A 119,977-nucleotide genomic window follows, 5' to 3' on the forward strand; every position below is an offset into this window, starting at 1 on the left:
GACCAGGAACCATCTCTACTGAGGACTGAGTCCTGCTTAGAGGACCAGGAACCATCTCTACTGAGGACTGAGTCCTGCTTAGAGGACCAGGAACCATCTCTACTGTGGACTGAGTCCTGCTTAGAGGACCAGGAACCATCTCTACTGTGGACTGAGTCCTGCTTAGAGGACCAGGAACCATCTCTACTGAGGACTGAGTCCTGCTTAGAGGACCAGGAACCATCTCTACTGAGGACTGAGTCCTGCTTAGAGGACCAGGAACCATCTCTACTGAGGACTGAGTCCTGCTTAGAGGACCAGGAACCATCTCTACTGAGGACTGAGTCCTGCTTAGAGGACCAGGAACCATCTCTACTGTGGACTGAGTCCTGCTTAGAGGACCAGGAACCATCTCTACTGTGGACTGAGTCCTGCTTAGAGGACCAGGAACCATCTCTACTGAGGACTGAGTCCTGCTTAGAGGACCAGGAACCATCTCTACTGGATCAATATCTTTATATTATTTATTCATTATGAGCGTCTGTAGTTATTGATGTTCTGACAGTAGAAGTTATGTATTAGGCTGAATGTTTCAGGGAAAATGTAAATGATGTAACTCATATCAAACCCGACGTTCAGGAATTATCAGCCTCATGTGACTGAATGGAAATGACTTAAATGATGTAAAAGGTGTAAAAGACAAACTCTCCTTCTCTGTCTGACTTTAACTGGATCCTTAATAAAAGTTAACGGGAGAAATAACAGATCATCAAAAGAAAACTCTTTCTAATAAATGCAGAAAGTTGTTTGAGGTCTGTTAGTTGTCAGCTCTTATAAACCCCTTTCAGTGTCAGACTCCTTCAGTGACGGTGTGTGAAGGAGAGATACTGCAGGTCCTCCTGCTGCTGGATCACCTACAATTAACACTGGTTATAACTAGATGGTGAATCAGAAGACTACTAAACTATAAAACATTTAATCTCTGATCTGTCTTCACTCCGGTATAAAACTCCAGTGATGTTGATGTATCAGATCAAACCGATCAGCAGCAGCGTCCAATCAGTAACTGATATCCAATAACGGGGCGTGTCGGTCGGTAAATAACAATCGTGGAGGAGACACTGGAGGATACACTGGTGCATCCTCGCTTATGGCTCCTCCAGCAAGCCACCTCGCTCCTCGATCCTCAAGGTGCATTTTATGAATTGGGACGTCCTTCAAGATGGACGGCTGAGATCGATTTCCGGGTCACAGCCGGAGGATCGAGGAGCGAGGAGACGAGGAGGCGAAAAAACGACAAATGAGATGCACCTATTGTGTGATTTTCGTGTTGCCTGATAAACTATCAAAGGACTCTCTCTCCTGACAGAGACTTGGTTATTTTGTGGATCCTCAGAGGACTCCTCAATTCTCCCTTTACATATTCAAACAGCTCTATTGATGGGCATGGTATGAGCAAAAAAATGTGTTCTCAAAGACTGGAAGACACCAACTCCACCGTGCTTCAGAAACTGGTTGCATGAATTGGTGTCAGTTATCCACATGGAGAAATTGCGAGCCAATAATTTAAAAAGTCAACATAAATGGGAAGAATCTTGGGGCCCCTTTCTGCAATATTTGGACTCAGTTCGACAGCATTTCTATTCGTATATTGATTGTTTGGTTTTTGTTGTTGAATACTCCCATTATGGACGGCTTGCATTTAACTATCACATGGATGATACTGTGACGGCCCCTCTGTGTTTGGATCTTGTACTGTGTTTGCTTTCTCTCATCAGGGCTGCAGACCTGATGAGGCTAATCAGCAGCATGAGACACACCTGGGCCAGGTGTGCTACCTGCTTAAAGCCAGAGCCTGCAGCAATCTGGGTCCGGCAGACCTCCTCATGCACATTTCACCTTTGTTAAATGGTTTTGGTTCTTTGTCTTTGTTTTACAGCAAACATCCATACAGCACAATTTCACACATCCCCTCCCTACACTACTGACTCTACAGACTCCTCCCAGACATTCTTTTGACTTTTTACAGTTTTAGGTTAATAAATCTCTTTATTTATTCAGTATACCTGCGTGTCTCCCGTTTTGGTCACAGCTCTAGAGCCGGGCTGTGACACCTTCCAGACGTCTGCTAAACGCTAACATCTATAAACGATTCTTTTCTCACACACTATGAACATTGTTTTAACGTTTGTATAATGCTAACCAGAGCAATGAACTAGAAAGGCCCGAATATTGGCAGTTTTATGAAAATTGATGTTGAATCAAAGTGACTTTAATAATGAAATAGCATACGAAACGTTGGTCTGTTTCATTGCTGCTTTGGTGCTCGGCCCTCGGGTATCTTCAGACCGAGTACCTTTGGACTACGGGAACAAAACCGTGAGCTGCCGGGTCTAGCATGCTCTCTTTCTCCTTCTAAACACATAGACATGTAAACTGAGAGAGATTTACTCAGTGATGCGGCCTACATACAATTCTCTCCAATATTAGCTAATAGTTAGTTTAGATCAGTAAATGTCTCAGTTCATGTGGCCGGCCACCCACGTTTTCTTTTTCTAAAAGGTTTGCATACAGAGCCGGTCCTGACCTGAGATGTAAACCACCACCATGCCACACAGTCACACCTGACACCCCAGTGCTCCTATTAAAGTGTAACTTCACCCACTGCATCATTTTAAAACAGAATAATACTACAGATATAAATTTGGTAAATGAATGTGGGTCTGCAAAAAGAAAGAATCATGCAGAAATAAATATATAAATACACAAATAAATACATACAATTTAATAATGAATAAATAAATTAATAAATGTATTTAAAATAAAAATAATAAAGCAGACAGACGGTCTACCTGGACGTCATGGATCACCTGCTGCTGCTGTGGAGCTCAGGTAGGACTCTGCTTTAAACGTCATGTGTTATTATTCACACCTTTATATTGATCTTTAAATCAGAGAACCACCTGATCACACACACCAACATCAAGTTTTTATTCACAGCTTCAGACCCACTGAAACATTAAAATATCCTCCTGCACCATGTCGTATCTCAGCATCATTTTACAGCTAAGAGTTTTAGGGACGCTCCAACAGGAATCGACAGCTCTGAAGAGACTTTTGGACTGTTGGACGGACTAAACAAGACATTTAAAGACGTCACCTTAGACTCTGACAGACTGTGCTGCACATGTTTCACTGTTTCCTGATGTTTCCATTCCATGAATAACAGAACGGACAGATTCATCAACTATTGGTATAACGGTTAGTTGCAGCTGTAGTTCAGTCTGCTCTTAAGGACTCTCTGCTGAGGTCGACTCATTTACCTGGAAATGATAAGATCACTCTGACAGCATTAATCTGACAGCAGCATCTCAGTCTGCCCTGGTTGTCACGGTAACAGAAACCACAGTGCTAAAATTAGTAATCTGTCAACAGCTTCTTATCAACACATCAGTTCCTCAGACACGCAGCTCAGAGGAGGATAAATATCATGTGTAAAACTAAAGAAGAGTAAATGATGAGTGAAGCTGCAGCTCTTCCAGTGAGGACAGCACACACAGAGCAGAGAGACGGTCTACCTGGACATCATGGATCACCTGTTGGTGCTGCTGCTGCTGTGGAGCTCAGGTAGTACTCTGCTTTACACATCATGTGATATTATTCACACGTTTATATTGATCATTAAATCAAAGAACCACCTGATCACACACACACCCTCATATTATACTATACTAGCAGTACAACCTCATACTATACTAGCAGTACAACCTCATACTATACTAGTAGTACAACCTCATACTATACTAGCAGTACAACCTCATACTATACTAGTAGTACAACCTTATACTATACTAGTAGTACAAGCTCATACTATACTAGCAGTACAACCTCATACTATACTAGTAGTACAACCTCATACTATACTAGCAGTACAACCTCATACTATACTAGTAGTACAACCTCATACTATACTAGTAGTACAAGCTCATACTATACTAGCAGTACAACCTCATACTATACTAGTAGTACAAGCTCATACTATACTAGCAGTACAACCTCATACTATACTAGTAGTACAACCTCATACTATACTAGTAGTACAAGCTCATACTATACTAGTAGTACAAGCTCATACTATACTAGCAGTACAACCTCATACTATACTAGCAGTACAACCTCATACTATACTAGTAGTACAACCTCATACTACACTAGTAGTACAACCTCATACTATACTAGTAGTACAACCTCATACTATACTAGCAGTACAACCTCATACTATACTAGCAGTACAACCTCATACTATACTAGCAGTACAACCTCATACTATACTAGTAGTACAACCTCATACTATACTAGTAGTACAAGCTCATACTATACTAGTAGTACAAGCTCATACTATACTAGTAGTACAACCTCATACTATACTAGCAGTACAACCTCATACTATACTAGCAGTACAACCTCATACTATACTAGTAGTACAACCTCATACTATACTAGCAGTACAACCTCATACTATACTAGCAGTACAACCTCATACTATACTAGTAGTACAACCTCATACTATACTAGTAGTACAAGCTCATACTATACTAGTAGTACAAGCTCATACTATACTAGTAGTACAACCTCATACTATACTAGCAGTACAACCTCATACTATACTAGCAGTACAACCTCATACTATACTAGTAGTACAACCTCATACTATACTAGTAGTACAAGCTCATACTATACTAGTAATACAACCTCATACTATACTAGCAGTACAACCTCATACTATACTAGCAGTACAACCTCATACTATACTAGTAGTACAACCTCATACTATACTAGTAGTACAAGCTCATACTATACTAGCAGTACAACCTCATACTATACTAGCAGTACAACCTCATACTATACTAGCAGTACAACCTCATACTATACTAGTAGTACAAGCTCATACTATACTAGCAGTACGTACTAGTAAGATGTGATTTCCAATAATAAATATATTCATACATTTGCATAAAGCAGTATATTTGTCCAATCCCATGTTGGTAAGAGTATTAAATACTTAACAAATCTCCCTTTAAGGTTCATTTTGAACGGATAAAAAATGTGTGATTAGTTTGTGATTAATCATGATTAAATATTTTAATTGCTTGACAGCCCTAATTTAAAGGAATAAAAGGATTTGTGTGGCCCTACGCAGCTGCATATTCAGCGTATCGGGCGGGCCGACACTGATCACCCCCACACACATCACATCACATCACATCACATCACATCACATCTCATCACATCACATCACATCACATCACCTACACACTCAAAGGAAGAAAAGACTAAAAGGGAACATGGATGCTGTAAAATCGTACAAATCCGTTCAAAATGAACCTTAAAGGGAGATTTGTTAAGTATTTAATCCTCTTATCAACATGGGAGTGGACAAATATGCTGCTTTATGCAAATGTATGAATATATTTATTATTGTAAATTAATTAACAACACAAAACAATGACAGATATTGTCCAGAATATTGTCCTAATTTTCAAAATGAAGTAGAAATGTATAAAGAAAAGAATACAGCAATATATAAACTTGGGGAGATAAATAAGGAAGAAAATGCAAAGGGAAAATAAATAAATACAATTTAATAATTTATAAATGAATTTATTAATTTAAAATAATAGAAAATAAATGCAAAACTAAATAGATCAAATTAAATGTCAATAAAATGAATACATAAATACTAGGGCTGTCAATCAATTAAAATAGTTAATCATGATTAATCACACATTTTTCTATCCGTTCTAAATTAACCTTAAAGGGAGATTTGTCAGTATTTAATCCTCTTATCAACATGGGAGTGGACAAATATGCTGCTTTATGCAAAAGTATGTATATATTTATTATTGTAAATCAATTAACAACACAAAACAATGACAGACATTGTCCAGCATATTTTCCTAATTTTCATAATGAAGTAGAAATGTATAAAGAAAAGAATACAGAAATAAATAAGTCAAGGGACAAGGGCCCCCTTTGAAAACGGACATGCCTTTTCCTTATGTGTTCTAGTCTCATATGATACCTGTATCTTCACTCCAGCTTTAAAACTGAGCCGCTACAACCTTAAAATCACAAGTTGTGTTAATGCATTAAAGAAATGAATGGCACTAAAACATATTTGCTTTAACACATTAACTTTGACAGCCCTGGTTATAATCTTTAATATTTTCACCAAATCAAACCAAGTGTTTGATTCTACCTTTAGTCAGTTGTTATTGCTGTAGTCAGTGGAGCCGTATGTGTACTCAGTAATGATCTCTCTGGGCGGTGTGCTTCATGGTTAGTGACTGAGTCCGCCATAGATTCAGACTCATGACACATTGAGAGGAAACGATGCAGCACGTTATCAGTGATGCTGTTTGTAAGCTGCTCTGATTGATATCAGCCTCACTGTCTCCTGTTCACTCTCCTACAGCCGGATCTGAGCTGCATAGACTTACTGCTAATGCTAACACAACAATTCCTGCTGCTGCTGCTTCACATTAAAACACCTCAACTGGACAAACACAGTGGACTTTTATTGTGAAGCAGCCACAGGAAACCCAACGTATTCATCACTGAGGACAAAAAAAAGGAGAGACCATAGACATATATATGTATATATATATATATATATATATATATATACATAGACATGTATACATATATAGACATGTATACTCAGACATGTATATAATAGACATATACATATATATATAGAGACATATATACATAGACATACGTACATAGACGGGGTCCTAAAAATCAAGGAAAGGGCTCTAAATTCCCCAGCATTCACTACAACAGTGCAACATTTATGCTGCAGAATGCTCGCTCAATTAATGATAAAGCACTACTCATCCATGATATCATCACTGACAGGAAAATCGACTTTCTCTGCCTAACAGAGACTTTGCAAAATCAGCAGGATTTCATGGCACTTAATCAAGCCACTCCCCCTGGATATGTCTACATACAGAAGCCTCGCTCCATGGGTCGTGGCGGCGGGCTGGCTGTTATACATCCAGCTGACAGCTTCAAAAGACTTCTCTGAATTTTCTGCGCTCTCAGCGCAACCCTTCATCTGTCCACCAGATGGCAGGCTCTTTGGGTATTGCCATTGAACGGGGTTGTCCTTAATCACTCGGGTATTGCCATCGGACGATGCCCAAAATATGTCCTTAACTGGTTAAAGGTCAAGAAAGGTCAACGTGTCCACTGGCAATACATTAATATTGACATTTTCAGTGTTTATATTTCCAAAACCATTGATTTGTTCCTTCCCTGGAGGCGGAGCTTCCCGTGTGCCAAGTTTGAAGTAAATCAGAGAAATTTGATAAAATGGCTCAAAACACTCTGAGAGACAGAAATCCAATTCCAAGTCGCTACGATTGGCCGAGGTATTGCCATTGGACAAGGTCCACTCGGCATACCTGAGGCTCTGCAGTAAGGTATGTGAAGTGGACTTGCTTTGTCCACTTCACATACCATACTGCAGGGCCTCGGGTATGCCGAGTGGACAGAGGCCATATCTACAAAGTGCCTTGGGCAAGGAGGCTGAAAGCTACAGGGCTAGTTCCTGGAGGCCAAGGTACCAAAATAGTCAAAGTCCAGCTCCCCAAACATAAAGATGTTAACAATATAGCCTTTGTCCATTTGGCTTACCGACTTGTTGAAATCGGTTGAGGAATGTAGACGTTATAGTGCTTTTTATCCAGAAAAACGGCAGCTCCCCCGTTCCCTAGTACAGGGTTACAGGCCAGTCTTGCCTGGTCCAATATGGTGCCCACGTTGACGTATCGCTGCAACGGGCTGAAGCGTCCAATGCAGCGTCTATGTATATATTTCTATGGGAGATTTCATGACTCACTGGGCGTGCCGACTCAGTATGCCCGACCCTACTCTGCCTCTGTTTGGCTATACCCTTCCAAACGTTCCAGGCGTCTGCTAAACGCTAACATTAGCCTCGCTATAATGCTAACCAGCGCAATGAACTAGAAAGACTGAATATTGGCAGTTTTATGAAAATTGATGGTGAATCAAAGTGAATTTAATAATGAAATAGCATACGAAAATTGTAAAAAACGTACCGTCGTTGGTTTGTAGTGGCCAAACGGCGGTACTGCAACACCCGTGTCCATCACGTGATGCCATTGGACCGATTTTTAGTAGTTTTAATCTACAAAAGAACCTAGATATTGCTACTGATGGATAATACACACCAAGTCAAAGTTGTGACAAGCATTATTGTGTGATTAGTTGAAGAATCACACAAAATACCAGTTTTGCAGTGTTGTTTTGTGCACAATTTATTTGTGAAAAAACTCCATAATCTTATACACACTTTATTCTGCTTTCATGGCATAATTTACCACACCGCCTTTATTAGTGCACAGCGGACTAGACTAGATCCTGAAATTAGCACCGCTATGTACTGAATCCACAATCGTGAAATACTGAAAGATTCACTCCCACATTGTTCTGCATACTGCCGACTAAATGAAGGATTAAGTTTGCAGACTGTAAACACTGAAGTATACTCAAGCAAGACGCATCACATGACTGACGGCCGGGCCGGTCTCAAGGCACCCTGTCAGCGGCTCCGTCACATCTCCAAAACCGTTGCAAGACATTTCCAAACAGCCGTTATTTGGATAAACTGAACACATATTGGGAATCTAAGTTTACTTTCTCGCATTAATACATATTAAAACTAAATAAAGTGACATATTAACAGCTTTTATCTCACATGACTGACGGCCGGTCTCAAGGCACCCCGCCAGCGGCTCCGTCACGTCTCCAAAAATATACTTAAACAATAAATATTTGTGTATTTCTACAGGACTCCAGGCTGAAGAAAATCACAACTCAACAGGTAAATAAAAAAAGAGAAATAAAGAAATAAAGTCAAGTCTCAGTTTAATCTTTTCTTAAATTCACTTCTTTTACTGACGACTCTCTTGTTTCTGTTCAGAGTCCGTCAGGTTGGTGGGAGGAGACAGTCGCTGTGCAGGAACACTGGAGCTGAAACATCAGGGAGACTGGAGACCAGTGGAGGTCCGTTACTCTGTCTGGACCCTGAAGGCAGCAGCTGCTGTCTGCAGAGACTTGGACTGTGGCTCTGCTGTTTCTGTAGAACGGAGAGAGGAGTCCTCACAGAGATCTGTGTGGTTGATCAGGTCTGACTGTGTTCAGTCTGGATCTGCTCTGAGGGAGTGTGCAACATCAGGTTGCTCTAACTCCATCCTGAATCTCACCTGCTCAGGTAAGCCCATCAGTGACATCATCAGTGACATCATCTATGACAGTAATGTACCCATAATGACTCACACATGCAGCAGCTAGAATCCCAGCAGACTGTCTCCAGCAGCCATGATGGAGTCTGTTGATCTGCTGCCTCCGTAAATCAGCTGCTGAATGCACCAAGATATATATCTGTAGATATGAAATAGGCTTGTCGCGGTAGTCGGTGTTACATGGTGGTCGGGCACACACCGATTACATTACGTCCCCACCGTCCCCACCGTCCCCACCCTCGTCTTGCTTTTTATACAGTAATAAAACCCATTTACTTTATGTTGGTGTGTCAGCGGCATGTTATCAACAGATAGTCAGACGACGGACGCTACGATCTGAAAGTGAATTCATCTGCTCCGTAAGGAGTCAGCTCAGAGTAGCAGGAGTCAGGTTTCACACACGTGATGAGAGAGAGCTGGCAGACAAGACGATGGCGGAGGATTTGGTGTCGAAGCGAAAAGCAAACGCACCTATTTGGATATATTTCAGATTTAAACCCAAATGCTGTGAGGGATCCACAACGTTAATGAGGTAATCTCCGTGAGGAGGACAGAGCGGTCATAGCCGGTGTGTGCGGCGCAGCGGCGCCAGGTAGACCTCTACAGCCCCTCAGCAAAAGCTCTACTGGAGAGGCGAGACACACCGCCACCCGGCGGTAGAGATCAGAGTCAGCACGCTACACATGTTGACCGTCATCTGTTCTTGTAAAATGTCCGATGTAATACATGTCTGCTGCTTCAGGAGTCCCCTCGGCCAACCAGCAACCAGCCTGAAAGGACTCCTTCTTCAGCTTTACAGCTTTCTGGAGATGAACTCATGTTGGAACTGTTCTGAGTCCAGTTGGAATCACTGAATTGTTGTTAATGACATCTTTTTATTGAGTGTCTGGTGTCTTTTATCTCTCTCTATTTCATCTTCTATCATCTCTCCAGACTCTGTCAGGCTGGTGAATGGGACTAGTCTGTGCTCAGGCAGACTGGAGGTGAAGACTAACCCCTCTAACCAGTGGTGGTCCTCAGTGTGTGAAGCTGACTTTGACCAGCAGGATGCAGAGGTGGTCTGTAGGGAGCTTGGCTGTGGGGCTCCTTCAGTCCTCCAGGGGGCGCTCTATGGAGACGTGGAGGCTTCAATGTGGACCAAAGAGTTCCAGTGTGGAGGAACTGAGTCTGCTCTCCTGGACTGTAGAAGCTCAGGCTCAGACAGAAACACCTGCTCACCTGGCAAAGCTGTTGGACTCACCTGCTCAGGTAGAAGAGGAGCTGTAGCTCTGATCTGGTTCATTTCTGTTCTAATGAAACTCACTTTATTCTTTTACTGACGACTCTCTTGTTTCTGTTCAGAGCCTGTCAGGTTGGTGGGAGGAGACAGTCGCTGTGGAGGAACACTGGAGCTGAAACATCAGGGAGACTGGAGACCAGTGGATGGCCGTTACTATGTCTGGACCCTGAAGAAAGCAGCTGCTGCCTGCATAGACTTGGACTGTGGCTCTGCTGTTTCTGTAGAACAGAGAGAGGAGTCCTCAGTCAGATCTGTGTGGAGGATCAGGCCTGACTGTGTTCAGTCTGGATCTGCTCTGAGGGAGTGTGCAACATCAGGTTCCTCTAACTCCATCCTGAATCTCACCTGCTCAGGTAAGCCCATCAGTGACATCATCTATGACATCATCTATGACAGTAATGTCTCCAGTATGTTCCTTCCTCCGTCACAGTGACAGTCGGTGGTTTCCATTGGACTGAACTGTAAAGTTATCCAGGACAATGACATCCTAAAGTGTAGAGAAGTGTATGGAGAGCTGTTTTAACATTTAATAGCTCAGCTTGACTATCAAGAATTAACATTAGAGATATCTACAACTACATTCTGACTAATCGTAATCACATTGTGACTAGTCAGAGTTCTTATTCCAGATATCTATAACCTCATTGTGACTAGTCCAAATGATAGTTAGAGATATCTGTAATGCAGTTCTGACTATCCTTAATAACAGTTACAGATATCTATAACCTCATTATGACCAGTCAGAATTAAATTGTAGATATCCGTAATGAGAAACCCCATACACATGAATGGTAAAAGTAGTTTTAATCGTACTAGTCTAAATGTAATTACAGATATCTAGAATTAGAGTTATGACTAGTCTAAATGTAAATACAAATATCTATAATTAGAGTTATGACTAGTCTAAATGTAATTACAGATGTATAGAATTAGAGTTATGACTAGTCTAAATGTAATTACAGATGTATAGAATTAGAGTTATGACTAGTCTAAACAGCGCTGCAGATATCTCTGATGAATCTCCTGTCCAGCTATTAAATGTTTAAACAGTTTGCCATAGAAGTGGGCTTGTTTCTGAAAGCTTCAAACTCTCCACAGACTGCTGAGCTTCACCTGACAGGACACACCTGTCTGTCTGGAGGCCTTTCCCATTTCACAGTTCCTACATCCTCCATTCCTTTCCTCGCCTCCTCTCCTCGCGTCTTAGTCCCGCCCACCAGAGATGTGAGCTGAGGAGGCGAGGAAGAGACGCGAGGAGAGAGGAGTTGAGGCAACAGGCTTTTAACAAAATGAGCCCTCCTCTCCTCAGAGCCGTCATTTTAAAGCCACATCAATTAAATATGACATGTGGCCTCTTTGATACGTCACAGGTGTCTCTGTTCACATTTCTATTTCATCAATTTGTGTGTTATTTAACTAGATTCTATATTCACCCACCAGCAGCTCATTTTATATGAATGTTCCCTTTAAACCAGAAGGCTGGATTTATTCTATTACATCAGGGCTGTGTATTGGAAAGAATCTGGTGATATGATACGTATTATGATACAGGGGTTACCATTCAGTATATCATGATATATTGTCATTTCTTTAAATTTAATTTTATGAAAACTGTCATAGTATAAAGAACACAACATCATATGCATAAAATCTTTGTAAAAAAAGTTACTTTTTAATGCAATTAACGTTTATCACAGTCCCTGTAACATCCAACATCATAGCACTACGTTGGCTAACACTTCATTTTACAGCTCCGCAACTTCCATGGTGATTAGGTGATAATTAGCAAGTAACCTATTTGATATTTCTTTAGAATTACTGCCAAATTACCCCAATATTTACCTCAAAATCTATCTAAAACTACTTTATTATAAACATTATTTAATAATTATCTGCTAAAATATCATGTAAAGGTTAAAATAGGGCCCTGAGGCTTGAGAAGAGGCTCTGTGCTGCTAGATAATCGATGGCAGGGACCGCTCTGAACTCCTCCAGTTGGAATCACTGAATTGTTGTTTCATGACATCTTTTTATTGAGTGTCTGGTGTCTTTTATCTCTCTCTATTTCATCTTCTATCATCTCTCCAGACTCTGTCAGGCTGGTGAACGGGACTAGTCTGTGCTCAGGCAGACTGGAGGTGAAGACTAACCACTCTAACCAGTGGTGGTCCTCAGTGTGTGAAGCTGACTTTGACCAGCAGGATGCAGAGGTGGTCTGTAGGCAGCTTGGCTGTGGGGCTCCTTCAGTCCTCCAGGGGGCGCTCTATGGAGACGTGGAGGCTTCAATGTGGACCAAAGAGTTCCAGTGTGGAGGAACTGAGTCTGCTCTCCTGGACTGTAGAAGCTCAGGCTCAGATAGAAACACCTGCTCACCTGGCAAAGCTGTTGGACTCACCTGCTCAGGTAGAAGAGGAGCTGCAGCTCTGATCTGGTTCATTTCTGTTCTAATGAAACTCACTTTATTCTTTTACTGACGACTCTCTTGTTTCTGTTCAGAGCCTGATGATGTCAGGTTGGTGGGAGGAGACAGTCGCTGTGGAGGAACACTGAAGCTGAAACATCAGGGAGACTGGAGATCAGTGAGGGGCTATTACTCTGACTGGACCCTGAAGGAAGCAGCTGCTGCCTGCAGAGACTTGGACTGTGGCTCTGCTGTTTCTGTAGAACAGAGAGAGGAGTCCTCACGGAGATCTGTGTGGTGGATCAGGTCTGAATGTGTTCAGTCTGGATCTGCTCTGAGGGAGTGTGCAACATCAGGTTCCTCTGACTCCATCCTGAATCTCACCTGCTCAGGTAAGCCCATCAGTGACATCATCTATGACATCATCTATGACAGTAATGTTTCCAGTATGTTCCTTCCTCCGTCACAGTGACAGTCGGTGGTTTCCATTGGACTGAACTGTAAAGTTATCCAGGACAATGACATCCTAAAGTGTAGAGAAGTGTATGGAGAGCTGTTTTAACATTTAATAAATCAGCTTGACTATCAAGAATTAACATTAGAGATATCTACAACTACATTCTGACTAGTCGTAATCACATTGTGACTAGTCAGAGATCTTATTCCAGATATCTATAACCTCCAAATGAGTCCAAATGATAGTTAAAATATAGTTTATAAGATAGTTAGAATTGGGATGTCCTTCAAGATGGAGCGCTGAGATCGATTTCTGGATCACAAGCCGGAGCATCGAGGATCGAGGAGACGAGGTGGCACAAGATCAGGTCCACTTTGTTGAACGGAGGGTCAACAAAAATGAAACGTAAACGGCGGTGCATTGAACACTCTGTTGTGCTACGCTAATGCACTGCCTTTATAATACGGTGGGGTTCGTGCACGTCGCTGCTGATTGGGTAACACCTCTGACACACCCACCAGATGAGAGGAAACGCACCTCAAAGCCTGTTGTGCACCATTTCCAGGAAACACGCCGTTCAACCCGGAAACCGTAGCAAACCAGTGCACGCTGTTTTCAGACTGAACGTGCTCCGGCTCTCAGCCAATCATCTCTTTGTGTTTACAGACCTGCTGCTTCAGCCCAACATCTCTGGGTCCTCCTCCGTGGACCGAGTCTCCGAGGCCCAGCAGCAGGGGTTTCACGTGCTCAGGGGCTCCACCTTCACCATCAGCTGCTCCGTCCAGCCACAGTACCCAGGAGGCTCCTTCCATCTCACCTTCACCTCCTCCACCTCAGCACTCAACTACACCCAGCCAGCTGTCAATCACTCCGCCCACTTCCTGTTTCCTGCTGCAGAGCCCGCCCACCAAGGAAGCTACAGATGTGTTTATCACGTCTATGTTTTTTCTCACGACTTCTTCTCTGAGAGCCGTCTGATCTCTCTCACCGTCGCAGGTAAACTGACTGTTTACATGCAGGTTTGGAAAATGTGGAAATGATCAGCTGACAACAGAGAAGCTTTCATTCTGTAATCAACGATCGGGCTTATTTTAATAATTAAGGACTTTGATTATTTCATAAGAAGTTTACTTAATTTTGTATTTATTTTTTTTTTAAGTTATTTTTTTGGGGGCATTTTCCATTTTTATTCAGAGGACAGTGGATAGAGTCTTGGAAAGGGGGGAGAGAGAGTGGATGCGGAAAGGGCCAAAGGCCTGATTCGAACCCGGGCCGCCGCGGTCAGGACCAAGCCTTGATACATGGACGCCCGCTCTACCAACTGAGCTAACCCAGGCGCCCCTTAATTTTGTATTTTAATATTTTCTTTTTCCATAAGAATTTTATTTAATTTTGTACTTACGGAATTTTCTTATTTCATAAGATTTTGCATATTTTTGTACTTAAGGAATTTACGTAATTTTGTGGTTATGAATTTTGCTCATCTTTTTTATAATTAAGGACTTTAATTAATTTGTAATGAAGGATTTTTTTTATTTCATAAGAATTTTACTTAATTTTGTAATTCAGGATTTTTTTTTAATTTCATTATAATTTTCCTATCTTTGTATTTAAGAAGTTTGATGAATTTTGTCGGAGCCTTCAGAGATCATAGGGATTAAAACATGAATAAAAGTTAGAGGTTTATTCTACGTGGAGATGACGTCACTTTAGGACGTCTGCTCACAACTGATTACAGAGAGAGATGTAGTACTAGTACTTCATTTAAGTAGTACTAGTAGTACTTCATCTAAGTGCTTTAAGGGTTATGACATGTTCAGTCATAATAAGTCTGTGCATGTTGTTGTTTGTGGAATGACACTGTGACTACTGTCATTGTGTTCCACATGTCATATAGTAACCACACTTGTACAAAGTGGATGAATGTCAACAGCAAACAGTCTACTGGAGGACGGAGCATGTTTGGTTGTAAACATATAAAAGTCTCACTAAAGTCACGTCAGTTGTATTTCTACAGATTAATCTCAGAGGACTTTCTAATCTGTCCAACAAAGAACAGTCTCCGTCCTCAGAGCCTGGATTCACATAAAGAGGATTGAAGAAGTGCTTTTAGATTTCAGGTCACTACAGTTTGTGTTTAATGGGAGCTGTTGGACTCATGATGTCATGTGATGTGATGTGATGACTGTCCATGTGTTTGATCAGATCTAAGGCCTTTCATCATCAGAGCCATCGTCCTGCCGCTGATTCTGCTGTTGGCGAACATTGGCCTTTACTTCTACTATAAGGTACTGACACACGTCTGTTGTTCAGACCGCTGACTGACATGAAGCTCTCAGTCTGTGTTTATTGAAGTGAAGAGAGAGGAGTGATGCAGGAAGTCACATCTGTGTGCTGTCATGTGTCTCCAGGGCAAGAGGGGGCAGAGGCCGAGCAGACGGGAGAAGGCTGAGCCGGATTATTATAACCTGGGTGTTCCTGCAGCTGAAGAGGAAGGAGCTCAGGGAGCAGAGTAGCACCTCCAAGGAGCTCATCTCACATCCAGATGGATTTATAACACACAACCCAGCAGCAGCTCATTTTAGACGCATGTTCCCTTCAAACAAGAAGGCTGCTTCTATTCTATTACATCATATACTATATCTGTTTCACTCTCAACATGAAAACCAACAATGTGTTAGTCTCTTGTAGCCCATTGGTTCCTCCTGAAGATGTAGATCTCTAAAAACACCTCACAAACATAAAGTGTCATTGAAAACTAGACTTGAAAGCAGGAATACCGGAGTCCGACCCAGGCCGATCGGGAACAATGCTTTATATTAAATTAAGATAAATGTAGAACATTGATATATATCCTCTAAAGTCTGTATTACCGGTCAAATCTGAAGACAACTGAAGAATGACATCCTGAGATCAGAGTAAAAACATGTCACCGACTGTTGGATCTGTAGATCTGGAGCACATCCAGGGTTGGTGAAGCACATCTGCTGCCACGTTGACAATCTGTTGGTGTTTGTGACTCAACAATATCTATAATGAATGAATCAAAGTCATGTAGCCAGCAAACAAAGGAGAGTATTAAAAACCAGAGGCTGTTTTCACACCAGTTTCATCTGGTTAGTGACACATGAACTTTATGAGCTCACTTTAGCGCTCCCTTGTGGTTCACATGGCTCATTTATTGTTGTGAGCAGGACCACATTTAGCTTATGAAATAACCATAATAATACAAATGGGAGCAAAATATAAGAGTATTAACAGCTTATAGTGTGATGAAGGAATTTTAGTATTTCATTAGAATTTAGCTTAATTTTGTACATAAGGAAAATTTATAATTGAAGATTTTACTTTTACTTTTTTCTAATGAAGGATTTTGCTTATTTCATAAGAATTTCACTTAATATTATAATTAAGGATTTTGCAAATTTTCATGATTAAATACTTATTTTTTAAGAATGTCACTTAATGCTGTAATAAAGGATTCGATGATTTTCATAATTAAGTAATTTACTTATTTTTTATGAATTTTACTTAATTTTGTAATTAAGGATTTTCTTATTACATAAGTATTTTACTTAATTTTATTTCAGTAGAATTTGGCTAATTTCTGTAAATAAGGAGTTTACTTAATTTTGCACTTAAAGAATGTGCTTAATTTCTATGAATTTTACTTACTTTTACATTTAAGGAATTTATTTAATTTTTTTACTTTGGGAATTTTCTTGATGTTGTACTTAACAAATTTACACAAATTTATAATTGAGGATTTTACTGTTACTACTTTTTTCTAATGAAGGATTTTGCTAATTTCATGATTAAGTACTTATTTTTTAAGAATTTCACTTAATGCTGTAATCAAGGATTTGCAAATTTTCATAGTTAAGTAATTTACTTATTTTTTTAAGAATTTTGCTTAATTGTTTTAATTAAGGAATTTTCTTATTACATAGGAATTTTCCTTAATTTTATTTCAGTAGAATTTGGCAAATTTTTGTACATAAGGAGTTTACTTAATTTTGCACTAAAAAAATGTCCTTAATTTCTATGAATTTTACTTTTTCATTTAAGGAATTTATTGAATTTTGTACTTTGGGAATTTTCTTGATGTTGTACTTAACAAATTTACACAAATTTATAATTGAGGATTTTACTGTTACTATTTTTTTCTAATGAAGGATTTTGCTAATTTCCTAAGAATTTCACTTAATATTATAATTAAGGATTTTGCAAATTTTCATGATTAAGTACTTATTTTTTAAGAATTTCACTTAATGCTGTAATAAAGGATTTGATGATTTTTATAATTAAGTAATTTACTTATTTTTTAAGAACTTTACTTAATTTTGTAATTAAGGGATTTTCTTATTACATAAGTATTTTACTTCATTTTATTAAGAATTTGGCTAATTTCTGTAAATAAGGTGTTTACTTAATTTTGCACTTAAAGAATGTGCTTAATTTCTATGAATTTTACTTTTGTATTTAAGGAATTTACCAAATTTTGTAATTGCGGAATTTTCTTGATGTTGTACTTAACAAATTTACACAAATTTATAATTGAGGATTTTACTTTTACTACTTTTTTTTCTAATGAAGGATTTTGCTCATTTCATAAGAATTTCACTTAATGCTGTAATAAAGGATTTTGCAAATTTTCATGATTAAGTACTTATTTGTTTAAGAATTTTACTTAATGCTGTAATAAAGGATTTGACAATTTTTATAATTAAGTAATTTACTTATTTTTTAAGAATCTTACTTAATTTTGTAATTAAGGGATTTTCTTATTACATAAGTATTTTAGTTTGAAGTATATGTATAAAGAAAAATACAGAAATAAATAAGTGAACGGCTCATACACAGTCATTACAGTAAGTAGGTTTGGGGAAATAAATAAGTGAAATGCAAAAGGAAAATCGTGCAGGAATAAATAAATAAATAATAATGCAAAATAAATAAATAAATGTAAAAATGAATGAAAATAGATCAATGAATAAATAAAAGGAGTAAATAAATAAGGGAATAAATACAAATATAAATAAATATGACAGAATTATCAATTTATGTCACATTTTATCAATTGATTAATGGCTACATTTATTCTTGATATTATTTTTGCTATATTTAGTGGCATATTTATTTATTTTTTATTTTGCCAGGTTCGATCCTCCAGAATGTACACATTAATAATTATAATCCATTGATATATAATACAGGATATACCATGAAATGGGTCGTACTGTATAATGAGTACTTTTACTTCTGATACTTTAAGTACATTTTGGTGATAGAGGTACTTCTTCCACCACTGAACATGGTAACTACCCATCTATCTGTTTAGAGGAGGGATCTGTTTATTTTAGTATTATTTAATTCCAGTCAATAGTGGACCCAAATCCAACCTGTGATTTCTTGTTTTTCTATGTGTATGTATATATATATAATTTATTATTATTATTATTATTTTTTTATTTATTTCCTTGCAAATCTCGCGCTCCCACTCCAGTCCAGCAGGTGGAGGTTATGCACCTTTAAGCTGGTTTGCCAACCGCCAATAAACACCAAAGAAGAAGAAGAAAAAGTGAACTGTTCCTTTAATACTTTCTCTTTAGCGCGTTTTGGACTCTGTCGCTCTCCGTAGTTCCAAGGCCTATGGAAGGAGGATAGATCCTGGGTCATGTGTCTAGTAACACGCATGCGCAGTGTAACTGAAGTGCAGACCAAATTCTACTGTGCATGTGCAATACCCCCTCCCCGGAGATATGACACGTTGATGACGCGTGATTAAGCCTCCTTTTCATAGGCCTTGCGTAGTTCCAGGAGGTTGTTGTGTTTTTCTCTGCTGCTGCGCCACTGATTCACATCCCGAGAGATTCAGACCTTAACGGAGAGACTCAGACCTTAACGGAGAGATTCAGAGTTTAACGGAGAGACTCAGACCTTAACGGAGAGACTCAGAGTTTAACGGAGAGATTCAGACCTTAACGGAGAGACTCAGACCTTAACGGAGAGATTCAGACCTTAACGGAGAGACTCAGACCTTAACGGAGAGACTCAGAGTTTAACGGAGAGACTCGGAGTTTAACGGAGAGACTCAGAGTTTAACGGAGAGACTCAGACCTTAACGGAGAGACTCAGACCTTAACGGAGAGACTCAGACCTTAACGGAGAGACTCAGAGTTTAACGGAGAGACTCAGAGTTTAACGGAGAGACTCAGAGTTTAACGGAGAGATTCAGACCTTAACGGAGAGACTCAGAGTTTAACGGAGAGACTCAGAGTTTAACGGAGAGACTCAGTGTTTAACGGGACTGAGTTCACCGTAGAGATGTCCGGAGGAACCCATCTGGAGAACGCGAACCCGGTGATCTTCCAGCGGTCCGGAGACAGACTGATGACTCCGAGAGACGAAGACGAAGACATCCACGACCCCATCGACCCCCGAGAGATCTTCGATATCCTCTTTATACAACTACCTATACCTATATATACCTATATATACCTACATATACCTATATATACCTACATATACCTATATATACCTACCTATACCTATATATACCTACATATACCTATATATATATATACCTATATATACCTATATATACCTACATATACCTATATATATATATACCTATATATACCTACATATACCTATATATACCTACATATACCTACATATACCTATATATACCTACATATACCTATATATATATATACCTATATATACCTACATATACCTACATATACCTATATATACCTATATATACCTACATATACCTATATATACCTATATATACCTACATATACCTATATATATATATACCTATATATACCTACATATACCTATATATACCTACATATACCTACATATACCTACATATACCTATATATACCTATATATACCTACATATACCTACATATACCTACATATACCTACATATACCTACATATACCTATATATACCTATATATACCTATATATACCTATATATACCTATATATACCTATATATACCTACATATACCTACATATACCTATATATACCTATATATACTGTTTATATAACTAGATATATATATCTAGTTATATAACTAGTTAGTCTTCCTCTAGTTTAGACTGGTTCATATTCAGTTAGTTAGTCTTCCTCTAGTTTAGACTGGTTTATATTCAGTTAGTTAGTCTTCCTCTAGTTTAGACTGGTTCATATTCAGTTAGTTAGTCTGCCTCTAGTTTAGACTGGTTCATATTCAGTTAGTTAGTCTTCCTCTAGTTTAGACTGGTTCATATTCAGTTAGTTGGTCTTCCTCTAGTTTAGACTGGTTTATATTCAGTTAGTTAGTCTTCCTCTAGTTTAGACTGGTTTATATTCAGTTAGTCTTCCTCTAGTTTAGACTGGTTTATATTCAGTTAGTTGGTCTTCCTCTAGTTTAGACTGGTTTATATTCAGTTAGTTGGTCTCCCTCTAGTTTAGACTGGTTTATATTCAGTTAGTTGGTCTTCCTCTAGTTTAGACTGGTTTATATTCAGTTAGTTGGTCTTCCTCTAGTTTAGACTGGTTTATATTCAGTTAGTCTTCCTCTAGTTTAGACTGGTTTATATTCAGTTAGTCTTCCTCTAGTTTAGACTGGTTTATATTCAGTTAGTCTTCCTCTAGTTTAGACTGGTTTATATTCAGTTAGTTGGTCTTCCTCTAGTTTAGACTGGTTTATATTCAGTTAGTTGGTCTTCCTCTACTTTAGACTGGTTTATATTCAGTTGGTCTTCCTCTAGTTTAGACTGGTTTATATTCAGTTAGTTGGTCTTCCTCTAGTTTAGACTGGTTTTAAACACAGATGGTGTGTGTGCTTGTTAAACTGTATTTTAACTGATAGTCTGGACACATTTCTTTTCTTTTCTAACATTACCAGCTGTTGCATCATCTCTGAGATGACGTTAACGGTAACGTACAGATAACAGTAACTGGTGCTTCTCTGTTAAAGTTACATGGAATAGTAACGTTACTGTAAATGTGTAAAAGTGGTGTCAGAAGTACTTTTAGACCTTTTTACATCAGTAAAAGTAGCCTTAACGCCGCATTGTAGAAATACTCAAGTAAAAGTACAAAAGTATTAACATCAAAATATACTTAAAGTAACTTTACCCATGCATTATGACCACTTTCAGAATAATGTATTTTAATTATATATATATATATTCAGTTTCCTTCTGGGGATCAATAAAGTCTGACTGATAATAATAGTAATATTAAAATCTATCTGTTGATTATATTTTGAATTATTAATTTGGAACTTCTAAGTAACTAGTTATCAAATAAAGGTAGTGGAGGAAAAAGTACAATACTGGCTTCTTAAATGTAATAGAGCAGAAGTATAAAGTTACATCAAATATAAATCATATTATTTTATTATGTGTTGGAAAAGTAACTAGTAACTAAAGTGATCACATAAATGTAGTGGAGTAGGAAGTACTATATTGGCTTCTAAAATGTAATAGAGCAGAAGTATAAAGTTGCATAAAATGGAAATACTCAATTGTAGTATAAATACCTCAAAATTGTACTTAAGTACAGTACTTGAGTAAATGTATACTGTTATATATAAACTGTTTTATATATATATTCATTCATTGCCTTTATTTCAGACCCAAAGGTCCATATCAGTATAAATCAAATAAACCACAAGGACAACAACACAGAGATATAATCACTGCAGTTCACAGTGAGTAAAACATACAGTATATAGGCATTTGTTCCAATAATATATATGGTGAAAATATAGTTAATGAGTATTGCAGGATATGTATACTGCCAGCACATCTTATTAGCTCACATCTTAAACAATATGTTTGTGTACTTCTTGTAAACATAACTTTTTTTTTACAATGATTACTTGAGTATTGAGAAAATGAATCAATAATTTAGAAAATGGTTTATAATTTAAGTTATTAATATTCGCTGGTCCCAGCTCCTTAAATATGTGGATTTTCTGGTTTTCTCTCTTTCACATCTTTGTGATTTAAAACATCTTTGAGGTTTGAATAGTTTGACGATGTCACTTTGAGCTCTGGGAAGTTGTGATGGGCATTCTTTCACTATTATGTGACATTCGATAGACTGAATGAAGTAATTAAGAAGATGATTAATCAACAATGAACATTATCATTAGTTGCAGCCCTTCGGCAATATCAGACCACAATCAGCGTATGCCCCCACCTCGTATTAGACAACAGAGTTTAGGTCAGCAAGTACCTTTAAAGACAGTCCTTAAGAATACTTAAGCAATGTTTATCATCTTTGTTTTATGCTGACATCCATGATGACTACCTCATGGGATGTTTAATTACAAACAGACTGTATACAGATGTGTAACACATATTCCAACAGCGTTAGGATCAGTTGAAAAAGACATTTACACTAAGATAAGTAACATTTCTTAATTCACGTGTGCCCTTTATTACTTATTTTAGGTTATTTACAGTAAACGCACAATTACATACCTTGTGATATAACAATAGAAACCACTGTAATATTATTAGTGTCTCACATAATACATCATAATAATAATAATAATAATATACTGACTACATCAGAACAGAGGCAGAACTTGTGTTTTAAATTCTTTAACTAAAGTTACATCTGATCAGATCCATCAACGACCCGGAGCATCCTCTGTCTCTGGAGGAACTCAATGTCGTGGAGCAAGTCCGAGTCCAGGTACGCACCTTTAATTTGATTTACTACTGGGTGAATGCAGGAAAAAGCAGGATATGCCATCGATCTGTCTGTTACTGACCTGACTTTACAGAACTTTTACTGCACTTACTAAAGAAATAAACAAGTAACTTTCACACTCTCCAGCCGTCCTCACTGCAGAAACATCCTACGTCCTTAACGAGTTAAAACAATAAGTTAATTGCATTCAGTATGTTGTTAATTAAGTCTCTTTCTATCTGTGTGTGTTTTTCTCAGGTTAATGATGCAGAGAGCATTGTGGGTATTGAGTTCACGCCCACCATCGCCCACTGCAGCATGGCAACACTCATTGGCCTGTCAATCAAAGTGAAGCTGCTGCGCTCGCTGCCAGACCGGTTCAAAGTATGTGTGTGTGTGTGTGTGTGAGTGTGCGTGTGCGAGTGTGTGTGTGTGTGAGTGTGCGTGTGCGAGTGTGTGAGTGTGCGTGCGTGTGCGTGTGTGTGTGTGTGTTGGTACTATGAATGCACATTTAATATCACCTCCTTTGAGTGTTAGTTAATATGAACAACATGTCATACCGTGTGGGATTTCTGTCTAAACGTTGTGTGTTCTTTCTGTTTCTGCTCAGATTGACGTCCACATCACTCCCGGGACTCACGCCTCAGAGGAAGCAGGTAAATATCACACAGAGACGGCAGGCATGATGGGATATTAGACCATATTCCCCACTAGTCAGGGGTCAGCAACCTTTACTATCTAAAGAGCCGTTCTGGGTAAAAAAAATAAATCTGTCTGGAGCTGCAAAACATTTGATCATTGTGATGAAGGTAACACAGTTTATGAGGGCCAAAGAGCAAATGCACTACGGAGTGTTATATAGTATTATAGAATAAAGTCACAACTTTACCAGAAAAGGAGAGGAGCTGAAGAGACACATGTGGCTCCGGAGCTGCAGGTTGCTGACCCCTGGCCACTAGTCATAATACTGTAGTTACTGTTAAATGTGAGGACTTGATTGTATGTTATGTGATTTTTCTTCTATGTTGTGCAGTGAACAAACAGCTGGCAGACAAAGAGAGAGTTGCAGCAGCTCTGGAGAACTCCTCTCTGCTGGAGGTGGTCAACCAGTGCCTGACCCCCCCTAAGGACGTCTGAGCAGCCAATCAGCTTCATCGTCTTCTGCTTTCAGCCACTGATCAGCCAATCGTGTTCGGCTCTGTCTTTGACGACTGAGGTGTGTCTGCCAAGCTCTGTGTCCGGCCGCCCATCACCAATACAGGTGTGAATAGCTGCAACTGGCGAACACTGATGCTGCAAACCCAATTATTGAATGTTTCCTCCTAAAGAGAGCCATACAGACGGCTAGTCATCATGCAGAACAGTCTGCACAAAGCAGTGTTAGTAATTCTACTTCCATCTGTGGATTTTTGTGGTGAAAAAGTTGAGAAACTCTGTCCGTCAGGTCATTCAGTGTATTTCCTGTTTTATATTATTAATCTGTATTCTAACGGATGCAATGAATCATTTTTAGAATAATATTTGGACTCAACATCTGCAGCAACAATCCACACCTGTATGTTGCACACTTGGACACAAAGTGACTTCCAGGCGTGCATGAGTTTAAAATAAATCTTTACTTCTTCTCTGGAAACACAGAAACACAGCACATTAGCATTGCGCGGCTACATTCTGCCGATACGTCTGCTGAATGACGCATACCATAAACATTCACATTGGCTATGAACACACAATAAACATAACATGTCTGCTTCCTGTATAATCTTCAAAACACATTCACACTGACCATGTTCTGTACACTCACAACTCATATCCTAGCAGGCCCCGGTTGGCTACACTATAAATGTCCTCATTAGCAAACGGCTAACACTTTTACACACAACATACTTCTCACAGCTTGCAACACTCCGTTATAAACCTCATGTTTACATTACCGCTGGTCCCTTATTCATACACATTCTTTATACATCTGTGTCGCTACTTTTATACATCTTTTAACTACTTTAGCTCACCTGGAAACACAGAAACACAGCACATTAGCATTGCGCGGCTACATTCTGCCGATACGTCTGCTGAATGACGCTTTCGCGCTCCTGCATCTCACCCAAGGACCCCTTAGCTGCCCGAAGTGCCTGTATGACTTTTACTCTTTATAACCACAGATAATCCTACCAGAATATTAGTTGCTAGTGCACATACACATATCAGATTAAAAATAAAACAATACATAACATATACATGAGAATGAGAATGGGGGGTGTCCAGTGTCCATCACTATATCTAACATTACTGTGGGTCCCACACTCTCCCCTCCAAAATGAATGTCGTCTCGACATTAAAGATTTCCCAGAAAACTTGTGTCTTCAACTGGTGAGTTATAGCGGTAGGTAAAACGGAAGTCAGTCTTTGGGATACTCTCTGTACACAACAGTCTTTGACATGACATCTATCTCCCTCTTTATGTCACGTGACAGCCACAGACACCACTGGCCAAGTGATATCTGAAGTGCTACTCCGCTACTCTTGCGGGCTATGTATCTCATGCTGAAAGGTTTTGACCCAATTTCTACCCCATAACCCATTACACAGACTCACATGTACTACTGTATGCCTCACATATGTCCAGTTTTCTACAATGTGTCAGTGGTCTGGATTCTGGTACTCTACTTAATATGAATCGATGTACAATACTGCATGAATTTTAAATTTTTACTTAAGACTAATGTGTAATTATGAACTCTTTCTTGTTTAACTGTCACAACAATGAACTCAACATGTGACTATGGACTTATGTCTACTTTTAGCTGTAAACATCACTTATGTCCGTGTGTGACTGATGGTTGACCTAATGTGTTGTATGTAAGTGTTTTGGGTGGGTTTCTTTGTCGAAAAGGATACTTTCTCGTGGAAGATGACTGCGGCTCAGGGCCCCTCTCGTCTGCTTCATCAGATGCTGACACCTGCTCAGAGTCCATCTCATCTGCTTCATCAGATGATGACACCTGCTCAGAGTCCATCTCATCTGCTTCCTCAGAGGACGTTTCTTGCTCAGCCTCCGCCGTTTCTCCATCCTCCACGTCTGGTTCCATCCTGTCTTCAACACTCTCCTCTGGACACTCATCTTCCTCACGGCCTTGCTCCAGTTCCCTGTCAGCTGGTGGTGGCTGGAATTCCTCTGCTTCCACTCTCAGCTGGCTTCTGACCTGTTTGAATGGCTCTGCTGGTCGTGTGGTGATGAATCTCCAGTTACTTTCATCCTCTGAACCACTGTCGAGATCTTTCTCTGTCTGCTTTGCTTGCCTTTTACTCCTCTCATTTGTGTTCAGTTTTCTCTTGTCCATTTTCTTTTTCTCCTGCTTATCTTCTTCCACAGGCAGAAAGTCGCAGGGCAGTAACAGGTTCCTGTGCAGGACTCTTGTCTTTCCTGGGCCTCTTTCAGGTTGCACGACGTAGACAGGACTGTCCTTGTGCTTCCTCTCAGTTACAATGTGGACTTGCTCCTCCCAGTAAGATCTGAGCTTGCCAGGTCCCCCTCTGTCCCTGAAGTTCCGCACTAACACTCTACACCCTGGCTGTAGTTCCACTCCATACGCCTTCCTGTCGTACTGCTTCTTTGATCTGTTTTGCTCCTTCTGAACTGTCTTTGATGCCAGCTTGTATGCCTCCTGCATCCGCCCTCTCCACTTACTTGCATATTCGCTGTGAGAAGAGCTCTGATCACTTGGAGTCAGGCCAAACATGATGTCGACAGGTAGCCGGGGATTTCTACCATAGAGGAGGTAGTACGGGGCATATCCTGTCGCTTCACTTCGCGTACAGTTATACGCATGCACGACTTTGGCTAAGGAGCTCTTCCAATCTGACTTGGCTTCCTCTGTCAGGTTTCTAAGCATGGAAAGAAGTGTTCGATTGAATCTCTCGGTCTGACCGTTTCCAGCTGGGTGGTAAGGTGTTGTGTGTGAACCTTGGATCCCACAGTATTCTTCCAGCTTGGAAAACAGCTTATTCTCAAACTCCCTGCCCTGATCATGATGCAGCTTCGCAGGAAATCCAAACTTGAGCACAAAGTCTCCAAAAATCTTCTCAGCTGCGGTTTTTGCTGACTTGTTGGTGCATGCGTATGCCTGGGCAAAGCGTGTAAAATGATCTATCACGACCAGGATGTACTCGTATCCTCCTTTACAGCTTTCCAGATGCAGGTAGTCGATTGAGACCATTTCGAAAGGGTATGTGGTCACCACATTAACCAGCGGTGCTCGAGTTGGCTTGTTCGGCCGCTTCCGTTTCAGGCAGCTACACACCTTGGTCACATAATGGTCCACGTCTCTCTGCATATGAGGCCAATAGAATCGATCACGGATCAAGCTGAGTGTCCGCTCCACTCCTAGGTGTCCCATTTCTTCATGTAGCTCCCTGTAGATCAGCGGATGGAATGCTGTAGGTAACACTAGCTGTGCTCGAGCTGCTGACTTTCTGTATAGGATACCTTCTTCGTTGACATACAGTTTTTTCCTCTCCCTTACAAGAACAGAAGTGTCATCTCGCCGGTCTCTTCCTCTCAGATGAGGCCACTGTCCTGTGACGACATACTCTCGGACCTTGCCAATGACTGGATCATCCTCTTGTGCTTTCTTTAGGTTCTCTGTGGAGATTTCTGCCACTGGGGATGCTACTCGTTCATGCTCTACATCAGTACATGCTGCAGCGATGGTAACTGGACACATCCAGGGCTCATGTTCGTGGGAGTCAAGCTTGAGTGCCTGTGTGACAGTTGTTATCACCTCTGGCTCCATTTCCTGTGAACATGTGTGGATGTACTGCTCCATGTCTAATGGCATTCTCGACAAACCATCAGCGTCTCCATTAGCTTTCCCAGGCCGGTACTTAATTGAGAACTTAAAGTCCGCTAACTCAGCAATCCACCGGTGTGTTGTGGCGTTCAGCTTCGCTGTGGTCAGTACGTAGGTTAAAGGGTTGTTGTCGGTATAGACAATGAATGAGGGTGCATAATACAGGTACTCCCGAAATCTTTCACAGATTGCCCACTTCATTGCTAAAAACTCTAACTTCCCAGAATGGAGGTGGTAGTTTGCTTCTGGAGCAGTTAGTGTTCTCGACCCATAACCGATGACGACCAGCTTGCCTTGTTGTCTCTGGTACAGTACTGCACCAAGCCCCTCCTGAGAAGCGTCACAATGTAACACAAACGGCTTCTCAAAGTCGGGGTAACCTAGGATCGGTGGACTCAGCAGGTACTCTATAAGCTGGCAAAGAACTTCCTGGTGTTGTTCTGTCCAGGTGATCGGCTGGCTTGAGGGCCGCACATCTGACTGCTTGCGTTTCCCCCTGCTCCTACTTGCACTTGATCCTTGGGCCTTGCTGCCTGTCTTATCCGTGGCTAACAGACTGTACAGTGGCTTGGCAATGCGTGAAAAGTTTGGGATGTATGGACGGTAGTAGGATAAGAACCCTAGCATTTTCCGCAGGTCTCCCACAGTCTCCGGTTTGCGGTCTTTCAGCGCTTGGACTGGCGCTAGCTCAGCAGGATCCATGCAGTAGCCGTCTTTGGATACAATCTTTCCCAGATATTTCACTCTGTCCTTAAACACTTCACACTTTTTAGCTGTCAGTTTTACTCCATGTGCTTGGTAGCGACGTAACACCTCTCTCAGGTCACGCAGGTGATCCTCAAATGACTTACTGTGGACCAGATTGTCGTCCAAATACGGCTGAGATGTTTCATCTCTCAAACCAGCGAGGCACTCCTCCATGCTGCGCTGGAACTCTGCTGGAGCCGAGGACAGGCCGAAGGGGATCCTTACCCACTCGTATAAACCCCAAGGTGTAATAAAGGCTGTGAGTGGTCTGCTATTCTCCTCAAGGAATCCCTGATGGTACGCCTTGCCCTGGTCCAGTACCGAGAACCATGCACTCCCACTCAGGCTGTTCAGCATATCTTGTACCCGGGGGATGGGGTGACGGTCTGGAATGGATTTTTGGTTCAACTCACGGTAATCCACGCACAGACGTAAGCTCCCATCCTTCTTACGCACACACACAATTGGTGATGAGTATGGGGACCGGGATTTACAAATCCATCCTCTGTTCAGCAGGTCCTCCAAATACTCCTTCACCTCCTTGTGGAGCGGTTTGGGTACTGAGATGTAGGTGCGCCTTACCGGAGTTGTGTCACTCAGTCTGATTTTTAACTGCAGAGATGGAATGCATCCCACATCATTCTCGTCCTTTGAAAATGCAACACACTCTTCTCGTAGCATCTGTCTCACCTTTTGCTGCTGATCTGGAGTCAGATGATCAACTGACACTGGTGGGTCCCATGAATCATGTTTGCCGGTGTCCAGCTGTTCGTGTTTATCTTGGTGATGATTTTCAGGAGCGTTGGCTGTGTTTTCACTTGCTGTGCTGGCTGTGTTTTCACTTGCAGTGGCTGTTTTGACTGTGGTTTCACTAGCACAGGCTGGTCTCACATCGACTGGGTAAATAGCCTTGACTTGCTGTAGCTGTCCCAGCACTGTGCGAGGGGTGAGGGTGATGTCATGGTCGCTGTTATTTGTGACAGGGATAGCCACCTTAGACCAATTTCCCTTCTGCAGGCAGATGACTGTTTCAGTAATGTTTACCCCCTCTGGCCACTTTGGAACCTCCTCTGGTTCAAAAAGGACTTCCTGTTTTGTGCAAAGGGGACCTGTTCTCACACTGCACTTAACCTCCCTGGTCTGGCCTGCCGGAATCACTGTCTTGAGTCTTCCAACTTTCACCACGCCCTCCTTGTCGTTCTGGTCACAGCTCCTCACTATCTGGATCAACACATTTGCTTTTTTACAGTCAATGGAGAAAGCCTCTCTTACCACCACAGGTGTAACCTCTGGATGCTGCTCCATTCCATTCATCACCAGATGCTCGATCACATTGTAGCCGATGATCGGTGGCTCTGCTACTCCTGGCTCATTAGAGATGAGCACTGGCACAAGTAGCTCTGGCTGTGGGGCTCTATTTGAACTCAGCTTGAACTTCAGTTCAACCCAGCCTGCAAAGGGTATGGGTGTCTGGTTTGCTGCTTTGCCAATGAGGGTCTCGTCCTCACCCAGGAGTTCATCTGTGCTCCGTACCCGGACGTGTGGAAGGTGTGACTTTCTCCAACTTTCGTTGATAATCGTGACCTGCGAACCCGTATCCCACAGTGCTTGTGTCGCTACTCCATCAAAGAAACAATCCACCATGCACTTATTTCCGATGAGGGCTCTCAACTTGGCCTGGCGACTCAATGACAGATGGCTGGCATAGGTAGCACCCACAGTCTGTTCAGCCTTCCCACTTTCCGCTAACTCCGCCTCCAGCTGCCTGATTTGATCACAAAGAAGCTCATGTACCTTGTCATCGGGTTCAGTGTGGCTTGGAGCTAATGATGTTGGGGGTGTGACCGTCTGGATTGTCACCTTCATGCCATCAGGTGTTCCTTCCTGCCTCCTTTGTCCTCTGCAGCCTCTTGAAAAGTGCCCTGACTTTCCACACTTGAAACAGTGTTCACACTGGTCACCTGTTCCCTGCCCCTGACATGCTTTACATCCTCTCCTAACACCCATTTTTATTTGGCGTGTGGGCACTTGAGGGTTAGCTAGGCTTTTCCTTATTTCGGCCATTTCTTCTCTCAGCAGCCTGACTGTTTCATAAAGCTCTGAGTCTCTTGAACTGGGACTAACAGGTGTTTTTCGGCTCTTGGACTTCACCACTTCAGCTTCCTGCTCTTGAACCCCCGCTCTGGCTTCAGCTGCACACTGACTCTGCTGACTGATTTGCCTTTCTGTCTGTAGTTCATTTACCTTAGTGACTTTGCTGCTCGTGTTCTTCCTTTGCTTGGATTGTCTTTCTGATTCAACACTAGCAGCTTCATTCATGCTGTCGATGAGTATTTCATCCGTCACCCTCTGATCATCGAGATACGGTTTAAGTTGAAACTTGATATGGTCACTTAACAGCCCAGTACTAACTGATCTCAAGAATTTCTTCTGGATGAGCTCGGAGCTGTACTGTTCATCTGGCTCCACTTCTCTTGAAGCAAGTAACAGCCTTTCCTTTAACTCAATTGCTCTAAAGAGGAAGTTTTGAGGAGACTCACGACTGTCTTGTGTTATATTTACTAGTCTGTGATATAGATCTGTAGAACTGTCTTCTTTGAAGTGCCCCTTTAATATGGCCTTTAACTGGGTGAGGGTGAGGTCACTTTTTATCTCAAGCATATCACGAAGACTCAAACCTGGACTGATTGACTTGACCACAGCTTCCATGACTTCAGCTTCACCGTGTCCTTTACTCAGTCCTTTGTCCATCTGATGCATCAGGTTCGTGTATGACAGTCTGTCCTTCTGTCCCTTTTCCCCTATCTGACCACAAATCTTGAATTCTCTCCTTATTGTCACTTCTGGAAGCCTGTTCACAGCTGTAGGCATCACACTTTGTGGAGCCGAAACTTGGCTTGGAGATGCACTGTTCATTCTTTCACTCAGCCTCCTAACTTCATCCTGCAGCGCTTGACTGTTTAGCTGGAGCTGTGAGTATTTCTCCTCTAAACTCATTTCTTCAGCCGTTTTCTGGCTATCTTGTGCTGTGCTCTCTGTGTTTTCTTCACTATGAGCTTTTCCAGTCTTTTCTATTATTTGCTCAATTAATTTCAGTAATTTTCTCAGATGATGCCTTGCAACATCCTCCTCTTCATCATTAATCACATCGTCCATGGATTCTGTTATTTGTCTGATTAATGCTCGCCTTGTTGTGACATTTCCTCTTGGGATTTTAGCTGCATCACACACCTCTTTGAGCTGATCCAGCTGCAAAAGCCATAGTCTCTGAGACACGGTCTCTGCCAGCTCCTCCAGATCCATTGTGTGTGATGTAGCCACGCCCCCGACGATGCGCGCTCCCGACGTCGTCAGTGAAAGGCAATCCCCGTCCATCTTGTCACACTGAGCACGGCGTTAATCATCTCAGCGGTGCCTCCAATATTTGTTGCACACTTGGACACAAAGTGACTTCCAGGCGTGCATGAGTTTAAAATAAATCTTTACTTCTTCTCTGGAAACACAGAAACACAGCACATTAGCATTGCGCGGCTACATTCTGCCGATACGTCTGCTGAATGACGCATACCATAAACATTCACATTGGCTATGAACACACAATAAACATAACATGTCTGCTTCCTGTATAATCTTCAAAACACATTCACACTGACCATGTTCTGTACACTCACAACTCATATCCTAGCAGGCCCCGGTTGGCTACACTATAAATGTCCTCATTAGCAAACGGCTAACACTTTTACACACAACATACTTCTCACAGCTTGCAACACTCCGTTATAAACCTCATGTTTACATTACCGCTGGTCCCTTATTCATACACATTCTTTATACATCTGTGTCGCTACTTTTATACATCTTTTAACTACTTTAGCTCACCTGGAAACACAGAAACACAGCACATTAGCATTGCGCGGCTACATTCTGCCGATACGTCTGCTGAATGACGCTTTCGCGCTCCTGCATCTCACCCAAGGACCCCTTAGCTGCCCGAAGTGCCTGTATGACTTTTACTCTTTATAACCACAGATAATCCTACCAGAATATTAGTTGCTAGTGCACATACACATATCAGATTAAAAATAAAACAATACATAACATATACATGAGAATGAGAATGGGGGGTGTCCAGTGTCCATCACTATATCTAACATTACTGTGGGTCCCACATGTATATAATATTGATGCTTTTGACATCATATTAAAAATGTATAGACCAGAAATTACAAATAAAAGATGAAGATATGTTTGTGTGTTTTTTAAGATGTATTTCTTCAGGGATATAAATAATTTCATCAGACATTGAATTAATGTTCTTCACTTGACCTTATTGAAACAATTCCATGAATGGCGATTAGGGCTGGGCGATATTAAGGAAATCAAATATCATGTTATTTTCAACCAAATACCCTGATATCCAATCCAATCCAGTCCAAATCTATTTATAAAGCACATTTAAAAACAACAAAGGTTGACCAAAGTGCTGTACAATTATACATAAAAACATAAAAAACAACAATAAAACAACTAAGACCAACTTAAAACCAACAGGACAGTAAAATAATAAAAGCTTTAAGACCAATAGGAAAGGAAAAAGGATAAAAATAGTCAACTCTCATGCCGAGCCAAAAGCCATAAAGGAATAAAAGTGTGTTTTGAGGTTTGATTTAAAAGCAGGCAGTGTGGGGGACAGCCCAACATGTGGAGGCAGAGCGCTCCAGAGCTGCAACTGAAAAGGCTCGGTCACCCCTGAGCTTTAACTTTGACCTTGGGGACAGTCAGAAGCAACTGGATCTGAGTGTCCTTGATAAAAGATGTGGTTTTAAAAGGTCTGAGGGATAAGTTGACGATTTATATGTTAATAATTAAATCTTAAAATCAGTCCTAAAAGGCACAGGGAGCCAGTGAAGTGAAGTATCGGGGAGATGTGCTCACGTTTACCAGTTAAAAGACGAGCTGCCGCGTTCTGAACAAGCTGCAGGCGACACAAAGAGGCTTATTGGCGAACACCAACCTAAAGTGAATTACAATAATCAAGACGTGTGGTGATAGAAGCATGCATTACCTTTACGAAATCATAATGCAACAATATTGTTGGGTTGACCATCAGTGCTTTCACAAAATATTTACACAATTAGATTTTTCGATGAATAATCATCAAAAAGTTTACAAGTTCACAAGAAAATTGTTCAAAACAGTCAATATGAATATAATATTTAAACATCTGATTCATCTATGCACAGACTCAGATGTGTTTTTAGGGAAATCCCATTTAATATTAAAGCTGCGAGCAGCGATGAACGGGCCCTCGCACCTTCCCGCACGTCGGGGGTACTGGCGGGACGGAGATTGACGCGGCCCAGAACTCTGATGAGTGCCGGTTTCATCAGATTCTACGACAAACGGTTCATGAGTTATGAGAGGGGGCGTGGCTAACGTCTTGGGGCGGGGCTATGAGTCTATATTGACATGTAAATGTCCTCAGGACTGGACCCTTATCATGCCTGAGGAATCTGGGGCAGATCGGACTATGTACAGTTGAATTACAACAACTTCCTGTTTTATGGCGAATGGCTCAAAATGGCCGCCACGCCACGGTCAGGTCGTTTAGTAAAAACTCTCCATTTGAATAACTTTTCATCCTCAAGGTCTTAAGATGGTCCTCACCAAATTTCAAGTCAATTAAATCTGTAGGAGGAGTTCGTTAAAGTACACGGCCCATAAAACGCTAAAAATGGGCGAAAATTGCACAATAAATTCAAAATGGCTGACTTCCTGTTGAGTTTTGGGCATACCTCCAAGAGGCATATTCGTGTGTCTCCACATGTTACATGTGTCTGCCAAATTTCATACATGTAGGTGAATTTGGAGCGGGGAGCTCAATTTTTCCAACTTTCTAGGGGGCGCTAGCGAGCACCCGAGACCCTTAAAATACTACATGTTTCACCGCGTCTGATAAGTGTGCCAAGTGTAACAACGTTTTGAGCATGTTGAGGTCCTCAAAAAGGCGATTCATTTCAAGAAAAAGAAAAATAATCCCTACAGTTTCAATCGGGCCTTCGCTGGCCCGACGTTGTCGCTGCTCGGCCCTAATAAAGGGCAAACTAATGCAGTTCAAGCAGTAGCTCTCTGCAGAAGGCCCTGCAGAGAGGGCTTCACTCTACTGTATTGTTCAGTGTGTTTGTCTGTCTGAGGCTGTGTAGTGGTGGTGTTGTAAGGGTTGTGAAAAATCAAACATCCCCATCCAAGACTGTTTTAATCATTTAGTCATGAAATTGAAAAATGGAAGTGGTTTAGTGTCCATGTGAATATCGCAAAAGCAAGATTGACTGTCCTGAACTATCCACACAGCAGAACAGCTTTATATAATGTCTGCGTTCCTCCAGCAGGAGGAGCCGTTATCTTGTCCCTGCAGGTTCAGTGTAGGAGGCTGATGATGAGAAGTCTCTGGGTCTTTCCCATTTGTTCTTTTATACGGCTTGACTCCTCTCCTTGACTCCTCTCCTCGACTCCTCTCCTCGACTCCTCTCCTCGCGTCTTAGTACCGCCCACGGGAGATGCGAGCGGAGGAGGCGAGGAAACGACTCGAGGAGAGAGGAAACGAGGAAATATGTTTTTAGAGACATGAGACGTCGTTTCCTCTGAAGCGTCACGTGAAGCGACGACCGTTTCTGATGACAGCAGCAGCTGATCACATCTGGATCAGCTGTCAGTCAGCTTTAACAGCTGTTTGTGTCTGAACTGATCTAATAGTAATAAAGACAGTCAGTTGTTCTCAGTGGCAGAGCAGCAGTGTTTCTCTCTGTAGCCTGTTATCTGTTTAACAAACACCTGCACATGAATAACAGCTGCAGTCTGTATTTCTACTGTGGACTGAGTCCTGCTTAGAGGACCAGGAACCATCTCTACTGAGGACTGAGTCCTGCTTAGAGGACCAGGAACCATCTCTACTGAGGACTGAGTCCTGCTTAGAGGACCAGGAACCATCTCTACTGTGGACTGAGTCCTGCTTAGAGGACCAGGAACCATCTCTACTGTGGACTGAGTCCTGCTTAGAGGACCAGGAACCATCTCTACTGAGGACTGAGTCCTGCTTAGAGGACCAGGAACCATCTCTACTGAGGACTGAGTCCTGCTTAGAGGACCAGGAACCATCTCTACTGAGGACTGAGTCCTGCTTAGAGGACCAGGAACCATCTCTACTGAGGACTGAGTCCTGCTTAGAGGACCAGGAACCATCTCTACTGGATCAATATCTTTATATTATGTATTCATTATTAGCGTCTGTAGTTATTGATATTCTGACAGTAGAAGTTATGTATTAGGCTGAATGTTTCAGGGAAAATGTAAATGATGTAACTCATATCAGACCCGACATTCAGGAATTATCAGCCTCATGTGACTGAATGGAAATGACTTAAATGATGTAAAAGGTGTAAAAGACAAACTCTCCTTCTCTCTCTGACTTTAACTGGATCCTTAATAAAAGTTAACGGGAGAAATAACAGATCATCAAAAGAAAACTCTTTCTAATAAATGCAGAAAGTTGTTTGAGGTCTGTTAGTTGTCAGCTGTTATAAACCCCTTTCAGTGTCAGACTCCTTCAGTGACGGTGTGTGAAGGAGAGATACTGCAGGTCCTCCTGCTGCTGGATCACCTACAATTAACACTGGTTATAACTAGATGGTGAATCAGAAGACTACTAAACTATAAAACATTTAATCTCTGATCTGTCTTCACTCCGGTATAAAACTCCAGTGATGTTGATGTATCAGATCAAACCGATCAGCAGCAGCGTCCAATCAGTAACTGATATCCAATAACGGGGCGTGTCGATCGGTAAATAACAATCGTGGAGGAGACACTGGAGGATACACTGGTGCATCCTCGCTTATGGCTCCTCCAGCAAGCCTCCTCGCTCCTCGATCCTCAAGGTGCATTTTATGAATTGGGACGTCCTTCAAGATGGACGGCTGAGATCGATTTCCGGGTCACAGCCGGAGGATCGAGGAGCGAGGAGACGAGGAGGCGAAAAAACGACAAATGAGATGCACCTATTGTGTGGTTTTCACCCACGCCAACTTTGAAAACAGTGAAAATGTCTTCCATAGTTTATCAGGCAACACGTGTTGCCTGATAAACTATCAAAGGACTCTCTCTCCTGACAGAGACTTGGTTATTTTGTGGATCCTCAGAGGACTCCTCAATTCTCCCTTTACATATTCAAACAGCTCTATTGATGGGCATGGTATGAGCAAAAAAATGTGTTCTCAAAGACTGGAAGACACCAACTCCACCGTGCTTCAGAAACTGGTTGCATGAATTGGTGTCAGTTATCCACATGGAGAAATTGCGAGCCAATAATTTAAAAAGTCAACATAAATGGGAAGAATCTTGGGGCCCCTTTCTGCAATATTTGGACTCAGTTCGACAGCATTTCTATTCGTATATTGATTGTTTGGTTTTTGTTGTTGAATACTCCCATTATGGACGGCTTGCATTTAACTATCACATGGATGATACTGTGACGGCCCCTCTGTGTTTGGATCTTGTACTGTGTTTGCTTTCTCTCATCAGGGCTGCAGACCTGATGAGGCTAATCAGCAGCATGAGACACACCTGGGCCAGGTGTGCTACCTGCTTAAAGCCAGAGCCTGCAGCAATCTGGGTCCGGCAGACCTCCTCATGCACATTTCACCTTTGTTAAATGGTTTTGGTTCTTTGTCTTTGTTTTACAGCAAACATCCATACAGCACAATTTCACACATCCCCTCCCTACACTACTGACTCTACAGACTCCTCCCAGACATTCTTTTGACTTTTTACAGTTTTAGGTTAATAAATCTCTTTATTTATTCAGTATACCTGCGTGTCTCCCGTTTTGGTCACAGCTCTAGAGCCGGGCTGTGACACCTTCCAGACGTCTGCTAAACGCTAACATCTATAAACGATTCTTTTCTCACACACTATGAACATTGTTTTAACGTTTGTATAATGCTAACCAGAGCAATGAACTAGAAAGGCCCGAATATTGGCAGTTTTATGAAAATTGATGTTGAATCAAAGTGACTTTAATAATGAAATAGCATACGAAACGTTGGTCTGTTTCATTGCTGCTTTGGTGCTCGGCCCTCGGGTATCTTCAGACCGAGTACCTTTGGACTATGGGAACAAAACCGTGAGCTGCCGGGTCTAGCATGCTCTCTTTCTCCTTCTAAACACATAGACATGTAAACTGAGAGAGATTTACTCAGTGATGCGGCCTACATACAATTCTCTCCAATATTAGCTAATAGTTAGTTTAGATCAGTAAATGTCTCAGTTCATGTGGCCGGCCACCCACGTTTTCTTTTTCTAAAAGGTTTGCATACAGAGCCGGTCCTGACCTGAGATGTAAACCACCACCATGCCACACAGTCACACCTGACACCCCAGTGCTCCTATTAAAGTGTAACTTCACCCACTGCATCATTTTAAAACAGAATAATAGTACAGATATAAATTTGGTAAATGAATGTGGGTCTGCAAAAAGAAAGAATCATGCAGAAATAAATATATAAATACACAAATAAATACATACAATTTAATAATGAATAAATAAATTAATAAATGTATTTAAAATAAAAATAATAAAGCAGACAGACGGTCTACCTGGACGTCATGGATCACCTGCTGCTGCTGTGGAGCTCAGGTAGGACTCTGCTTTAAACGTCATGTGTTATTATTCACACCTTTATATTGATCTTTAAATCAGAGAACCACCTGATCACACACACCAACATCAAGTTTTTATTCACAGCTTCAGACCCACTGAAACATTAAAATATCCTCCTGCACCATGTCGTATCTCAGCATCATTTTACAGCTAAGAGTTTTAGGGACGCTCCAACAGGAGTCGACAGCTCTGAAGAGACTTTTGGACTGTTGGACGGACTAAACAAGACATTTAAAGACGTCACCTTAGACTCTGACAGACTGTGCTGCACATGTTTCACTGTTTCCTGATGTTTCCCTTCCTCACTGATTGATTCCATGAATAACAGAACGGACAGATTCATCAACTATTGGTATAACGGTTAGTTGCAGCTGTAGTTCAGTCTGCTCTTAAGGACTCTCTGCTGAGGTCGACTCATTTACCAGGAAATGATAAGATCTCTCTGACAGCATTAATCTGACCGCAGCATCTCAGCCTGCCCTGGTTGTCACGGTAACAGAAACCACAGTGCTAAAATTAGTAATCTGTCAACAGCTTCTTATCAACACATCAGTTCCTCAGACACGCAGCTCAGAGGAGGATAAATATCATGTGTAAAACTAAAGAAGAGTAAATGATGAGTGAAGCTGCAGCTCTTCCAGTGAGGACAGCACACACAGAGCAGAGAGACGGTCTACCTGGACATCATGGATCACCTGTTGGTGCTGCTGCTGCTGCTGCTGTGGAGCTCAGGTAGTACTCTGCTTTACACATCATGTGTTATTATTCACACGTTTATATTGATCATTAAATCAAAGAACCACCTGATCACACACACACCCTCATATTATATTATACTAGCAGTACAACCTCATACTATACTAGTAGTACAACCTCATACTATACTAGTAGTACAAGCTCATACTATACTAGCAGTACAACCTCATACTATACTAGTAGTACAACCTCATACTATACTAGCAGTACAACCTCATACTATACTAGTAGTACAACCTCATACTATACTAGTAGTACAAGCTCATACTATACTAGCAGTACAACCTCATACTATACTAGTAGTACAACCTCATACTATACTAGTAGTACAACCTCATACTATACTAGCAGTACAACCTCATACTACACTAGCAGTACAACCTCATACTATACTAGTAGTACAACCTCATACTATACTAGCAGTACAACCTCATACTATACTAGTAGTACAACCTCATACTATACTAGCAGTACAACCTCATACTATACTAGTAGTACAACCTCATACTATACTAGCAGTACAACCTCATACTATACTAGTAGTACAACCTCATACTATACTAGCAGTACAACCTCATACTATACTAGCAGTACAACCTCATACTATACTAGCAGTACAACCTCATACTATACTAGCAGTACAACCTCATACTATACTAGTAGTACAACCTCATACTATACTAGCAGTACAACCTCATACTATACTAGCAGTACAACCTCATACTATACTAGTAGTACAACCTCATACTATACTAGTAATACAACCTCATACTATACTAGTAGTACAACCTCATACTATACTAGCAGTACAACCTCATACTATACTAGCAGTACAACCTCATACTATACTAGTAGTACAACCTCATACTATACTAGTAATACAACCTCATACTATACTAGTAGTACAAGCTCATACTATACTAGCAGTACAACCTCATACTATACTAGCAGTACAACCTCATACTATACTAGCAGTACAACCTCATACTATACTAGTAGTACAACCTCATACTATACTAGCAGTACAACCTCATACTATACTAGCAGTACAACCTCATACTATACTAGTAGTACAACCTCATACTATACTAGCAGTACAACCTCATACTATACTAGCAGTACAACCTCATACTATACTAGTAGTACAACCTCATACTATACTAGCAGTACAACCTCATACTATACTAGTAGTACAACCTCATACTATACTAGTAATACAACCTCATACTATACTAGTAGTACAACCTCATACTATACTAGCAGTACAACCTCATACTATACTAGCAGTACAACCTCATACTATACTAGTAGTACAACCTCATACTATACTAGTAATACAACCTCATACTATACTAGTAGTACAAGCTCATACTATACTAGCAGTACAACCTCATACTATACTAGCAGTACAACCTCATACTATACTAGCAGTACAACCTCATACTATACTAGTAATACAACCTCATACTATACTAGCAGTACAACCTCATACTATACTAGCAGTACAACCTCATACTATACTAGCAGTACGTACTAGTAAGATGTGATTTACAATAATAAATATATTCATACATTTGCATAAAGCAGCATATTTGTCCAATCCCATGTTGGTAAGAGTATTAAATACTTAACAAATCTCCCTTTAAGGTTCATTTTGAACGGATAAAAAATGTGTGATTAGTTTGTGATTAATCATGATTAAATATTTTAATTGCTTGACAGCCCTAATTTAAAGGAATAAAAGGATTTGTGTGGCCCTACGCAGCTGCATATTCAGCGTATCGGGCGGGCCGACACTGATCATCACCACACACATCACATCATATCACATCACATCACATCACATCACATCATATCACATCACCCCCACACACATCACATCACATCAGATCACATCACATCACATCACATCACATCACCTACACACTCAAAGGAAGAAAAGACTAAAAGGGAACATGGATGCTGTAAAATCGTACAAATCCGTTCAAAATGAACCTTAAAGGGAGATTTGTTAAGTATTTAATACTCTTATCAACATGGGAGTGGACAAATATGATGCTTTATGCAAATGTATGAATATATTTATTATTGTAAATTAATTAACAACACAAAACAATGACAGATATTGTCCAGAATATTGTCCTAATTTTCAAAATGAAGTAGAAATGTATAAAGAAAAGAATACAGCAATATATAAACTTGGGGAGATAAATAAGGAAGAAAATGCAAAGGGAAAATAAATAAATACAATTTAATAATTTATAAATGAATTTATTAATTTAAAATAATAGAAAATAAATGCAAAACTAAATAGATCAAATTAAATGTCAATAAAATGAATACATAAATACTAGGGCTGTCAATCAATTAAAATAGTTAATCATGATTAATCACACTTTTATATCTGTTCTAAATTAACCTTAAAGGGAGATTTGTCAGTATTTAATCCTCTTATCAACATGGGAGTGGACAAATATGCTGCTTTATGCAAAAGTATGTATATATTTATTATTGTAAATCAATTAACAACACAAAACAATGACAGACATTGTCCAGAATATTTTCCTAATTTTCATAATGAAGTAGAAATGTATAAAGAAAAGAATACAGAAATAAATAAGTCAAGGGACAAGGGCCCCCTTTGAAAACGGACATGCCTTTTCCTTATGTGTTCTAGTCTCATATGATACCTGTATCTTCACTCCAGCTTTAAAACTGAGCCGCTACAACCTTAAAATCAAAGTTGTGTTAATGCATTAAAGAAATGAATGGCACTAAAACATATTTGCTTTAACACATTAACTTTGACAGCCCTGGTTATAATCTTTAATATTTTCACCAAATCAAACCAAGTGTTTGATTCTACCTTTAGTCAGTTGTTATTGCTGTAGTCAGTGGAGCCGTATGTGTACTCAGTAATGATCTCTCTGGGCGGTGGGCTTCATGGTTAGTGACTGAGTCCGCCATAGATTCAGACTCATGACACATTGAGAGGAAACGATGCAGCACGTTATCAGTGATGCTGTTTGTAAGCTGCTCTGATTGATATCAGCCTCACTGTCTCCTGTTCACTCTCCTACAGCCGGATCTGAGCTGCATAGACTTACTGCTAATGCTAACACAACAATTCCTGCTGCTGCTGCTTCACATTAAAACACCTCAACTGGACAAACACAGTGGACTTTTATTGTGAAGCAGCCACAGGAAACCCAACGTATTCATCACTGAGGACAAAAAAAAGGAGAGACCATAGACATATATATGTATATATATATATATATATATATATATATACATAGACATGTATACATATATAGACATGTATACTGAGACATGTATATAATAGACATATACATATATATATAGAGACATATATATAGACATACGTACATAGACGGGGTCCTAAAAATCAAGGAAAGGGCTCTAAATTCCCCAGCATTCACTACAACAGTGCAACATTTATGCTGCAGAATGCTCGCTCAATTAATGATAAAGCACTACTCATCCATGATATCATCACTGACAGGAAAATCGACTTTCTCTGCCTAACAGAGACTTTGCAAAATCAGCAGGATTTCATGGCACTTAATCAAGCCACTCCCCCTGGATATGTCTACATACAGAAGCCTCGCTCCATGGGTCGTGGCGGCGGGCTGGCTGTTATACATCCAGCTGACAGCTTCAAAAGACTTCTCTGAATTTTCTGCGCTCTCAGCGCAACCCTTCATCTGTCCACCAGATGGCAGGCTCTTTGGGTATTGCCATTGAACGGGGTTGTCCTTAATCACTCGGGTATTGCCATCGGACGATGCCCAAAATATGGCCTTAACTGGTTAAAGGTCAAGAAAGGTCAACGCGTCCACTGGTAATACATTAACATTGACATTTTCAGTGTTTATATTTCCAAAACCATTGATTTGTTCCTTCCCTGGAGGCGGAGCTTCCCGTGTGCCAAGTTTGAAGTAAATCAGAGAAATTTGATAAAATGGCTCAAAACACTCTGAGAGACAGAAATCCAATTCCAAGTCGCTACGATTGGCCGAGGTATTGCCATTGGACAAGGTCCACTCGGCATACCTGAGGCTCTGCAGTAAGGTATGTGAAGTGGACTTGATTTGTCCACTTCACATACCATACTGCAGAGCCTCGGGTATGCCGAGTGGACAGAGGCCATATCTACAAAGCACCTTGGGCAAGGAGGCTGAAAGCTACAGGGCTAGTTCCTGGAGGCCAAGGTACCAAAATAGTCAAAGTCCAGCTCCCCAAACATAAAGATGTTAACAATATAGCCTTTGTCCATTTGGCTTACCGACTTGTTGAAATCGGTTGAGGAATGTAGACGTTATAGTGCTTTTTATCCAGAAAAACGGCAGCTCCCCCGTTCCCTAGTACAGGGTTACAGGCCAGTCTTGCCTGGTCCAATATGGTGCCCACGTTGACGTATCGCTGCAACGGGCTGAAGCGTCCAATGCAGCGTCTATGTATATATTTCTATGGGAGATTTCATGACTCACTGGGCGTGCCGACTCAGTATGCCCGACCCTACTCTGCCTCTGTTTGGCTATACCCTTCCAAACGTTCCAGGCGTCTGCTAAACGCTAACATTAGCCTCGCTATAATGCTAACCAGCGCAATGAACTAGAAAGACTGAATATTGGCAGTTTTATGAAAATTGATGGTGAATCAAAGTGAATTTAATAATGAAATAGCATACGAAAATTGTAAAAAACGTACCGTCGTTGGTTTGTAGTGGCCAAACGGCGGTACTGCAACACCCGTGTCCATCACGTGATGCCATTGGGCCGATTTTTAGTAGTTTTAATCTACAAAAGAACCTAGATATTGCTACTGATGGATAATACACACCAAGTCAAAGTTGTGACAAGCATTATTGTGTGATTAGTTGAAGAATCACACAAAATACCAGTTTTGCAGTGTTGTTTTGTGCACAATTTATTTGTGAAAAAACTCCATAATCTTATACACACTTTATTCTGCTTTCATGGCATAATTTACCACACCGCCTTTATTAGTGCACAGCGGACTAGACTAGATCCTGAAATTAGCACCGCTATGTACTGAATCCACAATCGTGAAATACTGAAAGATTCACTCCCACATTGTTCTGCATACTGCCGACTAAATGAAGGATTAAGTTTGCAGACTGTAAACACTGAAGTATACTCAAGCAAGACGCATCACATGACTGACGGCCGGGCCGGTCTCAAGGCACCCTGTCAGCGGCTCCGTCACATCTCCAAAACCGTTGCAAGACATTTCCAAACAGCCGTTATTTGGATAAACTGAACACATATTGGGAATCTAAGTTTACTTTCTCGCATTAATACATATTAAAACTAAATAAAGTGACATATTAACAGCTTTTATCTCACATGACTGACGGCCGGTCTCAAGGCACCCCGCCAGCGGCTCCGTCACGTCTCCAAAAATATACTTAAACAATAAATATTTGTGTATTTCTACAGGACTCCAGGCTGAAGAAAATCACAACTCAACAGGTAAATACAAAAAGAGAAATAAAGAAATAAAGTCAAGTCTCAGTTTAATCTTTTCTTAAATTCACTTCTTTTACTGACGACTCTCTTGTTTCTGTTCAGAGTCCGTCAGGTTGGTGGGAGGAGACAGTCGCTGTGCAGGAACACTGGAGCTGAAACATCAGGGAGACTGGAGACCAGTGGAGGTCCGTTACTCTGTCTGGACCCTGAAGGCAGCAGCTGCTGTCTGCAGAGACTTGGACTGTGGCTCTGCTGTTTCTGTAGAACGGAGAGAGGAGTCCTCACAGAGATCTGTGTGGTTGATCAGGTCTGACTGTGTTCAGTCTGGATCTGCTCTGAGGGAGTGTGCAACATCAGGTTACTCTAACTCCATCCTGAATCTCACCTGCTCAGGTAAGCCCATCAGTGACATCATCAGTGACATCATCTATGACAGTAATGTACCCATAATGACTCACACATGCAGCAGCTAGAATCCCAGCAGACTGTCTCCAGCAGCCATGATGGAGTCTGTTGATCTGCTGCCTCCGTAAATCAGCTGCTGAATGCACCAAGATATATATCTGTAGATATGAAATAGGCTTGTCGCGGTAGTCGGTGTTACATGGTGGTCGGGCACACACCGATTACATTACGTCCCCACCGTCCCCACCGTCCCCACCCTCGTCTTGCTTTTTATACAGTAATAAAACCCATTTACTTTATGTTGGTGTGTCAGCGGCATGTTATCAACAGATAGTCAGACGACGGACGCTACGATCTGAAAGTGAATTCATCTGCTCCGTAAGGAGTCAGCTCAGAGTAGCAGGAGTCAGGTTTCACACACGTGATGAGAGAGAGCTGGCAGACAAGACGATGGCGGAGGATTTGGTGTCGAAGCGAAAAGCAAACGCACCTATTTGGATATATTTCAGATTTAAACCCAAATGCTGTGAGGGATCCACAACGTTAATGAGGTAATCTCCGTGAGGAGGACAGAGCGGTCACAGCCGGTGTGTGCGGCGCAGCGGCGCCAGGTAGACCTCTACAGCCCCTCAACAAAAGCTCTACTGGAGAGGCGAGACACACCGCCACCCGGCGGTAGAGATCAGAGTCAGCACGCTACACATGTTGACCGTCATCTGTTCTTGTAAAATGTCCGGTGTAATACATGTCTGCTGCTTCAGGAGTCCCCTCGGCCAACCAGCAACCAGCCTGAAAGGACTCCTTCTTCAGCTTTACAGCTTTCTGGAGATGAACTCATGTTGGAACTGTTCTGAGTCCAGTTGGAATCACTGAATTGTTGTTAATGACATCTTTTTATTGAGTGTCTGGTGTCTTTTATCTCTCTCTATTTCATCTTCTATCATCTCTCCAGACTCTGTCAGGCTGGTGAATGGGACTAGTCTGTGCTCAGGCAGACTGGAGGTGAAGACTAACCCCTCTAACCAGTGGTGGTCCTCAGTGTGTGAAGCTGACTTTGACCAGCAGGATGCAGAGGTGGTCTGTAGGGAGCTTGGCTGTGGGGCTCCTTCAGTCCTCCAGGGGGCGCTCTATGGAGACGTGGAGGCTTCAATGTGGACCAAAGAGTTCCAGTGTGGAGGAACTGAGTCTGCTCTCCTGGACTGTAGAAGCTCAGGCTCAGACAGAAACACCTGCTCACCTGGCAAAGCTGTTGGACTCACCTGCTCAGGTAGAAGAGGAGCTGTAGCTCTGATCTGGTTCATTTCTGTTCTAATGAAACTCACTTTATTCTTTTACTGACGACTCTCTTGTTTCTGTTCAGAGCCTGTCAGGTTGGTGGGAGGAGACAGTCGCTGTGGAGGAACACTGGAGCTGAAACATCAGGGAGACTGGAGACCAGTGGATGGCCGTTACTATGTCTGGACCCTGAAGAAAGCAGCTGCTGCCTGCATAGACTTGGACTGTGGCTCTGCTGTTTCTGTAGAACAGAGAGAGGAGTCCTCAGTCAGATCTGTGTGGAGGATCAGGCCTGACTGTGTTCAGTCTGGATCTGCTCTGAGGGAGTGTGCAACATCAGATTACTCTAACTCCATCCTGAATCTCACCTGCTCAGGTAAGCCCATCAGTGACATCATCTATGACATCATCTATGACAGTAATGTTTCCAGTATGTTCCTTCCTCCGTCACAGTGACAGTCGGTGGTTTCCATTGGACTGAACTGTAAAGTTATCCAGGACAATGACATCCTAAAGTGTAGAGAAGTGTATGGAGAGCTGTTTTAACATTTAATAGCTCAGCTTGACTATCAAGAATTAACATTAGAGATATCTACAACTACATTCTGACTAGTCGTAATCACATTGTGACTAGTCAGAGTTCTTATTCCAGATATCTATAACCTCATTGTGACTAGTCCAAATGACAGTTAGAGATATCTGTAATGCAGTTCTGACTATCCTTAATAACAGTTACAGATATCTATAACCTCATTATGACTAGTCAGAATTAAATTGTAGATATCCGTAATGAGAAACCCCATACACATGAATGGTAAAAGTAGTTTTAATCGTACTAGTCTAAATGTAATTACAGATATCTAGAATTAGAGTTATGACTAGTCTAAATGTAAATACAAATATCTATAATTAGAGTTATGACTAGTCTAAATGTAATTACAGATGTATATAATTAGAGTTATGACTAGTCTAAACAGCGCTGCAGATATCTCTGATGAATCTCCTGTCCAGCTATTAAATGTTTAAACAGTTTGCCATAGAAGTGGGCTTGTTTCTGAAAGCTTCAAACTCTCCACAGACTGCTGAGCTTCACCTGACAGGACACACCTGTCTGTCTGGAGGCCTTTCCCATTTCACAGTTCCTACATCCTCCATTCCTTTCCTCGCCTCCTCTCCTCGCGTCTTAGTCCCGCCCACCAGAGATGTGAGCTGAGGAGGCGAGGAAGAGACGCGAGGAGAGAGGAGTTGAGGCAACAGGCTTTTAACAAAATGAGACCTCCTCTCCTCAGAGCCGTCATTTTAAAGCCACATCAATTAAATATGACATGTGGCCTCTTTGATACGTCACAGGTGTCTCTGTTCACATTTCTATTTCATCAATTTGTGTGTTATTTTAACTAAATTCTATATTCACCCACCAGCAGCTCATTTTATATGAATGTTCCCTTTAAACCAGAAGGCTGGATTTATTCTATTACATCAGGGCTGTGTATTGGAAAGAATCTGGTGATATGATACGTATTATGATACAGGGGTTACCATTCAGTATATCATGATATATTGTCATTTCTTTAAATTTAATTTTATGAAAACTGTCATAGTATAAAGAACACAACATCATATGCATAAAATCTTTGTAAAAAAAGTTACTTTTTAATGCAATTAACGTTTATCACAGTCCCTGTAACATCCAACATCATAGCACTACGTTGGCTAACACTTCATTTTACAGCTCCGCAACTTCCATGGTGATTAGGTGATAATTAGCAAGTAACCTATTTGATATTTCTTTAGAATTACTGCCAAATTACCCCAATATTTACCTCAAAATCTATCTAAAACTACTTTATTATAAACATTATTTAATAATTATCTACTAAAATATCATGTAAAGGTTAAAATAGGGCCCTGAGGCTTGAGAAGAGGCTGTGTGCTGCTAGATAATCAATGGCAGGGACCGCTCTGAACTCCTCCAGTTGGAATCACTGAATTGTTGTTTCATGACATATTTTTATTGAGTGTCTGGTGTCTTTTATCTCTCTCTATTTCATCTTCTATCATCTCTCCAGACTCTGTCAGGCTGGTGAATGGGACTAGTCTGTGCTCAGGCAGACTGGAGGTGAAGACTAACCACTCTAACCAGTGGTGGTCCTCAGTGTGTGAAGCTGACTTTGACCAGCAGGATGCAGAGGTGGTCTGTAGGCAGCTTGGCTGTGGGGCTCCTTCAGTCCTCCAGGGGGCGCTCTATGGAGACGTGGAGGCTTCAATGTGGACCAAAGAGTTCCAGTGTGGAGGAACTGAGTCTGCTCTCCTGGACTGTAGAAGCTCAGGCTCAGATAGAAACACCTGCTCACCTGGCAAAGCTGTTGGACTCACCTGCTCAGGTAGAAGAGGAGCTGCAGCTCTGATCTGGTTCATTTCTGTTCTAATGAAACTCACTTTATTCTTTTACTGACGACTCTCTTGTTTCTGTTCAGAGCCTGATGATGTCAGGTTGGTGGGAGGAGACAGTCGCTGTGGAGGAACACTGAAGCTGAAACATCAGGGAGACTGGAGATCAGTGAGTGGCTATTACTCTGACTGGACCCTGAAGGAAGCAGCTGCTGCCTGCAGAGACTTGGACTGTGGCTCTGCTGTTTCTGTAGAACAGAGAGAGGAGTCCTCACGGAGATCTGTGTGGTGGATCAGGTCTGAATGTGTTCAGTCTGGATCTGCTCTGAGGGAGTGTGCAACATCAGGTTCCTCTGACTCCATCCTGAATCTCACCTGCTCAGGTAAGCCCATCAGTGACATCATCTATGACATCATCTATGACAGTAATGTTTCCAGTATGTTCCTTCCTCCGTCACAGTGACAGTCGGTGGTTTCCATTGGACTGAACTGTAAAGTTATCCAGGACAATGACATCCTAAAGTGTAGAGAAGTGTATGGAGAGCTGTTTTAACATTTAATAGCTCAGCTTGACTATCAAGAATTAACATTAGAGATATCTACAACTACATTCTGACTAGTCGTAATCACATTGTGACTAGTCAGAGATCTTATTCCAGATATCTATAACCTCCAAATGAGTCCAAATGATAGTTAAAATATAGTTTATAAGATAGTTAGAATTGGGATGTCCTTCAAGATGGAGCGCTGAGATCGATTTCTGGATCACAAGCCGGAGCATCGAGGATCGAGGAGACGAGGTGGCACAAGATCAGGTCCACTTTGTTGAACGGAGGGTCAACAAAAATGAAACGTAAACGGCGGTGCATTGAACACTCTGTTGTGCTACGCTAATGCACTGCCTTTATAATACGGTGGGGTTCGTGCACGTCGCTGCTGATTGGGTAACACCTCTGACACACCCACCAAATGAGAGGAAACGCACCTCAAAGCCTGTTGTGCACCATTTCCAGGAAACACGCCGTTCAACCCAGAAACCGTAGCAAACCAGTGCACGCTGTTTTCAGACTGAACGTGCTCCGGCTCTCAGCCAATCATCTCTTTGTGTTTACAGACCTGCTGCTTCAGCCCAACATCTCTGGGTCCTCCTCCGTGGACCGAGTCTCCGAGGCCCAGCAGCAGGGGTTTCACGTGCTCAGGGGCTCCACCTTCACCATCAGCTGCTCCGTCCAGCCACAGTACCCAGGAGGCTCCTTCCATCTCACCTTCACCTCCTCCACCTCAGCACTCAACTACACCCAGCCAGCTGTCAATCACTCCGCCCACTTCCTGTTTCCTGCTGCAGAGCCCGCCCACCAAGGAAGCTACAGATGTGTTTATCACGTCTATGTTTTTTCTCACGACTTCTTCTCTGAGAGCCGTCTGATCTCTCTCACCGTCGCAGGTAAACTGACTGTTTACATGCAGGTTTGGAAAATGTGGAAATGATCAGCTGACAACAGAGAAGCTTTCATTCTGTAATCAACGATCGGGCTTATTTTAATAATTAAGGACTTTGATTATTTCATAAGAAGTTTACTTAATTTTGTATTTTATTTTTTTGGGGGCATTTTCCATTTTTATTCAGAGGACAGTGGATAGAGTCTTGGAAAGGGGGGAGAGAGAGTGGATGCGGAAAGGGCCACAGGCCTGATTCGAACCCGGGCCGCCGCGGTCAGGACCAAGCCTTGATACATGGACGCCCGCTCTACCAACTGAGCTAACCCAGGCGCCCCTTAATTTTGTATTTTAATATTTTCTTTTTCCATAAGAATTTTATTTAATTTTGTACTTACGGAATTTTCTTATTTTATAAGATTTTGCATATTTTTGTACTTAAGGAATTTACGTAATTTTGTGGTTATGAATTTTGCTCATCTTTTTTATAATTAAGGACTTTAATTAATTTGTAATGAAGGATTTTTTTTATTTCATAAGAATTTTACTTAATTTTGTAATTCAGGATTTTTTTTTAATTTCATTATAATTTTCCTATCTTTGTATTTAAGAAGTTTGATGAATTTTGTCGGAGCCTTCAGAGATCATAGGGATTAAAACATGAATAAAAGTTAGAGGTTTATTCTACGTGGAGATGACGTCACTTTAGGACGTCTGCTCACAACTGATTACAGAGAGAGATGTAGTACTAGTAGTTCATTTAAGTAGTACTAGTAGTACTTCATCAAAGTGCTTTAAGGGTTATGACATGTTCAGTCATAATAAGTCTGTGCATGTTGTTGTTTGTGGAATGACACTGTGACTACTGTCATTGTGTTCCACATGTCATATAGTAACCACACTTGTACAAAGTGGATGAATGTCAACAGCAAACAGTCTACTGGAGGACGGAGCATGTTTGGTTGTAAACATATAAAAGTCTCACTAAAGTCACGTCAGTTGTATTTCTACAGATTAATCTCAGAGGACTTTCTAATCTGTCCAACAAAGAACAGTCTCCGTCCTCAGAGCCTGGATTCACATAAAGAGGATTGAAGAAGTGCTTTTAGATTTCAGGTCACTACAGTTTGTGTTTAATGGGAGCTGTTGGACTCATGATGTCATGTGATGTGATGTGATGACTGTCCATGTGTTTGATCAGATCTAAGGCCTTTCATCATCAGAGCCATCGTCCTGCCGCTGATTCTGCTGTTGGCGAACATTGGCCTTTACTTCTACTATAAGGTACTGACACACGTCTGTTGTTCAGACCGCTGACTGACATGAAGCTCTCAGTCTGTGTTTATTGAAGTGAAGAGAGAGGAGTGATGCAGGAAGTCACATCTGTGTGCTGTCATGTGTCTCCAGGGCAAGAGGGGGCAGAGGCCGAGCAGACGGGAGAAGGCTGAGCCGGATTATTATAACCTGGGTGTTCCTGCAGCTGAAGAGGAAGGAGCTCAGGGAGCAGAGTAGCACCTCCAAGGAGCTCATCTCACATCCAGATGGATTTATAACACACAACCCAGCAGCAGCTCATTTTAGACGCATGTTCCCTTCAAACAAGAAGGCTGCTTCTATTCTATTACATCATATACTATATCTGTTTCACTCTCAACATGAAAACCAACAATGTGTTAGTCTCTTGTAGCCCATTGGTTCCTCCTGAAGATGTAGATCTCTAAAAACACCTCACAAACATAAAGTGTCATTGAAAACTAGACTTGAAAGCAGGAATACCGGAGTCCGACCCAGGCCGATCGGGAACAATGCTTTATATTAAATTAAGATAAATGTAGAACATTGATATATATCCTCTAAAGTCTGTATTACCGGTCAAATCTGAAGACAACTGAAGAATGACATCCTGAGATCAGAGTAAAAACATGTCACCGACTGTTGGATCTGTAGATCTGGAGCACATCCAGGGTTGGTGAAGCACATCTGCTGCCACGTTGACAATCTGTTGGTGTTTGTGACTCAACAATATCTATAATGAATGAATCAAAGTCATGTAGCCAGCAAACAAAGGAGAGTATTAAAAACCAGAGGCTGTTTTCACACCAGTTTCATCTGGTTAGTGACACATGAACTTTATGAGCTCACTTTAGCGCTCCCTTGTGGTTCACATGGCTCATTTATTGTTGTGAGCAGGACCACATTTAGCTTATGAAATAACCATAATAATACAAATGGGAGCAAAATATAAGAGTATTAACAGCTTATAGTGTGATGAAGGAATTTTAGTATTTCATTAGAATTTAGCTTAATTTTGTACATAAGGAAAATTTATAATTGAAGATTTTACTTTTACTTTTTTCTAATGAAGGATTTTGCTTATTTCATAAGAATTTCACTTAATATTATAATTAAGGATTTTGCAAATTTTCATGATTAAATACTTATTTTTTAAGAATGTCACTTAATGCTGTAATAAAGGATTCGATGATTTTCATAATTAAGTAATTTACTTATTTTTTATGAATTTTACTTAATTTTGTAATTAAGGATTTTCTTATTACATAAGTATTTTACTTAATTTTATTTCAGTAGAATTTGGCTAATTTCTGTAAATAAGGAGTTTACTTAATTTTGCACTTAAAGAATGTGCTTAATTTCTATGAATTTTACTTACTTTTACATTTAAGGAATTTATTTAATTTTTTTACTTTGGGAATTTTCTTGATGTTGTACTTAACAAATTTACACAAATTTATAATTGAGGATTTTACTGTTACTACTTTTTTCTAATGAAGGATTTTGCTAATTTCATGATTAAGTACTTATTTTTTAAGAATTTCACTTAATGCTGTAATCAAGGATTTGCAAATTTTCATAGTTAAGTAATTTACTTATTTTTTTAAGAATTTTGCTTAATTGTTTTAATTAAGGAATTTTCTTATTACATAGGAATTTTCCTTAATTTTATTTCAGTAGAATTTGGCAAATTTTTGTACATAAGGAGTTTACTTAATTTTGCACTAAAAAAATGTCCTTAATTTCTATGAATTTTACTTTTTCATTTAAGGAATTTATTGAATTTTGTACTTTGGGAATTTTCTTGATGTTGTACTTAACAAATTTACACAAATTTATAATTGAGGATTTTACTGTTACTATTTTTTTCTAATGAAGGATTTTGCTAATTTCCTAAGAATTTCACTTAATATTATAATTAAGGATTTTGCAAATTTTCATGATTAAGTACTTATTTTTTAAGAATTTCACTTAATGCTGTAATAAAGGATTTTGCAAATTTTCATGATTAAGTACTTATTTGTTTAAGAATTTTACTTAATGCTGTAATAAAGGATTTGACGATTTTTATAATTAAGTAATTTACTTATTTTTTAAGAATCTTACTTAATTTTGTAATTAAGGGATTTTCTTATTACATAAGTATTTTAGTTTGAAGTATATGTATAAAGAAAAATACAGAAATAAATAAGTGAACGGCTCATACACAGTCATTACAGTAAGTAGGTTTGGGAAAATAAATAAGTGAAATGCAAAAGGAAAATCGTGCAGGAATAAATAAATAAATAATAATGCAAAATAAATAAATAAATGTAAAAATGAATGAAAATAGATCAATGAATAAATAAAAGGAGTAAATAAATAAGGGAATAAATACAAATATAAATAAATATGACAGAATTATCAATTTATGTCACATTTTATCAATTGATTAATGGCTACATTTATTCTTGATATTATTTTTGCTATATTTAGTGGCATATTTATTTATTTTTTATTTTGCCAGGTTCGATCCTCCAGAATGTACACATTAATAATTATAATCCATTAATATATAATACAGGATATACCATGAAATGGGTCGTACTGTATAATGAGTACTTTTACTTCTGATACTTTAAGTACATTTTGGTGATAGAGGTACTTCTTCCACCACTGAACATGGTAACTACCCATCTATCTGTTTAGAGGAGGGATCTGTTTATTTTAGTATTATTTAATTCCAGTCAATAGTGGACCCAAATCCAACCTGTGATTTCTTGTTTTTCTATGTGTGTATATATATATAATTTTTGATTATTATTATTATTTTTTTATTTATTTCCTTGCAAATCTCGCGCTCCCCACTCCAGTCCAGCAGGTGGAGGTTATGCACCTTTAAGCTGGTTTGCCAACCGCCAATAAACACCAAAGAAGAAGAAGAAAAAGTGTACTGTTCCTTTAATACTTTCTCTTTAGCGCGTTTTGGACTCTGTCGCTCTCCGTAGTTCCAAGGCCTATGGAAGGAGGATAGATCCTGGGTCATGTGTCTAGTAACACGCATGCGCAGTGTAACTGAAGTGCAGACCAAATTCTACTGTGCATGTGCAATACCCCCTCCCCGGAGATATGACACGTTGATGACGCGTGATTAAGCCTCCTTTTCATAGGCCTTGCGTAGTTCCAGGAGGTTGTTGTGTTTTTCTCTGCTGCTGCGCCACTGATTCACATCCCGAGAGATTCAGACCTTAACGGAGAGACTCAGACCTTAACGGAGAGACTCAGAGTTTAACGGAGAGACTCAGAGTTTAACGGAGAGACTCAGACCTTAACGGAGAGACTCAGAGTTTAACGGAGAGACTCAGACCTTAACGGAGAGACTCAGAGTTTAACGGAGAGACTCAGAGTTTAACGGAGAGACTCGGAGTTTAACGGAGAGATTCAGACCTTAACGGAGAGACTCGGAGTTTAACGGAGAGACTCGGAGTTTAACGGAGAGACTCAGTGTTTAACGGGACTGAGTTCACCGTAGAGATGTCCGGAGGAACCCATCTGGAGAACGCGAACCCGGTGATCTTCCAGCGGTCCGGAGACAGACTGATGACTCCGAGAGACGAAGACGAAGACATCCACGACCCCATCGACCCCCGAGAGATCTTCGATATCCTCTTTATACAACTATATATACCTATATATACCTATATATACCTATATATACCTATATATCCTGTTTATACAACTATATAGAACTAGATATAACTAGATATCCTGTTTATATAACTAGATATATATATATATAACTAGTTAGTCTTCCTCTAGTTTAGACTGGTTTATATTCAGTTAGTTGGTCTTCCTCTAGTTTAGACTGGTTTTAAACACAGATAGTGTGTGTGCTTGTTAAACTGTATTTTAACTGATAGTCTGGACACATTTCTTTTCTTTTCTAACATTACCAGCTGTTGCATCATCTCTGAGATGACGTTAACGGTAACGTACAGATAACAGTAACTGGTGCTTCTCTGTTAAAGTTACATGGAATAGTAACGTTACTGTAAATGTGTAAAAGTGGTGTCAGAAGTACTTTTAGACCTTTTTACATCAGTAAAAGTAGCCTTAACGCCGCATTGTAGAAATACTCAAGTAAAAGTACAAAAGTATTAACATCAAAATATACTTAAAGTAACTTTACCCATGCATTATGACCACTTTCAGAATAATGTATTTTAATTATATATATATATATTCAGTTTCCTTCTGGGGATCAATAAAGTCTGACTGATAATAATAGTAATATTAAAATCTATCTGTTGATTATATTTTGAATTATTAATTTGGAACTTCTAAGTAACTAGTTATCAAATAAAGGTAGTGGAGGAAAAAGTACAATACTGGCTTCTTAAATGTAATAGAGCAGAAGTATAAAGTTACATCAAATATAAATCATATTATTTTATTATGTGTTGGAAAAGTAACTAGTAACTAAAGTGATCACATAAATGTAGTGGAGTAGGAAGTACTATATTGGCTTCTAAAATGTAATAGAGCAGAAGTATAAAGTTACATAAAATGGAAATACTCAATTGTAGTATAAATACCTCAAAATTGTACTTAAGTACAGTACTTGAGTAAATGTATACTGTTATATATAAACTGTTTTATATATATATTCATTCATTGCCTTTATTTCAGACCCAAAGGTCCATATCAGTATAAATCAAATAAACCACAAGGACAACAACACAGAGATATAATCACTGCAGTTCACAGTGAGTAAAACATACAGTATATAGGCATTTGTTCCAATAATATATATGGTGAAAATATAGTTAATGAGTATTGCAGGATATGTATACTGCCAGCACATCTTATTAGCTCACATCTTAAACAATATGTTTGTGTACTTCTTGTAAACATAACTTTTTTTTTACAATGATTACTTGAGTATTGAGAAAATGAATCAATAATTTAGAAAATGGTTTATAATTTAAGTTATTAATATTCGCTGGTCCCAGCTCCTTAAATATGTGGATTTTCTGGTTTTCTCTCTTTCACATCTTTGTGATTTAAAACATCTTTGAGGTTTGAATAGTTTGACGATGTCACTTTGAGCTCTGGGAAGTTGTGATGGGCATTCTTTCACTATTATGTGACATTCGATAGACTGAATGAAGTAATTAAGAAGATGATTAATCAACAATGAACATTATCATTAGTTGCAGCCCTTCGGCAATATCAGACCACAATCAGCGTATGCCCCCACCTCGTATTAGACAACAGAGTTTAGGTCAGCAAGTACCTTTAAAGACAGTCCTTAAGAATACTTAAGCAATGTTTATCATCTTTGTTTTATGCTGACATCCATGATGACTACCTCATGGGATGTTTAATTACAAACAGACTGTATACAGATGTGTAACACATATTCCAACAGCGTTAGGATCAGTTGAAAAAGACATTTACACTAAGATAAGTAACATTTCTTAATTCACGTGTGCCTTTTATTACTTATTTTAGGTTATTTACAGTAAACGCACAATTACATACCTTGTGATATAACAATAGAAACCACTGTAATATTATTAGTGTCTCACATAATACATCATAATAATAATAATAATAATATACTGACTACATCAGAACAGAGGCAGAACTTGTGTTTTAAATTCTTTAACTAAAGTTACATCTGATCAGATCCATCAACGACCCGGAGCATCCTCTGTCTCTGGAGGAACTCAATGTCGTGGAGCAAGTCCGAGTCCAGGTACGCACCTTTAATTTGATTTACTACTGGGTGAATGCAGGAAAAAGCAGGATATGCCATCGATCTGTCTGTTACTGACCTGACTTTACAGAACTTTTACTGCACTTACTAAAGAAATAAACAAGTAACTTTCACACTCTCCAGCCGTCCTCACTGCAGAAACATCCTACGTCCTTAACGAGTTAAAACAATAAGTTAATTGCATTCAGTATGTTGTTAATTAAGTCTCTTTCTATCTGTGTGTGTTTTTCTCAGGTTAATGATGCAGAGAGCATTGTGGGTATTGAGTTCACGCCCACCATCCCCCACTGCAGCATGGCAACACTCATTGGCCTGTCAATCAAAGTGAAGCTGCTGCGCTCGCTGCCAGACCGGTTCAAAGTATGTGTGTGTGTGTGTGTGTGTGTGTGTGTGTGTGCGTGTGCGTGTGCGTGTACGAGTGTGCGTATGTGTGTGCGTGTGCGTGTGTGTGTGTGTGTGAGTGTGTGTGTTGGTACTATGAATGCACATTTAATATCACCTCCTTTGAGTGTTAGTTAATATGAACAACATGTCATACCGTGTGGGATTTCTGTCTAAACGTTGTGTGTTCTTTCTGTTTCTGCTCAGATTGACGTCCACATCACTCCCGGGACTCACGCCTCAGAGGAAGCAGGTAAATATCACACAGAGACGGCAGGCATGATGGGATATTAGACCATATTCCCCACTAGTCAGGGGTCAGCAACCTTTACTATCTAAAGAGCCGTTCTGGGTAAAAAAAATAAATCTGTCTGGAGCTGCAAAACATTTGATCATTGTGATGAAGGTAACACAGTTTATGAGGGCCAAAGAGCAAATGCACTACGGAGTGTTATATAGTATTATTCCAGAATAAAGTCACAACTTTACCAGAAAAGGAGAGGAGCTGAAGAGACACATGTGGCTCCGGAGCTGCAGGTTGCTGACCCCTGGCCACTAGTCATAATACTGTAGTTACTGTTAAATGCGAGGACTTGATTGTATGTTATGTGATTTTTCTTCTATGTTGTGCAGTGAACAAACAGCTGGCAGACAAAGAGAGAGTTGCAGCAGCTCTGGAGAACTCCTCTCTGCTGGAGGTGGTCAACCAGTGCCTGACCCCCCCTAAGGGCGTCTGAGCAGCCAATCAGCTTCATCGTCTTCTGCTTTCAGCCACTGATCAGCCAATCGTGTTCGGCTCTGTCTTTGACGACTGAGGTGTGTCTGCCAAGCTCTGTGTCCGGCCGCCCATCACCAATACAGGTGTGAATAGCTGCAACTGGCGGACACTGATGCAGCAAACCCAATTATTGAATGTTTCCTCCTAAAGAGAGCCATACAGACGGCTAGTCATCATGCAGAACAGTCTGCACAAAGCAGTGTTAGTAATTCTACTTCCATCTGTGGATTTTTGTGGTGAAAAAGTTGAGAAACTCTGTCCGTCAGGTCATTCAGTGTATTTCCTGTTTTATATTATTAATCTGTATTCTAACGGATGCAATGAATCATTTTTAGAATAATATTTGGACTCAACATCTGCAGCAACAATCCACACCTGTATATAATATTGATGCTTTTGACATCATATTAAAATGTATAGACCAGAAATTACAAATAAAAGATGAAGATATGTTTGTGTGTTTTTTAAGATGTATTTCTTCAGGGATATAAATAATTTCATCAGACATTGAATTAATGTTCTTCACTTGACCTTATTGAAACAATTCCATGAATGGCGATTAGGGCTGGGCGATATTAAGGAAATCAAATATCACGTTATTTTCAACCAAATACCCTGATATCCAATCCAATCCAGTCCAAATCTATTTATAAAGCACATTTAAAAACAACAAAGGTTGACCAAAGTGCTGTACAATTATACATAAAAACATAGAAAACAACAATAAAACAACTAAGACCAACTTAAAACCAACAGGACAGTAAAATAATAAAAGTGTTAAGACCAATAGGAAAGGAAAAGATAAAAATAGTCAACTCTCATGCCGAGTCAAAAGCCATTACGGAATAAAAGTGTGTTTTGAGGTTTGATTTAAAAGCAGGCAGTGTGGGGGACAGCCCAACATGTGGAGGCAGAGCGCTCCAGAGCTGCAACTGAAAAGGCTCGGTCACCCCTGAGCTTTAACTTTGACCTTGGGGACAGTCAGAAGCAACTGGATCTGAGTGTCCTTGATAAAAGATGTGGTTTTAAAAGGTCTGAGGGATAAGTTGACGATTTATATGTTAATAATTAAATCTTAAAATCAGTCCTAAAAGGCACAGGGAGCCAGTGAAGTGAAGTATCGGGGAGATGTGCTCACGTTTACCAGTTAAAAGACGAGCTGCCGCGTTCTGAACAAGCTGCAGGCGACACAAAGAGGCTTATTGGCGAACACCAACCTAAAGTGAACGAGAGCTGCACGCAGCTATGAAAGGGCCCTCGCCCCTGCTCGCGGGTCGGGGTTGCTGGCGGGACGCCGACCGACGCGAAACCGAAACTCTGACGAGCGCCACGACGCCTGCCGCAAGGCTCTACGACAAGCGGTTCACGAGTTATGAAGGGGGGCGTGGCTAATGTGTAGGGGGCGGGCATAACATTTACCAATGAAACATGAACTCTCTGCTGAGTGATATGACACTTCCCACAAGACTCTACGACAAACGGATCATGAGTTATGAAAGGGGGCGGGGCTAATGTGTAGGGGGCGGGCATAACATTTACCAATGAAACAGGCACTCTCTGCTGAGTGATATGACACCTCCCGCAAGACTCTACGACAAACGGTTCATGAGTTATGAAAGGGGGCGGGGCTAATGTGTAGGGGGCGGGGCTACCCTTAACGAATAAAACAGGAACTCTCTGCTGAGTGATATGACACCTCCCATAAGCCTGTACGACAAACGGTTCATGAGATATGAAAGGGGGCGGGGCTAACGTCTTAGGGCGGGGCTATGAGTATAATTTTTCATATACATGTCCTCAAGACTGTACCACCATCATACCTGAGAAATCTGGGGCAGATCGGACTATGTACAGTTGAGTTACAATAACTCCCTGTTTCATGGCGAATGGCTCAAAATGGCCGCCACGCCACGGTCCGCTCGTTAAGTGAACACTCACCATTTTAATAACTTTTCATCCTCAAGGTCTTGAGATGGTCCTGACCAAATTTCAAATCGATATGATCAAATCTGTAGGAGGAGTTCGTTAGAGTACGCGGCCAATAAAACGCAAAAATTGGGAAAATCGTACATAAAATCCAATATGGCCGACTTCTGGGTGGGCGGAGCTCATTGAGTATGAGTATATTTTTTCGTATACATGTCATCAGTACTGGAGCAACATCATACCTGAGAGATTTGGGGCAGATCGGACTATGTACAGTTGAGTTACAATAACTGGCGAATGGCTCAAAATGGCCGCCACGCCACGGTCCGCTCGTTAAGTGAACGCTCACCATTTTAATAACTTTTCATCCTCGAGGTCTTGAGATGGTCCTGACCAAATATCAACTCGATCCGATCAAATCTGTAGGAGGAGTTCGTTAAAGTACGCGACCAATAAAACGCAAAAATGACATAAAAATCCAATATGGCCGACTTCTGGGTGGGCGGAGCTAATGAAACCCAATGAGGAATATGTTTCAAATAATGAGTGGGATATGCATACCAAATTTCATGAATATCGGATCAACTTTGACAAAGTTAAAATTTCAACGCGTTAGGGGGCGCTATAGAGCCGAATAAAAACACACTGGGCCTAATGGCTATGCAGTTACATAAAGTTCACAGGTGTCTATCATTTTGCCAAATTTTATGAGATTCCGAGCACCTAAAGGTATGTTCAAAATCTGAAAGACATAAGGGGGCGCTAGAGAGCCAACATGCCACGCCCAAGCAAAATTTCACCACTAAAATTAAGTAATTACTAGTTTGGATGTGTGTGTAAAGTTTCATAAATTTTTGTGCATCCTAAAGTCTTCAAATATGCGTTCGTAAATTCTAAAATCACGCAGGAAGTCCAACATGGCTGACTTCCTGTTTGCCGGAGAAATCTCAAAATCATTTAATCCAGGTATGAGGGCGTGAGCAACGACATACTTGAATTTCGTGAAGATCGAAGAAACTTTCTCTGAAAAACTGCGTACTCTAGGGGGCGCTATGGAGCCCCCTGGAGACACCCGAGCCCAGTCACTCCAGAACATTGAATTTCCCACCAGTTCTGACGCATACTCCACTTTTCGTGAGTTTTGGGGATGGCTAAGGTCGTCAAAAACGCGTTCTTGCAGCGGAAAAAGAATAACGAGAGCTGCACGCAGCTATGAAAGGGCCCTCGCCCCTGCTCGCGGGTCGGGGTTGCTGGCGGGACGCCGACCGACGCCGCCGGGCACCGCGAAACCGAAACTCTGACGAGCGCCACGACGCCTGCCGCAAGGCTCTACGACAAGCGGTTCACGAGTTATGAAGGGGGGCGTGGCTAATGTGTAGGGGGCGGGCATAACATTCACCAATGAAACAGGAACTCTCTGCTGAGTTATATGACACTTCCCACAAGACTCTACGACAAACGGATCATGAGTTATGAAAGGGGGCGGGGCTAATGTGTAGGGGGCGGGCATAACTTTCACCAATGAAAAAGGCACTCTCTGCTGAGTGATATGACACCTCCCATAAGCCTGTACGACAAACGGTTCATGAGATATGAAAGGGGGCGGGGCTAATGTGTAGGGGGCGGGCATAACATTTACCAATGAAACATGAACTCTCTGCTGAGTGATATGACACTTACCTCAAGACTCTACTACAAACGGTTCATGAGTTATGAAAGGGGGCGGAGCTAATGTGTAGGGGGCGGGGCTACCCTTAACCAATAAAACAGGAACTCTCTGCTGAGTGATATGACACCTCCCGCAAGACTCTACGACAAACGGTTCATGAGTTATGAAAGGGGGCGGGGCTAATGTGTAGGGGGCGGGGCTACCCTTAACCAATAAAACAGGAACTCTCTGCTGAGTGATATGACACCTCCCATAAGCCTGTACGACAAACGGTTCATGAGATATGAAAGGGGGCGGGGCTAACGTCTTAGGGCGGGGCTATGAGTATAATTTTTCATATACATGTCCTCAAGACTGTACCAACATCATACCTGAGAAATCTGGGGCAGATCGGACTATGTACAGTTGAGTTAGGGTTAACCCACTCTCTGCTGAGTGATATGACACATCCCACAAGACTCTACTATAAACGGTTCATGAGATATGAAAGGGGGCGGGGCTAACGTCTTGGGGCGGGGCTATGAGTATATTTTTTCATATACATGTCATCAGTACTGGAGCAACATCATACCTGAGAGATTTGGGGCAGATCGGACTATGTACAGTTGAGCTACAATAACTGGCGAATGGCTCAAAATGGCCGCCACGCCACGGTCCGCTCGTTAAGTGAACGCTCACCATTTTAATAACTTTTCATCCTCAAGGTCTTGAGATGGTCCTGACCAAATATCAACTCGATCTGATCAAATCTGTAGGAGGAGTTCGTTAAAGTACGCGGCCAATAAAACGCAAAAATGACATAAAAATCCAATATGGCCGACTTCTGGGTGGGCGGGGCTAATGAAACCCAATGAGGAATATGTTTCAAATGATAATTTGGGGCAGATCGAACTCTGTACAGTTGAGTTAGGGTTAACCCACTCTCTGCTGAGTGATATGACACATCCCACAAGACTCTACTATAAACGGTTCATGAGATATGAAAGGGGGCGGGGCTAACGTCTTGGGGCGGGGCTATGAGTATATTTTTTCATATACATGTCATCAGTACTGGAGCAACATCATACCTGAGAGATTTGGGGCAGATCGGACTATGTACAGTTGAGTTACAATAACTGGCGAATGGCTCAAAATGGCCGCCACGCCACGGTCCGCTCGTTAAGTGAACGCTCACCATTTTAATAACTTTTCATCCTCAAGGTCTTGAGATGGTCCTGACCAAATATCAACTCGATCTGATCAAATCTGTAGGAGGAGTTCGTTAAAGTACGCGGCCAATAAAACGCAAAAATGACATAAAAATCCAATATGGCCGACTTCTGGGTGGGCGGGGCTAATGAAACCCAATGAGGAATATGTTTCAAATGATGAGTGGGATATGCATACCAAATTTCATGAATATCGGATCAACTTTGACAAAGTTAAAATTTCAACGCGTTAGGGGGCGCTATAGAGCCGAATAAAAACACACTGAGCCTAATGGCTATGCAGTTACATAAAGTTCACAGGTGTCTATCATTTTGCCAAATTTTATGAGATTCCGAGTACCTAAAGGTATGTTCAAAATCTGAAAGACATAAGGGGGCGCTAGAGAGCCAACATGCCACGCCCAAGCAAAATTTCACCACTAAAATTAAGTAATTACTAGTTTGGATGTGTGTGTAAAGTTTCATAAATTTTTGTGCATCCTAAAGTCTTCAAATATGCGTTCGTAAATTCTAAAATCACGCAGGAAGTCCAACATGGCTGACTTCCTGTTGGCCGAAGAAATCTCAAAATCATTTAATCCAGGTATGAGGGCGTGAGCAACGACATACTTGAATTTCGTGAAGATCGAAGAAACTTTCTCGGAAAAACTGCGTACGTTAGGGGGCGCTATGGAGCCCCCTGGAGACACCCGAGCCCAGTCACTCCAGAACATTGAATTTCCCACCAGTTCTGACGCATACTCCACTTTTCGTGAGTTTTGGGGATGGCTAAGGTTGTCAAAAACGCGATCTAGTGGCAGAAAAAGAATAATAATCTGCAGAAAAACAATAGGTTCCTTGCACTTCGTGCCAGGACACCGTTGGGTCCTGGCACTTTCGTGCTCGGGCCCTAATAATCTGCAGAAAAACAATAGGTTCCTTGCACTTCGTGCCAGGACACCGTTGGGTCCTGGCACTTTCGTGCTCGGGCCCTAATTATAATAATCAAGACGTGTGGTGATAGAAGCATGCATTACCTTTACGAAATCATAATGCAACAATATTGTTGGGTTAACCATCAGTGCTTTCACAAAATATTTACACAATTAGATTTTTCGATGAATAATCATCAAAAAGTTTACAAGTTCACAAGAAAATTGTGCAAAACAGTCAATATGAATATAATATTTAAACATCTGATTCATCTATGCACAGACTCAGATGTGTTTTTAGGGAAATCCAATTTAATATTAAAGCTGCGAGCAGCGATGAACGGGCCCTCGCACCTTCCCACACGTTGGGGGTACTGGCGGGACGGAGATTGACGCGGCCCAGAACTCTGATGAGTGCCGGTTTCATCAGACTCTACAACAAACGGTTCATGAGTTATGAGAGGGGGCGTGGCTAATGTCTTGGGGCGGGGCTATGAGTCTATATTGACATGTAAATGTCCTCAGGACTGGACCCTTATCATGCCTGAGGAATCTGGGGCAGATCGGACTATGTACAGTTGAATTACAACAACTTCCTGTTTTATGGCGAATGGCTCAAAATGGCCGCCACGCCACGGTCAGGTCGTTTAGTGAAAACTCTCCATTTGAATAACTTTTCATCCTCAAGGTCTTAAGATGGTCCTCACCAAATTTCAAGTCGATTAAATCTGTAGGAGGAGTTCGTTAAAGTACACGGCCCATAAAACGCTAAAAATGGGCGAAAATCGCACAATAAATTCAAAATGTCTGACTTCCTGTTGAGTTTTGGGCATACCTCCAAGAGGCATATTCGTGTGTCTCCACATGTTACATCTGTCTGCCAAATTTCATACATGTAGGTGAATTTGGAGCGGGGAGCTCAATTTTTCCAACTTTCTAGGGGGCGCTAGCGAGCACCCGAGACCCTTAAAATACTACATGTTTCACCGATAAGTGTGCCAAGTGTAACAACGTTTTGAGCATGTTGAGGTCCTCAAAAAGGCGATTCATTTCAAGAAAAAGAAAAATAATCCCTACAGTTTCAATCGGGCCTTCGCTGGCCCGACGTTGTCGCTGCTCGGGCCTAATAAAGGGCAAACTAATGCAGTTCAAGCAGTAGCTCTCTGCAGAAGGCCCTGCAGAGAGGGCTTCACTCTACTGTATTGTTCAGTGTGTTTGTCTGTCTGAGGCTGTGTAGTGGTGGTGTTGTAAGGGTTGTGAAAAATCAAACATCTCCATCCAAGACTGTTTTAATCATTTAGTCATGAAATTGAAAAATGTAAGTGGTTTAGTGTCCATGTGAATATCGCAAAAGCAAGATTGACTGTCCTGAACTATCCACACAGCAGAACAGCTTTATATAATGTCTGCGTTCCTCCAGCAGGAGGAGCCGTTATCTTGCCCCTGCAGGTTCAGTGTAGGAGGCTGATGATGAGAAGTCTCTGTCCATCAGGTCTGAGGAGGCAACCTGGCAACAAACCAGAGCACCGAGTCGTCCAACAACAAGCTCGTCCTCCCACCTCACTGAACTCACTAAGCAGCTACAGGCTCTCCTTTAAGTGTTATTCAAGCAGACAAGCTCATTAAGATCTTACACAAATAAGTAAAGTAATACTGCAACACATCTCTCCTAACTGGATAACATGGCAGGCTGTGTCAAAGTTACGTCAGCGACACAAACACAAGAAGAGAGTAAACATGACTGTCACTTTTGACTTAAATATCTGCCGAAGAAATGCCATTTTAATGGCATGATGAGCTCACAATAAACACACATTTATTGTGCAGCAGTTATAGGAAATAAAATACAAACGTTGACAAAGATGGTTATGTAATCTCACTGTTAATCTTGACTCTTGAACTTGAATCTTGTCCAAAAGCACCAGTTTAGTGATGACACATAACAAGCATTAATTAACCCTATTATAATTGTAAAATCATATTAAAGGTTTAAACAGTTAAAAAACAATCAAACAGACCCATATAGGGGGGTAAATATTTGCTGTTCCTTAAACTAATAAAAGATTTCTTTTTTTTTCTCTCTCTTGTTCCACATCTGGAAACATTGCATCACTGCTAAAGCCCCGGATAAGAGACTCAGCCAGCACAGCTGCATTAGCTGAATCCAGAGCCATGCATACTCAGGGTTCAGTCAACCACAACATGGCATCAGAGAAGAGGAACAAGAAGCAAAGTAAAGGCAACAGAGTGAAACTTTTCAAATGTACCGTAGCGTACTGACAAACAAACACCAAATACAGGATATAAGCGTTATGACCTAAAGCAGCAGTGGGGAGAAATGGAGCAAATAAGATTAAAATAAAGTTATTTTTATAAAACGGTCACAACATCGTGACAGTAGTGCATGAAACAGGTAACGTGACAAAATCATGTGTCCTCCGGTGCTCCTAACGTCATCTGCAAGATTTCACAGACCGGAGGAGAACAACCAATCAGAGCTGATCTGGAGTCTGACAGCTGTCAATCACTCATCAACTCCGATCAAACGGTTGAGGGAAACCAGCCAATAGGAACGCTCTCTCTCTCTGAAATGACCTGTGATTGGTCAAAGTCTCCCGTCACTAAACTAGATTATCTAAAGCCTGAAAAGTCATAACTTTACGAGAAAAAAAGAAACATTTTAATTACTATTTTATAATATAGCGACTTTTTTTCTCGTAAACTTCTGACTTTATTCTCATAATATTACGACTTTATTCTTGAATTCTCAGATTATTTTTTTTCTCAATGTGGCCCTGAGTGTTTTTAGAGAGCTTTATATTATTTATGTTCTCATCATTTCCTCTTTTCTCCTCCTCCTCCTGGAAGCAGACTAACATCATTTCCTCACACAGACTTAGCTCAACCCTGCGTCCATAGGGCTCTGGATGAGGCCAGTCGAGCTGCCTGCTGCTCGTCAGTCTCTCTCGGTCCTCTGCAGACTTCAGGCTGCTCAGAGCTGCTCAGCACCGACCACAGCTCACACTGACGCCCCATGGAACACTACTAACCGTGCACAGCGTCTCATACTCTCACAGGTACGTACAGCAAACAGCATCTCAAGTTTGATCTAAGTTTTATATATATATATGTGTGTGTGTGTGTGTGTGTGTGTGTGTGTGTGTGTGTGTGTGTGCGTGCGTGTATGTGTTTGTGTGTGTGTGTGTGTGTGTGTGTGTGTGTGTTGGTGGAAAACAGCTCCAGTGGAGCGGAAACGACCGAGTTCAGTTTACAAGCTGAAAGAAGTTGTGTCATCCTGCAGAGAGCAGCTGGAGCTGATTCTGCTGCAGAGAGGAGACACACTGATCACTGTTAAACCAGCTACAGGGACATTTAGTGACGGTCCAGGGCTCTGCTGGGAGGGGGGTGGTGTAGGAGGGGGGTAGGGGGGTGCTGGGGTAGGGTGGTGGTAGGGGGTAGGGTGCTGGTGCTGGTGGTAGGGTGGTGGTGGTGGTGGTAGGGGGGTAGGGTGGTGCTGGTGGTGGTAGTAGGGGTGGTGGTTGGGTGGTGTAGGGGTGGTAGGGTGGTGGTGCTGGTAGGGTGGTGCTGGTAGGGTGGTGGTGCTGGTTGGGTGGTGGTGATAGGGTGGTGTAGGGTCGGTAGGGTGGTGGTGCTGGTAGGGCGGTAGGGTGGTGGTGCTGGTAGGGCGGTAGGGTGGTGGTGCTGGTAGGGCGGTAGGGTGGTGGTGCTGGTAGGGTGGTAGGGTGGTGGTGATAGGGTGGTGGTGGTAGGGTGATGTAGGGGTGGTGTAGGGGTGGTTGTCACCAGGCCAAGGCTTGTCCTTTCTTCCAGCTACAGATGATGATGGTTGTTGTATTTACAGCTACAGATGATGATGATGATGATGATGATGATGATGGTTGTTGTTGTATTTAGAGTTTTTCCTCTGAAACTCTCCGTGTTTCCATAAACTAGTGTGTTGTGAGGTTTCAGCTTGTCACATGTTGTCATGATGAACTCTGGTCATGTGTTCAGAGTTGTGTTTGTTACCAGCAGATCTGGGTTTCCTATCCAAAGAGCTTTCAGCTGGACTCTTCCTCCTCTTCATTACATGGCATCAAGTCAGAAAGCTATAAGGGAAACAGGAATTTGTTTATATATGTGTGTGTGTGTGTGTGTGTGTGTGTGTGTGTGTGTGTGTTAGTGTTTGACAGAAAGCCTTCTGGCTGCATGGACTCACACACACACACACACACACACACACACACATACATACAGTCTGAGCTCTGAGCTCCTCCTGTAAACATTCAGTTTGTAGAGAGCTGCTCGCTTTCAATGGAGGAATTCACATGAGTTACCACATGACACTAATCTGATGAGCAGCAGGATAATGAAACTCATCTCCTTACGGAGCAGAGAATGGAGCTGCAGCCGGTAGAGACTGTTGAAGGTAGAACTGGAGTGACCTTTTCTAGATATTGTGCAACCGTTCACATCTTTATTTGTTTTGAAGAGTTCTTCCTCTTGCAGAATAGATGCTGTGTAGGTGCCTGATGTGGGAGATGCAGTCATGCAACATGCTAGTCTAGGGCTGCTTGAAATAAGATTAGGTAAATAAGAATATTCTGATAGCTATATATATATATATATATGTATATATATATATATATATATATACATATATATATATATATATATATATATATATATACATGTGTGTGTATGTGTATATATATATATATATATATATATATATATATATACATGTATATATATATATATATATATATATATACATGTGTGTGTATGTGTATATATATATATATATATATATGTCATAATGTGATCATACTAGAGCTGCAATGATTAATTGACGAGTTGTAAACTATTAAATTAATCACCGACTATTTTGATAATCGATTAATCGGTTTGAGTATTTTTTTAATTAAAAATAAGTCAAAATTCTCTGATTCCAGTTTCTTAAATGTGAATATTTTATTGATCCGATACCAGTGTTAATAATTATTAATCAATAAGCTGTATGTCTCACTGTGTGGAAGAGACTGGAGAGACATTCTGTTATGTGTAAGGAAACATCAGTCTTGACTTAAACATTGTTTTCCTAACTTTGTAAAATAAAATGTAACAAATAAATACATCGATATATTTTTAGTGTTTTAGTTATTGTTATTTATTATTAAAATAATAAATCATACACCAGCAACTCTGTAAAAAATCTTCAAAATTAACAAGAAGTACAATTCAAGTGTAAACCTTTTTAATGCAGCAACAAATCGGTCAAAATTTAAACAAATTCCAGTATATAAAGTATATAAATAAAGAATTTAATTGAATTGATCAGCCCCATTTTCAACGATACCCGGTCCAGCTATTTGAGTCCGATCCAGTCTTGCAAATTAAGTGTATATACTGTCTACACTAGGGGTGTCACAAAATACCGGTATTGAGGATAACAGTGATCTCTAAAAAATAAACATTGATATTATGTCAATAATATACTTATGATTATATCGTGTAAATAATCCAGCATCTCTAACTCATTTTATATAAACAGTTATGATTAAAGACTCTCTCTCCACCTCCCTACACTCGTATTTTGTGTGTAATTAATTTGCCACAAAATAAACAAACACACAACAGTTATTTTATTTTATATTATTTTAATTTAATTTAATTTGAATTTGATTTTCAAATAAAATAATTAATTCAAATTTTCGAATTTAACGGTTATTTATTTTATTTTATTTTATTTTATTTTATTTGTATTTGTATTTGTATTTTTATTTTTATTTTATTTATTTTTTATTTTCAAATAAAATAATTAATTCAAATTTTCGAATTTAACAGTTATTTATTTATTTTATTTTATTTATTTTGCTTTATTTTATTTTATTTTATTTTATTTCTATATTTATTTTTAATTTATTTTAATTTAATTTTAAATAAAATAATTAATTCAAATTTTCAATAGGCCTAAAAATCATGATAATATCGTTATCGTCAATTATTTTGGCCACAATAATCATGTAGTGAAAATGTTTACTAAATCTATTTACTGCTCTAAAAAAACAAACTGTCCACTAAATATCTCATACTGTATATCTCAGTAGACTTTTGAAGCATTTGCAGTATCTGTAATCATGATGACTTCAGTGGATCTACTGAGGTTAACTCTGAGTGTTTGTCCATCATATCAGTGGGTTTTGACCTACGAGGGTGTGACCATATTGACATTTGTGTGAAGTGTTCCAGCTCAGTTAGTCACCGTTAGTTAGTCGGTATGTTTCAGGATCAGTTTCACATGTTGCTAACATGGTTCTTCCATTTAAAAAAAAGATGTATGCATTTAAAATGTCAGATGTTGTTTGTGTAAACTGGAGCCACTCTGCTATAAATCCTCAGGAGGTCAAACTGAACCTCGTTCAGCCAACAACCACTAAAAGATGCAGTTTTATGGCTGTGAGCTTCTGGCCGGCTCATCAGGAGCAGTTTAGGGTTCAGTGTCTTGCTCACTTTGACATGTGGACAGGAGGAACCAGGAGCAGATACTGCCACCCCCAACTACTACTATTTAAATACAGTCATTTCACTTCATCTGAGGCATGTCTTGGTGACCTTTTTGAAACTTGTTGTAAGAGGATCTTAAAGCAAAAGATAGGAATGTTTTTGTGTAGCGTTGGGCAATATGACAACACATTCTCACTCCCAACTCGTCAAACACCGCCGCCTGGTCAGCGCCCCTCAGCATCGGAGACCGACGCACAGGGTTCCCCTCTAGGGTACTGTTGGACGGGCCGGGGACGGCGCGTCAATATACACTTGTTCCATGCATAGTGTCCAAACCAAGAGGTTTTGGTGCTTCTGTGTAGTTTGTGTTGGATTCTTGTCTGAACAGCGTAGCCACACGCGAGCGCGCATGGGACACCGACCCGCAATGATTTATACGTGTAAGAAGTTACAAACAGTCCCTTTTAAAGGGGACATATCGTGCTCATTTTCAGGTTATTACTTTTATCATTATTATTTTGTGTTTCTACTAGAACATGTTAACATGCTGTAAGGTTAAAAAAAACAACTTTATTTTCCTCATCCTGTCTGCCTGAATATACCTGTATTCACCCTCTGTCTGAAACGCTCCGTTTTACTGCATTTCAACAGAATAGCAACGGAATTGCTTTGCTTGGCAACAGCTTGGGTCCATGTTTACTTCCTGTCAGCTGATTTTATTTACATCCACTGCAACAGGAAATAAACTGGGACACATTTAGAATGTTGAAGTTTAAAACCGTGTAATGGTCTAAATATTGTATATTTGTGACATCACAAATGGACAGAAATCCTGACGGCTTGTTTCAAACGCGCAATTTCTGAATACGGGCTGTGTGTGTTTCTCCGTATATCGAGCGTTTTGATATTTTAACAGTATTTGTATAGTACTTAAACCTGCTTTATAATATAAAAGACATTAAAATCTCACTTTTTAAAATATGGGACCTTTAAAATGAGAAAGTACTTTTTATTTGTCAAGTATTTAGTTCACAGAAGAGTATAAAACAATAGGTTTTACGATGTGTTTTTTTTCTTATAGACTATTTATACCAGAAAAAAATGCTATATCGTGATATATATGGTTATTGAGATATGAAATGACCTGTACCGGGATAGAGGATTTTGGCCGTACTGTGGGGTGTGTTTGCCCTGACTGACAGGTGTGTCAGCTCATGCACATGGCGGTTGCATGGCGGTGCATTGACCTAAACTTTACCTCCGGCCACAAAAAGTCCCAGTAGAAACCCATGGCTGACATCACTGCTGCTATGTTATGTGCGTTGTATGCGATACACTGTGAGTTGACCTCATCCGGCTCTTTTAGAGGAATTAGATGCAATAATAAGGAACCTATGTATAGACTCTGGGTCTGCATGTGTTTCTTCATATTTCTGGACTAAGCTGGTTCCAGCAGATGTGTGCAGATGTTGTTCAGTAATTCTTGGATCTCCCCCGTTTATGTTTGGGGTTTCATGGTCGTTGTGCAGCAGAGGAGAACCGTGTTTACGTGATCACGCTGCCTTCGGTTGTGTTCTCATTCATGTGCTTTGTCACAGAACTAGTTTTAGTCTAAGTTCTTGGCATTCCTCAAGAGCTCAGTGGGACGAGCCCAGCGTTGTGAGGAAGCGAGGGGCTGGGTGAATCTCCGCCACGTCTCCCCCTCTGCTCTGCTGTTTATTCAAACGTATCTTGTGTCTTTCTCTTGGACCGAATTCAGAGATGTTCTAAAGGGCGTTTCGTCATTTCCTACGATGCATTCAGAGATGAACAGATAGCGTGTTTTGCATGCATAATATGAGCATAATGTGCATTTGTTTAGCGGGTAGTAGTAGAAACATAATGTGCTCCCTGTTCGTGCTCTCAGCTCTGTTTCCTGCATAAAGCATGTGATCCTGGCATCGCTCTGTCCATCTAGCACACAAACTCATGACCGTGTGCCTCGTGTGTTGGGGAGTGCAAGGAGTCAAAGTCTTTAACGGACATAATTTAAACACAAATGATGTATGTGGTCAGAACGCGCATGAGTCGTAAAAACGCTGTTAGTATTAGATTTACATTCTGGAAGATAGAAAGGCTAAGTGGAGGTGGCTGTTACTCATTTTTATTCTCTCTACCACTGCTGCATTTTGGAGTAAATGTGGGAAAAGGCGAAGCTAAAACTATTGAATTATAACATCTCCTTGTTGTATGAATACAAGTTTAAGAATTAATACAGTCTAATGAATTCTCAGCCGGAGGAATTCTCAAATATTAACACAGTAAAATGTGTGTCTTGGCATTTGAATTAAAGGTTTTCTTTGTATATTTCAGAGTCAGTTTTCACGCAGTCGAAGCATTTCGAAGGACGTTTTGTGTCGTCTGTGCTCGGCCTTCAGTATATGAGTCATATGTGGTGTGATGTGTGATCACAAAGCATCTTAAGTGACTGACTCGCCTGCAGGCGAGATGCACTAATGTTCATGTGACTGTGTGAGGACAGGATGACGGGATGACAGGATGGGGGGACATATCAATTCTCTTCTTTTGTCTTCCTTCTCCTTCTGTAGTTGTTGAGGATAATGAATCTGAGGACTGTTTGTCAGTTAGATCTGTGTTACTGATGTGGACCAGGCCTGAACCTGATGACACACAGGGACTGATGGTGCTGTTGATGAGTAACAAAAAGGAAATCTGTTGCGACACCAGATGGCTGTAGACGGCTGAAACCCTGTAGAAACCAATAGGCCTGAGATGCAGTGATATTTGATATTCTTGCCCTTGCCACAAAACATAACGATTCAGTGTTTGCAACTGATGACTCAGCATTTCAGACAGCGGCCTTCTGGCCTCTCTGCACCTCTGCAAATGTCCATTCTGGGAAATTCACTTCTCTCTTCTGGTGGAGATTCAGATGAGAAGATCGATTCCACTCTGATCTCTGTCAGTTAAATATGAAGCTACAGCGGTGGGAAACTCCTGGTCTGAAAGTCCCTTAGACCTGCATTCTTTCTACCAGCCAGCAGGGGGCGACTCCTCTGGTTGTAGAGGTCAGAGGTCATCAACCTGCAGCTCTTCAGCTCCTCTCCAGTGGCTCCCTGTGGATTTATAAAAATGGAAATGAATAACTGTTCTTTGTTTACATTTTCATTTTTATTGATCATTGTAGTAGGTCTATGGTACGACGGTACGACGGAGGATTAGGACCAGATTGAGGAAAAATAATAAATCTGAGATTTCGAGAATAAAGTCATAATATTATAAAGTAGTAATTATATCTGTTATTTTCTTTTTTTTGTTATGACTTTATTCTCGTAATATTACGACTTCATTCTCGTAAAGTTATGACTTTGTGTAAATCTCAGATGTGTTTTCCCTCAATGTGGCCCTAATACTCCGTAGTACATTGTCTCTTTGGCCCTCACTGCATTAGACTGATATACTATATACTTAGACTATAAACTGTGTTACCTTCATCACAATGATCACATGTTTTGCGGCTCCAGACAGATTTTTTTTACTTATTTTTTTTAACTTAATAAATCAAGAGAGAAGTAGGCTCATTTTCTCAGAGACTAAGTCTCTGAGAAAATGAGCCTACTTCTCTCTTGATTTATTACCTCAGTAAACATTGTAAACATGAGTTTATGGTCTCAATCTCTAGTTTCAAGTCTTCTTCAATACAGCATGATGTTCATTTAGTAAATGATGGTCCCACTTCTGGTTGCAAAAAAACAAGATGGTGACGGCCAAAATGCCGAACTCGAGGCTTCAAAACGGCAGTCCACATACCAACGGGTGACGTCACGGTGACTACGTCCACTTCTTATATACGGTCTGTGAGCTACAGCCAGCAGACAGTTAGCGTAGCTTAGCACAAAGACTGGAAACAGGGGGAAACTGCTAGCCTGGTTCTGTCAAGATGGTACAAAAATCCACCTACGGGCTCCTCTAAAGCTCACTAATTAACACCTTATATCTTGTTTGTGTGTGAAGTTGTGTGATGTCGATCTTCTCCTCTAACTCTCTGCCACAAAGTGACTAAAGCAGATTTCCCAAAGTGTTGCACTGTTCCTTTAAAAGCTGGCTTATTGATTCATCTGCAGCCTGAATTGCTGATTCATGAATGTAAAGACAGCATGATGCAATGTGGTAAGGACATCTCGGGCATCATACCAAAAAATAGAAACTGCATCTCAGCAAAAAGGGAAAAATAGTCACAGACACTGAAGACACTAATAATGACTCGACATCTCTGCATCTGCACAGTTCAATCAACAAAATCTGAACATAATGAGTTTGACTTACTCGTGCATGACGTAGTATTGTGATAACAGAATTAAGGGATAGAATAAAATATCCAATGTTTTGACATCTGGGCTGTCTTGTTCTCTTTTTCTCAGTCATGGTGAGCAATTTAGGAAACAATCCAGATTTCTGAGAAATATATTTTCGTCTTTTAACCTATTTAAGAGGATGTGAAGGCTGTAAGGATGTTTGTTTCATTCTTTCAGAATCAGTTTCAGTACCTGCAGTGATTCAAAAGGTTCTGATGGCTTTACATTAAGTTCCTGTTGCACATTTGTTTTGTGTCAGGTTACCGTAGGTGTTGATTTAACAGTGTGAGCGTTGGACACGGTGTGGAACACTGGCCTTTTTTATGGTGAACTGAAGTAGCTCAGCTCAGACACATCCTCCGCTCCCTGGAGCCCGGTAAAGAGAACCAGCTGAGGAGAGAGGGGGAGAAAGCCAAGGTGTGTCTTTAAGAAGCCGCTCTATAGTTGGCTGGAAAGAGGAGACAAGAGAGAGTATTGAAGTGCGGCCGACGGAGGGTTGGCAGGCCACCGGCCGCTGCTGACTGCGTTGCGAGGCAGGAAGTGTGACACTGAGAGCAAAGGAAGTGGCTGCTGTGGAGCTATGCTAACTCTTTTCGTCCAGCAGCTGTATTAGAGGGGCTGGGATCGATTCAGTTAAATGGAAGCTGGTCTTAATTTTCCGCTTTCCTTTTATGTTTTGTTTTTCTTCATGCATGTGACGTGTGAAGGCCGTCTCATGGCTAACATACTTCAGAAAGCATTTAGAAGAAAACCCCTTTCTTAAGTAAATGAATTACAAGTAAATGAGAAACGTGTCTCTCCTCCTCTTCAGTATTTGCTGCTACCTCTTTCTTCTTTTCATCCGTTACTTCTCCATTGTGGTCGTCGGTGCGTGCATGTTTTCACACACGGTCAGAATGATAAACCGGTCGGTGTTTCTCATGCTACAAAACTGATCTGATGTCTCATCCTTTTGACATTATGGGCTCCCCTTTTGATATACAGAGGAAGTATACGGTGTGAAATCAGCCATCGATCATGATGTCTCACTGACTTTTCAGTAGATGATGATGGTTTTTCACACTGTGGTGCTCTTGATACAAGAAATACACTGATTTATTACCTAGTATAGTCATTAAAGGGACTGTTAGTAAGAATCCTAAATGTCTTGTTAACAGCTTCACCTGTGTCCGTTAAGTCAACTAAAGTCAGCGTCCTGTTGCTGGCGCTTGTGCTCGCTCTACATAGACATGAAGGAGCATCGCTCAACACAGTGAGGAGACACACGTCAGCTAAAAGCTCTATCACTCTATATTTCAGCTGCTTGGCAGTAATGTTAGCTGACCAGACCAAGGTCTCTCCATGAATCAATGCTGATCCTAGTGTTGGCTTTTCCTGCCTCAGCCTCCCGACCGCGGCCGGAGGGAACGGGGGAGACGCCGGAGATTTGGTCGGAGACGATAACGTTTCTCTCTGAAGAGCCCCGTCACTTCACAAGACACGGGAAACCTCTGTTGGTCTGGAGGAGCTGCAGCAGTTATTTCTGCACAAACTACTACTAATACTGCTACTAACTCTTCTGCAGTGTGGAGTGTGCATGTATGCATGTGAGAGGTGGAGAGGTGGAGAGAGAGAGAGAGAGAGAAGGAGCGTGGTGTGTGAGTGAAGGCAGGTAGAGGAGCAGAGTACAGCAGAGACTCGGGTCCTGGAGACCAAAGCTACGGTCTCCCCCGCGTCCTCCGACCGCGGCCAACACTGTTTAACAGCTTCACTAGATACAACCAAGAGGTTTTTGGTGCTTCACTGGAGTTTGTGTTGGAGTCTGAGTCTGAACAGCGTAGACAAACGCGAGCACGCATGGGACACCGACCAGCAATGATTTATACGTGAAGAAGTTACGAACAGTCTCTTTTAAGTGTCAACATTTTTGTAAAAACTTCTATTTGGTCTGATTTTGATTAAATCGTGCTCATTTTCAGGTTCATTCTTGTATTTTTGGTTTCTACTACAACATGTTTACATGCTTTAATGTTCATAGATAAATATGGTGGGTCTGAATAGCCTTATAGGCTTGGATACTGCAAAATGCGACCGGATGTAGTAGAACATCCTGGTATTTTCAGCATACTGCATTTGACATATTGTGTATTGGGATGTACTATATATTTTTCTGGCGTACTAAACAGTGTGGTAGTATGAGTGTTGGAACGTACAGATAGTTCTCATGCCATCATCGGTTTATCACCACGTCTGAATGACTGGTTGAATCACAGCCCACTAACAACTGAATGGGTCGTCTTATTTCAGTTTGTGGGTTGGAAGGAGCTCCAGATACTCAGATGGATGTGAACAAACAGATATGTCCCCTTCTTAAATGAAAACTAAATGGTGAAGACAACGGTGGATGTTGTTGCTGTTCGGCCAGGTGGACGTCGGCGCCTTTCAAAGCAAATAACATGTTTACTTGAGAATGTCATGCATGAAAACATGCATTGGCTGTGTAGTTTTGTTATACAGTACATGTTAATATACTGGTGCATTACTGTGTTTAAGTTTTAAAAATGGAGAGTAATAATTATTTATAGTGATGCATTAAAAAAAAAAAAAAGCAATGAAGTCTGCAACCAGTCGCTGTGTTTGAGTTTATGCATTTGTCACTAATTAGACCAATTTGGGCTGTATATATATATATATATATATATATATATATAACTAAACAAAAAATAATATAAAACTGATGTAAAGATTTTCTATTATCAGAAATAAGGATTGTGCAGCCTTGGTGGATTGATTGCTACTGATTTACTGCTACTAGGGCTGGACGATACACCGATCTCCTGACTCCATACTATCACAATACTTGCGTGCTGATTCTATATGTATTGAGATTTTTAAGTATTGCAATTCGATATTGCGATTTATTGTGATTTTTGTTAACTTTGTTAACACTAGACCATGGGAAAAAGTTGAATCATACACTCCTAGGGACTTTAACTTTCAATCAATCAATCAATCAATCAATCAATCAAACTTTATTTATATAGCACCTTTCAAACAATTCAAAGTGCTGGACAGACGAATGACAAAAATATATAGTGTTAAAAATGGATTTAGAGACTAATGCACCAAAACAACCTATATAAAAGTTCATTGAATAAGAAAGCAATAAGAGATAATAAAAGATAAATAAAAATAACAATACAAATAAATCAATACAAATTATGAAACTTCACAAAATAAGCAGATTGTAATAAAATAATAACATTTTAATAAAATAAAATAGAATAAAAGAGAGAATAATGATCAGCAATAAAATGTTGATTAAATAAAACTTGGAAAATCTCTCAATGAATCCAGTAAAAATGTTTGATTTTCAGCATGTATGTAGTCAGAGATGTCCTGAAGTCAAATATATCAGGATCATTGACAGGAATTATTTTTTATTTTTTTTCCAGCAACTCAAAAATCTAAGAATAAAAACATTTCCCTCACAAATGAGTGGTATTTTCTTTTTAATCCATAAGGGACATGTAATGCTGGTGAATATAATCCAATCAATCTTATTTCTCGGATATGACGTCACATTACTCAGACTACCACAATAAAAGCTGTAACTTCCTTCTACCTCCTCATAGACTCAGATGGAGCAAATATATCGATTCTGGCATTAAAACATCTATTTCAAAATCGTTACATATACATATGTGAATCAATCTCGCTGCTGCTGCTGCCTGAATAACTGAAATGATCTCCACATCTGATCTCTGAACTGTGGTGGATTTATATTTCCCCATCTTGCAAAACCTTGCGGACTTCATGTTAACCCCCCGCCCCCCTCCCCCAGGTGGGGAACTGAGAAAGAGGAAGTGTTGGCGTGTGCCGTATATATAAGGGACTTCTCTGAATGCGAGCTGTGAGTTTAGAGGAAGAGGAATCAAGAAGTTCTTCTCGGTGAACGATGTTTCTTTAAAATGTTTTTTAGATGCTGCTAATCTTCCTCTTTTTGCTGTTTGCAGCTGTATGTGGCTGCTCTTCACATTCTGCTGTTTTATGAGGAATGAACTACGCTGCTTCTTCTACTGTCTTCTCAACGTACTGCTGATTCTTCTATGGACACAGATTGAGTAAGTACTGATGTCAAAAGTTACAGTGATGTTCTCCGTTGTGATGGACTTATGATGAAATGATGTGTTAAAGAGACTGCTGATGTGTAAAGCTGCAGCTCAGTCTGGTTTGAATCCAAGAGAACTTGTTTCCTGTGTGTGAAGCTGAAACTATTAGATGATTAATCATTTAGTTGATTGACAGAAAATCAATCTGCAGCTATTTTCATGAGCGATTAATAATATAAGTTGGTCGGTATTTTCTTTTAACGCTAACCAGCGTGACTACAGTTAGGTTGTTCGTACGGAGTGCGAGACTAACTTTACTCCGAGCACGTTTCCTTGTTCATAAACAGACATCGTGTGAATGTTTAAATGTGATTATATTATCAGTCTTTAAGGGGACAGTTCTTAACTAACGCTCCACTTTACAGAAAGGTCAGAGGTCAAGGTCAGCTGACTGAACCGTAGAAAATAATCTATTTCACTCATTCAGTTCCGAATCACAGTTACCCTTTCATTCTTATCATCGGTATTATAATTATATCCTCCGCCAAAGGCCGAAGGCCTAGGAAGGAGGATATGTTTTCACCGGCGTTGGTTCGTCTGTTTGTTATCTGTTAGCAGGATTACTCCAAACGTCCGTGATGGATTTGAATGAAACCTTTTGGAGGGGTGGGGTGTGGCACAATGAACAATCTGGATTATGATCCGGATTCAGGAATATTTTTAAGCCAGATCATTAAGACCACAGAGTATAACACATGCGCAATGTAACTGATGACACGTTGATGACGCGTGACCCCGCCTCCTTCTGAGAGTTACACAGAAACACACCGTGTTAGTAAGAAGCCGACCGCCTCACGGTGCCGCCAGCTGTGAGCTGGGATCTGGTTTTAAAGTCAGGCACCTTGGAGGAGGTCTGCGCTCTCCGAGTGCTATTCCAGTTTTATTATTATTATTGTTTGTGGTGCAGATTCACAGACAAGGTCATTTATTTTATGTATGATGTCTGTTGATATGAAGATATGATGTTACCCAACATCTCTATACATCCGAGATATTTAAACTGATTAGTGTAATGTGGACAGATGTACGTACAGATGTTTTATTGTGCCATGCTTGAGGTTGATTTGATTTGTCACAGTGTATAATATATATAGCTGTACAGAGAGCTTTATTGGTATTAATTTAGCCGTTTTGGCACGTCACCTAAGATAGTAGGACTAAACATGAAACATAGATGAGCAGGTAAGATTTAAAGCCCAAGCAATGAAAATCTACAGTACAGCACTTAATGGGCCTCAGAGGTACACCTGCTGCTAACTGTGTTTAAATGACCCAGAATTACTGAAAATGAAAGTTAAACCTTTCTATTCTTAAGATCACCAAAGCAGGAATTAAGAAATAATTCATCAGATGGCATAAAATCCAAATAATGAAAAAAATAATGAATGTGTCAGAAGAGGTCAAGAAGCCACCGGCTTATACAACAGACCTTAAGGAGAAAACAAACAACAACAAAAAAGGATAAAAGAAAACTAAGCTAATGTAATTTAGAAAAATACGACAAAAATATTGACAACCAGAAGCTCATGAAATGAGCAGAAAAAGAAACCAATCGGTTGACAACAATCAAATAAAAACAAATAAATATAGAGATCAAATATATTTTATATACGCGTTGTGTTATTTATAGGAAGACAGTTTTCATGCTGTTGAGGAAAAGCAGAAAGAAATGGTGACGGTAGTTGTGTTGCATGTTGCTCATCGGTTTCATCGTTAAAGGTTCGATAGCTTTTAGAAGCTTCTGTATAATAAACACGTGCAGGAACCTCGTCTAGTCTGTTTTTAAACATTCTTCAGTCACATCTGGTCACACGGCTCATACGTAGAGGAAACACACACACACACTGAGTCCTTGTTAAAAAGAAATCCCTCCGTTAATAAGACAAACACACACCAGAGGTCTTTCTACAGGAGACGCTCATCTGTGAACGTTTCCGTCGCTGAATGTATTCGGCTTTAATTTCTTTATTTGAAGAATGTTCAAGAGGTAAAATTAACCTGCTGAGTCGAAGTCTAAAACAACAGCGACGTACGTAGAGCCACATCTGCTGCCAGATACAGCTGCTGTGCGTGTGCGTGTGTGCGTGTGTGTGTGTGAGCAAGTGCATGTGAACACACCACAGGATGTTAGCTTAGCCACTCAGCACTGTTCCTGCACAGCCGACACATTTATTACTACCCCGGGCTGCACTCTGAACGGCTAAAATTACCCCGACTTCATGCTCGGGATCTGCTCGGATTCAGAACTGTGAATTGTTCTTGATGATCTCCATCTATGCCTGATCTCTACAGGCATAGAGTTATTGTATTTTAAGGTTGTTAATTGTTGAATTACACAAGGTGTGTTTGATTCGTCTTGTTGTTTCTGGAAGCGTATATCGTTGAGCTGTCTGGGCGGAGTTCAGTTAAAAGTGATGGGAGGTTTCCTCTTCATGGTATATACCCGCCGTCACGCTGTGAAAACCACAACATGTTTCTGTGCTGAACCACAGTCTGTTTTTACTTATTCTAAAAAGAATCATTAAGCAAGCTGCTTACTTACTTAAGATAATGTAATAGTTATGCTACAGCTGCTGATTTTGAGTGTTTTCTCACAATCTCAAATATCTCTGAAGTCCAATCCTGCACAGTAATCTAAACCCAGTGGTTCTCTAGCTTTATGAGGAGTCGTCCACCAGACCAGTCCGTGCACACTGCAGCAGCTGAAGTCAATATGACATATATGGCTTTTGTGCATTTTGTCAGTGTGAACACACCAGACTGTACTTACTCTCTGCCTTCCTTCAATAAGCCAACAATGACCTGGAGACACACAGACCATGTCTATGTTTTTATCGCTTAACAAGCTACCAAGACTGTGATATTTGACTTTATGGAGAGGCGATGGAGCACATGGGACCTTATTTCAGTGAGAGACAAATCTTTTTATGATCCCGTTTGAATTGCGCCATGAATCACACATTGGATGTTTGTCATTCAAAAGATAATTTTGCAAGTCCAGAAAGTCTCAGTTCGTCGTAGTATCATTTAGAAACCGCTCAGTGAACTACATCTGTCGTCTCGGACAATATACGTCAGCAACACTAGCTATCCCACTGAGCAAAGACACGTCCAAAAGACATAAATTTAACGTCTCTGTCGACGTCCAAAGACGTCCACTGAGGAGCCAGAATGAACGTTTTTGCGACGTCTTTTTTAAACGTCTTTTTAATGTTTAAGTATTGATGTCAACCTGAGTTGCACGTCCTCAGACGTCCAAAAAGGCCCCTAACCAGACGTTCAAATATTGAACCCAACTTGCATGTCCACCAGATGTACACAAGTGGGTCTGGACTGACGTCACATGTTTGCTGAGCTAACTTGGCTATGTTCCACGCACAGATGAGCCGTTATCTGACCTGATGTGTTTTATCCAGCGTCTCCTGGTCTTTTCATCAGCCGGGAAGAGAGAGAACGGACGAGACCCGTTGCTGGTGTGAGTTCATCCCAGTAAGAAACACACAGACATCGTAGCTTCAGAGAGAGAGACGTCAGCGACGCGACGTTTGGGTGTGTCGTCTTTCTAATGACGTATTTTCAGTCTGATACTTCAACAGTTTTACAACAAACTGAGACTTTCTTGACTTGCAAAGTTAAGTCTTTTAAATTGACAAACATCATATGTGTGAATCACGGAGCAATTAAAACAGGATCGAACTAAATTATTTGTTTCTCGCGGTTCATATTTTTTCGGAAATAAGGTCCCATGGTGGGACTTTGTCTCTTTATAGCCTCCAAAGTGTGAAGTGAATTAAAATCAGCCATGTATTTAAAGTTTCTGTGAGGAACTTTGAACTCGTTAGGACTGGTTTCAAAGCACCAGAGTTCCTTTAGTAAACGAGACCATCAGCGATTTGTCGTTGGAGACTGTCAGACCCCGCTGCAGTAAAATGAGAGGTTTTCTAAAGGGACTCTGGAGCTGGGAAACAATACGGCTTTTGTCCACAGGGAGCGCCACAATCAACACAAACCTAAAGTTCCTCGTAGTAACTTTAAGTACTCAAATATCTGAATATATTCAACTTCTGAATTCATCCATGTGCAACGTTTGGGGAAGACATTTCTGCTGTGTTGAGATTATTATGCATTCAGTGTGTTTGTGTGCAGTAACTCCTAATGAGGTCGAGCAGCGCAGGAGGTTCAGCGGCAGGATGAAGAAGCATTTTTATGGCCGTTTGTAAACTGAAACACATGTTAGTGTTATTCAGAGAGTGTGTGTGAGTGTGTGTGTGTGAGTGTGTGTGTGTGAGTGTGTGTGTGTGTGTGTGTTGACGGTGTCTCTTCAAAGGATCCACACCCTCATATCTCCCTCTCTACTACTCTCTACTCTCTCTCTGTCTGTCAAAGGAGCCATTGTGCATGCTTAGCTAATATTAGGCTGTGTGAGTACGAGAGAGAGAGAGAAGTTGTGTTGTGCATTTTAAATTTCAACACACAGGCCTGTTTCCTTTGGCGGAAGTTACCGTGTTCCTGCATCCACTCAGAGCTGCTTCAGTATCATCAGCACATCGTGCACCGACTGACCGTCAGCTCATAAACGGACTCCGTTTCTAGTCATCGCTGTATTTTGAAGAATGCAAACTGTGTTTTCTGAGTGTGAAAATGCCAACCGTAAGCCACACAAAACCAAGGAGGGGTTTTCCATTACAGTCCCCCCCCCCCTCCCTCCGGCTGGTCTCACATCTGCAGTAGAGAGTCGGTGTCGTTTCATCACTGCTGCAGGAAATGAGTCGATGTGCTGCTATACTCTCGATATCCGGATCCAAAACGGTGAAAGCGAGTCTCTGAACATCCTGAGTAAGTAAGTATCCCTCAGCACACGGAGCAATAGAGGCGGTTCAGTCAGGGAGGAGGCCAAACAGAAACATCTGTAGTCGTCGGCACAGTGGGGAACATGTGATGTGCATTTGGCTTTAAATCTGCCAGCCTCACCGGAGAACTTCTCTTTGTGAGCGACGTTTTAAACTTCTTATTTAGCCTCAACTGAAATATGACTTTTAACGGTTATTGATGGATTGTGTCTAAGTGACTTAAGCTGGTTCACAAATCTAAATAATGACCTACTTTTCTCTGCTTGGGGGTCTTTGGGCTGTTGGTCACACTGAGCAAACACATTGGAGGATCTGTAGACGTGCGATGAGCATTTATTATCAGAGGAAGTGGCAGTAATCATCATATCTTTTAGAGTTTGTGCTGATTTAATTTTACGGTATGGTCCAGTCGTTTCCATCCTTCTGTATCTCTACTCTCAGCTGTCACCTCCTAGAAAGTCGTGACACAAACGGACACAGCACATCCTAGTTAATGTCAATAACCACGATCAGAATAGAATTAAATGCAAAAGCAGTTTTCCTTTGAAGAGTGTATGTACATATAAAAATGCAGGAATATGCACAGCAAAGTGCTTTACATTAGCCACACACTAGTCCTCCCAGATCTTATCGATCACACCTCCTCTGTCTTCACTATGAAATCCTGCAGACATCATAAACATCCACAGCCTCCATGAAGAGTGTAGCGTGTTTAAGCTCTAATACTGACGCACGTTGTCCTGTTTATTGGCTCTCTCTCAGTGTTGAAGCTTATTTTCTGTGGCTTTCCTCCATCGTGGTCTACACGGGGAAATTATTGAATATTAACGGTAAACAGCTTATCTTTAATAAGACATTAACTGACTCATGAATTATTATTATTATGTGGGGCATTCTGCATTAGGGTTAGGTTAGTCTGTGAAGGTCACGGCTGATATAATGGAGGTTATTTTACTCACCAGCATCACAGAGGCACTTTGGAAAACCTCTTGTGAAATCTACACGAGTTCACGTTTATATCTAGTGAACAGAATACCAGCTGAAATAATATTATTGGCATCTTCAGGACTTCTACTTAAAGTGTCTCTGTGAGGCTGAACTAATGCACAGCGATGCCTTTAGCTAAATGCTACCAATAGCATGACAACATGCTGGCAGTTAACAGACTTAATAAACTGATTAAGAAGGCCGGCTCCGTAATTGGCTGCAAACCTGACACCTTTGACGTTGTGGTGGAGAGGAGGACACCATGATGGATCATCCTGACCAGCCTGTCCACCACCTGCTGGACAGACAGCAGAGCTCCTTCTCTAACAGATTCAGCTTCACTGTCACAAGAATACAGGAAATCTGTCCTGCTCAGAGCGGTAACTCTCTACAACACCTCACCTCTTTCTAACAGACAACTCTCAGCTTCATAGTTTCTGTTCTCAGCCACACCTCGCTCTGTTTTGCTCCTTCAGTAACCTTTCACATGCTGAATCTGCACATCGGTACAGCATACTACCTCATTAGTTTTTATTTAACACCATAAAAAGGGTAACAAATTTGCACCCTTTACTATTATATATAGTCTCTTATCCCATGTTTATATTTAGTTTAGTGCTGATATTTAATATTTAATCTTGATTAATCTTGATTAATCACACATTTTTTATCTGTTCTAAATGCACCTTAAAGGGAGATTTGTCAAGTATTTAATCCTCTTATCAACATGGGATTGGACAAATATGCTGCTTTATGTAAATGTATGTATATATTTATTATTGTAAATTAGGGATGCTCATTTTGACAAAAATTCTTAACCGATAACCGACCCTCCGACGCCTCTTAAGGTGGACTGTTAAGGTGGATCAGCTTTTCTCCTTAAAGAGACGAGCCAATCATAACATGGCAAACTGCAGCCCAACAGCCAACAACAGCTGTCAGTGTGTCAGTGTGTTGACTTGACTATGACTTGCCCCAAACTGCATGTGATGATCATAAAGTGGGCATGTCTGTAAAGGGGAGACTCGTGGGTACCCATAGAACCCATTTACATTCACTGACCTGGAGGTCAGAGGTCAAGGGACCCCTTTGGAAATGGACATGACAGTTTTTCCTCTCCAACATTTAGTGTAAGTTTGGAGCGTTATTTAACCTCCTTCATGACCAGCTAGTCTGACATGGTTGGTACCAATGGATTCATCAGGTTCTATAGTTTACTATGATACCAGTATCTTCACTCTAGCTTTAAAACTGAGTCCGCTACAACCTTCAAAATTGCAAGAAATTAGTGGCGTTAAAATGAATTTGCGTTAACACGTTATCGCATTAACTTTGACAGCCCTAATTTGATACGTGATAGTAGTTTTGTGTATTCTAATATATACTTTATATTGTGTATTCTATATATATTTAGTGTTGGTATGTATATTTACTGTTCCTGTGCATTGCCTAAATAACATGCTGCTGTTAGTATTCTAACTAACTTGAGTTTATATATGGTTATATAGTTTATATCTATACCACTCAGAAATATTCCTCAAATGTGCTCTTGGCATGTTCCTCATGATAATTCTTTCTAACCTCTTAGTAAACACGTTGATGGTATTTGACTTTAGGTAGTCGATGTTATTATAAATGTTACACCACCTCAGGTCCAGTTTTGGTTTTGCAGAGCTGTGAAGAGCTGGTTTGGATTTGAGTGTTCAGACCTGAGTTAACGTCTCACACGTTGGTGTCATGTAAGAACAGAGGCCTGCAGACCTTGGTTTGTGATCTCGGTTGAGTTCAGCAGAAGAGGTGAAAGGAGGACGCTGTGATCAGATGGAAACTAGTTGAGTTCAGACGAAGAGAGAAAGACAAAATCTCGTTGAGACGTTGAAGGTGACGAACACGCAGAGATTAGATGATGACAGGTCACTGAGACGGAGAAAAGAAGATGGGGGATGCAAGGACGAAGGTTGAGACGGTGCGAATAGATGAAGAGAGCGAGCGTTAGGAGGAAGGAAGAGAAGGAAAGGTGATGGACTGATGCAGTGTGAGGGAGAACGAGGGAGTGATGCACGGTTGAGTGACAGAAAGTGAGAGGGAGGAGGAGGAGAACGTCACAATATATAGTGGAGATGCGGAGGTATCATCATCCTCCCGGCGGCCGGATGGCTGCGGTGCTGGAGCCGCGTGGTGACTTCCTGTTTGTCAGCAGCATACAGGAAGTAAGAGGCCCCTGGAGGATGGTCTGACTGTGTGTGTGACTTAGAATGAAGCTCGAGGCCGAGCTGTGTGAGGGGAAATGGCTGATTAGGGTGTGAACTGTGTAATATGCTTGATATTGTTTCATGGCGTTCTACCTGACCTAACCTCGATGATCTTAGTGCACTTAGTCCTCAAAGACAGAACCGGTTAAAGTTACATAAAGGAACTTTTAACTTGTTATGAAACTGTCTCAGTTTAATCCTGATGCCTCTACATGACCTACATGAGTAAACAAGATCATCAGCGAGAAGAGTTTTAGATGTTTCTATATAGTTATTCTTCACGCCTGTGACTGTCATCGGTGTCCGGTTCCCTGTGAAATCAGATAAAGCGATTTATGCTCGGAAACACAAACGCTGTTGTTCACAGGGAACGCCAAAATCAACAGAAAATAAAAGTTCCTCGTAGTAACTTTAGATGAATGCTGTAGAACTGATCCAACGGGCCGGTAGCTGCAGGTGAGAGAGAAATATGATTGACAGGTTCATTTATCAGGTTCGGTTTATCACAGTTGTCAATGAGCACGACATTGTTTCTATGATGCATCTATGTAGTCACTATTCCACCGTGTTTGTGTGTTTCTTTGATACCTTAAAGCTTCTGATCTCAACCCTTTTATAAAATGGATGATAGAAAAGTCCCTAAACATCTATTCTGAGTTGTTGGTGTTGTTGGGTGTATCAGACCATGCAGTTTAGATGGGGAAGTGACTCTTCTCATGTCAGTAATCTGGTTTAGCAGACTGTTTAACTTGTATATAGATTCATCTTTTAGGTCTTTAAATGCAGGTTGTGTTTTTAGTATTTCTAATCAGTGTTTTTTGCATGCAGATAGTTTGGTTATATTTCCTGCCTGCGGTGCCGGTCGACTTCACGTCCTTTTTCAGTATTGCCAGTTGATTTGTTGCTTGACTTGTGTTGCAATCTCCAGTTTAAAAATCACATATTGTAACAAATAATAATGACATTCATAAAATCAGAAGATGAATAATGCAGTAAGGGTTTCGATTTATACTCTTGATACTCTTGCATCTGCTCGGTTCCACACAGAATCAGTCAGATCAGAAACCTGCTGTGACAGTGATGTGTCTCAGGTACTCTTTAAGCTCGTCTGAAGTCTGGGTTTGTGTCAGCTGGTTAAAGCTGCACTCAAGTAATGTGATATTGTGCCAACAATGATCACTCTTTGTCACCGTTAGTTTCATGACGGTGGGACACAAACTAATAATGAGAAAGTACAAGTTCAGCCTCACATGTAGGAGGACATATCCTGCTCTGTCGTGGCTCTTCATTGCACCTTATTTGAGTTAGTCCAGAGTATTTTTGCAGAAGCATCTCGTCGAGTGAAGCTTTAAAAATGATAAGAAAAGCACCAATTCCCAACCCGGCTTTAAGACCGAAAGGTAACCGAGCATCTTTCCTGCTCTGCACATTACACCGGTGCATTGTGTGATAGTTTGTAAGTAAAGAGTATCGGTCCTTGATAAACTGAACTCCAGATCTACTGCATGTTTTAGGGAACCAAACACTCAAGTTCCTGTTAAACAAAACATTTATTATTTACGAGTCTGTTATTTCCTGTGAACTGATCGGAGGAATTACATTTAGATTGTTTCTGTTCAGACTATGTCTACAGTATCTGTACTATCAGTCCCTCCAGTGTTTCACTTGACAAGACTTTGTTTGAAATCCCTGAAATTTCTCAATGAAAAATGATCGAATACTTACTTATACTCTATTTTATCAACGACCACCGTTTTATGCATAAAAAATAATTAATTTCAGAACCTCAAAATCAAGCCACGATGTCAACAGAAGGAAAGAGACTCCTCTTTCTCCTCCCCTTTCCTTTCTTCTCCCTATAACTTGCCTTCTCAGGTACTGTAGACTGGCTGCGTTCCAAATGACATACTGTTTATTTTTACTGAACGCTGAAATAAATACGAGATTAGTTTGACTGATATTTCGATTGCGATGTGATTGATGAATGTTATTCTCATTTTCATTGAAAAACATATTAAAGTGATTATGATTATATGATCTATACCAAACAAAGATGTTTTCTTAAGTCTGTAGAATATGATGTGAAGGTCAGGACATCTCTGCAGCACGACTATATTAAATTTAAAATAGTATTTTAAAACACATTTTGCCTTGAACAAATATTGCGTAGACCGTATCACGATTTAGATAATATTCCAGATTAATTGTGCAGCTCTAGTACATACAGTACTGCAATCACAAGTACATACTGTTGCATGCGGTATGTAATGTATACAGTTGGGACATACTACTTCAACATCAAATTACACCTTGAACTGTGACCCTCTTGCTCATACAGTATATCTGCTGTGCAGAGGATTGTGGGTCAGATTAACCAGAAAAGCGTGCTGGCTGATGTAGTAAGACATCCTGGTGTTATTGGCATAATGCATTTGACATACTATGTATTGGGACATACAAAATCTTTTTCTGGCATACTAAATGGTATGGTGGTATGATGAGGGATCGCCTCGCTTCTCAGAATTGGACGCTTGATTGGCTGCCATTAGACACTAGACATCTGATTGGACGAACGCCTTCCCTCGTCAGGCTCGTTTGGAAACTTTCTTCCCTTATTTCATGAAAACAGATCACCGAAATGTGTTTCTGAAGACATTTTATGTAGAAATAAGCCACAAAGTTGCTAAATCTATCTTTCATATTAGCCGAGACCTCAACTTTATGCAAATGAGGAGCGGCCAACGTGACGCCCGTCTCTCGAATCACGCTGCCACGCTACCAGAATGCATTGCACGGCTGCTTATATAGACAATGCCTGGGAACCGTGGAAGGGAGGGAGCCTGTGGACTCGTACCAATAGGCTGAGATCCCCGTCAATCAAGCAAAACAATTCTGAAACGTGACACCAAGACACATTTAAGGAAGTGAAATTAACTACTGACCGCTGCTTCCTGTGGATGGTTTTATCCCGTCACTTCAAAACAAGGAGATGCATCTAGCAGCCATGAGAGGAAATGCAGCTTATTTACTGCTATTAACTGAAGATGAGCTGCACACTAAACAGCATGAGAACCTCTGCTTGTCTCTGGAGGACTCTGAGAACCTGGGGGACGCCCTGGAACCGTCTCAAGGACCTCAGACTGATCTCTTTTATTGAGTGTGTGTGTGTGTGATGTGTCCTCCAGGGTGCAGCGTCCAGTGCAGACCGAGTAAAGTGGAGCGAGAGGAAGATGCCGGCCCCTCCTCCTCCCCCACCTCCCCCAGGACCTCCCCCTCCTCCCACCTTCTCTTCTGTAAGTCATCATCCTGTCTGTCCTCTTGACCTCTGCTCCGCAGAGACATCTTGTGGATAAATCACGTCATGACACGTCTTCTCCTGTTTGGTTGGAGTGTCTTTAGTCTTGTCTGTCTCAGTGACCCTGTATATGTGTGTGTATATGTGTGTATATGTGTGTGTTTATGTGTGTATATGTGTGTGTTTATGTGTGTATATGTGTGTATATGTGTGTGTTTATGTGTGTTTATGTGTGTATATGTGTGTATATGTGTGTGTTTATGTGTGTTTATGTGTGTTTATGTGTGTATATGTGTGTTTAATTGTGTTTGTGTTTCAGGCCAACATAGCGAAGCCGAATCTAAACCGCTCAGAGCAGCATGGAAGAAACGCTCTGCTGGGCGAGATCTGCAAAGGCTCCAGATTAAAGAAAGCCGTTACCAACGACCGCAGTGGACCCACACTGGACAGTGAGTCAAGACCTCTTTAACAGCATCGTTATGTCCGTCTTTACTTTACCTTACTTTATCTTTACCTTACTTTATCTTTACCTTATCTTTACTTTACTGTACATTATGTCTATCTTTACTTTACTGTATCTTTACTTTGCTGTCCCCACAGAGAGGAAAGGTAGTTTATAGTCAGGTTGGTCCCATTAACTTGGTTAAAAGAAAAACTACTAATAGGGCTGTCAATCGATTAAAATATTTAATCACAAATTAATCACACATTTAAAGGGAGATTTGTCAAGTATTTAATCCTCTTATCAACATGGGAGTGGACAAATATGCTGCTTTATGCAAATGTATGTATATATTAATTATTGTAAATCAATTAACAACACTGATCAATGACAGATATTGATCCAGAAACCCTCACAGGTACTGCATTTAGCATAAATCAATATGCTCACATCATAACACGGTCAACGGACCCCTTTTTTAAAATGTCTGTGACAGTTTTTCTTCGTAACTTTAGAGCGTTATTTAACCTCCTTTATGACCAGCTAGTCTGACACGGCTAGTACCGATGGATTCATCAGGTTTTCTAGTTTAATATGACACCAGTATCTTCACTCTAGCTTTAAACCTGAGCCCGCTGCAACCAAAGTTGCATTAATGCATTTAAGGAATTAGTGGCGTTAAAACAGATTTGATCACGTTATTATCGTGTTAACTTTGACAGCCCTAAAAACAACAATAAGTCACTACGACACAGAACGACTGAAAGCACACACAACACCTCACTGTTCTAAAAAGAATTATAATAATCAACCTGGAAAAGAACTCCTGGAGAGATGGATGAAGGATTAGTGAGACTCACATCACATCTTTATACGAATGTGCAGTAATAATATGGATTATATGTAGAAAAATGTGTCCTGAATATGAACAATTCATTTAATTCTTTTTTTGTTTATCCTTCTAGAACCTAAAGGTGGAGGAGGAGGCGGAGGCGGAGGAGGAGGAGGCGGAGGAGGAGGAGGAGGAGGAGGAGGTGGTGGAGGTGGTGGAGGTGGTGGAGGTGGAGGCGGAGGTGGAGGCGGTTTAGGAGGCCTGTTTGCAGGAGGGATGCCAAAACTGAGGTCTGCAGGAAACAGCGGTAAAAACGGTAAAAACAATAGAATAGTTTTATAAATGAGAGTTTGTATGTTCTCCCCGTGTCGGCGTGGGTTTCCACCAGATGCTCCAGTTTCTAGTGAAGCAGGTATAGATGAAGAATAATGATGATGATCTACTAACATTTTATTATTTCTTACCTCCAGACTCGGGACCCAGCCGAGGACCCGTGCTCCCCCCAGGAGGCCGCTCTTGTGGGCCCACCCCCTTCGGCGGAGGCTCCACCGGCCCGCCTAAACTCCCGGGAGCCCCCGCCGGTTTCCGTAGCAGCGTCCCCGATCTTCCCAAGGGCCGGCCGAATCTCTCATCCAGACAAGACACTCCAGGAGGGCCCCCTCCTCCCGTACCCAACACACCTCGACCAAACCAGGGCTTCCAGTCTGGTCGCGGGGGCCCGCATCCGCCGTCACTCCCCGCAGGACCCAGACCCAGCCCGGCCTCCGGTGGACCTCCACCTCCCGGCGTTCCACCGGGGAGGCACGGAGCTCTCCCTCCCCCACCGGGAGGCTCCTCGGCTGGGTCGAGACCAGGATTCTCCGCACCTCCTCCTCCGCCCCCAAACAGCAGCCGACCTTCCTTACCGCCGGCTCCCGGAGGGAGGCCCCCGCTTCCTGACGACCGCCCCCCGCCGCCACCGGCTCCTGTGGGAGGTCATCGGCCATCTATGCCCCGCGACGTGCCCCCTCCTCCTCCCTCTGTCAACTCCAAGCCTTCCTCCTCTCCCTCTCCCTCCTCTTCCTCTCGTCCCTCAGTTGGTGGGGGTGTGCCCCCTCTCCCGCCGGGCCGACCGGGCCCCCCTCCTCTCCCGCCCTCCCCGGCTGGTGGGGACGACCACAGCACCCCTCGTCTGCCCCAGAGGAACCTGTCACTCAACAGGTACCATTTCTGATATGAATGCATATTTGTTAGGTGTTAATTAGGGCTGTCAATCGATTCAAATATTTAATCGCGATTAATCGCACATTTTTGGCCATGACAGTTTTTCCTCGCCAAAATTGGAGCGTTATTTAGCCTCCTTCGAGACGTGCTAGTGTGACACGGCTGGTACCGATGGATTCATCAGGTTTTATAGTTTCATATGATACCGGTATCTTCAAACTGAGCCCTCTACAATCTCCGAAATATCGATTGCCTTAACGTGTTACAGAAATGAATGGCGTTAAATTGAATTTGCGTTAACGCGTTATTGTGGCGTTAACTTTGACAGCCCTGGTGTTAATGGATGTTAAAGGCGTGTACACTGCATTTCCTGTCAGGCATCAGACGCTGGGTGTTCTTGATAACCAAATCTATAAAGTTTGCATATATTCAATATCTGTTCTGTGATGATGCTGTTCACACATCAGGCAAACTTCTTCTTGGAGCTTCCCTCGTTTTAAAATCTCAAGTTGTTTTGGACACAAGTAAAATAAAGTTTTGTTTTAGCTCCATCTGGCTTCACATTAACACGAGGGAGCCGTCCGTTCTAGAGTTTCACTCTGTATATTCAGTTTAAAACAGACACAGACACAGTTTGTAATGACGTTTCAGAAGCAAAGGTACAATGATTGGCACCTTCTGTAGTGAGATCTGCTTCACCTCCTCTACTCCTCGCAGACGACGGCATCCTCGGCCGACTTTACTGTCTTTCAGAGGCTGCAGCAGACTCATTTTCAAAGGGGTTTCCTTGACCTCTGACCCTAAGATATGGGTACGCAGGAGTCTCCCCTTTACAGACTCGCCCACTTGATGATAATCACATGCAGTTTGGGGAAAGAAACATGCAGTATAAATGTGTCTAAACAGTCTTAGAATTCTATAAATTGCCTGTAAAGCTGAGACTCAAGCCGAGCCCATTCAGAGGACGGATGGTTTTCCTAGGTAGATTGATAATAAGGAGGTTTCTGAGCAGTTCACACAACACAGGTGCTCTCCATCTAATTGCCGAAAATCTCCAAATGTCAAAGGTTTTTGATCCCAAATCACAGCATGGATTTTTCTTTGGTGTTCCTGAAGGTCTTGGTGTCTTAATGTGGTATTTTGGAGGATTATTGATCATTTTTATAAATTCTCCAGTGGCACCAAATCTGTGGAACAAATGGTATCAACCCGAAAATCTAAACTTTCAACATTTGAATGGGTGACTAAATAAATAAATGTATGATTTATGACTAGAAGAACTTGACCCACAGTGCTGAGCAGCATCTCAGATTAATCTTCAGGTTCTCAGCTTTCAGATGATGTTCACCACTTCTATGTGACATCTACTGTTGACCTGCTATCTCCCCCTAAAGACCCCCCGTACCCCCGTAAAACAGACTAGAGCTGGTCTCTGGTAAAGAGGGCTGGAGTAGAAGAGGTTACCTGCTTGTTTATTTCTTTCTGTTTGTCATTGTCAGCCATGGTCCAGCGCCGCCGCACGGTCGGAGTGGACCTCTCCCTCCTCCACCCAACGAGAGGCCTCCATCTCTTGGAAGGAACCCGTCCTCCTCACGCGCAGGTGAGCAGCCTTGATTGATTAATTATTAGTTATTATATTGATTAAAGGTTACTCCTGCATCATACAGACACAGTGTGTGCGACTCATGTAACATGTTACTAACATGTCGATTTCTATTTCTACCCCCCAAAGGGCCTCTTCCTCCCCCTCCTCCATCAGGGCGTAGCATGGGCGGAGGCAGTGCGAGGTCATCACCGGCTCCTTCTCCTATTGGTCGGCCAGGCCCGGAGCCCCCTCGCGGCGGACCCGGCGGTAGACCTCCCCTCCCTCCGGACAGGCCGGGCGTCGGAGGAGCCCCTCCTCCACCTCCCCCCATGGGTAACGGCTTCCAAAACTCCCACCACAACCAGGTGCAGGGTGAGTAGATCCCTCAAGGTGCTGGTACGGTTTATGGGAGTATTCATACAGTAATATGCATGGACACAATGTACTGTATGAAATACTGTAAAATAAATACTGTGTGCTGTATTTCACCAGTAGAGCGTTACGCAATAAGGAGGAGAATGGAGCAAAAGTACATATAAAGTATATTTTATTTAGCAAAACAGGGGTCTAATATATAAATTCATGTGAACCAGTGGTAACTTTGCAGGCAGATAATAAACTCTATGCCAGGCCTATTCAACTGGCTGCCCGTGTGCCAAATCCGGCCCTTTAAAATCCCCAAATCCGGCCCTTTAAAAACCCAAACCCGGCCGTTTGATCGTTTATAGATATGAAAAAGATATTGTAAAGAGAATTCTATCAATAAGAGAGTTTATTCCCGTTCATCAACGTTACAGACTGTTATAAGCAGTTTCATTTTGTTTATAGGCGTTTACATTGTTTGATCATCATATTTTATTAGCAGGCTTAGCCCAGAGGTCTGCAACCAGCGGCTCCGGAGACACCTGCGTCTCTTCAGCTCCTCTCCAGTGGCTCCCTGGGGATTTATAAGCATGGAAATGAATAACTGTTTTTTGTTTACATTTTCATTTTTATTGATCATTGTTGTAGGTCTATGGTACGACGGTACGACGGAGTATTAGGGCCACATTGAGGAAAAAAATAAATCTGAGATTTCGAGAATAAGGTCATAGGTTTACAAGAAAAACAATTCGTAATATTACGATAATAAGGTCATAAGTTTAAGAGAAAAAATCATAGTATTATAAGAGTAGTAGTAGTAAGAGTAGTAAGTATTAATTTAAAGTATTATTTTATGACTTTATACTCGTAAAATTATGACTTTTTTCCCATTAAATTATGACTTTATAATCTTTTTTTTCTCGTAATATTCTGACTTTATTGTGTAAATCTCAGATGTTTTTTCCCTCAATGTTGCCCTAATACTCCGTAGTACATTGTCTCTTTGGCCCTCACTGCATTAGACTTATATACTATATACTTAGACTATAAACTGTGTTACCTTCATCACAATGATCACATGTTTTGCGGCTCCAAACAGATTTTTGTATTTATTTTTTGCCTGAAATGTCTCTTTAGATAGTAAAGGTTGCTGACAGCTGGGTTAGCCCATTCCTTAGTTATGTCTTATTAAGCACAGACATACTCATTTTGTTAAAAAGGTTTTAATGCAGGCTGTTTCAGCAGAGCGAATTTAGGGGAGTCAAACTGAATAAAAAAAAATTTAAAAAGGTGTTTTCACATTTAAATTCTTCGCTTTGCAGATTGGAAATATAAACGTCCAGCCCGTTGGTACTTCACTGTTTCTGAAATCTGACCCTTCTAAACATGTAATTGAATAGTTCTGCTCTCTGCCCTGCAGAGGACTGACTGTCTCTCCCGGTCTTCACGAGAGGAATCCGTCGCCCTCCGTGTTGTTTTTACCACATGAGTTCCAGTGTGTGTTCAGCTACGGCAGAGAAACCCTCTGACCTCCCGTCTCTGTTGTTTTTATCCCGCTGAACCGAGCGAGGACGTTTGATCTGGATAAAAGAAGTGACGAGGGGTCTTAAAAGTCCGGCTCTAGAAAAATCTGTGACAGATTTGAATCATATTTCCTGAAGTCACAATATTCTGTGACTACTTTTAAACCGGTTTTAGACATAAAGACTCTTTTGTAGTGCTGGATATCAAACCTTTAAATTACTGACTGAAATCTGGATATTCAGTAGTACAAGTTGGAACAGAATGAATTTTATAAAAATGTATTTTGGAATAAAATATAGCTTGATAAATTCTTCTTATTTTGGCTGCTCCCGTTCGGGGTCAGCTGATCATCTGTTTCCATCTCTTCCCGTCCTCTGCATCTTCCTCCGTCTCACCAACCACCTACATGTCCTCCCTCATCTATAAACCTCTTCTTTGGCCTTCCTCTTTGCCTCTTGCCTGGCAGCTCCGTCATCATCCTTCTCCCGATATACCCAGCGTCTGTCCTTTGCATGTCCAAACCATCTCAATCTCGCCTCTCTTGCGTCTGTCTCCAAACCGTCTAACCTGAGCTGTCCCTCTCATGAACTCATTCCTAATCCCGTCCATCCTCGTCACTCCCAACGAAAGCTTGATCAATTATTTCACACATTTATTTTTTTATCTTGAAATTATGTGAAGGTTTATTTTATTACACAAGACATGTTTCCTTCATAGATACAGGAAGAGGAAGGACGTAACGCTTTTCAGTTTTATAAACTCGGAACTGATATCAAATTAAACGCTTTTACAAAAGCGACAAACCCACCGCCCTTTATTCATGTTCTGTTAAACTAAAGACTCTAGTCTGTTAGTGCACTACATGGACGTGCGTGGACGTGTCTACTAGTGCTTGTATCATGGGGGTTTTGTCAGTATGATGGAGACAGACACATCTGTGACCTCCATGTCTCTCTCTATTAACAGACGAGTGGGAGAGTCGCTTCACCTTCCATCCAGTGTCGGACTTTCCTCCACCGGAGCCCTACGTGAACTTCCAGAAGACCTACCCCAGCAAGATCGGCAAGACTGACGGCAGAGGTCAGTACGACACGCACGCACACGCACACGCACACGCACGTGCACACACGCACACACACACACACACACACGCACGCACGCACGCACGCGCGCACACACACACACACACACACACACACACACACACACACACACGCACGCACGCGCACACACACACACACACAAAAGAGTCCAGCTTAACTATCATGCCGTCTTTCTGAAGTTTCCAATAAAACCAACAACCAGACTGTATTTTCTCAGTCATTCACCATGAAATCACTATAAACGTAAAAATCATTACACCTGAAGTTACAGAGTTTGATCATTACGTGATATGCAGGTTTATATTAGTTAAAGGTGTAGTAAGTAGGATTTGGCGGCATCTAGCGGTGAAGTTGCAGATTGCAAACAGCTGAAACTTCTCCCGTGTGCCGAGCGTGCAGGAGAACTACGGTGGCTCTAACTAGAGCCGGTCGTTGTGTCTGAAATACCACACTAACATGCTATTTAGCACGCTAAAACAGTATGGGAGACTTTTTAGTATTTATGAAACCAACTGCAGCGTCTGACCAAAAATCGACCCTGTGTATGTCCACTAGAAGAAGCAAAGAGCTGGACTCGAATTAAACACGTCTCCAACGTCAGTTTTAACCATTTACTGAAGTAGGAAAACACGTATTTAACGAGACTGACTAACTATATATGTCTTATATGTCTACAGAAGTGCTACTTATACAAATTAATAACAAAACAAATAATGTGAAAAATAACGTTTTACATTCTTCAAAGTATGTTCTTCTTTATTATTCTTTATATTCTTCCATGCTTCTTAAGATATGGCTCTTACACCAATAGTACCTGAATTGCATACTATTTCCAGTGAAATATTACAGTTTGCAAACACTGAGACGCTACGGCGGCGTAAACATCCCACAATGCAATGCGGTAGTGACGACAGCATTCATAACAGACGTTTACGGACAGCTCTGTAACGTCAATAACGCGTCAATTTAAATTTAAGTGTAAGTGTAAGATTTGCTCGGCGTAATATATTTTTTAAAATTAGTCCAGACTTTATGATTCTCACAAATCCATCGTTTTGGTCTCATGAGGTTGGCATGGGTTACCATGGTTACGTGTCTCCTCTCTCAGGGATGACGACCTAAATTACTGCTCACATAATTTATATATATATATATATACATATATATGTATATATATATACATATATACTTATTTATTATTTACTCATTTATTTTTTATTTTTTTATCTTTTTATTTGTATTTTTTTATTCCGATTTCTTCCAATAGATCCTCCTAAATGTTACACAGTGTTCCATTAACACAGACAAAACAAATGAAATAGTACCCTGAGAGATAAATGAATAACAGCTGCAGGCTGGCTGCTCTGTGACACAGCGCCACCTGGTGGAAGAAAATGAGATCTCCTTTGGAAAGCTGCAGAAAATATTCAACTCCTCTGTGTCTTTGCTTCTTCCCAGGTTCTGGTAAAAAGGAGAGAGGAGCTCCCCCTCTTCCTCCTATACCCAGGTGAAGAAGAGGTGGCAGCAAACAACAACCCCCTGGAACTACTTCCTCTGTTTCCCTACCTGTCTCTCTCTCTCTCTCTCTCTCTCTCTCTCTCTCTGTCTCTCTCTCTCTCTCTCTCTCTCTCTCTCTCTCTCTCTCTCTCTCTCTCTCTCTCTCTCTCTCTCTCTGTGCTTTTACCTGCTGCATGTGGTTTCATCTGTGGACTGCGATGTGTAAAACGGACCTGAAGCACGGTCGACCAAGTAAAAAGGACAGACTCACAATGTGGAGTTTCCATTATGTGCCTCTGTAGCAGACGAAGGGCAGCATTCAAAGACCAAAGACCTGTTTCTACTCCGGTACACTGTGTTCAGATAAAAAGGAAAAAACATCTTTAGGAAACAATGTGTTTTACCGCCACGCTGTGGCTGGACGATGAGACAGATCACTTATGAACAACAGTATTTTTATTCCATTAACTAACTGTTTCATCCTTTGCTTTCAGCGGTTGGTAGATTGCTTGCTAGATATTATATTTTACCAGCCAAGCTACACTTTTATACACGATTACAAACTCTTACTTGACAAATAAACCAGCATTTGGCATGTAGCATTGTGTGACTTTCCCAGCCTGTTTACACAGACAGCATTAGGTAAAGCTAAACCAACATGTTATTGCAATATTATTGTCAACATAAGGAGTCCCAAGGTTACCGTTTCAGGGCTTATAATGCAATGAGCTGTTTGTCTCCTTTTGTTCCAGTGTTTCCCTCGTGCCTTTTCTTCTATTCAGGATTGTATCTTCAGGCTGTTTATAAAGAGTTAAGGGAATTAGCCTTTTTGTGCCTTAAATTATGTGTGTTTGTTCAGCTGGATCACCTCTGCTGGTGGAAATGTAAAAAACAGAAGCAATACAGCTGCTCTATTTGCCACATCTACAATATTTAGCATAGCAAAGTGTCTTAATTACAACATCGATGCATTAGACGGACATGGAACCAAACTAGAAATGGCCACAACCTCTTGCCACGACATCAGGGGAGAAACGCGGGTGTTTGATTTGCCAAAGCCACATGTGCCTTCACAGTATGTATATTTTTACATCTGGAACCACTGAACGGTACTTTTTTTCATTTGATTGTTAAATGTGAGCGTGCATTTAATGTTTATGAATGAGATGTTTTGAAGGACATCGCGTGGTGTCACAGCAGCATCGGTTTACATTAGAAGTTGATTCTTATTTTGCTGTTTGGTTAAAAGCTGCGTTGCCTCACCGTGAAGGACCTGTGTATGTATCTGTTTGATTTAATCAAGTGGTTTTGAAGGACTGTATTATTTTAAGTTATGTTTCAGTATTATGTTTTCTTTTTTGCTTCACCCAGCACGGCTTTTGAATGATCTTTTGTGTGATGTATTATTATTATTATCATGTGTTGGTCAGACAAACATTTTTTTGAAAGACAATCATATGGAAGTAAACCTCCTATTTACATCAATAAATAAAAATGCTTTACGATGCTTTATGTGCTCTACCTGCAGTGAAATGTGCTTTTATTGGACTATAAGGACGATCGTTTGATCACAGACAAGCAGATTTATTATGTATTATCAGATAAAACTATATGCATCATTTACATGTTTGTGCAATAAAGCTGGACAATACATCGATTCAACAGTTTGTCATCATGATATTGGCTGTTATGTCATAATATGATGTAGCTTAACTGCTGGCATTTTGTACGGCTTTCACTAGTCCACAATCTTTTCTGATTATTTCCTGTTTTTCCTGCCTATAAATAATCATCCTAAACATATTTTTACATTATTGTTTTCAATGCATTTAGGCAAACATATGGTGGTATTTGATTTGCACATTGTCATCCAGCAACATTGTGCAATCATGAGTTTCCTGCCGAGGTTGTGAGGGATTCACAAACTCTGTCAAAGGTCACCAGGTTCTTTGTAGCTCCTTCATGCAACGAGCAGTCACAATAACAACTCAACTGTCTGATTGTCATTTTCCTCTGATGACATACAGTAGTTAAATTATCTTGCAGATATGCAGCAGAGGTCATTACCTACAGTAACTACTTTGACATTGTACTGTTCTCCCATAACTAAACTGCCTCATGGCTGAGGATTTAGAGAAGTGGAGTTAAACAGCTACTCTAGGATTTCAATAGACTGAGAAGAACTCAGATATTTAGATTTTTTTTGTTTGTTTGTGGGCAAATCCTACTGCAGAGCCTCAAATACGTCAATGTTTGCCTGTGGACCTACATGTCAATTTGATATATTGTAGGGCTGCCCCCTTGATTTCTTTAGTAGATTAGTCATTTTTTATGCTTTTATTTCATGCTACTTTACAAGAAACTTGTGAGCACAACACGATTAAATCAACTAATCGATTCGTCAACAAAATGGTACGAGTGTTAGTCGACTAAGAATTTCTTTTGTCGAGGACAGCCCTAATATATTGTGGTTTATAGTATTGCAACTCATTAATATTGATTTCATTAGTACATTAGAACACTGATACATGGCATGATTTTGGTGTTAGTATTCTCATGCTAATCTCCTAAAAACTCTGAACCTTTAAAAATGGAAAATTATTGGTTTTGTCTCTTTGACCACATATTATTTTTGGAACGTTTAATGTCTTGCACCAGTTATTTATCATACATAGATGTCAATGTGCAGGACCTATTAGTGTAAGTAATCGGTGTAAGGTGTGCACACGTCCTTAAAGTGGCAATCCTCAAGATGTCAGTCCTATTTCTATCTACGAGTGCATAGAAACAGAATAGACAAAAATCTATTTCTATGTACATGAGCTTCAGAATTGTGTGCATAGTTTCATTTTTTGTGTACACAACAGCATTGTTTTTTTCGGTAATTTCACCACAGACACCTCATTTCATAACAAGCTATTGCAAATACAGGCTATAAATATCGCAATACTTTCACCAGTGGGCCATAAGCTCAATCACCGTTGTGTTTGGCAATAGATAGTGACTTAACAGATATTTACTTAAAGGACCCATATTGTGAAAAGTGAGATTTTCATGTCTTTTATATTATAAAGCAGGTTTAAGTGATATATAAATACTGTGAAAGTATCAAAACACACACACACAGCCCGTATTCAGAAACTGTGTTTGAAACAAGCCGTTAGGATTTTCTGTCTATTTGTGATGTCACAAATCTACAATATTTAGACCATTTCATAGTTTTAAATGTAAACATACTCAATGTGTGCCAGTTTATTTCCTGTTGCTGTGTTCAGTATGTGAATGACATCAGCTGACAAGAAGTAAATATGGACCAAAACTGTTTCCTAGCAACGCAATTCCGTTGCCATTTCATTAAAATGCGCTAAAACGGAGCGTTTCAGACAGAGGGTGAATACAGGTATATTCAGACGGACAGGATGATAAAAATAATGTGTTTTTTGAACATTAAAGCATGTTAACATGTTCTAATAGAAACACAAAATACAAGTATGAACCTGAAAATTAGCACGATATGGGACTTTAATACACTCCATACATGCAGCATTATACAGTATTATTGGAATGTTAATTAATGCAAAACAAACCTCCACAAGAAGACACAGACAAACCCACAGAATTATCTTTTTGGAATTATGATAATATGACACAGACTTCTAGAAAATTGTTATGACATGTTAACATGTTCTAGTAGAAACACAAAATACAAACATGAACCTGAAAATGAGCACGATATGTCCCCTTTAAATGAAAATCTTCACTTCAACAGTCATTCTTTTAGTTTGTGATCAGTTATGCTCTCTTTTCCTGGAATACACTGCAAGCTAAGTTGAAACTGGGAAATCTGATTACTTTTGATGAATTTAAAACATTAATGAAAGACCTAGAAGCAGATTCAATCGGGAGCTGTCTGTGTTTCTGAATATTTTCACTTTAACGTTGGCTTCAAACACTTGATTTTAATGTGTTTTGTATTTATTTTGCATTTGTTTTATTTTGTGGCGACTGAAACTTTAATGTATGTTTAAATGCTGCTGTCGTGGCCAGGTCTCTCTTGCAAAAGAGATTCTTAATCTCAATGAGTACGACCTGGTTAAATAAAGGTTAAAAAAAAAAAATGATGCTGCATCTGAAATCCATCTATCATCAAAAGTCCTAAAACCGTAGCTTATATTTGCAGTTTGACACTTTACAGGTCAGTAAGTAAAGTTCAGACAAAGGTCATTCAGAGGTATTTGAGGTCTGGATGGATTATTGATTAGGAGAGAGGATGTGGAGCTGTGATGGCCGAGTGGTTAAGGCGTTGGATTCGAAATCCAATAGGGTTTCCCTGCGTAGGTTCAAATCCTACTCACAGCGATGACCTCTTTGGTTAATATCATCAAATAAAGAAAAAAATCTACAATTAAAACCTTATATTAAATGCATCTCAGACATCACTGACATCTTAAATGTCCCATATTGTAAAAAGTGAGACTTTCATGTCTTTTACATTATAAAGCAGGTTTAAGTGTTTTATAAATACTGTTAAACTATCAAAACGCTCAATATACAGAGAAATACACACAGCTCGTATTCAAAAATTGTGCGTTTGAAACAAGCCGTTAGGATTTCTGTCCATTTGTGATGTCACAAATAAACAATATTTAGACCATTACATGGTTTTAAACGTAAACATTCTAAATGTGTCCCAGTTTATTTCCTGTTGCAGTGTATGTGAATAACATCAGCTGACAGGAAGTAAACATGGACCCAAACTGTTGCCTAGCAACGCAATTCCGTTGAAATGCACTAAAACGGAGCGTTTCAGACAGAGGGTGAATACAGGTATATTCAGGCAGACAGGATGAGGAAAATAAAGGTTTTTTTAACATTAGAGCATGTAAACATGTTCTAATAGAAACACAAAATACAAGTATGAACCTGAAGATGAGCTGATATGGGACCTTTAATGTAGAGGAAAATAACAGCTGGAAACAATGTAGAGGTACAAAGAGTTGAGAGGGTATTTTATTATTGGTATATTATAATGTTATTATAGTGCAAATAAAGATTATTAAAACCCTCTTCACCTTTTCTTTTTTGAGGCACTGTTGCTTCTTTATTAAAGGAATATTATGACAGTATTTAACCGATGAATGACAAAATCCACTTTAATAAGATGAATATTTATAATACACTATTATAATAATATTATTATAGGCAGGTAAAGAGAGTATTAAACCCTTCTATTTGAGGTGCTGCTTCTTAACTGAAGGGATATGATATATTATATTATATTAGCAGGATCACTTTACCTGCTGGACTTATTTTGGTATTTATTTATTTAGTAGCTGATTTGCTGCAATAAAATATAATAATGAGCTGTGAGGTCCAAAGAGCTGATAATTCCCTCATCACGTGAATGCAGCATTACGCCGCGCCGCTTTGAACCAATCACAGCTGGAGGTTGAAGTGTATCTCGTTGATGATTGGCTGAATCGCCTGTCAGTCATTCCTGAAGGGGCGTTGCAGCTGTCAGATTCAGCAGCAGAGCTTCTCTCCTCAAACATCACAACAACACCAGAGGACAGACAGGAGGACAGAAGACAGAGGACAGAAGACAGAGGACAGAGGACAGAGGACAGAGGACAGAGGACAGAATGTGGGACATATGTGAAGCAGAGATGGTCTTCTAGGTAACGGAGGGGAACTACATTCATTAACATCCTTTAATCACACATTAAGACCAGAAGTTACCGTCCTCCGTTCACACGGTGTAACGAGATGTTAACTGATGTTGTTAGCACCGAGCTAACCGTTACTAACCGTTACTAACCGTTACTAACCGTTACTAACCGTAACTAACCGTTACTAACCGTTACTAACCGTTACTAACCGTAACTAACCGTTACTAACCGTTACTAACCGTTAGAGCTAACGGTTAACTCTAACGGCTCTAACGGCTAACGGTTAGTAACGCTCTAACGGTTAACGGTTACCGGTTACTAACCGTTAGAGCCGTTGGAGCCGTTAACCGTTAGAGCCGTTAGAGCCGTTGGAGCCGTTGCTGTCAGTGAGTGAAGCCTGTTGACTTGACTCTAGTTAGCGGTGGTGGACCGTTATGAGCACAGGGGCGTAACTAGCTAACTGAGAGCCTGCTACTCAGCCAACAGCCCCCTTTACTCTTAAATATTAAAATAACCAGTGTTCTTTGAAGGAAGACTTTGTGTAATGTAAGCTCTTTATTATTACTGTATATGACTGTACGTGTTTCCATGCTAGCCTCCAGAGTGCTCCATCACCTGACCCCTCTGTGACCCCATCCATCCCGTCATCACCATGGAGACCGCCAACAGCTACGTGCTGATCCACGGGAAGAACATATCCCACAGTACCGTGGCAGGCGCTGCTGTGGGGCCCCACATGTCCATCGACAAGCTTTTCCCGGCTCTCCTTGAGTGCTTTGGCATCATATTGTGCGGCTACATAGCTGGCAGGTAGGACAGGTGCACCCCCAACTGTTGACACACCTTTAAATGATCGATTGGAATTGATGTTTTTTGGTCCCAGTTTCAAGGAGAGGTAAACATGCACATTCTCAAAATGGTTTGTGGTGCTGGGAGTAGATCCCCTCCGCACACACTTTCCTCTGCTTTATTCGTCAACGTTTCGGTCAACAAGGACCTTCATCAGGACATTAAGAAGGTAAAATGGTGGTGTGTGTTTCTTTTAAACACCACCAAATCAATGTGATTGGATGATTGGAAGTGTCTGCCATCCCTATTGGTTGAGGAAGTGACATCATCACATATCCATTACACCATGAAAACAAAACAGGAAGAGAAGAGAAGAAAAATACATGTCAGACAAACAACATCAAACATACATCTCTACTGAAGGAAAACACTAATAATCTTACCATAAATTACCACATGGCACATGATCATAAGTATATAAAGTTACACATTCAAAACACTGCTTGGTCAATTTACTAACAGCAACTCAAACAACTAGATCAAAATGCCAAGCCATCATCATCATTAGTTAAGTAGAAGTTGTATATTTCACAGACATACACTCAAATCTTTTTTGGTCCCAGTTTGGGGATTGTGTTGGGCATTGGTCATACGGTGGACAATAAACAGTAGCCCAACCGAATGTCAAATAGTCAAATACAGACAACCATTTTCCTGCTGTTTTACAGGAATGAAGCCAGCATGTTACGGTTCTGCTGTCTGCAGGGATTTTAGAGATACCCAATGCAAATATGAAAGTAAGAAGTGAACAACCTCTGTGTGTTCATGGTTATTTCTTCCCTTCCTACCTTTAGGGCAGATATCATCACAGAGGGCCAGGCGAAGGGTTTGGGGAACTTTGTGTCCAAGTTTGCTCTTCCAGCTCTGCTCTTTAAAAACATGGTGCTGTTGGACTTTGGAGATGTCATCTGGGCGTTTCTCTGGAGTGTCCTGATCGCTAAGGTTGGTGTCTGTGCATCTGTCACACTTGTACAATATGTGTGTGTACTTTCTGTTTCATATCATGGTGGTTTGAGATTAATGTGATAAAGAACCTAACACATAAACACAACCTGACTTTGATGCTTCCCATCCTGTGTGTAGGTGACTGTGTTTGTGCTGGTATGTGTGCTGACTCTGATGGTGGCCAGTCCAGACTGCAGATACAGCAAAGCTGGCTTGTACGCCATCTTCGCCACACAGAGCAATGACTTTGCCTTAGGATACCCAATAGGTGAGGCGGACACAAATCACTAACACTAATGTATTCTATACAAATTGTCAGTGAAGAACATACTGTATTTAAGACTCAAAGAGTATACATCCCCATCTCTCTTTATCTCTCTCTGTGTATTCCTAGTTGATGCTTTGTATCGGAGCACATATCCAGAGTACCTCCAGTACATCTATCTAGTTGCCCCGGTCTCCCTCATGCTCCTCAATCCCATCGGCTTCGCTCTTTGTGAGGTGCAGAGGTGGAAGCAGGCCAGCCATTCACACAGCACTCTGACCATCCTGGGAGTTGTAGTCCTACAGGTGTTGTATATACAAAACCTTCACACCGTTTAGAGGTTGCAATAAAGTTTTCTTAGTTGCACATGAAGATCTTACCAACTGTTTATTTTTAAAGTTATTTTATGTAACCCTCTTTCTGTCGCCCCTGCAGGTGTTGAAGAACCCGATAGTATTCATGGTGATCGTAGGAATCATCTCCCACTTCGCCCTGGGCCAGCAGATCCCTGCTGTGCTGTCAGAGTTCATAGACGGCTTGGCTAACTCGTTTGGAGGGGCGGCCTTGTTTTACCTCGGCCTCACTATGGTACTTTCTTCAGTCTTTTGTACCGTCTACTTTTAAGTCTTACTGTAGCTAAGTATAATTTATTTAGCTTAACTTAGTTTTCAGCTGTTTTGAACCTTGTGTTCAGTAATCTCTCTCTGTTCCCGTGGCAGGTCGGCCAGCTTAGAAAACTAACCAGAGACACTGGAGTTGCCTTGATTCTCCTCATCACTGCCAAACTGTAAGCAGGACTGGGATGGTGTGTCTGTGTGATGTAATGTTGGGGTGTATACTGTATATTATTGTATATTTCAAAGTGTTTTATAAAATATTTGACTATATTTAGGTATAATACATACATGAAGGGGGCAGATTAATTAGGAACGCCTCAATATAATGCTGTCCAGTGCAGTGCCACCATTAACTACAGCCTCAAAAATGAGTTTAAATATCTCCTCTGTTGTAGCAGTTGTTATTTCCCTTTTCCCCAATTAATTTTAGATGAATGTCACAATTCCCCTGAGCTGATTGGAGGGTTATTCAGATCACCTGTTGTGCAGGGTGGTGGTGGTGGGGTGGACTGGCTCCTAAGGAAAAATTAAGAGCAGCTTGGTGCATCTTCCCTCGCGGCCAATCAGGGGGTGACGACGCCCTTTCTTGAGGGCTTAAGAGAGGTGGAGAACTGCACACTCAGGGCTTTCTGAGCCTTCATTGACATAATGCAGACCTCATTTTAACAGATTCAGTCAGAAACGTTGGGGTTGTGTTCATAAAGCTTCCTAGTACAAAGAGTTGCTCCTGGTGATGAAATTGTAAGAAAATTCCTGGAATTAGGAAATTTTCTAAGAATTTCCCCTCACAGTTTAGACTAGTAAAGATAAAAAAAAAACATTAGGTAGGGAGTAGGGAGGCTTAAGAGTTTCTTAAGCAGAGGAGAAAATGGCTTGTTCGCTGTGTAGGGTAGATTTCGAAGCCAACCAATGCTGCTACTTATGTAGACTGGCCAGCGATCACAGAAACTGATTAAAGCTGAGACGTTTTTTCTTGTTAATATCAAATAGATTAGCTACTAAAATTACCAGCATGATAAAAAAAATGTAAGCAAATAAATATAACAACTATCAGCATGTGAATAGGCCCTTTTGAGACTTCTTTGTTGTCTTAACTTTTCCGATGGAGGGTAATTTTGAGCATTGTGAATCCTAGCTGGAGTTAATATTAAAGAACACGTTTCCACCTGCATCAGGGCAGATCTTAGTGCTATTTGTGCAGGAGTCTGGGCTTGCCTAACGATTGAAAACACATTTCGTTATTAAAGACACATTTTATTATCATCGAAGAGGCTTTTGTCATTGTGAAGGCACTTGTGAGATTTGTTTCTTTCAAAAAATATTTCTGTTAGGACTGTCCCCGACCAAATAAATTCTTAGTCGACTTTGTCTCATACGACTTTGTCGACTTATCGATTGGTTGATTTAATCGACAGATGAATAAAACAGTTTCTCCACAAAGAATCACATAAATGCTTCACTTTAAATCTTGTGTTTACCAGAGGTGTGCTCTTCAGTTTCTTAGAAATACGTCATTCAGCATGAAAAAAAGCATAAAAAAATGACTTATCGACTAAAGAAAGATTAGTCGACTTAACGACTGAGAGGGGGCAGCCCTAGTTTCTGTATTCTGCTTCTTCATTCAGCTGAAATCTGTGGAATCAGTGCTGCCACAGGGTTACACATAGGCAACAAAAACACAAGCTGCACAATTTTATTGCAGGGCTGCTATACCGAGGTTTTTATCCATCCCTGCTTAACTTAACTTAAACATCTGGTCTTTGATGAAGTTTTATGGATCTTGTTTTCCGTCTCTCTCCAGCCTGGTGATGCCGCTGGTCTGTAAAGACATGGTGGATATTCTGGATGTGGGAGTGAACAGCACGAGTGCCAACCACACTAGTTTGTCTAACTTTGCATTCCTATACGGAGTCTTCCCAACCGCGCCCAGCGTGGCCATCTACGCTGCACACTACAACATCGAGCTGGAGGTGGTAAGAACAGTTGATTTAGTAATCCCACTTTAAACTAGCAGTTGGGAAGTTTCAAATAATACCAAAGCAACAAAACAACATTTGAAACATTATAATAAGATAGAAGATGTTTAGGGACAATCCAAGCACTCTTTGGGAAATTTATTAATTAGGTCTAAAACAAGAACAAACCTGCACGTTAAAACATTATTTTAAGGTTTGAGGTGTGGTTAGAAGCGTTTCAACTTAAAAACAAGGCGTCATCATGATCTCCTGGTCGGGTCACATGACAGGAATAAACCATAAAAGCATCACACACACACAAGCAAGCCAAGAACATTCCAATTTCTTGCTGTTAGTCTGCCATTTAACAATTTCAACTGTATCCACAGTACTCTGTATTCATCCCCCACACCATGACACCGCCCAGTCACATTATTCAATCCAGTTACATGTAGTGGTAGTAAAGTATCAAGATAGCTTTGTTTGATAATTGCTGACTAATATTTGTGTTAACTTAAACCTAACTATATCGGCTATATTTTAATTTTTACTGTTAGAATTTAGATTATATATTATTATTATTATTATTATTTTTATCATTGGTGGCCTCAGGAAAAAGGTGGAAGAGAAGAAAATGTGTTGATTTCTGTTTATTAAAAGTGCCAGATATATGGGGATTATTTCTATTTTAGACAACACATTTCTAATCTTTTTAGACAGTTTTCAAATTAATATTGTCAGATTAAAGTCTGCACGGTCAATTAAAGGGCGACTCCATTATTTATTTTTTATTTTTTATAGTTTTTTGGGTGTTAGTTCGGATCTGAAAGACACACAATAACACAAACAAGCTAACCAATCGATGCAGCAGTGGACCAGCAACTCCCGTGTTCTGCGAAGTAAATTTACTGTTTTTGTGAATGGAGTCTGGTGGTTTTGAAGACAGCAATTTTAACGGCTTCAGTTCCCCAAAAGGGCTGCCTGACGGCGAGGTTAAGCTGTGAAAATATTCTCAATATAGCGTACACTTAAACTGATATTGATTTTTTTTTTTTTACCTTTACTTCGCTGTCAGACAGCCCCTTCTGACGGGGAACTGAAGCCAAAATACATTTGCTTTGTATCCAAATTACATTTGACACGGCCAGTAAGTGGTGTGCCTTGTGTTCTCTCTGTCATTTCTTTAGGTAACATCAGGGATGGTAATCAGTACGTTTCTGTCTGCACCCATCATGTACGTGTCGGCCTGGTTGTTAACAATCCCTCTGATGGACCCGACCCCCCTGGTGACAGAGCTGGAAAACGTCAGCTTCAACATCAGCATCGTCAGCCTCGTAGCACTGGTTAGTATGTTTGCAGACATGGAGAATATGATTAAGAATAAGGACTATTTGTCAGACTTTATTAGGTCAGGTTACATGTAAGCAGAGATGAATAACTCAAGTGTGTCTTCTTCTCTCAGGTGTGGACCATAGTGGTGATGCTGCTAAGCAGGAAATTTAACAGACTTCCTCACCTCTTTGCCTTAAATCTTTTCCTGGCTCAGGTCAGTCAAGTGATTTTAAAGCTTAAAAACACATTTATTATTGATTTCAAGTGTTGTCTCTGTTAATTTGTCCAGGAAATGTTCATTGAGCACATTAGCTCCTCATATTGCCCTAACCTACTCTACTGTACTCTGCTCTGCTCTAGTTTTTGGTGTGTGTCAGTATGATCCTGTGGAACTTCTTGGTGAAACAAGACGATAATCTGCTCGGCAAGATTCTCACCTTCACTCTGCTGTACGGGTCTCTGTACAGTACCTACATTTGGACTGGTAAGTGTGCGTATTTGTGAGCAATAAGAACACCTCTGTTTCCGTCAATTATACACTTTCCCACGAAAATTCGAGAGTATATGCAGGTTTTTTTAAACGCGGGAAAACCTGCTAAATTCTTAGTACCGGAAAACAGAGTTAGTAAACGTTAGAAATCAGCACGGAGGACAGTGGAAATGTTACGGGGCTTACTTCTTTTTTGTAACTGTTACTTGTTCAGTCTTTCTTTAAACTCAGTGCAGACTAATTATACCCCCGTGACAACGTAGTCCGGGGTATATAGCGCTGTGCGTGTCCGTCCTTCCGTCCGTTCGTGTGTCGTATGTAAGTGTTTTGTTCTGTTTTTCAGGTTTAATCCCTCTCTGTCTGGCTCTGACGAACAGAGATGACCTGCTGAGACTCCGACCGGGAGTATTCATGATTCTGGGTTGGGGGTAGGTCAGCACACACAAACACCTCAGGGATGTTCTGTGGAAATGATGAAATCGTTTTTTAGTTTGATGATAACTTTGTTACAAAGCAACAGGTCTGCTTTGTAGATTATTGCATCCAGAATCTAATCTGTGTGCGTGTGTGTGTGTGTAGGGTTCCCTTCCTGATGGTCGGAGGTCTTCTGATATCAGGAGAGAGGACTGATACCATAGACTCGGCCTTCTTCTATGGCAGAGCTCAGGTTAGAAAAACACCTGCTGCTATTCCACATTATGTTCTGCTCTCCAGTCTAATTATATAAGTAAAAGTATAGATCTCAGAATGAAGCAGTCCAGGACGTTTTCTTCATACTCTGTCTGTCCTCTCCTTCCTCCAGATAATCAGCACAGCCGTGGTGCTCGCGGTCAGCCTGGTGCTCGGTGCCATATCTTTGATGGGTCTCAGTCAGGGAGCCAGGGAGCAGAGCGGCTACACGGCCCTGAACAGAGCTGCTGTAACGGGCATCAGTGATGAGCTGAGGACCCCTGGTGGCCTGGAGGATCCACAACAACAACAACAACAACAACAACAGCAGCCAGAGGCGGCCAATTCACCGGCCTGCAGCATCAACTCAGGTAGCTCCGATCTGTGCTTAAAAACCTGGACTTAAACTAAAGATTGGTTGTGCTTATATGTTTCCTTTAAAGCCACTTTAACACAATCAATGAGATGATATACAGTAAATATTTGTACCGTCTCTGTTGTGTTGCCAGACCTCCACGGTTTCTCTCCTCTCCAGCCCATACCTGACATGATAGCCAGCACGCAGAGGGAGCTCACAAACAGCACAGGTATGAATGTGTTAGTAAAGATATTCTATACTTCACTCAGTTCCAAAAATAAGATAGAAAACAGGAAATGTCAATGCTCTGTTTTATATTAATGCTTACATTTATGAAATGAAACAGAAGATCATTTATGTGTTTTCTTCTAAAACATAAAAATGTGATTTTGTCATCTGTCTGTAATGTATCTAAATTAAGCCAAGACAGAAACCAAAGCGAGTAGAGCTGCAGCGATTAATCGATTAGTTCTTAAATGAATCTGCGACTATTCTGATAATCGATTAATCGGTTTGAGTAAAGATTAAAATTCTCTGAATCCAGCTTCTTAAACGTGAATCTGGTTCCGGTCATCTTGGGCTTTTGGAAACACTGATCCACATTTTCAATGGAAAAATATCACATGTTTCCAAGTGTGTAATGAAAGCTATGCAGTCATGTGAAACATCCTGGACATGAGGAGTTTCTCCAGTCACCGTGGACTTTAACAGTTGGGTTTTCCTTCCTGTCCAGGCCACAGTGGGGCGCTGTGTGACGGGCAGCAGGAGCAGCAGGAGCAGCAGCAGGAGCAGCAGACGCTGGGTTCTTCCTCTTCTGAGCAGCCGCTGAACCTGCCGCCACCTGCTGGACTTCAACCCACTGATGACAAACAGACACTCAGACACGTTCTGCTCTGTCTGCTGCTCTTCGTCAGCCTGCTAGCGGTGAGGATCAAACGCTCATTAAGTGTGTGTGAATGTGTGACTATCAGGAATAATTAGCAGGAAGTAAATAGGAGTCCCTTAAAATGAAACAATAGTCTCCATCCAGAATCTAGAAGCATGTTCATGCTGATAAACGGACTGTGTTTTTGGAGTTCACACTACAGTGTTTCCACAGTTTACTGAGGTGATGGAGGTTGCATATCAGGTAGCATGCCCGTTCGTTTCTCAGTCTAATTATCTGCTTTAGTTTACCTGAATACCTTAATATGGCGAGCTGAGTTCAGTACTGTGTAGATGCATCTCCTGTTGCCTGATTGGTCGGTGTTTCTGTCTGTATGTAGAACCTGTCCAGCTGTCTGTGGTGGCTGTTCAACAAAGATCCAGGAAGACTTTACCTCGAACTCCAGTTCTTCTGTGCCGTGGCAAACTATGGACAGGTACCGCTGAGTGTCGTGTGTTAACATGAGTGATTATGAGCACAAAAACAATAACTGTAGCTGGTATTCCTCTTTGTCTCTGTCCCAGGGTTTCCTGTCCTTTGGGATCTTTGGTCTGGACAGACACCTCATCATCCTGCCCTTCAAGAAGAGGTGAGGGAGACTTCATATATCTATCATTGTGGTTTTAGATTCATTTGAGATCAAATGAGAAACACAGAACTAGAACAGTGTTTGTGTGTGTGTGTGTGTGTGTGTGTCAGGTTGCTCGGGCTGTGGCAGGGCAGAGACGCTGAGGATCTGAGTCCCTCAGGTGTACCAGAGGAGGTCAGACTCACCTGTACCCAGTTTGTCCGCTACCACAAAGACCAGTGTGTACAAGACATAGTGCACACGCGCAGGTACGAGTCTAATGTGTTAGATACGGGATGTTTTATCTTCTCTTTGGAAAGCGCATGTGAATATGTGCTGAAGAATATAATCATCAGCTTTGATTTCATTTGATTTTGATGATTTTTCTCTGCATCCTCTTTGCATGATTTCTATCCGTTGATCTGTTTTGCTGCTGTTACTGACGTCTTCATCCACCAAGTAGTTCTTCGCTTAAGACAAATTCAAGTTGAACCATTAGACATTTATACTGTATGTTGTACTCATAGAAATAGAATAGGAGTAGAACGGACATTAAACTGTTTGCTAGTAGTTATGGTGAGATCTCATGTCAGTGGGGTCGTGTGTCACGCATTGTTGCCCCGCCGCATCGCCGGCAGCGAAGGTCGTCACAGAGCTGTATCGACGTCTGTTAAGGCCAGTTCATACTTTCTGTCTTTCTTATAAAAGGGACAGCCGGCATGGCGGGACTACACACACACACACACACACACACACACACACACACACATATACACACACACACACACACACACACACACACACACTATAGTCTAATTTTGTTTCCCTTGTTTACTTTTTAACAGTAATCAATATGAAATCTTACAATGTTTTAAATGTTGACTATAAAATTTAGCCACTACAAAACTCTACTAACTAAAACTCTTTGTTTCTGGATGTTTCATGAGTCTTGGGTGCTTTTCTTTTCTTTGATTCTAACACATATACTAGTCCTTTCTCTTATTAATCCTTTCCTTTCTTTCCCTCCACATTTCCTTTCTTCCTCCCTGCTTTCCTTCGCCTGCCCTTTTCTTTCCTCTCTTATCTCCTCAAAGTGCCTCAGGGGAGAGTGTGAGCGCTTCGACAGGTGAATCCTTCCTCTGATAATGACAGGTTCAGAGGAGAAGGAGGACTAGAAGAGGAGAACGGGGCCTTGAGACATTCCCCCTTCCATCAGCCCCGGTACTACCTACACCCACATCAGGATCTTCAGGAGCAACTAAACCACGAGCCGCAGATTCTGCAATCAGATCCAGCTGAATCCTGCGGCCCATCTTTGCTTCAATCACATATTTCCAGTTCTGATATCCCAGAGGAGCAGATTCCTCACGACCCAGCTGATCCTCACCACCTACACCAGCGTGGTCTTGCTTCAAGCCCACCCCTCCATCTCCATGAACACCCCCAGTCCCGCTGTGAAAGTGTGTTTCAGGGCAGCGACTTGGTGGACTGGCTGGTTGAGCGAGGCCTGTGCGCCGGGCGAGCCAAAGCCCGACTGTACGCCGTTCGACTTCAGCGGGGAGGAGTGTTGGATCACCTGATGGGTCAGCACAGCTTCAGGGATGAACCCACCCTGCTGTACCGCTTCACACAGAGAGGGAGAGAGAGGGGGAGAGGGGAGGGATGGTCCCACATCATGTAGACAGGAAGTGAGGAGATAGGAGGCGGAGGAAGCTGTGTTTGCTTTGATGGACAGGCTCTTCATGGTGGTTGCCGCTTGCTTGTTCCCTGTCACCAAAATTTGAAATTATCTGTCTCCAGCTACTGAGAGGCTTCATCTGCACTACCTGGAAAATATTACAGGTGACATGAGAGCCATAATGCACATGGAAGAGATGGTTGGGATTGTGGAGACCGTTAAGAAAGAATAAGAGGAGGTAGAAGAGGAAAGAAGCGCTCCTTGCTGGTACTTCTCCTGGCTCCAGACCAAGTCTTCTTAACTCATTTAAAAAAAAAAAAACTTTTGGTTAATTTTTCCACTTTTCTCAACTAGGCCTGACCCGAATGCTTCGAAGCTTTGATCGTTGCCATGGTAACCAACCTCCAAATCAGTATAGAGAGCCTAGGTCAAGTCGCCCCTTCAAGTCCAGAAAGTCTCAGTTTGCCGAAGTGTCATTTAGTTTTGGAGGAACCGCTCAGTGAGCTACATCTCTCGTCTCGGACAATATGCGTCACCAACACTAGCTAGGCCAGGCACAGATGAACCGTTATCTGACCTGATGTGTTTTATCCAGAGACTCCTGCTCTTTTTATCAGTCGGGAAGAGAGAGAACGAGAGAGACCCGTTGCTGGTGTGAGTTCATCCCAGTAGGAATCACACAGACACCGTAGCTTCAGAGAGAGAGACTTTTGGGTGTGTCGTCTTTCTAATGACGTATTTTCAGTCTGATACTTCAACAGTTTTACGACAAACTGAGACTTTCTTGACTTGCTAAAATTATGTTTTAAATTGACAAACATCATATGTGTGAATCATGGCGCAATTCAAACGGGACAAAAAACATATTTGTCTCTCTGTTGACTACTGATATTTTTTCCGAAGGTCACATGAGGTCCAGCAGAAGGGGCGTGACTTTGGCTCTCTAGTCAAATCCTTTTTTTTAATATGTACTAATAATGTATAAATCCCCAAATAGCCCATGAAATAAGGAATAATCCCTCAACATCAATAATATTCAACATGAGTTGTTATTAGTTATTCTCAGACTGATATTGCTGCAGCAATATTGCGTTATAATATTTCTCACAAAAGCTTCAAAGCCCAATAAATTCGGTATTCGGGACGGCCCTCCTCTCACCTGAGCCGGCTTTCATCATAGCTTTTTGATTTTAGTCACCTCAATATGTGACCAATGTGATTTCTGTGAGCCAGTGAACTTCACGTTTTCATTGTGTGAAGGACAAATAAGCTTTTTGTTTTAAGGACAAGTTGCCATTCATCAGCCTGTCGTCCTCAAACATCGTATTATTTATGTGACGTCCAACAAGAGCAGACCAGTAGACTGATGGTACTGTATGTTTTCTCTCTCTCAGCCAATGAGCTGCAGCGCTGCTCACTGAAAGCCAATGGCGTCGTTGCCTGCTCGTTCTGTTTCATGTTATTTGGGTATTTGATATTTTGCACGTTGTGTCTTTTAACCACTCTGGTCTACGTCGACTACTTGCATGTCTCGGAGCAGCACAGACTTCTGCTCAGCACTGAACCTTTTGCACTGACTGAATAACAACACTCTTCATGTTTTCTTTTTTAAATTATGCAACTCACTGGATGTTTGTCTCGTGATGATGATGATGGTGATGCGGAAGATGTTTGTTATCTTTGCGTTGTGTAATTGTGTTGCCGCTATCAATTTGTTTGGGACTGATTGTGGTCTCAGCCATGGTGGACAATTTGCACAGATGCCTTTCTAGCCAAATCTGGCACCAGCTCGGTGTTTAAGAGTTTAACCCAGGCCAGACATGAACTCTATTTTGGGAGACTTATCCCAAATAAACTGCCAAAATGAAGTTTCTTAAAACCTCAAGTGTGTAGTTAAAGGGATAGTTCTACATTACTTATCCATAGTCAGTGTATTACCTACAGTTGATGGCGGTCGGCACGCACCCAGTTTGAAGAAACAAGACAGGAGTACCAGCACGGGAAAACACATTTTAGACACCTAAAAGAATCAATAACAGTTTAAGTGAACGCTATATTTAGAATGTTTTCGCTGGTTTATCCTGCCGTGAGACGGCCCTCGCTGACGGGGAACTGAAGCCGTTGTATCTAACTATGCTCTCGCCAAATCCACCAGACTCCATTGAAAAAAAACCTGTAATTATACCTCGCAGAACACAGGGGCTGCTGGTCAACCGCTGCCTTAATCGGTTAGTTTGTTTGTGTGACTTTGGTCAATCCAAAAGTAACAAAAATGTCACACAATAGCACAAACGAACTAACCGATTGAGGGAGCGGTAGAGCAGCAAACTCCCCGCGTTCTGCGAGGTAAAAATAGTTTTTTTCAATGGAGTCTGGTTGACGAGAGCATAGATAACTGTTTCAGTTCCCGTCAGAGAGGGCTGTTTCACGGCAGGGTAAACCAGCCAAAATATTCTAAATATAGTGTATACTTAAACTGTTATTGATTCTTTTAGTTGTCTAAAATATGTTCTGCTGCTGCCCCTGAAGCCGTGATATCGCCGTCTTTATAGCCACCAGACTCCATTCACAAAAACAGTAATTTTTTACATCACAGAAGTTTCCAGAGTTTCTGGTCTACTGCCGCATCGATCGGTTTATTTGTTTGTGTTATTTTGTGACTTTGGGATCTGAACTAACATGGCGTCCAGAGCAGTACGTTGCGGTAACTCCTGTCTGTTTCTCCAAGCTGGGGGGCGTGTCGTACCTCACTTCAAAACACCTGAACTATCCTTTTTTTGAATGAGGAACATTAGAAATTCACCAGAGCCCTTTATCTAAAACAAGTCCATTTGATTTTTTGGTTTCATTTTGTTACACTTTGATGCGATTACAGTCCTACACTACAGTAGCTTATATTGTACTGTAGGCTTTACAGTAAGTCATAACCACTACTGAGCTGTTTACAGCTGAGCGACTGGCAGCACTGACTACACTACGACTATTGTTTGCCTGTTAATCTGTGATATTATCACTATTGAGTTTACAGTGTGTTGGCAGGGTTGTAGAAGATAGATGGATGGTGATATATATGTACATATGAGCCGGGAGAAAGACCCTCTAATGTCAAACTGAGGCTGTGATCTGATCTGTTTGTTGCCTTGCTAGTAGTATGACCCGACGGTGACCCCCTGACCTTTCACCTGAAGCATCACAAACCTCCCAGAAACTAATCTAATGTGCACATATATACATCTATCTGCGTATCTTCTGCCAACTAACAACACATTTAAGTTCATGCAGTTCTAGTCAGGTCCTCGTGTTTACTGAGTCGAGTGCCTGCCAATGCCAATATGAAGGCGTGTGTTTGTGTGCATGAACTAAAATGTCTTTCTGCAGTATGTAATGTGTGTGTGTGTACTGAGAGAGGTTTTAACATGAGGTGTGTGACAGTGTGTGTTGTTGGTAACTGGATGTTTTTAAGTGTGTTGCTGTAAGTCAATCAGGGTCATCGGCTGTGTGACCGCAAGGAAGTCACAAATAAATGACTGTCTGCATCCAAAATACCACGTTTCACTTTGTCACGATTAATTATTGATTCTGAAAGATGGAACTGTAAACAGACATTACAGATTGTATTACATGTTTACACATTCTACCAAAAAACATGTTGGATTAAAATAAAAAAACTAAAAGATTTCTTTAACTTTTTGGTCAAAGAAGAGAATAAAAGTCCTGAGACCGACACGAAGCCTTTTAAAACTTAAAGCAACATTGTTAACAACAAAAAAAAACTAGGGCTGTAAATCGATTCAAATATTTAATCGCAAATCAAATTGCATTATTTTATCTGTTCATACCTTAAAGGGAGATTTGTATTTAATCCTCTTATCAACATGGGAGTGGACAATTATGCTGCTTTATGCAAATGTATGTATATATTTATTATTGTAAATCAGTTAACACAAATCAATGACAGATATTGATCCAGAAACCCTCACAGGTACTGCATTTAGCATAAAACAATATGCTCCAATCATAACATGTCAAACTGCAGCCCAACAGGCAACAACAGCTGTCAGACCAGCTAGTATGACATGGTTGGTACTGATGGATTCATCAGGTCTTATAGATTTATATGATACCAGGATCTGCCCTCTAGTTTTAAAAGCCCGCTGGAACCTTTGAAAGATCGAACAGCGTCTGGGCTTAATCGCAAGAAATTAGTGGCGTTAAAACACATTTGCGTTAACGTGTTATTATCCGTTAACTTTGACAGCCCTAAAACAAAATAAGATCATCATAAGTAAGACGGCCTCTGGACTCGGCTATATATATATATATATATATATATATATATGTATATATTTATATATACATATATATATATATATATATGTATATATTTATATATACATATATATATATACGAGATGTTTTTTTTAATTAGGTTAATTATGAAATGTCTCTAAATAATACAGGAGATGATCCAGATCTGTTAAAATAAACTGTCTGTGCAGCGGCCGCACCTGAATTTAGAGCAAACTACCAG

At 40.9% G+C, this 119,977-nt stretch overlaps 6 protein-coding genes, 1 long non-coding RNA gene and 1 other non-coding gene across 17 annotated transcripts in view; all 8 read left to right on the forward strand.

Annotated features, from left to right (window-relative positions):
- Nucleotides 1-24,714, forward strand: part of LOC141774620 (cytosolic iron-sulfur assembly component 2B-like) — a 33,293-nt gene extending 8,579 nt beyond the window's left edge. Inside the window, exons 1-6 of one of the 3 annotated variants that reach the window (XM_074647414.1) lie at nt 19,265-19,331; nt 19,692-19,905; nt 23,085-23,164; nt 23,420-23,545; nt 23,772-23,817; nt 24,195-24,714. In XM_074647414.1, the coding sequence (XP_074503515.1) occupies nt 19,779-19,905; nt 23,085-23,164; nt 23,420-23,545; nt 23,772-23,817; nt 24,195-24,298 (483 nt within the window). In that variant the 5' untranslated portion in view covers nt 19,265-19,331; nt 19,692-19,778 and the 3' untranslated portion in view covers nt 24,299-24,714. Of the gene's footprint in view, nt 1-19,264; nt 19,332-19,509; nt 19,906-23,084; nt 23,165-23,419; nt 23,546-23,771; nt 23,818-24,194 lie in introns of those variants that run through there. The other 2 variants (XM_074647413.1, XM_074647412.1) reach the window with 2 other exon arrangements.
- Nucleotides 13,958-16,872, forward strand: LOC141774615 (uncharacterized). The gene is made up of 3 exons (XM_074647408.1): nt 13,958-14,447; nt 15,657-15,739; nt 15,863-16,872. Exons 1-3 carry the CDS (start codon nt 13,973-13,975, stop codon nt 15,965-15,967), a joined length of 663 nt encoding a protein of 220 aa, XP_074503509.1. The 5' UTR covers nt 13,958-13,972; the 3' UTR covers nt 15,968-16,872.
- Nucleotides 24,715-39,018: 14,304 nt separating the features above from the next.
- Nucleotides 39,019-48,880, forward strand: LOC141773564 (scavenger receptor cysteine-rich type 1 protein M130-like). Its single transcript, XM_074645409.1, has 6 exons — nt 39,019-39,205; nt 44,716-44,748; nt 44,848-45,138; nt 46,103-46,417; nt 46,511-46,801; nt 48,495-48,880. The coding sequence occupies exons 1-6, from the start codon at nt 39,160-39,162 to the stop codon at nt 48,878-48,880; spliced, it is 1,362 nt and encodes a 453-aa protein (XP_074501510.1). The 5' UTR covers nt 39,019-39,159.
- A 1,053-nt stretch (nt 48,881-49,933) lies between these two features.
- LOC141774623 (uncharacterized) lies at nt 49,934-52,670 on the forward strand. The gene is made up of 3 exons (XR_012595386.1): nt 49,934-50,260; nt 51,455-51,537; nt 51,661-52,670. It is a non-coding gene; the product is annotated as an uncharacterized LOC141774623 (long non-coding RNA).
- A 2,207-nt stretch (nt 52,671-54,877) lies between these two features.
- Nucleotides 54,878-58,915, forward strand: LOC141774616 (cytosolic iron-sulfur assembly component 2B-like). Its single transcript, XM_074647409.1, has 5 exons — nt 54,878-55,186; nt 57,207-57,286; nt 57,542-57,667; nt 57,896-57,941; nt 58,322-58,915. Exons 1-5 carry the CDS (start codon nt 55,060-55,062, stop codon nt 58,423-58,425), a joined length of 483 nt encoding a protein of 160 aa, XP_074503510.1. The 5' UTR covers nt 54,878-55,059; the 3' UTR covers nt 58,426-58,915.
- Nucleotides 58,916-66,337: 7,422 nt separating this feature from the next.
- Nucleotides 66,338-100,783, forward strand: LOC141774614 (WAS/WASL-interacting protein family member 1-like). Of its 6 annotated transcripts, XM_074647403.1 has the most exons (11): nt 66,338-66,413; nt 67,100-67,257; nt 90,468-90,575; nt 90,897-91,026; nt 91,985-92,062; nt 92,093-92,167; nt 92,322-93,051; nt 94,554-94,654; nt 94,787-95,011; nt 97,493-97,606; nt 99,088-100,783. In XM_074647403.1, the coding sequence occupies exons 1-11, from the start codon at nt 66,353-66,355 to the stop codon at nt 99,138-99,140; spliced, it is 1,833 nt and encodes a 610-aa protein (XP_074503504.1). In that variant the 5' UTR covers nt 66,338-66,352; the 3' UTR covers nt 99,141-100,783. The 6 variants fall into 6 exon arrangements, with proteins under 6 accessions (XP_074503504.1, XP_074503502.1, XP_074503505.1 ...); XM_074647401.1 differs by having other exon boundaries at nt 91,985-92,167; XM_074647404.1 differs by having other exon boundaries at nt 66,396-66,413; nt 67,075-67,257; nt 91,985-92,167.
- A 2,620-nt stretch (nt 100,784-103,403) lies between these two features.
- On the forward strand, nt 103,404-103,485 carry trnas-cga (transfer RNA serine (anticodon CGA)). Its single transcript has one exon. It is a non-coding gene; the product is annotated as a tRNA-Ser (tRNA).
- Nucleotides 103,486-104,624: 1,139 nt separating this feature from the next.
- Nucleotides 104,625-115,752, forward strand: LOC141774609 (lysosomal cholesterol signaling protein-like). Of its 3 annotated transcripts, none has more exons than XM_074647395.1 (21): nt 104,625-104,703; nt 104,746-104,804; nt 105,391-105,605; nt 106,439-106,586; nt 106,728-106,857; nt 106,984-107,159; nt 107,290-107,442; nt 107,574-107,641; nt 109,273-109,444; nt 110,614-110,769; nt 110,889-110,972; nt 111,119-111,242; nt 111,592-111,676; nt 111,828-111,915; nt 112,051-112,288; nt 112,427-112,504; nt 113,009-113,199; nt 113,541-113,636; nt 113,725-113,789; nt 113,900-114,037; nt 114,921-115,752. In XM_074647395.1, exons 3-21 carry the CDS (start codon nt 105,448-105,450, stop codon nt 115,447-115,449), a joined length of 2,877 nt encoding a protein of 958 aa, XP_074503496.1. In that variant the 5' UTR covers nt 104,625-104,703; nt 104,746-104,804; nt 105,391-105,447; the 3' UTR covers nt 115,450-115,752. The 3 variants fall into 3 exon arrangements, with proteins under 3 accessions (XP_074503496.1, XP_074503497.1, XP_074503495.1); XM_074647396.1 differs by having other exon boundaries at nt 104,629-104,703; nt 104,739-104,804; nt 114,863-115,752; XM_074647394.1 differs by having other exon boundaries at nt 104,629-104,703; nt 104,739-104,804.
- Nucleotides 115,753-119,977: the final 4,225 nt, after the last annotated feature.

Source organism: Sebastes fasciatus, chromosome 9, assembly GCF_043250625.1.
Source record: "Sebastes fasciatus isolate fSebFas1 chromosome 9, fSebFas1.pri, whole genome shotgun sequence".
Taxonomy (NCBI): Eukaryota; Metazoa; Chordata; class Actinopteri; order Perciformes; family Sebastidae; genus Sebastes; species Sebastes fasciatus.

Bases quoted from the DNA above. Each gene is read 5' to 3' on its own strand.
- LOC141774615 (XM_074647408.1), top strand. From the start codon at position 13,973: ATGAGAGGAAACGCACCTCAAAGCCTGTTGTGCACCATTTCCAGGAAA. The intron at 14,448-15,656 runs GTAAACTGACTG...GTGTTTGATCAG, and splicing joins GATCTCTCTCACCGTCGCAG to ATCTAAGGCCTTTCATCATC. The intron at 15,740-15,862 runs GTACTGACACAC...ATGTGTCTCCAG, and splicing joins GCCTTTACTTCTACTATAAG to GGCAAGAGGGGGCAGAGGCC.
- LOC141773564 (XM_074645409.1), top strand. From the start codon at position 39,160: ATGGATCACCTGTTGGTGCTGCTGCTGCTGCTGCTGTGGAGCTCAG. The intron at 39,206-44,715 runs GTAGTACTCTGC...GTATTTCTACAG, and splicing joins GCTGCTGCTGTGGAGCTCAG to GACTCCAGGCTGAAGAAAAT. The intron at 46,802-48,494 runs GTAAGCCCATCA...TCATCTCTCCAG, and splicing joins CCTGAATCTCACCTGCTCAG to ACTCTGTCAGGCTGGTGAAT.
- LOC141774616 (XM_074647409.1), top strand. From the start codon at position 55,060: ATGTCCGGAGGAACCCATCTGGAGAACGCGAACCCGGTGATCTTCCAG. The intron at 55,187-57,206 runs ATATCCTCTTTA...AACTAAAGTTAC, and splicing joins CGACCCCCGAGAGATCTTCG to ATCTGATCAGATCCATCAAC. The intron at 57,287-57,541 runs GTACGCACCTTT...TGTTTTTCTCAG, and splicing joins TGGAGCAAGTCCGAGTCCAG to GTTAATGATGCAGAGAGCAT.
- LOC141774614 (XM_074647401.1), top strand. From the start codon at position 66,353: ATGCATACTCAGGGTTCAGTCAACCACAACATGGCATCAGAGAAGAGG. The intron at 66,414-67,099 runs GTAAAGGCAACA...CTGCGTCCATAG, and splicing joins GAAGAGGAACAAGAAGCAAA to GGCTCTGGATGAGGCCAGTC. The intron at 90,576-90,896 runs GTAAGTCATCAT...TTTGTGTTTCAG, and splicing joins CTCCTCCCACCTTCTCTTCT to GCCAACATAGCGAAGCCGAA.
- LOC141774609 (XM_074647395.1), top strand. From the start codon at position 105,448: ATGGAGACCGCCAACAGCTACGTGCTGATCCACGGGAAGAACATATCC. The intron at 105,606-106,438 runs GTAGGACAGGTG...TCCTACCTTTAG, and splicing joins TGCGGCTACATAGCTGGCAG to GGCAGATATCATCACAGAGG. The intron at 112,289-112,426 runs GTAGCTCCGATC...TTGTGTTGCCAG, and splicing joins GGCCTGCAGCATCAACTCAG to ACCTCCACGGTTTCTCTCCT.